At 43.4% G+C, this 138,433-nt stretch overlaps 1 protein-coding gene across 8 annotated transcripts; it reads right to left on the bottom strand.

Moving 5' to 3' along the window:
• Nucleotides 1-28,149: 28,149 nt before the first annotated feature.
• On the bottom strand, nucleotides 28,150-119,447 carry RAPH1 (Ras association (RalGDS/AF-6) and pleckstrin homology domains 1). Of its 8 annotated transcripts, XM_072121106.1 has the most exons (17): nucleotides 69,821-69,951; nucleotides 63,449-63,568; nucleotides 62,805-62,910; nucleotides 61,762-62,261; nucleotides 52,918-52,986; nucleotides 51,675-51,749; nucleotides 47,558-47,635; nucleotides 46,879-47,038; nucleotides 45,767-45,888; nucleotides 41,787-41,852; nucleotides 39,773-39,916; nucleotides 39,236-39,346; nucleotides 38,196-38,294; nucleotides 37,585-37,705; nucleotides 36,674-36,816; nucleotides 36,177-36,246; nucleotides 33,373-33,505 (listed from the first exon to the last, which is right to left on the bottom strand). In XM_072121106.1, exons 1-16 carry the CDS (start codon nucleotides 69,878-69,880, stop codon nucleotides 36,178-36,180), a joined length of 2,043 nt encoding a protein of 680 aa, XP_071977207.1. In that variant the 5' UTR covers nucleotides 69,881-69,951; the 3' UTR covers nucleotides 33,373-33,505; nucleotide 36,177. The 8 variants fall into 8 exon arrangements, with proteins under 8 accessions (XP_071977202.1, XP_071977206.1, XP_071977200.1 ...); XM_072121101.1 differs by lacking the exons at nucleotides 36,177-36,246; nucleotides 69,821-69,951 and adding an exon at nucleotides 119,074-119,447 and having other exon boundaries at nucleotides 28,150-33,505; nucleotides 36,644-36,816; XM_072121105.1 differs by lacking the exons at nucleotides 36,177-36,246; nucleotides 69,821-69,951 and adding an exon at nucleotides 116,990-117,051 and having other exon boundaries at nucleotides 28,150-33,505; nucleotides 36,644-36,816.
• Between the last annotated feature and the right edge of the window lie 18,986 nt (nucleotides 119,448-138,433).

Below are 138,433 nucleotides of genomic sequence, written 5' to 3'. Positions count from 1 at the left end.
GCTAGTCGCTATTGAGGCCTCATTTTCAGACACACATTCTTCAATTACAACAACTTCAGTCCAAAAGGAGGCCAGTTCATATCCTCCCGTGTGAGAATTGCAGCCACGTATGTATGCAGGTCACTAGTACCAGCCAAATATCAGGCCCTGATAGTGGGGCTGGTGCCAATGATGGTGTAGTAGAGAAAGGTAACGGAGGCAAGACTGAGCCACACATGCTGCCCTGATGTTTGTCGGCAGGGGCCTGCTGATTCTGGTCCAGGCTGTCACAGGGGTCCTTACTGCCTGTAAGAATTTACTCTGGTGTCCTCCGGCCTGCAGAGGAGATCCCAGGGTGGTTATTGGGAAGAAGGTTGTGTAGAGTGGAGCAGGAGGATTGTGAGGCCCTGTACCGGAGGCTGTGTCCCCAGGAGCAGGGGTGAGGCAGTAGCAATGCAGGCGTCCAGCCTCTCATCCAGAGGAGGGGGAGGTGGGTGGACAAGGGCTCAGCCCTGGTAATGGTGACATAGGAGGGTGTCATTGGTGGGGAGACTCTCCATTACATGTTCAGAATCTCAGCTGCGCAGCAGCTTCACACCTGCTTTTACCTTCAAAAACTGCATTTGAAAACCTGAGCGTAGGAACAAACCACAGAGTTTGCATTAGCATCGTGATTGGTAGGATACGTGACAGAGGACAACTGGTGCAGTTGCCACTAGCACCGAGATCTGTGCATTAAAGAAAATCAACCACTGAAAAAAACAAAAAAAAACAAACAAACCTATAAATGCTCACCTCTGCTCCTCTTCATCTTGATCCCAACGCTGTCTGTCACTAGTCTTGACACACCAGAACCACCTAGAAAAGATACTTCTAATTAGCAGCACGTAGCGTGGGGACAAGATGTCTCATCCAAATCTGAGAGTATGTTATACAAAGACGGCTCTATGGGGACTTGTACCTCACCAAAGACAGCAGAAGAAGCACTGATAAAGCATTGAATACTTACTACATCCCAACTCCATAAAGAAGTGGGGAAGAGGGCTGCTAGCCACTCCTTCTACTCCAAAAAAGAGAAGTTTTACAGCCCAAATGGAGGTTAAGTTAATATTACCTCATTGGCTTTAGTTAGGCGCCGCAAAGATGTGCTTGTTCTTTTGTAATTTGTTGTTACGTTTGCAATATACTACTCTGTACTGTTATTCTAATAGTGATTTCTACCCGCTGAACAACTCTACCAACTTTATGCATTCACCAATTGTGCAGTGCACTGGGGGGGACCCAAGGAATTCTGTTGCAGGAATTGAGAGTTTACCACCTGTCCTCCATAATACAAGCTACAACCCTGTCTTGGGATCTATGCCAAAAATCGTACAAGTGAATAATGGGAATGAAAATGTGTAATGTTAAGGGCATACGCTCTCCACAAAAACGCCCTGATCCCGCTTCGTAAAAATTTCTCGGGAAAGATACCATGACACAAATGTCCCCAATGATGCAAATGCAACTTTTTTTGACCAACTGACCGCCACCTTCCTAGGTGATGGATGTGACATTAAACTCCTGGGATGGGACATGAATGCAGCATTGTCCCCAGACGAAGAAATCAAAAGCAGTCACTCAGCCCAGTAGACTGTGAGAACACATGAACGTCTGGCAGATCAGACACTAGCGGACTGTGCACAAAACGGAATTGTATGAAGTATGGTGAATAACATGCCCCGATGCTAGATAATTCACCCACTACTCTCACCCACAAAACACTTGGTCACACATAGATTATATACTTATCTGAGACAAGGCATGTGGGCACCTTTTGTTGTCGGAAATAAGGGTCTTCGCTATCAATTTCCATACACCGGTAAAGATAGAGCATCCCAAAGGCACGGACATACTATGGAGATTTCCCTCATACCTGAAAAACATGACACCTTTGTACAATTGCTTTAGGGCTGGTGGACTGAACATGAGTATGAAAATGGGACACATATAGTGGACCCCGGGGTGCTCTGGACATCAGCCAACAGGGAAGCCACCTTTTTTTTTTTTTATCTAGCCTTGGGCACATTTACTTACCAGTCCGTAAGAGTTCACAGAAAGTGCATTGTCCGACGATCATGCACTCTGCCGCAATTCACTAAGATCGTGCCCCCAATATCCTGCATTTGTCGCTTCCCGACTCAGGTACGACTGGGTTCACCTTCTTCCTTGTGCATGGAAGTGCTTGATTTTGCGACACAATTTTAAAGTTAAATACCACGCTCAGTCCGAATCAGCCCGATTTCTGTTGCATGAAAGCGAGCGCAGCTGCACCAAAATCCGATCGTGTACAACACAATCCCTGTTAAATATCTGTCACAACCATGCAAAACTCGAAAACGCTTGGAATTCCGACGAAAGTGCGTCCGCGGAGCCTTAGCAAATAAGCCCCAATATGTTAATGCCAGTGCAGCATCATGTTCAGCCTACACAGCATATTTAAATGACTCCACACTAACTAACACAATGGCCTGGGATGATGCCAGATCGATCTATGAGTTATGGTTCGACCAGAAGGAGAATTTTTATCACCAACCCGTTGAGGCAGACCTCTTCCATTATTGGAACAAATCTAGGTGCTTGTTAGCAAGGCTGGATAAATGGCAACATAAACCGACACATATCCATGCATTCCATACATCATCGGGTTAGTTAGTTTCATCCCGAATGGAGGTAAAAACCACTTTTCAAAAAAGGTGAATGCTACCCTATGTTCTGACAATATCAGCGGGGAGGGTGACGCACAACAGTATTTAGCAGGAATCAACCTCCACAGCAGACCAAAACCTAGCTGGACACCCTCAATGCTGAGGTCACAACAGATGAGATAAGTAGTCATAAGCAACCTAAAAATTGGTAAAGCCTCGGCCCTGATGGGTACACAGCAGAGTATTTTTTTAAGGCACTAAAGGGCAAGATCCTTATTTTAACAATCTACTGTGAGGTGGACCCTTCCTCTTACACTCTAAAATGGCACATATCAAACTATTACCCAAAAGAGGGAAAGGACCTGCTGAATCCTACCACCCAATTCATGCCAAGACTAGTAGGCGGCAAGGCTCAGCTGGGCTTTATTTAAGGGTACACCAAACAATATGTGGGGGTGGTCGTAGGGCAGAACACACCACCTCCCTTCCTAAAACATACACCCCTATTGAATATGAGTAAATAATCAAAATACCATATATAGTTATCAAAAATTCAATAAACTTTATTAGTTAATCAAAAAAGCTTCCCGTAGGGATAAAATGGAAACACAAAGACAACACACAGACTAATATACAATGCACAAAACCCGGATAGTAATATGTTAAGAAGTGGTATTTTCACTCATGATGCATCGCTACTGTCAGCAAGGACCCTATCCGTCCTATCAAGTTACATACAGTGCACAATCTCCTAATAAAGATACATTCCTATATACCTCATTGGTCTGAGGAACCAGCAGGGAACAAAAAGATATGGGGATCATCGGATAAACCACTAATGTAAAATATATACAGACCGCAGTGATGTGCAGGGACCCCGACACGTGTTTCGCCTTCAAGGCTTCTTCTGGGGGAGTGCCACATACACAGTATTCCACTAATTTATTCACAGACCAGCCAATGTCTATCTGGACGTAATTAGTCATAAATAACCTTAACCTGAGAGCGCTATCATCTCCATGCATGTTCGCTGTCTTCCTACCGCGAGACTTAGCTAATAACAGCCTGTTTCCCAGGTAGTTACTCTCGCGAGATCCCGGAGGTGCGTGACGTCACATCTCGCGAGATCTCGCTCGTGCTCACACTCACGATATCTAACTACAGGTAATGTTTCCTGGTTATCATAGATACCTAGTAATAAAGTGCATGTGCTAGAATGTGCCCAAGAAAAAAAGAAGCAAGCACATCTTGGATGAGACACATTAATATAAATACATCATATGGATACATTCAGTAAAACGCTGTGACAATATATACAATAAATATAGTTAATAAAGTGCATCGTATCAGTAATCATGTTATATATAAAAAACATATGATTAATAAAGTGCATATGGACATTAATAATAAAACAAAACCATACAAAGTGTGGATAGAGAAAACAGTGAATCGTGACATGCAGTGCAAAACCCGTGCTCAGTGAGAAAACGTGAAAATACAGGTAAAAAGCAATGGTTGAAAAGAAATTTTATTTATGAGGCGGCTGAGGGTGGAGATGGATGAAAGGAGAATATCTAAGGTCTTCCTTTTTCTTGTCAGAAATGTCCATAGATCTCATCTAATTGATGGGCCGATCTGTGCATATAGAAACTACATCAAGACAAAACAAAGACAGGAAAAGGAATACAAAAAAAACACATTAAAAGTTAAAATTAGTACGATTAACCGTTCCTAAAACTTTAATGTACATAGCACCAAGACCCAAATATGATAAGACACAGGATTTACATAATTACAGAAAGGACACAAAGCTCAAATTTTCATTAAGGCCCTTGGGAGACAAGGTATCTAGCTCATGAATCCATTTTGCCTCTTTTTGTGCAAGGAGTTTTTTCCAGTTGCCACCCCGATTATCAAAGAGAACTCTATCGATACCCCTTACCTTGAGAAGGGAACCATCACAATTGTAGTACTGTTTAAAGTGTCGTGGAAGAGTTTTCAGATCCCTTTCGCAATTCGCATTCTTGGCTGCTTCTATGCCCAGTACATGTTCTCTTACTCTTCTTCGAAGTTCTCTGGAAGTCAAACCCACATAAGACAAACCGCATGGACATGTTGCCATGTAAATTACCCCCACCGTGGTACAGCAAATAGAATGTGTTATCTTGTACTCCTTACATTTGGAAGAGTTCCAGAATGATGTGGAGTTTTCGATGTTTGGACACGCCACACAAGAACCACATGTCTTGCAGCCCCACTTCGGTCCTTTAGATCCAAATAATTTGTTTGGTGTTGGACCCCTGTAATAACTTTTAACCAGATGGTCCTTCAAATTCTTTGACCGACGGTAAGTTATAGAGGGTTGTTTCTAAAGGTACCTGCCAAGTGTGTGATCAATACATAAAATTGGCCAGTGTCTGGTTAGGATAGACCTCACTTTATCACTATGCGTATCAAAAGTTGTGATGAACCTTACCAGGTCTTTATCCTCTTCTCTTTTTGGTTTTGGAACCAGCAAGTCCTCCCTCCTCGTGCTTTTTGCTCGTTTATATCCATTTTGTATTGCACGCATCGGGTATCCCCGTTCCTGAAATCTTAATTTCATGTCAGTGGCTTGTTTCTCAAAGTTGGTATCTGTATTACAGATCCGCCTTATCCTCAGGAATTGACCTACCGGTATATTATGTATCAGCTTCCGGGGATGAGAGGACGACGCGTGTAGTAGTGAGTTAGTTGAGGTTTCTTTTATGAATGCGTCACAGACGATCATCCCCCTGTCATCAACATTAAACAGAACATCGAGAAATTCAATGTTTTGCCTGCCCATCCTGTAGGTAAGTTTAATGTTTTTGTCATTAGTATTGAGTTCTTGCATAAACTTGTGTAATTCCTCCTCTGAACCCTGCCAAATCAACACAATGTCGTCTATAAATCTAGACCACATGTGTACCCTTTCCGTGAATGGTTTCGGATTAACAAGGAAAATATCCCTCTCCCACAGCCCCAGGAAAAGGTTAGCATATGAGGGCGCACATGCCGCCCCCATTGCCGTTCCCTGGAGCTGTAGGTAGAAGGTTTCCTTAAAGATGAAAAAATTATGGGATAAGGCAAAGTTTAATAGAGACACCAAGAACTCAACCATCTCTGGTTCAAGTCCAGACATCCTGAGGAAGTATTCGGAGGCTTGAATGCCATCACTGTGACGGATGGCGGTGTACAGTGATTCCACATCACAGACTACCAACCACATATCCGGTTCCAGATGTATACCGTCCATTTTCCTCAAGATGTCTGTGGTGTCTCTCAAATATGATGGGAGTACTTCCACCAGTGGTCTGAGATGGTAGTCCACATACCTGCATATGGGTTCACATAAGCTGCCAATTCCAGATACTATTGGACGTCCAGGAGGATTCGTCAGTCCCTTATGTACCTTGGGAAGTAAATAGAAGCTGGACACCTTTGGATATTGAGGTAGTAGGGCGTCAAATTGGTTTTTGGAAATTATATTGTTTTCCATTGCTTCAGTCAAAATGTCAGATAGTTCTTCTGTGAATTTGATAAGAGGGTTAAAAGTTAATCTTTTATAACAGGTGGAATCTCTCAGTTGACGTAGAGCTTCCCTCTCATACAATTTCACCGGCCATATCACCACATTGCCCCCTTTGTCTGAGGGTTTGATGATAACATCCCTCATTTTACTCAACTCATCTATCGCTTGATATTGTGCCTTTGTACAGTTTGTCTCCTTCACTCTTCTTGGTAATTTCTTCAGATCATTCGTTACCAGTTTAACAAATAGCTCTATGTTAGGGTGTCCCGAGAATGATGGAAATGATTTAGATTTTGGCAAAAGAGCCCTGGGAAACTTACTTTTTGTTGTGGCTGTCTCTTGTTCTTCCATGAGCTCCTCCAGGGACCGCAGAGCCTCCTGTTCTTGTGAAGACGGGAACAGATGGGGGTCAATTTCCTGATGGAAAAATTTTTTAAAAACCAGCTTTCGAGCGAATAAATGAAGGTCCTTCACTGCTGAAAAACAGTCAAACACAGGAGTTGGAGAGAAACTCATACCTAAACTCAATACTTCCATCTGGGCCTCTGTTAATGTTATATCAGATAAGTTTATTACCTTTAACGATGTTTTCTTTCTTTCATTTTCTTTTTCTTCTCTTGTCCACCTTCTTGGTTGTTGTCTCCTGTACGGATCATATCTCCTGTTGTTATACCTGCGGGGTTGACTTCCTTGGCTCTCTGTGGATATGTTGGACTCACCACCTGTTGAGGAAAGAGAAACTACAGAGGGAGCCCGATTCCGAAGCCCCTCCTTTTGGGTCTTCCATTTATAGATTCTACCCAATGTTTCATCTTGTGAGTCCCTCTGGAATTTTTTGGACTTCATATCCTTAATTTGCTTTTCCCAGATCTTAAAGGCCTCATCAATTTCCTTGGAGAACAGTTCCTGTTCCTCCGGTGACAATGTTTGATTAAGTTGTTGTTGTATAGTGATGATCTCGCCATCCAAACATTCTATTTGTTTTGTGTTATATTCAATGATTAATTGCATTAGGGCCATTGAGCTGTTATTACAAATGTCCTCCCATTTTGTACTAAATGTTGTGTCTTCCAAACCAAATGAAGGGAATATTTGTATTCTTAGACCCCTTGGTATTAAGTTTTTCTTAGCATATGTTTCCAACAAGAGTCTATTCCACCACATCTTGGTTCGACGATGTAAGAGATTCCTCAATCTCAATTTGATTTCCTTAGTCTTTCTGATATTTGGGTCATCTGTTGTTGTTCCCTGGTTTCCAAATAGCGCATCCACTTCCGATCGCCACGTGGTTTCTCGAGCCCGAAAGTCCATGTGGACAAAAAATGAAATCTTCTGTAAATAGATTTACAGGAAATTACTGATACACATTAGTGGAATACTGTGTATGTGGCACTCCCCCAGAAGAAGCCTTGAAGGCGAAACACGTGTCGGGGTCCCTGCACATCACTGCGGTCTGTATATATTTTACATTAGTGGTTTATCCGATGATCCCCATATCTTTTTGTTCCTTGCTGGTTCCTCAGACCAATGAGGTATATAGGAATGTATCTTTATTAGGAGATTGTGCACTGTATGTAACTTGATAGGACGGATAGGGTCCTTGCTGACAGTAGCGATGCATCATGAGTGAAAATACCACTTCTTAACATATTACTATCCGGGTTTTGTGCATTGTATATTAGTCTGTGTGTTGTCTTTGTGTTTCCATTTTATCCCTACGGGAAGCTTTTTTGATTAACTAATAAAGTTTATTGAATTTTTGATAACTATATATGTTTATTTAAGGGAGAGCAGCAGTGACAAACCTTAGAGAGATCCTGACCGTCTTAGGAGAACATCCAGTTCTGGTGGCATAAGATGCCGAAAAAGCTTTTGACAACATCAGATGGTCTTGGTTGTAGAGGGTACTGAAGAAATTCACGATTTCTGGGCAGTTTTGTACACTTATAAGAAGCTTATACAACATGCCAAAAGCTTGCATTCACATTATTATCATCACTGGTTTTCTATCTGACTTTTTCAAACTCTAAAAAGACACACGTAAGTGCTGCCCATTATCTCTAGCTAGTGACAAGTCAAAAAGTAGCAGAGTCTTAGAGCAATCAGAGCTTTCCAAGGGTATTATGGTTGGAGAAAGGGAGGTGAAACTACCAATGTTTGCAGATGACATTGTTTTTTTTTCTCCAACTCTAATCAGCAGCTTCAAATCACTGCTTGACCACATAGAGGAATTTAGAAGGTTTGCAGGCTTTCACATTAACGTTTCAAAAGTGAAGCCTTGGACTTCTAACTGTACCACTCTTACTAACCCTCACTGACTAAACTACCTGCAAGAGGGGAATTTTGAGGGTATGCACCCCTGCGGATACATGTGGATGAGGGGGAGTTCTCTGAATAGGAGATGGTCAAAGTGTTAAAGATGGACAAAAGCCCTGGACCGGATGGCTTCACAGGTTCTTAAAGATGTCCGGTAAGGAGCTGAAGGTCCAAATGTCTTCTCTGTTCAATGCTGTATGTAGGGCCGATAAGTTCCACCCACATAGTGGTTCTCCCCAAGCAGGGCAGGGATGCTACACAATGGGGGTCATTTACTAAAGGCCCGAATCGTTTTTTTTCGTCGGGTTTCCCAAATTTTTCCGATTTGTGGCGCATTGTGGCGCATCGGCGCCGACATGCACGCAATGGAAATCGGGGGCGTGGCCGTCGGAAAACACAACGGATTCGCAAAAAACGCAGATGTGTCACTTACCTGCACCAAGCAACGGTTGGTGAACTCCAGTGAACTCCGACGGACTTCAGCACAGCAGCGACACCTGGTGGACATCAGGCGCACTACCTTAGTTAATCGCCGGAAGACCCAAATCCTCGACAGAGAACGCGCCGCTTGATCGCAACAGGACCGGGTAAGTAAATCTGCCCCATTGTGCTAACTTTAGGCCCATCTCCTTCATCAATATTGATGTTAACCCCTTAAGGACGCAGCCATTTTGTAGCTTAAGGCTCAGCCCGATTTTTTGGATTCGGACTTGCGTCGCTTTATATGGTTATAACTTTTGAACACTGTTACTTATCAAAACGATTCTGAGATTGTTTTTTCCCCACATGTTGTACTTCATTTTAGTGGTAAATTTTGGCAGATAAGTTTTGCGTTTATTTACAAAAAAAAGAAAATATGATAAATTTTTTGAAAAATTTGCCATTTTCGAAATTCTAAATCATTGCGTTTTCAGGCAGATAGATTTACCACCTAAATAAGTTGCTGCATAACATTTCCCATTTGTCTACTTTACATTTTCATAATTTCTGAAATGTTTGGATAATTTATTTTGATGTCACGCGGCTTACAAATAGAATAGCGATTTTCCGTATTTTCAGAATTGACTATTTTGGGGATAAATACAGTTTTGAATGAAATTTTACATATTTAGCATCAAAACCCCCTATATAACCAACCCATTTTCAAATCTGCACCCCTCAAGCTATCAGAAACCGCTTTTACGAAGATTGTTAACCCCTTGAGATCTTCATAGTAATTGAATCAAAATGGAGGTGAAATTTAGAATGGTCATATTGTTCCCTTATACGTTCATTTAGCACTAAAATTTACACATTTCCAAAATATAAAAAGAGAAAACCCACCATACAATTTGTTCTGCAATTTCTCCTGAGTACAAAGACCCCCCACATGTGGCTGTGACTTGTTTTATGGGCGCACAGCGAGGTGCAGAAGGGAAGGAGGGCGCTGCAGCTGCCAGGATTTTAGTTTTCTCGTTGCCCCCTTTTGAAGGCTATAAAATTTTCGCTTTTTCGTTATTTGGGTCATGTGACGGCATTTTTTTTGCGGGATGAGATGCTTTTTCCATTGTTACCATTTTGGGGTTGGTATCACCTATTGTTGAAAATGTAGGAACTTTTTTTGAGGGCAGGAGTAGAAAAGCATCAATTTTTTTTTTTTGGTGTTCACTGTATAGCCTAATAATCCTGATATCTTTATTCTATGGGTCGATACGATAACGGGGATACCAGACATGAATATATTTTCTTACGTTTTACTAAATTTGTCAAACAAAACCCTAATGTGGGGAAAAATCTATCATTTATGTATTGCCGTCTTCCAAGTGGCATAACATTGTTACTTTTTTGGCTACGGAGCTGGTTGATGGCTTGTTTTTTGCGGGACATGTTGTACTTTGCACCAGTATCATGTCTGAGTACATACGGTTTTTTGATCGCATTTTATAGCATTTTTTGTGGGATTGAAAAGGTAAAAATCATAATTTTTGGAGGGTTTATACCAGTTTTTTTTTACGGCGTTTATCGTGGGGGTTCAATAATGATTTACTTTTATTCTACGGGTTGTTACGGACGCGATGATACTATATATGTGGGGTTTGTGTTATGATTTAGACTTTTTTTGAGTTATATGTCTCTTTATATGTTTTGGGAGTTTGGGGCATTTTTAGTGATTTAGGACTTTATTTTTTTATTGAATAACCTTTTTTTTTTTACTTTTTCACTTTTATACCATGGGACATGAAGAAGCAATCTTCTGATTGCTTCTTCATGATAATATTCTGCAATACTGATGTATTGCAGAGTATTATCAGTGTCAGCCTATGCACTTGCATAGGCTGGCACTGTGCCAGTAAGATGACGTCACAGACGCCATCTTACTGGCAATTCTTGCAAGTAACTCTGGGGTCCAGATCGGACCCCAGAGTTACTATAGCAACGATCGGCGCCCCCCGAAAACGGTTCGGGGGGGCCGATCGTGGAGGAAAGACCCCCCAGATGCAGGTTAGATGCCGCGGTCGCACTGACCGCGGCATTTAACGGGTTAAGCACCCGCGATCGGAGACAACTCCGATCGCGGGTGTTACACTGGGGTGCCGGCTATTAGTTACAGCCGGCACCCCGTGTTTCCCGATGCCGGTTCGGCTCTGATCCAGAGCCGAGCCGGCATAAGCGCCGTGGCGGATATATCCGCCACTGAGCGCTAAGTCACTGCGCTCCGTGGCGGATATATCCGCCACGGAGCGTGAAGGGGTTAAAATCTACTCAAAGATGCTGGCCATGCGATTAAAACCCCTTGTTCCAAATTTAATACACAGGAAACAGGTCGGTTTTGTCTTTGATACATAGAGTCGGGTCGAAACAAATTCCTTTGTGCCTTCTGGGTGTTGACCCTGAGAAGGCGTTTGACAGAGTGGGATGGGGCTTCCTGAAAGCCATGTTGCGTAGTATGGGGTTAGGTCCTGTCATGATGTCCCGCATCATGGCGCTATATCACAATTCCAGGGCCCAAGACTGGGTTAATGGTATCTTGTTGGAATTCTTCCCTGGAACTTGGCAGGGCTGCCCCCTATCCCCACTGATGTATATCTTAGTCATGGAATTGCTGGCAGATGCCATCAGAGCTAATAGTGGCATCACTGGGATTACTGTTGGTGACTCCGTGCGCAAGATGTCGGTCTGCTGAGCTAAGTGGGAAAGGACATGGAGAGGTGGGCCAAGTTGCCCTTTTTTTGGATGGGTAGGATGAATGTGCAACACCCTCGCCGATGCAATGGCGAGGTAGGGTTTGCGAATACGTCCCACCTGCATGTAATCCCATTACACAACATGGTTCTGATAGGACATAGGGATATTGCAGTGGTTAATCCTGCCTGGCAAGGCAGATGTTAATCTGTGATGTAATTATGTCAACCAATGTCTGTGTTACATCCTGTCTCTGTGCACTGAGAGGTAATTGGAGGAGCAGCCACCACCTGACCAAAGGGAGGTAATAAAACCTCTGGCCAGGAATGTTCTGGAGGATTCCAGTATGGGCTCTTAGAGAGAAGCCTCTCTCAGGAGAGAGAGGAGAGCAGTCTCTCCCAGAAGGGAGAAGAGACCGGTCCTAGTCAGGCCCTCTGGGTCTGCAGGACGCAAGCAGAGAGTAGTTAGCTGAGCAGTAGCTCAGAAACTCTAGCATACCAGACCAGTGCAGGAAGAGCCTAGCCCCTGCCTGAAGTGGAAGATAAGACTAGAGTTAGTGTAGTGAGGAAAGGGGTATCATCCTACCTTCAAGGGTGATACCTGAAGAGATCCAGGACCGAGCTGAAGCATCCTCTAGGGCACAGCTGCCTCCCAGCCTGCTCTTACATCCAGGCTGGTGATCTACATCCTGTGGCTCCCTCCAAATACCTCTCCAGTACTCCACCTGTTAAAGGCACGTTTTCTGCAGTTCCTGCCGGGTGCAATAAACGAACTGTAAGTTGTTTCCTTCAACTTCTGCCTCCGTCTGGTCCCTGCTACTATCTTGCTACCCTGCATCACCGGGCACCCTGTCCATCACCCAGAGACTCACACTCGGGACATTAAGGGGTTGCCCCAGGGAGATCCGCTATAGCAGCCTCTCCCTCATCTTTTCTTGCCAACACCACCCTGCTGGAGACCTGCCAGGCTGTAGGACAGCCCTCCGGTTCCCCCGTGCCAAGCACCGTGACAATAGCGTGCTTAGGCCGCAACCGCCAGCCACTCCGGTACCGCGGGCCCCGGCTGACTCCAGGCCTCACCTCAAGGGCTAGGCCCCGGTGGGGGATGTTGCAAATGCCTTGGGGATATTCTCCCAAAAATTTTGTATCTCTTTCAAACCGTCCTTTGGGCAGTGCCTGGCTCTTTTCTGCATTAGCTATGCTCCTTGGCAATGCAGTTTGTATGGGGGTCATCGAGGGCACGGTTGTCTTTCTCTACCCTTGCTAGCAGGGCTGGCTCCAGGTTTTAGTGGGCCGCCCTCCAGTGGCCACACTGCCCCTCCCCCTTACTCTCCCTGCGGATACACTGGCCCCTCCCCCTTACTCTCCCTGCGGACACACTGACCCCCCCCCTTACTCTCTCCCTGCGGACACACTGACCCCCCCCCCCCTTACTCTCTCCCTGCGGACACACTGACCCCCCCCCTTACTCTCTCCCTGCGGACACACTGACCCCCCCCTTACTCTCTCCCTGCGGACACACTGACCCCCCCCCCTTTACTCTCTCCCTGCGGACACACTGACCCCCCCCCTTACTCTCTCCCTGCGGACACACTGACCCCCCCTCCTTACTCTCCCTGCGGACACACTGACCCCCCCCTCCTTACTCTCCCTGCGGACACACTGACCCCCCCTCCTTACTCTCCCTGCGGACACACTGACCCCCCCTCCTTACTCTCCCTGCGGACACACTGACCCCCCCTCCTTACTCTCCCTGCGGACACACTGACCCCCCCTCCTTACTCTCCCTGCGGACACACTGACCCCCCCTCCTTACTCTCCCTGCGGACACACTGACCCCCCCCCTTACTCTCCCTGCGGACACACTGACCCCCCCCCCCTTACTCTCCCTGCGGACACACTGACCCCCCCCCCCTTACTCTCCCTGCGGACACACTCCCCCCTCCTTACTCTCCCTGCGGACACACTCCCCTCTCCTTACTCTCCCTGCGGACACACTCCCCTCTCCTTACTCTCCCTGCGGACACACTGACCCCCCCCCCTTACTCTCTCCCTGCGGACACACTGACCCCCCCTTCTTACTCTCCCTGCGGACACACTCCCCCCTCCTTACTCTCCCTGCGGACACACTGACCCCCTCCTTACTCTCCCTGCGGACACACTGACCCCCCCTCCTTACTCTCCCTGCGGACACACTGACCCCCCCCCCTCCTTACTCTCCCTGCGGACACACTGACCCCCCCCTCCTTACTCTCCCTGCGGACACACTGACCCCCCCTCCTTACTCTCCCTGCGGACACACTGACCCCCCCCTCCTTACTCTCCCTGCGGACACACTGACCCCCCCCTCCTTACTCTCCCTGCGGACACACTGACCCCCCCCTCCTTACTCTCCCTGCGGACACACTGACCCCCCCTCCTTACTCTCCCTGCGGACACACTGACCCCCCCTCCTTACTCTCCCTGCGGACACACTGACCCCCCCTCCTTACTCTCCCTGCGGACACACTGACCCCCCCCCCCCTTACTCTCCCTGCGGACACACTGACTCCCCCCTTACTCTCCCTGCGGACACACTCCCCCCTCCTTACTCTCCCTGCGGACACACTCCCCCCTCCTTACTCACCCTGCGGACACACTGACCCCCCCTCCTTACTCTCCCTGCGGACACACTGACCCCCCCCCCTTACTCTCCCTGCGGACACACTGACCCCCCCCCCCCTTACTCTCCCTGCGGACACACTGACTCCCCCCTTACTCTCCCTGCGGACACACTGCCACCCCCCCTTACTCTCCCTGCGGACACACTGACCCCCACCCCCCTTATTCTCCCTGCGGACACACTGACCCCCCCCCATTACTCTCCCTGCGGACACACTGACCCCCCCCCTCCTTACTCTCCCTGCGGACACACTGACCCCCCCCCCTTACTCTCCCTGCGGACACACTGACTCCCCCCTTACTCTCCCTGCGGACACACTCCCCCCTCCTTACTCTCCCTGCGGACACACTCCCCCCTCCTTACTCACCCTGCGGACACACTGACCCCCCCTCCTTACTCTCCCTGCGGACACACTGACCCCCCCCCCCTTACTCTCCCTGCGGACACACTGACTCCCCCCTTACTCTCCCTGCGGACACACTCCCCCCTCCTTACTCTCCCTGCGGACACACTCCCCCCTCCTTACTCTCCCTGCGGACACACTCCCCCCTCCTTACTCACCCTGTGGACACACTGACCCCCCCCCCCTTACTCTCCCTGCGGACACACTGACTCCCCCCTTACTCTCCCTGCGGACACACTGCCACCACCCCTTACTCTCCCTGCGGACACACTGACCCCCACCCCCCTTATTCTCCCTGCGGACACACTGACCCCCCCTCCTTACTCTCCCTGCGGACACACTGACCCCCCCCCCTTACTCTCCCTGCGGACACACTCCCCCCTCCTTACTCTCCCTGCGGACACACTCCCCCCTCCTTACTCTCCCTGCGGACACACTCCCCCCTCCTTACTCACCCTGTGGACACACTGACCCCCCCCCCCTTACTCTCCCTGCGGACACACTGACTCCCCCCTTACTCTCCCTGCGGACACACTCCCCCCTCCTTACTCTCCCTGCGGACACACTCCCCCCTCCTTACTCTCCCTGCGGACACACTCCCCCCTCCTTACTCACCCTGCGGACACACCCCCCCCCCCTTACTCTCCCTGCGGACACACTGACTCCCCCCTTACTCTCCCTGCGGACACACTGCCACCCCCCCTTACTCTCCCTGCGGACACACTGACCCCCACCCCCCTTATTCTCCCTGCGGACACACTGACCCCCCCCCCATTACTCTCCCTGCGGACACACTGACCCCCCCTCATTACTCTCCCTGTGGACACCGCCGCACCCACTCTCCCTGCGGACAGAATTAAAAAAGTTATGCCCCTGAAAAGTTGTTGATACTAAAACAAATGCGATTTTCTCCAATATTGGTTTTTGCACAGCAAGATTGAGGAAAACATTATAAATTAGGTATCACCCTAATCGTGGTGAACCAGAGAATAAAAATAAAATATTATTTTTAAGTCATGGTGACGGCTAAAAATCAAAAAATGCTGATTTTCTTTGTGTCCACCTTGAAATAAAATCTCATGAATAAGCTATAGCAGTGATGGCGAACCTTTTAGAGAACGAGTGCACAAACGACAACAAAAACCCCACTCATTTATTTCAAAGTGCCAACACGGCAATTTAAGCAATAACTTATTGCTTACTGCTTTGTCAAAGCTTTCACCATATTGGCGTCCTGGGCACATCAATACAGTAGAAATTCAGAGAAATACAGATTATTAATGTAGCCTCCCTCCAGGGTCCCCTCTACAAGAAGAATGCCCGTGGCAGGAGATCAAATCACAATCCAGCTCTGTCCACATCTTCTCACTCCTCCTGAAGTCCCGGGCAGACAAGGATGTGTTGCTTTAAAATAGCCCTCAATGTCCTGTGTGGCCTGGGACTGCAGGAGGAGGCCATGGGTCCTGTCTTATGAACTCTATGCTGAGGACCTGGGTGCCCACAGAGAGGGCTCTGAGTGCCACCTCTGGCACCCGTGCCATAGGTTTGCCACCACTGAGCTATAGACGCCCAAAATGAATTATCTATACATTGTATCTCACTCCGCAAATAAGCCCTCACATGTTCGCATTATCAAAAAAAAATAAATAAAAAAAACGTTATAGCCTGTAGAATGTGGCAACACAAATCTTCTGTAAATGTCGCTGCTTTCGTTCTATACCCGGCTGTGTGCCCATACTGCAGTTTACCACCACATATGGGGTATCCGTAGACTGAGGAGAAATTGGGTATTTGCAGAACATTTCATCATTTGATTCAGTATGAAAGTGTCATTTTTGGCCTAAATGATGTTACTTTTCCCCCAAAATTCTAAAAGACACGTCCATATTGTAACCCCTGTGAAACCACACTACCACATAGATTACAAGAGACAACAGATGTGGCACAGCTGAAATCCCCAACACACAGAAGACCTTAAAGTGCAAAGTAAAAATACTGTAATCCTAACTTACATTCAAAGATGGAGTGAGTTTCTAACTGTTCTGGTAAACACAGAGCCGCTGCAAAGATTTCATGGTATTTGAAAACAATTCCATCAAAAATCTTCCCTCCAGAAACCCAATGAAGCTTCCTTGAAGATGGTTTCCAGTTCCCTCAGATTGGATGGTGAACGTTGGTGGACAGCCATTTTTAAGGCTCTACAGAAATGCCCAGTTAGGTTTAGGTCCAGGATCAGGATGAGCCAGTCAAGAATGGTCACAGAGTGGTTCTGAAATCCCTACTTTGTTATTTTAGCTGTGTGCTTAGGGAGATTGTCTTGCCGGAAGGTAAACCATCGGCCCATGTCCAGAGCACTCTGGAAGAGGTTTTCATCCAGGATCTCACTGTACTTGGCCGCATTCATCTTTCCTTCAATTGCATCCAGTCCCGGCAGCTAAAAAACACCCCTATAACATGATGCTGGTACACATTTCACTGTTGGGATTGTATTTGGCAGGTGATGAACAGTGCCTGATTTTCTCCGCACATACCACTTGGATTTAACACCAAAAAGTTCAGTCTTCATTTCTTCAAACCGGAAAATATTTTTTCTCGTCATCTGGGAGTCCTTCATGTATTTTTTTTTTTGCAAACTGTATCCAGCTTTCATATGTCTTGCACTGAGGAGAGACTTCCGTCAGCGCACTCTGCCATAAAGCCTTCATCTCTGGAGCTCAGCCACAGTGATCTTGGGATTCTTCTCACCAATGCTCTTCTTCCAAGGCTCGTCTAGTTGGGCTGGACGTCCAGGTCGAGAAGAGTTGTGATCATATTAAACTTCTTCCATTCAAGCATTATGGAGGCCACTGTTATCTTAGGAACCTTGAGTGCTGCAGAAATTCTTTTGTAACCTTGGCCAGATCTGTGCCTTTCCACAGGTTATTAGGGTTTGATAGACCTTAAAATTAGGGCGTTCTAGGGAGAGCGACTGTCATCTTGAACCCTACCAACACCAACAGTTCTCTATCACCCTGTTCTTTCATCTGTTCCATGCACTCTGTACGGATATAGTATGTTAAGCTCACTGGACTGTCATACTTCTCTCCGTTGACAACAACCAATATCTATACACATCCGAGTAAAGGAACATGGACGATTTATATGGTGACACGTATTGTTAGCCTAAAAGATGAGCTCCTTACTAGGTTCTTGGACACTACGTGCAGAAGACTTTGCTTGAAAGTATTAGCACTTCATCTCTGTATTGTTTTATTTCGAATACTACAGTAAAAGTTATATTTTAAATCACTCCTTTCTATTTATTCTAATTTTCTTTTTTCGGGTCATTTCCATTGACCGTTTCTCTACTATTTTTGTATTGTCTCTTTTGCATTTTACACAAACATTTACAGGACACATGTACGGCACGCAGTCCCAGCTTTTACAACACACAATGCTCACATATTCCAGTTTCATGACTTGCAGGTCATATAGTTAGGAGATATATGTCTTATACACAATTAGAGAATTTTGTACACAAGTAGAAAAGTGATTATTGAAAATCTACTAGTCAGTTACAACGAATATTGTCCCCCAGGCCACCGAGTTCCATCTCTCTTCTCATTGTTTTCAGTGGACCTTTAGAGACTTTTGGGGGCTAGTTTTTGCACCTTATGAATGATACTGTCTTTTTACTTGTGATACATGTTCAGTTTTTCCTATCCTGGCAGGCGCAAATTTTGGCTTCTTTTTGAGACTTTTAGTTGCAAATGTCTCAAATCCACATGAACACAAGCCACGTGAGGGGATTATATTTGGGATTTAACATGTTGCATTTTTTTATGCATTTTGAAACCTATTACAACAGCTGAGGAGAGTTTATTTTCCTAATTACATTACTGTTAACATTTGAATGTACAAAACGCATAGTAAATGCAATGTTAACACATGCATTAATGTGGCGTTTATATTGCGTTTTGTAAATGCAAATGTTAACAGTAATGAAATAAGGCAAATCACCTATCTCCAGCTGTTGTAATTAGTTTCAAAATGCAATAAAACCGCAATTAAACCGCTATGTGTGAACTCACCCTTAGAAGTAACCAATGAAAAAAATAAATTGCAAAAATTTAAGAATTTTGACATAGGAGGTAACTGTGAAAAATGTTAAACAGTTAAAGCATGTGAAATAATTCCAATTTACATGTTAAAATCCGGTCCATGAAAAAAAAAAAAATACTTCCTTTGCACCTGCCCTGGACAAGGTGCGGATTTTCGCCAAAATAGGCGCAAAAAAAGAGAAATGTGGCACCGAACATCTGGAAAACAATGATACATAAGGCACACTGCACAAAGGTGCAGACAAGGCATACTTGAAAAAGAACAGAGTTAAAAGTCGCAAAAATGGTGCAAAAACGGCAAAAGTCCCTAAAATTTGACAATTTGCCTAGCTGAAACTATGATACATGTGCTCCATGGTGTGTCAGAAAACCTCTTAAACAGTTTCCCTTTTAGCTTGGACGTGGCACGTCTCTCTTCCAATCTCTCTAGATGGAAGAGTTGTGTCATCTGTTCCGATACTTTGGACACCGGAGAGATCCTTGGTTCTAACCAGTGCTGTAGTAGGCACCGCTTTGCCACCAGGTTGACTACGTGGAACAGCTTTGGAAGTACACCCGACGAGGGTTGAGATTCATCCTCCTGCCGAATATCGTAGTGGAACAGATACATAATGGGGTCCCTAGGGAATCTCTTTTCCCAACAATGAGGTGCCTAGACCTTGTACCTCTGTCCAAAATGCTCTGGAATGAGGGCAATCCCAGAGTCTGTGGCATAAATCAGTGCCTGGCTCCTGACATGCCACTTTCCTCTTCAGGAATACTGGGGATGGGGGATAGCTTGAAAGCAGAAATCGCTCTGGGCATAATACGAAACTGAGTGTCCCTCCATCTCTCATTGAGCGCATTGTTTCTGACAGCTTGCCAGCCTTTGAGGATTCTCTCCCCTATGTCATTGACACCTAGCTGTCTGCCCCAACTGCAGATGGAGAGTTCCTTGCCTCCAATCTCCAACGATAAAGGATGGGTATCCCGCCCGTTTGTGGGAAATTTAAGCAGTTGGTCAAAGTTGTCTGTCGTTTCCAGTGACACATCTCTAAATAAGACTTAGTCAGCTGTGCAACCTGTATCGTTTGGTCGCCCCTCAACTCACATTTCGGTATTAGTTCTGGCTTTGTCATCCATCTGTGTTTCTGAATGCGCAATAGATCCTTGACCATTTGAATCCCTTTTTACCTCCACTCCACAAACAATCTGCTCGGTCATCCCTGTGAGAACCCAGGGTGATTCCACAGAGGTAGATATTTTGAGATCATCCATGGGAAATGGTAGGCTTTTCTGACTGCCTTCCATTGTGTCCCTAAGAATGACTTGATCTCAGGTGGTAGGGAGCCTTTTTGGACATTTAACAGTGTGAGGAGGTCCCATGGGGAGCAGTAATCGGATTCAAGCTTTGTGCTCGAGTAACAGCCCTATACATGTTTTTTTCTGCCCCGCCACAGAAAATGTGACAGTTCCTTATTGAGACTCATGATGTCTTTGTGCTTTAATAAAAGCAGAATAGTTTGCATGGGGTACAGCAACTTGGAGATGCTCATCATCTTTACAAGATGGTTTCTTCCAAATAGTGACAGGGGCAACGTCTGCCATTGTCGCAATTCCTGCATTATCTGGTTAAAAGGGGAGGGTAATTGAGACTATATAACGAATCTGAGGTCTTAGCTATTTTTATCCCTAGGTAGGTGATCCAGGAGGGGGCAACTGGGATAACACTAACACTGGAGACATGTGGGCCCTGTTGGTTTGATCCCCCTAAACAGAGGATATCACACTTTGCCCTGTTTATACGGTTGCCCAAATCCCATCTAACTTGGTGTTATAAGTGTGGGCATTATCGTGGCTAACCTATTTGTGAATATTTTAGATATGAGCTTTAAATTGACGTTTACTAACAAAAATCGGTCAGTATGAGGCTGGGTCTTCTAAGTTCTTACCCTCTTTCGTGAATTAACTTAATATACTATGGTGCTCATTTACCAAGGGTCCGCTGTGATTTCCGATTAGTGCCGCATACCAGGCATCCCTCGTATTTAGTGACTTTACAAGGCAGCAATTTAAAAGTCAGATCCCACACAGCGATCTGTGTGTATTCCACACCTGCAGACAGCCACAGGACCCATTTTCTGCTCCAGTAACCTGCTGTTTGAGACAAAATCCTGCCTAGATCTTCACCAGCTCCAAGGATAAGTACGGACAAAGGTGGGAGAGACTCAGTGGCTACTGCCATAGTAATTGTTGCAGAGTAGTCAGGTTGCTTGCGAGTACGGCCCTAACTAAGCTTTTTAAACTGGTTCTGATGATCCATTATGTGCGATTATTTTTAGAGGGAATGAACAAAACAAAGAAAACGTGAATGTAAAGATATCTGTGGAGATAGGATATGAAGCAGGAAGACTATGCAATCTAGTACACAACGTATGAATTCTCAGGATCAGTCAACCCTTGTTGAGACCATGCGCTCCCTTATACAGCAGGAGGTATGCAATTCAGTTAAAGCTATAAGGAAATTGTGTAGATCCCTTGACTCCCCAGGGACTTTTAGATGGTCAGATAATTAATAATCAGAATCGGGGGATTGGGTCAGATTCTTATGAAGAGGATAAATCAGGAAGACCCTTCCCAGCAGAGGATGCAGACCATTTTGTAAAGTTAGTCAGGTCAAATATGGAGCTGGAAGACAAAAAGGAACAAGTCTGTAAGAGATTTCAAGTTCCAGGTGCTCCGAGAAAAAAAAAGAGGAAGGCACCCCTTGTCCATGAAAACCTAGCTGCATTAATGAATTCAGAATGGGGAAAAAAAAGTGAGAATTAGTGTCACAGGTAATTAGTTTTCGATTTAGTCCACCATGACGGCCCACCTGGAGGATTACCCCTTGACCTCTGCAAGGGGTAAGGAGGTTAAATGTCCCTCCCCCTGCATCCCTCTCCAGTGTCTACCAAATAACTACACCAAGAAAGGATGTAAGAGCTTTATTAGTATGTTACTTCACACACAAACAAAACCAAACAATAATGTCGTGAGGGTTGGGAAAGAAATTCCAGGCCGTGATGGTGGACTAAATGGAAAACTAATTACCGGTGAGTCTAATTCTCGCCCACCTGGAGATGTACCAGACGATATTAGGAATTTTTTTTTTTTTTTTTTAGAGGGACTACTGCTTGTAGGATTTTTCTACCAAACGATCAGTCTCTAGCAGAGTGTAAGTCCAATCGGTAGTGTTTGGCAAAAGTTCCAGTGCTGGACCAGGTCGCAACTTTACAGATTTGATCAAGCGGAAGCGGCTACTGCCCTGGTAGAGTGAGCTTTAAGGTTCATAGATGCTTCTTTGGCGGGTATAACAATTCTGAATAGCTTGCTTAATCCAGCGATTTCTTCCTCTATTCTTGCCCTGGAACTGAAGAAGCAAGTTTGAATCTTTTCGCCAAGCATTTGTCATTTCTAGATAGTGTAGTACTACCCTCCTCAAAATCTAGAGTATGCCAGTTGGCTTCTCCTGGAGATTTCGGATTTTGACAAAAGGAGGGGAGGATAATTTCCTGACTACAATGAAAGTCAGTTGCTACCTTGGGAAGAAAACTGGGATCTCTTAGAGAGCTCCTATCGTCAGAAATTTTGAGATGAGGCTTGTTTATAGAAAGTGCCTGGATCTCACCTAATCTTCTGGCTGTTGTTTTAACAACAAGGAAGGTAGTTTCTAGTGTAATGTTTACACTTGTATTCTGTAGGGGTTCCTGCATGAGCCCATTAAAGTCTATTGAAAGTCCCCGAGTGGGTTTTTTTAAGGGTAATGTTAGGTCTAGCGGAAGCTTTTATAAACCTTGTTACCCATCTATGCTCAGCCAGAGAGGGCTTAGATCTGGACTTTTAATGTGCCGGTCTTTAGGCCTTTGGATAGACCAGCTTGTAGAATTTCCAGGAACTGTTGCATATTTGGAGAAGATTAGATATTTCGGGATGGCAAAAAAAAATAAAAAATCTTTTCCAGATTTTTAAGTAGATAGCCGAGGTGACTGGATTCCTACTTGCCTGTAATGTTGCAATGACTTTTTCCAAGCTGAGAGCTAAAATGTTTCTGGGCTGGGATGATATACCACGCCTTGATACAGGAGATTCTTCCTCCGGGGAAGAAAAAAATGGTTCTTCCAATGCCAGGTTCTTCAATGCTGGGAACCAGCTCTTCTTTGACCATAGAGGCACAATCAGAATGATCTTAAAATGTTCTGGTCTGCTCTTCTGTACTGTTCTTGCGATCAACGGAAATGGAGGGAAGGCATAAGCTAGTTTTACCTGCTATCTGTGACTGAAGGCACCTAGAAGATATTCCGGGCTGTTCTTTTGTAACGAAAAGTAATGGTCCACTTTTCCGTTTTCTCTAGTGGCAAATAGATCTATTAGAGGGGTTCCCCATCTTTGGGTTAATTGAAAGAACACCTCTTTGTTCAAGCACCACTCGTGAGGGTGCAGCTTGTGTCTGCTTAGGAAGTCTGCTTCCCTGTTTTCTGACCTCTTGAGGTGTATTGCTGTCAGGGAGAGGACATTTTCTTCTGTCCATAAGATGATCTTATTGGAGAGATTGAGAAGAGTTGGAGAGTGTGTGCCCCCTTGGCGTCTGAGATAGGCCACTGTGGTTGTGTTGTCTGACTGAATTTTGAGGTTTTTGCCCTGAAGTTGAGGGGAGCACATCTTTAGGGTTTCCCGGACTCTTTGAAGTTTGACGTGTCCTTTTCTGCTTGGGACCATAGGCCCTTGACTAGTATTCCTGGAAGTTTTGCTCTCCAGCCTGTCTTGCTTGCGTCTGTCAAGATATGTTATGGGCCAATTGATCCATTTTAACCCTTTGGTCAGATTTTCTGTCGTGTTCCACCAGTTTAGTGAATTTTTCACGTAGAGGGGGATTTTTATTTTCTTCTCCAGTTGGTTGAGATCTCTGTTGCAAGACATAAGGATCCAGTTTTGTAGTGGTTGTGTGGTTTTGGGATCACGGAACACATGTTATACAAGCTGTGAGAAGTCCAAGCAATTTCATGGCCACTTTGAATGAACAATATTGCCTGTTTTGGAACCACGTTACCTGGGACACAAGGCTTAGGGCTTTCTCTTCTGGGAGAAGTGAGTCAAGAAGAATACCCAGGAATTTTATTCTGGTGCTGGGTTGAAGGTTCGAATTCACTATCCAACCCAGATGCACTAGGAATTTTAAAGTTGTGTCCCTCTGAGATATTAGATTTTCTTCTGAGCTGGATATTATAAGTAGATCGTCCATGTAAAAAATTAGTAGAATATCCTTCAGTTCAGTAGCTACCACTTCTGCCATTACCTTGGTGAATAGCCTGGGCGCTGAGGAAATCCTGAATGGTAGAGCTCTGAACTGAAAATACTGTATTTGGTTTTCTGGAGACAGGATTGCGAACCTCAGGTATTTTTGAGAGATGGGGTGGATTGGGACGTGGTAGTACACGTCTTTCAGATCTATGGTGCAAAGTGCTGCATTTTCCGGAATTAAAGGTGTTGTAGATGTTAGGGACTCAATCTTGAATTTCTTGTATTTGATGTGTCTGTTCAGGTTTTGTAGGTTTATAATCATCCTGTAGGATCCGTTTGGCTTTTGTATTAGGAAGCTGGGAGAATAGAACCCTCTTCTCACCTGATGAGATGGTACAGGGGATATTACATTCTTGTTTACCAGGGATTGCACTTCTTCCCACATGAGAATGTGGAGTTGCGGAGAAGAGACTTTGGTTGTCACAAATGTTTGCCGAGGTAGAGTTCAGTTCGATTTTGTAACCTCCCTGCACTACTCCTAGGATTCATGTATTATTTATATTTTGGTTCCATTGGGAGGGAAAAAGAGCAAGTCTCCCCCCCCCCCCCCCCGGCATCATTGTTTTCTGGCAGGAATGGGTTGGCTACTTTGGGAGTTGCTGTATCCCCTACCTCTACCCCCCTTTGGGGTAGCTCCACCTGCCTTGCTTGCCTTTACCCCAGCAAGATGGAAATTTTTCTCAGGAATCACGAAAGGAAGGTTTCTTCTGGGTTCTCAGTTCTGGGAATCCCTTATTTATGTCTGCTGCTTTTTCTAAGATAGCGTCCAGTTCTGGCCAAATAAGAATTAGCCCGTGAAAGGAATGCCACATAGATTTGACTTTGATCTGAAATCTCCCAACCATTGTTTCAGCCAAAGGGCTCTAGGGGCTACATTGGAAAGGGTTCCTTCCTTAGCCGAGAACCTAACACATTCCCCTGAAACATCAGAGATGAAAGTGATGTTCGACTTTAGAAGAGGAAGACTCTCCAGCAGTTTTCATTTTGGGGCTCCACTGATCATTTGGTTTTCCAACCCATTGAGCCAGCAGGTCATGGTTCTGGTGACTGAAGTGCTTGCAAGGGAGGTCGCTCTTTTTGACAACCTTGTGACTTGAACGTCAACTTTTGGAATCGAATTCCACAGTTTAGATTTTTCTTCATTAAAGACCAGTCTGTTTCTGAATTCTTTAGCCACTGAGAGAAGTTTTTCTGGTTCTTCCTTGCTCTTAGACATCTGAAGAGTTCATCCTGCATCGACTTTGCTTCCACAGGATCTTCGATATCCAGAGTCTCCCTGACTGCTTTTAGTAAGGAATCTAAGTTATCCAGAGAGAAAAGACAGATTTCGCTTTTCTGCTCTTGAATTTCCAGGATGTGCTCCTCTTCGCCCTCCTGGACAGAACAGGAAGCAACCTCATGATCCGAATCTATATCTAGAATGGGCCCAGGGGCTTTGAATTTTTTAGGAGGGGGAGGACCTTCTGAAAAGATGTATGCTACTGTGTTTTTTACTTCTGACTGAAACATGTATCTCAGCTCATCAACGAGAGATGTCTTTTCCACACAGTCCCTGCATACAGAATTATTATATGAGTCAGGAAGTTTGTTAAAACACATATTGCATCTACGGGATTGAGGAGTCTTAGACTTATCCTCCTATTCTATAGTTCTTCTCGCTCCTAGGAAAGAGAAGAAGGGGATGTATAGAATACAGGGTCCCCCCCCCACACACCTCCCCCAGACTTACAGAAGGGGAATCAGATCCATTTCCATATCTGCAATTTACCTGCAGAAAATGGAGGAGGGCAAGGTGAAAGCGGTAACTGTACAGGATTGGACGTGACAGAGTGGGTACTGAGCCGTGCGACACAAATATAACAAATATCCTGCAACAGTCTAGGTAGAAGAATACAGACCTCTAGAAAACACTACCCAGCTTTTTAAACTGACCGCTCCTCGTTCCTGACTCCCGAATGCCTAATGGCTGAAGGCCGACATAGCTTCCGGTGTGACGTGCCAAACCGGAAGTCGTCATTGCGGACTGTGGAACGCACGGTGCGTTCCACCTTCGGGAGGCGGAACTCATGGTGCCGCCGTAGATCGACAAGGGGCCACGGGATTAGCACCATGCACCTCTTAGTACCAGGTACCGTGCCTCTAAGAGTCTCCCTCCACTCCCACCCCCTGAAGTAGATTAGAAGGACAGAGACCCTATCTTCACCCTGACCTGTGTAGGAAGAACACTAGAGATGCAGTGGGAGGGACATTTAACTTCTCTTATTTCTGTCCCTGCAGGGGTGAAGGGGTAATTCTCCAGATGGGCCGTCATGGGGGATGAAAAGAAAGTACTCCTTCTCTGAGAAGGATACAATATGTTGGGATATGCTTCAGCATTCTTCGCGAATACATCAGTAGATGACCTCAGTTTGTCAGCAAGATCATGGGCATTTTCAAAGTCGGCTTGTAGGGCCATATGTCTGAAAAATTGAGACTACCTCAAAAAAAACACAATTCCCTGTGATGGAGTTTTTCTGTACAGATCTTCTTTAGATAAGATCTTGGAGAAGGCAGTTGATAAATAGAAAGCCTTCCCTAACACAGAGTAAGAATTTTCGCCCTTCTAGAATATTTGATTCAACACAGCGTCCAAGAAGGAAGGATGGAAAAATCTGAAGTAAAAATCCTCCTGCAGAAAATTCTATGCAACTCTTTTTTTGGTAGAGAAACCGGTCTACGGACCATTATAAATCTGAAACCGCTAAACTAATTCTTAATAATAGACAAGTTCAAGATGGCATCACTGAAATCCATCATAAATCTACTCTATCAGGACTGTTACATGGCATCCACAGATCTATCAGATGTCTGTTATCATGTGCCAATACATCAGGATTCCCAGAAATACCTGAGGGTGACAGTGTTTCTGGAGGGCATTCTGACATATCTACAATTCCAGGTTTTACACTCCGGGGTGGCTGTAGCACCAAGAGTATTCACAAAGCTAATTGAAGAAATGGTCTTATGTAAGAAGGCAGCAGGGAATTTTTGTACCATATCTGGATGACTTTTTACTAGTGGGAAGGTTAGTGGGAGCTGTAAGACACCAACTAGGTCAGGTGCGGGACACCTTAGGTGGACTGGGTTGGTTGATAAACCTAAAGAAATCCTCTCCTGATCCTTCCACAGAGAAGGTAATCTTAGGGATTCAACTAGACTCAAGATGTCAAATATCTTTTCTTCCAGCCGAGAAAGTATCAAAGATAAATAAGAAGTCTACAGATAGAAGAATCACCAACAATAAGAAGTATAATGTCAACTCTGGGATTAATGATGGCTTCTATCCTGGCAGTCCCTTGGGCGATGCTCCATGCCAGACCTCTACAACTTCATATGCTCCATGAACAATCCAGTCTGGATCAGAGAATTATTCTTCCTCGGGGCTCCCTTGTTTGGTGGAGAACCTTCAAAAGGGACTGTCTTGGAGACAGGAGCAAAGTCTGTCTAGTAATGGATGCAAGCTCCTGGGGCTGGGAAGTCCGGTTGCAGGAACATCTATTTCAGGAACCCTGGTACAAGGTCATGCATTTAAGGTTATCATCTACATTGAACAACAGCAGAAAGCTAGTGACATCTCAGATTCTCTTTTTGTACAATAACGGTGGTTGATGTGCATAGGATATTAAAACACTGAAGTAGAGCAGGGGCAGCATGTAATACTTCTTACTTTCTGAGTTGAGGTGAAATTTTATGCAACCCCAAATAATTTAGATTTCCAAAGTAACACTAGAAGAGAAGAGCACTCTTCTCACATTTTATGCCGCAGGGGCCTGTATCAATTCTATAAAACATGGTGGCCAGAAAAGCTTGTGATCTGTGCACATGTCGCTGTAAACTATTGTTAGTACATACCTTACTTTCCAGCAAAACTGCATATACGATATATGACAAAACACAATTCTACAGCTGAAACACCACAAAAGATACAGATTCCATTTCGGCATTTTGTATATTTATTGTCTTGCAGATACTTTCAGCAAAATTAAATGAAGATGCAGGCGAATAGAGAGCGGATTACACTGTGTTGCAACAGTGAACAGTTACCATTTCCCACAACATTACTAGAGTCAATGTTTTACTTAGATTTATACACAATAAAAAGGGCTTAACAAAGAGTTGTAGCTGCAGCTCACTTTAAATTCAGTATAACGAAAAGCATGCCGCACCTTATAGGATTAAGGGTCCGGTCACATGGACACTTCCAACGCCTACAGACATTCACAGAACAGAAATGACATATAATGTGGAGGTGTACCCAGCACATAAGCAACGTGATCCCAGGAGGATTCAACATCCACCTGAACTGCCCCCAAAGCACCACTGAGAATTACAGATACTACCCTGTACCCAAATGCTACAATATTCATCTATCATTTCTAGTGAGATAGACATCTTCTCTTACCTGCTAAGAAAGTCTTGTGAATGGATGACAGGATATCTCTTCGCCTCAAATGTGAAAAAATTACCATTTATAACTCCCTAATTATTGTGTGAACCAGGATCTTTACTTTGTAGTTATGTGGTCTTTGTAGTTATGTGTCCAGCATTCACAAAGTTTACTGTAAATTTAAACTACATTTTATTAAGATACATGAAAGGTAAATGATTATTTTCTTTATTTGGAGGGTTTACCCAAGACTGCACTGCTTTATGTGTGGATGAAAAAGTATCCCATCATGGAGATATTCATTCTTTATTTTGATGGTAGATTTCCTTAAGAACAGACCTAGAGAACCTATAATGTATGTAACCCGCCTTTACTGAAGGAAATGGGAAAAACTTCTAGTTCTCTTTCTGAAGGTTTGGAATATTTTACACACTTAAACATTCCATGATAAATTCAGGTTTGTCGGCAAGAAAAGGCAATGTGTAGTGATACCTTTATATGGGTTCAGTCATTCAGAAGTCATGATGTGATTATTAAAGGTACCAAGAAATGATCTCGTATGTTTTATGTATAAATACCTTCAGACGCTCAATCCACTGGCATCTCTCAAATCATTCATATGATTTCTTAAGTATACTCTACATAAAAAACAACTTCAGCATTCCCCTTTTTCAGAGGCTCATTGTAATAACCAGAAGTAAAGGAATGGATGGAGATCTAAAGACATTTATAGCAAGGGTATTAATTGAGATATTGCCAACATTTTGGGATTTCACTGTAATTTTTTGCTACTAGTGGTTAAAATTTGTTAAAATCTAATTGACTTAGTGGCTACTATAATATGCAACAGTTTCAACATGCAAGTGTAGGAAGATAAACGGCAGCATATAACTGCCTGGCAAACAATAAAGATGCAGCGTTTTCACCCGGGTAATGAAGGAAGCAGAGCGCCACAAGACTGAACATCTGTGCCCACTTTTACACAAAGACAGCAGGAGGCAACATTCTAACATTATTGGAATATATGAGGATACAATTGCTTAAGAATCCTTGAAAAATGCTTTACAGATGTTTATCCTTAAATTTAGCCCATGTTTGTAAACAGCATTCTTTCTGGGACAACTCCTTTAAGGGTAGGGCTTATGCATGATTTCTAACAGCAATATAATGGTTGCAAAATCTTACAATATTTTGCCCATGGAATCCTTGGCCCTTGTCAGTAATATTATGGATGGATATGGTGAAATTGACAAAAATTCCCCCACTGAACTGACATTCAATGACTCTCCTGAAGCAGCATAGTCTTCAAATCATCAGCATTTCCCACATCAAGGCATCTAGTTCTCAAACACTGACTCAATGTTACCCATATTCTACTCCATACGGCCTATGTGTCCATATTATCTAAAGATGGACAATGCTTTACAGATGTAACAGTTACACAGCCAGCAAAAGGACACAATGTAAAGATGTACAGGCCTCTATTAGTCTAAGGCTACATTCACATTAACGTGTGCCCTCCGTACCGTAGCACAGCGGGCACACTTCAGCTTTGGGGAGACGAGGGAGGGTGAGCGCTGCTCACTCCCGTCCCTCCCCATAGTAATCTATGGCGCACGGCGCCTATTCTGGGGAAAGATAGGACATGTCCTATTTTTCCCCCAGCTACGGAACGGTGCTGCACACCGCCGTGTATGGGGGACGTATATTCACCATAAGTACATCGGCCATATATACATCCCCCATACATTTGTGTGAATGTAGCCTAACAAAGACAGGCCATCTTCAGAAATAGATGTGATAACATGCAGATTACTTTCTTCTTCAGTCCATCTACTCCCCGTTACTTTATTCAGAATCTATACAGCCATATTACAGCCTGTATGGAGTAGATGCTTCATTACAATGACACAGATTTGTGCTCTACAAGTAGATTATTCCATTAGGCGGGTCATGTTATTACAGCAACATGGACTCTTAATACACTTAAAAATGGAAAAATCTGTTTTTTTATATGAACTAACATGATCTCCAAGTCTATCAAAGCAGTGAGAAGGAAAATATGCTATGAGTTTGGGGTACTGAGAAAATTGTGACATTGTTTGATTTTTTTTTTTTAATGCCGTACACACGGAAGATCACTGTGGAAGTAACTGGATTAGAACAAAGAAGAAGAAAACAGATTAAAAGCAGAAAAATGGAAAATACCGTTCGATTCTTTCTGCATAGGCCCATACATATAATAAATATAAATCAGCTACAAACGATAATGTGTGCCGCTTCCAAGTGTGCACTGACCAGTCGGGTTAGGAGACAAGTAGAGACGTCTTTTCAATGCTTTGTAGGCATAAATGAATTTACATTTTTTTATCTGACTATAGGAGCTACTGTAACCCAGGAAATGAGAGGAAACAATTGTGATAAAATCCTAATACACATAAGACAATAGCACCTGTTCACAGTTAAGGCAGACCTCAGCTCGGGACTTCCACTACTCACTGGCCACTTCGGATAAACCAGATTACAACCTCATCTAAATGATTGTTTTATATCTTCAAGTTCGATGATCATACACTATTCTTTGTATTTCACTGGAAACAGACATATTGAAATAAAACATTCTTGTTATCTTTTATTTTACAGCTGCTATATTATTACTTACAGAAGTATATGCCTATTGTAGGAATACATGCAGAGACACACTGCACACCAACATACACTACAAAAAGATCCCATTATATGTAGAATTTGAGTTTTGGTCCTGTCCATACTGGAGATAATTATTCATCACCAGATTCTGTTCAGCAAAGTGCACAATGACCCTTATCCTGAAGCGGCATTGCTTGGTTGAATATTATGATACAAGAAGTCTAAATTAATAGTACATTTGTTAGCCAGGGCCAAAAAAGTTTATAACATGGGTTACCAGTCTCTAGAAAGTTTGGTATTCTGGTCTCTTTTAGGTGGGGCTGGAGGTGGTCCCCTTCGTAATGTTGCATAGCCTGATAAATGGCTGCCTCCATAGCAATTTGCTTTTTGATGTTCACCTAAAAGTTCTGGTGGTGGAGGAGGCAGTACCATATCATCCATAGTAGCAGTTGGTTCAGGCCTTGATAAACGGGCTGAAGACAGGGAACTATGTCGAGTAATAGATTTTCTCTGCAGAGTCTTGTTTAGGTCAGCAAGGAATCCAGGCTGCACACTAAGGCCAGGCTTGGGCGAGGTTGGGACTTGAGGACTTGTGGGGGCAGGTTCTGTCATTTCGGCTTGCATTAACCTCATGCTATCATTCCGTTTTGGCCTAGTAGGAGGTGGAGCTTTCTTCACAGATGATTTAGACCATGTCTGGGGCTGTGGATTTACTACTGCTACTTTTGGAGAGGTATTGCCAGAAAACAACATTGGTGGGGCATCTACAGGTGGCGGAGGAGGGGGAAGAAGCTCAAGATCAGCTGGTGGAGGTGGAAATTCAGACTCTGAATCAGAAGGAGGAGATGGAAATTCTGTTGTATGTTCTTTTCCTGTAGGCATCATTTGGGCAGAAAGATTTCCTTGTTGAAAAACCATTGGCAAGTTAACCCCTGAAAGGTTAAGTTTAACTGGTTTTGGTGGAGCTGCTGGAGGGGGTAAAGATTCTTTAGATGGAGATCCAGGAGGCTCTGAAAATTTACTCACAAGGCTGTCCACAGATGTCTTCTTAGATTCATGATATTCAGCAGAACTATTGGACTTAATACTAGAATTTCTTTGTGGTGTGGGTGGAGGTTTTTTCCCTCCAGGACTTGACGTCTTGTTTGATTTCTTAGCAGGTGAACCAGTTTTGTCTGGAGTTGGGGAAGGTGGTGGAACAGGGGATGTTGAGGGAGGAGGTGGAGGTGGTGGGGGCGGCGGCGGAAGTAATGCTAAGCTACTTTCAGGGGGAGGTGGTGGAAAATCTGGTGATGGAACAGAAAATGGCTGCCATTTTGGTTTTGCTTTTACAGCTGGTGGAGACTGAGGCACGGTACTTGGCGTTGCTGGCTTATTAGTATCTGTAGGAGGAGGTGCTGGAAACTGACTTACAATTTGCTTCACCGAGGGCATGGTGGACTGTGGAGAAGTAGCAGGCTTGGCTGAAAAGCTTTGCTGCTTTGGTAATGTTGGAGGTGGTGTAGGACCCATTGGGGCAGCTGTAGATACTACTGGTTGTTGAGTTTGAGACAGAGTGAAATGTAACTGCTTTTTGGGTGCTGTAGGTGGTCCCATGGGTACAATTGTTGGTGAATTAACAGGGACTGTACTTTTAGTTACAGGCAAAAACTGTTTAACAGGAGCTTGAAATGGAGGTGGTGGAGGAGGAGGAGGTGGAGGAGGGGGTGGAGGTGGTGGTAGTACGGGAGATGGAGGAGGCTGAGGTTGTGTAGTGTTGTTCTGTGGGAGATGATTAATTTTAATAGGTGGAGGTGGTGGAGTGAACTGCGGTGTGGATGGTGCACAAGGGTTAGGTTTCAGCATTGCCATAGCAGAACCAGGAGGAGGTGGCGGTGGAGGAGGTGGTGGAGGAGGGGGTGGAGGAATAGCTCCATTAGGGGTGACCACCATTTGAGGTTTTGTACTTATTGTAGTATGTTGAATGGTTTGAGTAGCTGATGGTGCCTTGAAATGTGGTCCTGGATACTGAGCAGCATTTTGTAACCTTGTGATAGTACTGTACTTTGCAAACAATATTGGCGTGGATTTGGATTGTGTGGGAAGTGGCGGAGGAGGTGGAGGGGGAGGTGGGGGAGGTGGCGGTGGAGGTGGTGGGGGAGGTGCAAGCGGTGAGGGCTGAGATAACGCATGTGGAGACACAGCTCTTATATGTATCTGTGGCTGAGGAGTCAGCGAAGTTAAAGGACGCGTTAGAGTTTCAATGCGAGCCTAGAGTGACCAAGAAAAAAAAAAAAAACACACATAAACATATAAGGCAATTAAATTTACATGCAACAACTAACCAAAAGAGGTCAATGTTTAAGCTGGCTTCTTTAGAGGAAATATACCAGCAAAATCAAGCATGATAAACCAAGGACCCTTACTCATAGATCCAGGAACAGTGACTGTGGTAACCTTCTTATATTTCACATCATCCATGGCCTCCTTCCTTTTAAATTCAAAATGTAAAATTATGCTAATGAGTCAGAAGGGCTAGGTGGGTGGGACTTTATCAGAGCCCCCGTGCTGCAGCTTTAGTGGCTGTTACACTGTGCAGGAGGGAGAGAGAAGTACTGAGGGAGCAGAGGGGGAGACAGCGTAACTGCATGTGAAGCTACCACATGGAGGGGTTCTGGTAACACCACCAGAGCCCTTTTGGCTTATTAGCACAATTTTAAAAAGGTAGGAGGCCATGCATAACAAATATAAGAAGAATACCCCAGCCACAGTGCCTGGATCTACAATTAAGTGTCCCTGGTTTATCAATTTTGTTTCTGATGGTAGATTTCCTTTAACACTGTGCAAATTTAAAACAAACATTATTCACAGTACTTGAAAATATAAACGCCAGTGAACAATAGACTATAATGGTATAGGTACACAATAAGAATAAAAAGTACAAGTAAGAGAGCAAAGGAAGCAATAAGGCTATGTTCACATAAGAAATCAGAATTATTTGCAGCTTTTTATTTTCCTTTTAAGAAAATAAAGTTATAAAAATTCTAGCCAATTATGGATTTCCACACTATTATATACAGAATGTGAAAACAACAGACTTTGCACTTTTCAATCTACATAGAAAGACATTGTTAATGTGATATCACCAATAACATAAGTATGTATCCAACACCACAATAAAATGCCAACCAAAGCAGTTTATGAATGTAGTTTGGTGACAAAGACGGATGAAAACTATGAATATAAAAAACGATGAGTGTGAACACAGCCTAAAAGAGCAAAGGGAAATAGGAGGATGGTAAAAGGAGGCAAGTTAAGCAGATCATAACTGGCTTTTCTACACTGCAAAAGAGGGTCCTAAAAAGATGCAGCAGTCCCTCTGCAGCAAGTTGGAAAGAGAAGAGAAGTCCCCTGTGTCCCAGTATGAACTCTCTCTCTTGTATATGGATGTTCAGTTATTATACTTGATAATATGCCTGGATGCTGAAACACTGAAGTTTGTGTGTCATTCTGCAGATCTTGTACGTAACTTTTACAACAATTATAGGTCTAATGAAAAAAGCATTGTAACAGGGAAGGGGCCCTAGTATAAACTGACACTGCAGGCTAGGTCATGAGCAAGGCTTGTGGGACAATGTTAAATGAAGACGCTCATGTCAATAAGTGTGCTGCATAATAAACATCCCCGACATCCAATCAAACACCTGAAAACTGCTGGTATCTATTTAATGCACCTCTAAGGCTAAGTTCACAATGCCTCTCAAACCTCTGCTAAAAGAATAGAGGTTTAATGTATTAATAAAAAATGTCTTTGACATCAAAATTTTATGTCATTCGTTATGTTCCATTTAGGCAGGTATCGGTTATCCATGTTTTTTTGGACAGAAAAAAAGTCAATGGCTGAGTTACTTTTCCTCTGTTTGAAAAAACGCAGGGATAACAGATACCAACCTAATTGAACATAATGGGGCACATTTACTTACCCGGCCCATTCGCGATCCAGCGGCGCGTTCTCTGCACAGGATTCGGGTCCGGCTGGGATTTAAGATGGTAGTTCCTCCGCCGTCCACCAGGTGGCGCTGCAGCGCCGAAAATAATCTTAACGCCCCGGAATGCACCATCCCATAGAAGGTGAAGGTGAGCGCTCCCCAAGCGACACATTTTCGGTTTTTAAATGCGGCGGTTTTTCCGAATACGTCGGGTTTTCGTTCGGCCACGCCCCCCCGATTTCTGTCGCGCGCATGCCGGCCCCGATGCGCCACAATCCGATCGCGTGCGCCAAAAACCCGGGGCAATTCATGTACAAGCGGCGCAAATCGGAAATATTCGGGTAACACGTCGGGAAAACGCGAATCGGGCCCTTAGTAAATGACCCCCAATGTGTGACAAAAACTTTCATTGACGTCAATGGGATTTTTAACTGATAAGTTAAACCTCTGTTACTTACCTCCATTAAAAAAGGTGAAGAACGGAGGTTTGAACGGTGCTGTGAACAAAGCAATAGTTGTTGCTGGTAGCACACCTCCCTATATAGACTGGGGATGTGCTGCTATCAATATACAAACTGAGGTGAGGTTGGGAGCGAGGGTCTTGCAGTGGGCAGAGCCGATTGGCACCATTATAGCCAGAAAATTATCTGTAAGCAGAGCCATAAACGTGTTTGGGAAACTTGTGCTCAGTCTAAGGCCTTTTTAGGATTCCCCAGAAGTACAACAGCCCTGGCATAACTTTACAGTGAGGTAAAATGGTATTGGAGAATTAAAATACTAATAACAATTAAAAAAAAACTTGTTAACCAGAAGCCAGGGGGTGCGTTTGTTAAGGTTCACTTTTTCAAGAAAGGATTAAGTATTTTGGTTTTTGGTTTTTTTAGAACGTTAGTCTGGGAGATTCCAGTTAACAACATCCAGGTTAAATGTGCTTTTGTCATATGACCCCTGACCTTAATACTGCCCCGTACAAATCGCAGTGGGCTTGATGGCCTTAGCTGTGGTGGGCTTCACAATTGGAACCTGGGACAATGAGGCAACAGGAGAAACACGAGCAGTGAAACAAAATGCGTGGCGACAGAACAGCAACATGATGCAAATGTGTACACACTGACCCCATCCCAAAGGATTTCCCATATAACAATGAGATTTACAAATACTGTATATTGCATTCGCCAGATTAAGAAAATAATCTATTTACAGTAAAAATGGTTTCAGTAATGGTCTACAAACTTGCCCAGTGGAATGACCACATGACAACAGATGGCAATGATTTGATATAGACTATGTGGAAATGAGTGACCATGGAGTAGTAATCTACATTATGGAATGGGAAACCAGGTGAGGGGCGTAGGAATTATAGCTGAAGAAAACCAGCAGCCTGCTCGTCATGCAGCCCAGCCGCTCATGCTTCATTCACCATGTGGCCGCTATGTGCAGGCACTGCTACCTTGCTGGATTCCTCCAGCTGGGTTCCTCTCTTCCAGGCTTCAGAGAAGATCGAGCTCACAATACTCTGGGACCGAACATGGCTGCCGGCCAGGGAATCGGAGAGGCCGCTATCTGATTGATTTGAATGGTTAGACTGGGATTCTGTATAAGGGAAATGGACAACAGTGTAAACAACAATATTTTAGGATACAAAATACATGCATATATATTGATAAATAAATGAAAATCTGGCAAGGTGATAGCTTTGTAGGACTGCTCTACCGCCAACCAATATACATACTACTTTAACCACAGCAGATATAAGTCACGTATAAGGTAAGCCATATGGTCTATTGGTTACTTTGTTCTTAGGTTAAGTGCACTCCACAAAATATATGTTTACAGCTTAATATAAAGACATTATACAATTATATAATTGGTTATTGTGCTCATTTCTATGTGTTATTTTACATAAATGTGACAATGTGAATTGTATCAGACTTTGGGATAATGTATGTCCAGGCAGCTGCCATAGGACAACCAGGAGGGGCCACATCGCACTGTACATATCACTTCTATTTCCAGTTCCTGGATACAAAAGACGAGCAGCGTTTCAAGACAGGGCTTGTTCGTCATCTGTACTTATGAAAAAGTATAAAAAAAAAAAAAAAAGAACAATCCTGAGAGCATCTCTTATTAAAATAAGAGACAATCCTGAACTAGCATGTGACAAGCGGCTACTCCGATATTTGACGGTCACACATCTTAGGTGCATGGAGAAGGATTATGGTAGCAGATAACTTGTTACAAGTTATCAATTGCCCATTCATGTTCGTGTAACTAAAGTTAATAGTTCCTCATAGTGTAACAATTTCCCATAAGACATTATCAGATTTTCCTTTGATTCATCTTAAAACTTACTAATAATACCTGGTAAACTAGAAGAACTGGAGCCAGATTTCATGCTGGAGCTGGACAAAGATGTCCAGTCATAAGCAGCTTCTGTCCTCTTCAAGGCTTCCTGGTAATTGGTGTAAAGCTGCTTCCCATACTATAATGGTGAGAGGAATGGCAGTGTATTACATAGCAATACTCCACAATACAATACTATGTACTATAACTACAACAGTACACAATGCACACACTGTACACTCCAACATTACAACCAAAAACACACTTTGCCCAAGTAAAGTAGCAAAAACATTGGAAGGAAATGCATAAAGTTGCTGCCACACATTTGATAACGTTTGTCAGGCACCAATCTCCATGACATAACAGAACTGTCATGTCCTTTAGCTAGAGCCTTATGCCCTGGGCAGATCCATACCATGACCTCTGCCCCTTCTTTTCATGTAGGTTGTCTGGTGTTTCCACAGATCAGGTAGGTGATATGATACAGAAGGAGTAAGAAATCTGTAAACTGATCACAGCTTCTTTGATGGATAAAGCCATAGAATTCAGAAGACGACAATAGCAGCAAACAATTCTGCCCAAGGGCTCATGTAAGGGGATAGACAAATGGAAGGATTGACATTAATTACCTTGGCTATTCTGATTCCATTAACCCACTGGTGTAGTGTTCGGACGTCATCACAGCACAGATACTTGATATACTGAGACTTTTTCTGGATTTGTGGATGCTGTGAGACAAATATACACAAACATCACAGAGAGGTGTAGTAACTACTTGCTAAAACTATGAAACTTACTTGTCTGCTATAATTTACCATTTATTAACAGATGTATAACGTATGACTTTGTGAGAAATCCACTATTGAGCATGAACTTTGTCATATCCCAAAGGTTTTTTATTGCTTCTTTTTATTTTCAACAGACTTGAATGAGGGCTCCTTTTTTTCAGGATGAGTTGTAATTTTTAAACCGGATGCATTTTGGGATACATCAGCTTAGTGCCTTAGGTTTTTATCCAATTGCAAAACACAATTATTTAATTTTTCTTCCTATTACCAGGATCCTATAATAATTCAGGTTGTTCTATATTTGGAAATGCCGACCAATTGTGGCTGGTTTTAATTTACATTGCAACCCAAGATATTGGCTCTGAGGTATTATGCCTGAGGAAGGCATCTACTGGGCTCAAACGCATCGCGATTTTATTTATGTTAACATAAATTAATGTTTTAATTGGATGTCACCGAGCGCCTCAAGTCTCTTTATCCAACTTTGGGTACACTCACTAAGATATTGGCTCTGTGTGGGCTCACTCCCAAATTCCTTATGCACTTTCATGCTTGTAAAATATATATATATATTAATTTGAAGTATTATGAGACTTTTCCTCTAGAAATGGTTGTAACTATTACCACTAGGTGGCAGTGAATCTACAATATATTGCAGCTGACAGGCGCCTGCTGTAATATGATGTAAGAGAATTCTGCTACTGACATGAAACTAAAGCCTCAGTGGCCAATAAATTTCCAGAGGCTGCAGATAATACAATCCAGTTCCTTCCCAAACAAAGTTGTTTATGCCAAGTAGATTAGAAGAATGTGTTGCATAATCTCTTTTCACAACATTCCAGCCTATGAAGTAATTACACTGCGGCAGTGATAAACCTTACCTTTAATACCAGGCAGTAATCTGTGGGAGCTTTATACTTGCTCCGATACTCCTGACCATAGTAAACATTAACATGATCCAGCTGGAGGAAGCAGACAAGGTCTCGAGATGCCTGAGAAGAAGGACGTATGGGTAAACAGACACATACCAATGCCATAATATTCAAGGGACGAGTTATAAGAGAGGGTATAACTAATTGACATTCTCTTAAAGTCCTTTTCAATTAATATAATGAATTTCTGTATACTTTCTGTTTACATAATTATCAACAGCTCCAAACTTTATGATAGATCTGTAGAACTACACCCAAACCCTACTGCATATCATAAAATAGAGTCTTCAAGATCATACGCTTGTATTCCCCAAGCATTTTATAGAGTCTAGCACCCAGGAAATTCTACTTTATTCAATGCAGGATACTCATATTTATGAGACAACTGCAGGTAATAAAGCTGGGGGTTTGTGCATGGGCCATCACTGATCTTCTCATGAATGTCTAGGGTACATCTAGGCTTCCAGGCAGATTTATTCTCCTCACCTTTGCCTTCCCTTTTGGTACATAGTAAATGCCAGATGCTCTGAGAAGGAAGTATCTCTTCTTCCAGGACTTCTTGCCATCGTCCTTCAACCACAGAACTCCCTCTATTTCTGGGACGGTGACCGAGCTACCACAGAAGCATTCCTGCAGATAGAAGACAGAAGAGCTTAAACTGATCCAGAAGTTGTGTCTGAGCTGTTTAAATTGAGCTAAATTATTGTCCATTTAAAGAAGAGTGGAAGTGAAACCTCCTTGCACATCAAATAGACATGTGTCCACCATGTGCTGCAGGGAAGACTCACTACTATGGTTGGAACAATTAAGACCATATTTCCAGTCATTGCAGCATTTAAGAAAGATTGCAGCATTTATCCACAGAGAATGCAAAAAATTATTTTAATACACAATTTCAGTTTTTGTGAGTTACAGATAGTGACAAGTCGATAGCCAAAAGACACAAACTTATCCTCCCTGAAATGATGCCAGGGATGTAAACATCCACCACATCATTCTTTACTCCCTCTGTGTCCACCATCTGGGTGCCCCCAATGCTAGGACTTTCCTTCTCATGTGTTATAAAGATGATTATACACATCATCGTCTACTATTATAAAGTTCATTTTCTGAAGGAAATGAAAAAGAGTTATACAGGTCTCACAAAAGCCAAAATGTATGCCACAAAAATAGATGAAGCTATAATAAGTAAAATTTCTGACAGTCTGACATTTTATTGAGATGTAAATTGGAAATAGACATTTCGCTTGAGTTAAGCTTTGAAGAATGGCTTGACATCCAGTCCATGAGTAAAAGACTGTCTTCCCAAAAAGTTCTGACAACCTCTCGGCTCTGTATATTTCTGCATACACAACAACTGATAAGCCACAACATTCATTTGCTTCCACACATCAGTTTTCCATGGAGTATGTGAAGCCAAAATTAGGAATAAAGAAGTAGTAGCCTCTTTTCTATATCATCCAGTCATAGCTTTAGTACCAATACTCAGGCGGCAGCGTTACCTGCAGCACACGTCACATCATACTTATAAACCTTTTAGCTCTAGCTCCTTGCTGTGATATTATATTTTGTTGGCACAACTCATCTTTAACACATTGCAGCTGTTCCTTTTTTTTTTTACTTTTTGCATTTTTACTTATGAGAAGTTAATAAAAGTCTGTTTGCCAGACGAGAAACAATTGGAGGGAGAACCTCTAATGTAACTGTGAAAAAGCACAGACACCATCTTTCCCTTGCTATCCAGATGTGCCTTATGCTGTTCAACAATGGGAAGCAAAAAAATACCTATCATCATTGATTTACGGCATAGTTTAGGAGATATTCAACCATGTGTCTTATCAGCAGGTCTTTCTTACTAAAAAGTACAAGAATGGTAAATCTATACTTTTGTATTTTACCACTTTGGACTGTCGGGTACTGTAGAAAGGGAACCATAAGAAGAACTTTACTTTTCACATCAACACAAAGAAGTGTACCAGGATGTCACTATGAAAGTGGCAATACATATTAAACGTAGGATGATGGTTGAACCATCGGTCCTATAGTCATCTTGGCCCATATTGACTGTTCTAGTCAAAATAAACACACAAATACCCCTACAAATATAGTTTAACTCCATAAACATTATTATTAATTATTATTAATTATTATTATTATTATTATTATAAACATTAGTTTGGTAGTTCCTGTGGTACGGTTGAACCATACAAGTTAAAGACATTGGAAAATGTACAAAATCTTTCTTTCATTGAAAGATCATTTATGACCTAGGGATCATCATTTAGAGGTTCTCTTTCAACACAAGGACAGCCTTGAGTTTACTGAAACACGGTTATATAGGTTTTAGTGTGCAGAGGTCTACCATCACAAAGGAGGCGGATAGGAGAGATGTTCAGATGAGGGAATGTAGCTATGAAAGCATTTATGCAATGGTATGACAGTACTTGATCCACCTCATTTCATTCACTGGATGACAGTCCTGTTTATAAGAATCACTTACCTCTAATAGGACTTCCTTATTTCTGTCTGCCATCTCAGAAGTCTCTTTCCTTCCTAAAAGATAGTTCTGAAATAGAAAATAATTTATTAACCAAAGAGATGATGACTCACTCCTCCATCAGATTCCTTCTGCATTTTGGAAGGAGGATTACACAAAAATATAAATTATTTATACAGCTGCCCACACATGCAATATGTCCCATCAAGTGTTATGGATATACAAACTGGAATGTGCCTTTTCACAGGTTAGCAGAGCAGCCAGAGGGAAAGGGGACAATCCAGGCAGCTACCCAACAATGTCACACATAACTACACTGCACTAGTCAGTAACCCACTCTTTCATTCTCATCTTTCCAACCACTTTACCTACAATCAGATTCCTAATGATATGCAGAGAGGAGTTGGTTAGTGGGGCATGCCTCCTAAGTTCTGGCTAGTGTGAGAAGCTTCAGTGAAATGCCAGCAGCGGAAGCCAGAAAATCATGAACAGAATGACTAAATTACACAAGGTCTGTCCAGTTCCCTTGACTTAGATGGGTAACCAGATGTCCTTTTTTAACCATTACAATCTCTTATACTTGACTTCCATATGTTCCTTACGATCCATCAAATGAAAATCACATATATAGGTAGAAGTCCAATTCTTTTTGCGCCAAACTTTACACAACAGTCACAGAGAGCTCACAAGATTTGGCGAGCTGGTTATCCTGTCCTCATTCCACCCACTCTGTGCCTTTCTCAGACTCAATGCCCTCTTGTTCCTTCTATTCACTTCCAAGCCCTTAAAACATTTCCCTCTGGCTCATTTCATAACACTTTGCCTTAGCACTTCTGTTAATCTTCTGTGCGGCTTTGTATCTGGTCTTTCCCCTATGCTATTTGTTATTCAACCTTCATAATCTGTCGCTCTTCTGGGATGAAGATAAATAGAACATTTGGAAAGATTCACTTCAAGTGATGTTAATACTTTGCTATATAATTTTTATGCAGAGGGTTTTCCAGGGAATACTTAGCAGTATATTTAATGCTGAATGTTGTATTTAACTAACTTGTTTCCCACTTCCTGGTCTCAGGGACCAGGAAGCAGTATTTTCACACTGCCTTGCTATGATGATCTGCCTTATGGTCTCCCCCTTCTTAGAGTGAGAGCTTCATTGCATCATGAGACCAAGGCAGGATTCATGCTGACGTAATAAAGAAACCCATCCCACTCAGTCTCAGCAGGGAGTACCGAATTGCTAAACGCTTGGTGGTTACTATGATTGAGAGGCTGGATGTTTTCATTACAGCAGCATGATTTCAGCTTTGGTCAATGATGACTCTAAGAAGGGGAGACTGTGCAAGTCAGATTGTCATTGGAAGGCAATGTGTACGGACACTGCTTTCTGGTCCCTCAGACACGCTGCTCAAATATTTTAAACGGGAGAAACCAACAAGTAGGAAACAACTTGGTTTAATAATATCAATCACTATTGAATACACTGCAGAGTTTCTATATTGCTTGGATTATCCTTTTAAATGCTAAAAACTGGTATTCCTGGTACTGGGTTATTCTATGTTCCCCCTAGATCAGTGGTGGCGAACCTATGGCACGGGTGCCAGAGTTGGCACTCGGAGCTCTTTCTGTGGGCACCCAGGCCTTCACCCCAACACAGTTTGCCAGATACGACTCAAGGCTTTCTCCTGTGGTCCAGTAAAGCCCAGGACGTGCCATGCTCAGCGCTATTTTAAAGTGACATCCTTGGCTGCCAGGAATACAGGAGGAGCAGGATGGTGTGGACAGAGATGGATTGTCATTTGAGCTCCTGTTCTGGATCCCTTGATTCTTCCTCTTCAGGGGACCCTGGAATTTCTCCATCTTTCTATTGTATTGGTGAACTCGGGACACCAATACGATTAAAACCTGTCATACAGCAGGGATCAATAAGTTACTGCTTAAATTGTCATGATGGTACTTTGCGACATACTAGTGGGTTTTGGTTGTGGCGTGGGCACTCTATCTCCAAAAGGTTCGCCATCACTGCCCTAGATCTTCCTCCTGCTACACTGACAAGTAGCGATAAGACAAGTTTTGTCATGCTGCTTTTGGATTTATTTAGTATGCCTTACACATTGCACTATGAACAAGTTCATGGATCTCCTCCATGAAAGTTTATATGAGGGGTCTGGACTTTCTGTCAGTTATGAATAGGGACTCATTCTATGATGATGAACAGACCATTTTTTTTGATGAATTTATTTTAGTAAAAACGACCTACTAAACAATTTTATGTTCAAAAATTCCTAAGAATGCATTTATGATAAATTTTTACTTAACTATACCTAATAAAAAGCGTTATAACCTGCAATCTTTATCCTGAGGACAAGCCACCAGCTACAAGAACTAGCACAACTCCCATCCATTCCTCTTCCTTACTATAACTACACAGCACCATTAACTTGAAGAAACATTGTGCTGCTTTTGGCTAATATGCTTTAATTGGAAAAGGTAATTAAGAGAACCAATTCCAAATGAGAAGGTAAGTAAGTATTATTAGGCGATGGAGGAGTTTTAATCTCTGTACATAATACTCTGCTTCACGTAGACATTTCATTACAAGAAAGAGACATAAGATTACAGTGTTCTCTGTATGTTACAAAACGTAGAGATGAGTCATCTGTACAAAAAGAATGATGCTTAAATAGAAGAAGAAAAAATCCAATCTGTCTTTCTTCCTAATGAACTTATTGGAATAATGAAATGGAGCCGGCAGCTGTGTGAGAGTCAGAAAAGCTTGGCTTAAAACAAGGCTCTTCTATTATACAGCAGCAGCTTTATTACTGCGGCCTTGCAGAATTGTTTCATATAATGTGTCTTTCCGGCAAGCGGCCCCATTGTTCTTGTAAACCAGAATCACACAGCGCCTTGAAAACTGGTTGATCATGACACGTGCATTACCAGCCCTCTGAATGTATTGAGCTCCATTGCTCCAGACATTGTGGGTGACAAGGTGATTACAATATCCTAAGCCCCTGGGGTCCCTGATAGCAATTAGCAGTAAGAAATTTACAATGACTCTTACCAGAATATGCAAGCTCTTCCATGTCTTCTGAAAGTCATGGTATTGCAGCACTTCAATAGTAAAGTGCCTCTGTACTATATGGAGGATGACTAGCCAGCTATTACAAAGCCACAAGTATTGACTGCCCATTTTTCTGATTCAGCTGAGGCAGTGGAATTTCAATGTGCACAGGCACAAACAAATAAAGAAACCTTTCAAGGGCTTTAATAGCTATCTAGCGAGAAGCAGATATCTCGGGACAGCTCTTAGCAGGCAAATCGAATGGTGTTTTGTCAAAAAGAAAAAGGAAAAAGGGGATAAAAATGGAATTATATATAGAAGAGTTTTATTATACAAGGAAGCTGTGGGAGCCCTTTAGTCCAATGGTTCTGAACAGGAAGATGCCACTTCATTTATTTTTATTGAAATGAGATTGTAACGAGCAATAATAAAAGTAGTTTGATAGCATCATATTGTCAGGGTATCTATGATTTTGAAAAATTCTGTCAACATACTGTCAAGTATAAGGCCCCTTGCACTCGACCGGATATGGTGGTCATATGTTAGTTGTACCTACGGCCACCATAGGTGTGCATTGTACACGGAGCGTGCCGTGGGCCTATCACATGCTTTTCACAGGAAACACATATGCGATCAGGCCAAGGCCAAACCCCATGCGCTAGCACTGCGTTGATTAATGCAGTTAACCAGGTTTTTAATATAGGCAGTGAGGGATATATGTATGTAAAATTAATCAAACTTGATTAGTCTGTGTGTGATCAATATTCAGGAGTATTCAAAGACAGTGTAGAGTGATTTGTTTCGGGAGTCGGTCTGAATTCTGTTATAGACTGCTGACTGTCAGTCAGTCTGAAGCTGTACAACTGCTCAGGGGCCTCGCTCCCCACACCACTAAGAAAAAAAGTGAGATATATCATACCTGTGGATTTTTGAACAATGCATACTTCTCAATGCGCTCCACAAACATCAGCTTATTCTGGCTATCCCGAGTCCAGTTTAATAAATTCTCAACTAAGTTTTCATGGTCTTCAAAGATACGATCTGTGTGGAACAGACAAAGAAATATAGATTATGCTATAAAGAATAATAATAAACATACATATATATATATACATATACAAACACACATTATTATTATTAACAACAGCTGTAGATTGCATAACACAACCTGCCCAAAGTGTGAATGTGACAAAGTGAACTGCTGAAGATGTGCCGGCATTCTTGTTATTACTAATAGCAATAATTGAAAGTGTGTCATGAAGGAAAGAGGGGGCATGTAATAAACTTGGAAAACGACAATGTGCGTCTGTGTTGGTAATTACAACGCATGAAAACGTAAAGGTCCAGACGAAGATAAAACCCAACTAGCAATGTGCTTGCTATGCAGACTGTGGTACTGAGGGGAAAGGATTATGAAGAGCTGTGGCACTAGATTATAGAATAAAGAATGAGCGACTGCCTAATACTTTGCAGCTTTCTCCCTAATTAGTTCTTTTGTGGATTATGAGAAGAAAATCAAGCCATTTTATTTAGATTACAGAACTTGTTCCACTATTTCAATGAATAATAGAAACGAATTACAGAAACACAAGACCTCAAATACATGTATCCAAGATTTTCATTTCAGGCAGCTATTAATACTCATGCCTTATTGTCTTATTCAACAATGAACTTTCTTTCTCAACATATAGAAATCCAGGGTGGAACAAATAGTTATCTTGTCAAGGACAGTCATATACAACGAATAACAAAGTGTCAGTGCTGTAACCAGCAGTCAGATGGCAGTAGATTTCAGGACAGCCTTGATCTAACTGCTTTCTACAAATAAAAACGATACAAATGTGTTCTCACCTACAAAATAAAAAAAGCTTGGAATATACAATTTCCTAATTTTTTGTTTTACTTCTTACTATATTGGATTCTAAGGAAACCATGTGTGCCATCAGGCAGTGCATTGGAAGTGAACGAAAACTACAAGGCGCCCTTACTTGACCATATTTGTTTGCAGATGTGTAAAACGGATTTACTTACCCATTTGTAGCTCAGATATTGTCTCAACTAGTGACCAATCCAGGCTGTATCCACAGTGGGATTTATCCATCAGGTTGTCCAGCACCTGTCGTACCGTTTGTCTCTCGTCCACCATCATTGTCTTGGAGCTGTCATCTGACATGTGCACTCGGATCACCAGCTGTGAAGAGGACGACATGAATAAGACTGTGCAGAGGAAGGTTCCACGAATATACTTTTCAGGTAACTAAATGATCAATTACATGAAGAGCAGGAGATGAAACTTTCTAGAACATTAATGAATTCTAAATCGGAAAACATATGAAGGTGCCTGATTGTGAATCGCAGATTTCACAGACCATACTTTGTGCCAGGGACGATATTCCAAGAATCATACAATGCAGCAAAGTCTCCCGACAACAACAGCAAACTAATGAGGACTCTGTACTACAGGGAAGAAGGGACTCCTTACTACAGAAATCAATTAGTAAGAAGCAGACCCCACCAATCAGCTTGTTATCCCCTCTCCTGTGGATAGTGGTTAACAATTAATGTGCTATGAAAGAATTTGGTGGGTCTTGAACCTGACTGGATCTCATATCATTTATACATCCTTCAATACTAAATAGAGGAGGACCCTGAACGCTATTGGTTGCTTGCACGTTCCTGAATGCTGTCATAATGTCTGCCATTACAGTACCTTTTTAACTTGAGCTTCTTTTATCTTTTCTAAAGCTATACGAATCTTCTCTGCCTTTATTTTAGCAGCCTGTTCTTCCTGTGGAAAGAGCATAAAAAGTTTAAAGCAGAAATGTAACTTTTCCATCAATTCAACACACTGTAGCAAGAGAATGTAGACATTAGCCATAGCATATATATATATTAGGTCCCCCTCATGCCAACAAAATAACTAACCCACTGTGGAGGCAGCCTTTAAGTCGTGTTCATTTTCAGCAGTTATGTATTAAAGAAATGTTAAAGGAAATATAACCTCAAAATCAACTTATTCATAGATCCAGGCACCAGGACTGTGTTTGTTTATCTTCTTATATTAGTTATCTATGGCCCCCTCCTTTTAAAATTATGCTAATGAGCCATAAGGTCTCTGGGGTTGTTACAAAATATCATTATTCAGGAAAATAGCCAGAAAAGAAAAAAAAATGTGATTGGTACAGTTTTATGAATAATTGAAGAAATAGAATAGATCTTTTTACTATATAGAAAATATCAGCTGAAATGTCAGTGAGCATTGATAGTGAATACAGTCCAAGGTTCTGCTCAATATTAAATATAGAGTACCAAGTAAATTAATTGTCTATGAAAGTAACATGTGTAACACTCCTTGGTGATAAAACTAAAGCATACCAGTGATGGCAAATTACTCTCATGATATGGCTATCACAGCCCAGAATATTATACATGTCATCTCTATAACCTCTACCCAACTGACCGGTGAATACAATGCAAGAGTAGAGCAAGAGCTTTAGGAGACTCGTACACGCAAGGTTAATGAGCTGCAAATTGCTTTACTTTGCCTAATTCCCTTAGAATTTACCATCTTTCATTAAATATGATTCCAGAGATACAGTACAGGGGAACAGACCTCCCACTATCAGGATGATTTGCCATCATATTCCCGGAGGAATGACTGACTTAATTGAATTTAATACACCTGCACTTCTTCAGAATCATCACATTAGATGAGCTGGTAATTATTATACTAGGTTTTATGAGCTTAGCACTGAATTTTACAACAGAAAATTCCAAGCAAGTCTTATTCCTAGAAATGGGTCAGATTTTTCGATAATGATGCTTGGAAAAGGTTCTGTCACAAGGCACTTTAGAAAATGGGTTATAATGCGAGTTCTAGAAGGTATTTTTTTCTTTTCAATGCTGCACAGGTCTGTCTTACTGTAAAAAGGCCGTAGCCATCAGATCCAGTAGACATCATGGTTTCAAGTACCCCACAGCTTACCAAGATAAAAATCGCCTGGTGTCAGGACATGTTCCTTAGCAATGAATGGCAGTGTTCTTATGTGGTCTATTACCAATGACAATATATGTTCTGCTTAAAATATAGCAAAAGCTTAGATTTATATTCAATTCTACAAAATATAAAAACACTTTTTTCCCATAAATCTATGTAACATGCTGCCTGTATATCATACACCAGATTTGATCCAGGTTTTTCTGATGTAGTCTTAAAGATGATACCAGCGGTACTAATAGAAGTACCTGCTTAATTTGCTTTATCTGCATTTACAAAAGGGCACAAACCCTCAAGAAATTATAAGCAAAATCTTCTTTATACTTAATTTAAACCATAATCCATATAGGAAATATGTCTACTGTATCAAGCGGGGTAGCTACTCAATATTAGTGGGAGTGTCTTGGTAAATGGGAAATATTCCATCTGTATAGACCAGGATTCTCATTACATCATGTGATGTTTCGGAGTACTTTTTTATTTTTAATACAGAATTCTGCTTGTGGAGGTGTGGTTGTCTGCATGTGCTTGGAATTGTAGATGGAGGAGAGGCTTGCCATGTGGATAAGAAATAGTGAGCCCTGGCTAAATATCTCTACAGAAGAGCCTGAATATAAACCAATCAAATGGCATTGTGTGATTAACTTTATTTCCACATAGAATATGAAATCTAAGCACTAAAGCAGCTATTGTAATAGTCCACTGGTGTGCTGGGTCCCCAGAGCAGTTCTATATTTTAGCACATTGAGAAAGGTGCACGTGCTGATGACATATCATGTGGATAGGGATTCTTGTCATGAGACAATCCTTTTAATATAGAGGCCTAGGTTACAATAATCAAAGTAAGATTTCTATAAAAATGTATTAAATCCATAAACGGAACAAATAAAGCAAAAGTTGATGAATAAAACAACAATAAATCAGTAAAATAGCACATCTGAAGGAGTTTCAATGGATGACTTCACTTCAGTGCAAAATAAAATATTAAAGAGCACAAGCAGCCATCTGGTCACATCCATTCAAAGTGAAGCGTCCTCTACATCTCCCTGTACTGGGCATGAACGCGGATCATGTCCCGTCATCTGTTCAGCTTCAGCTAGCTCATGGATTCTCATTTTCAAGGCTCCTCCTGTCTGTCACTGCCACTTAATAGCTTAATATGTGTTCTTTATGTTATTCTGTCATTTTTATTTGTGTTCCGTGACCGGACAAACATCTGTGTCATATCTATATCTCATGAAAAGTGGAACACCCTAAGGATATTTTAGTGGCAGAAATATAATAATTGTAAATTGCTGGAAAAGCATTTTAACCAAAAAGTTTCAAGATGTCATAGCAACCTTGAAAATTTTAAAAATAATAAATAAAGTACTCGGCCAATTATATTATACCAAGAAACAGATTATAAGAACCTCCTGCCCTGTAAACATGTAAAACAAACATTCTTTTAGTGATATGAAAGCCACATATGGAGCAAACCAGGGAGCGTTACACAAGGGAGAGAAGCCACAGCACACGTTGCACTCAGTCGTGCAGATAATGGTCATTTCCATTCATAATTTAGAGGGCTGTGTAATTGATGTATACAACTGGGAAAACAAGAAAAGCAGCTGAAGGCTTATGAGTGACATGTGTCTTAATAGATCTATTTCCACAGGATATCCTTATTGTCAGACTGTGATATGGATCATGCACTAAGAAAGTAGCTTACATAAGGATTACATCCATGGGAATGATCACAGCACATTCACATTATCCAAATCAAGATACTTCTGTTTTCACAGATCTTTATACAGAAATAGAACATGGGGTATATTCCATATCACTACTTCTGATATGAGAGCTGTAGACATTTGAGGAGATATTTAGTATAATGATGAACAAAAAGTCTGCTGCCGATATTCCGTAAGATGAAAATCAGGTGGTTGCAGCAATACCTTTCAGGATTCCAGCACACCACACCACAATTGTTGTTTTGTTCATTGAACCAATTTTGGGGTTCATCTATTTTTCTTTACATATTTTATCATATGGTCTAAATATTGTGCTATTATCCAGGATGTAAAGGATGCGGCATTAGTTACTAGCCATCCAACTGATTGCATTACAGGCGAATGGAAATGTACCAGGCAAGGACTTTCATACAATATAAGTTGCAGACTACTTGGCTGTACCATGCCAATCATCTGAATGAAGGCATTCGGCTAGCTAGTAACTAGTGCCAGCTCTACCCGCTGTGGAAACACTTTGCAGCCAGAACTAGCAATACATGCAAATAACTCAAGTAATAGCATGCTGATATATCTGCACATTGCACCTACTGAACTCATCCTCACACGAGTCACAAATAAATACTGCATTATAATAAGGAGGGAACTTGTTTGTTCATGCTCCCCCTCCAGTGCACACTCATTGTTGTTTACATGAGGAGATGCACTAATTATTTTTATACTCATACAGGTAATGATAAAAGACAAATCCGTAATTGCTGGTCGGGCAATCACTGCCATGTTTATATATTGAATGGAATACATGGCATAAGCATTTGTACTAGGTTTATTGTTCTAAAACCTGGAAAGGGGCATCTACTTCATAGCACTGTACGCATACAATACATGAAAAAAAAACATAAGTCATATCTCCCCTCCAAACTGTAAGCATATCCCATTGAGCATGCAAAAGGTAGCATTCAGCAATGAAACAGTGAGTGAGCGCAGGCTTGCAGGTTGGACACTGCTCCCGATGCCCTCATGTTTCCATTTCACAGTCGGTACAGTTTAGCTGCGGGGAAGAGGTAAATCATGCAGATGGAAAGAGCAAGCTTCATCACCTTAGTCAGCAAGTGAGAGGGCTTTCCTGCAATGTTTCTGAGCAGAAGGGAGGTCTCCCTGTCCAGATAGGAGTGCTTGCACAGAAAAAGAAACAGACAGGAAGAGAAAAAAGTGGAAAATACAATTAAAAGAAAAATCTGAGCAATGCATATTCATTTGCGTGTTGTGATTAATGCAGTAGGCGTGCAAAGGAAAAGACACAATTCCCTAATAAATAACACATTAACACTTCAATAGGCAGGTATCAGAGAAATGGAACCAAATCAAAGTTACGGATCATGTATTATATACATTAGTACAGGCGTCTTTACCCCAGCAGATACACCTGATAGTGGAAGTCTGACAGCTGCTCCCACCTCTGACCATTATACCTAGAATACCATTTTCAGTTAAAAGTTGCAGAACCAAAATCATCAGAATTTTTCCTATTAAAAAATATGAAGTGTGAAAAGTCCCTAAGGAGGACAGAGACAATAATCACATGTGCTAATTTATTTAATCCCATTTTTTGGGGCTTTCTTGGCAAACATGGCTCATTATAAAAAGGTATGTTTGAATTCATGGGAGACTATGTATGCAATACCAGCAGATTATACGATGGGTGGTGGCAGACGCCCTTGTCAATGCGGTACAGGAAATAGAGGTACAATTTATCTGCCTTGATATTTCTCCATTTCTCATTTATATTCCCTCCACACAGGTTTTACAGGATGATTTTACATTTTGTAGACAAATGGATCATTGACACAGAAACTTACCATAGTGTACAAGTCACTGTGAACAGATGTAATGTTAGTAATCGTAAATAACATGTGAAATCTGAATTTTAATCTTAGTAAGAGCTGCAGAAATGCACTTGCCATTATTGTACCATGGAAAGAGATGAGCATATTATCTGCACACAATTTAGGCTCTCTTATCTTGTGCGCTACATGGGGGTTTAAAAGAACATTCCACCCTGAAATAAAATGATTGTCAGAATAAAAAAAAATAATAATAATCCCCCTATGGAAGTGTGTAATAGTGGTCATCATAACTCTAATCTAGATTATTTTCTAGAAACAAATTCAGATAGGCAGCGGCGAAACCAAATTTAATAATTGTACAGCCATTTTTGGTAATTTCAAGGGGAAATGCTCCTTAAAGAGCAGAATGTCATGCATATTGGTTATGTCCCGCTACTAGATACCTATCCACTAAGGTTAAGGAAAAGGCCACATGCAGATCTTTCCTTCAACTTACAGGACTCAATTCTGCCTCAGCAAAGTCAAGGTGCCGCCTGGCTTGGAAGGGTCTTCCCAATGTAACATGCTGGAAATTTTGGGCAAACAGGAGGAATAAAAAGTGTACGGTGACAGAGGTGTGAGGATAAAAAGATTTCATGCAAAAGTAACAAACGTAGTAAAGGAAATAAAATTAAAATAAAGACAATAAACAGAAGTACATTAGTCTTATGGTCATGTAACAAGTATCACACATGCAATGTACAAACAGGTATGAGATACAGACTGCTTCATTTTCTAGCGCTAGACACTAGAAGCAGATCAGAAGTCGCTGAAATAGCCACATTTTTGGAATCCTGGGATATAGGAATTTAGTAAAAAATTTTTTTACCAATGTCCACTCTGGCAAAAGTGACATCACAAAGTATATGAAGACTAGAATATCAACATCTCAGGACCACCCACATACAGTTGAAAGCAGAAGTTTATAAACTATACACAAAGACACATACATGCAGGTTTTTCACCTGAAGACAGAAGAGGAGCGGCGGGGAAAGACAGAAGAGGAGCGGCGGGGAAAGACAGAAGAGGAGCGGCGGGGAAAGACAGAAGAGGAGCGGCGGGGAAAGACAGAAGAGGAGCGGCGGGGAAAGACAGAAGAGGAGCGGCGGGGAAAGACAGAAGAGGAGCGGCGGGGGAAGACAGAAGAGGAGCGGCGGGGAAAGACAGAAGAGGAGCGGCCGGAGGGTGAGTATATAAGTTTATTTGTTTTACTGACTCGTGTATAAGCAGAGGTGAGATTTTTCAGCACGTTTTTTGTGCTGAAAAACTTGGATTATACACGAGTATATACGGTAGTTTGATCAGCCAAGTTCTGCTGCAAATGTAATCGCTGTCATATTATCTAATGCTAAAAGTTTTATAAAAACTGATCAGACTACGATGATCCAAAGAAATCAGCCTCCAGGATTTTCTACAAGAGACTAATTGCATTATCCCAGGAGCGCCTTATGATTGTTTTAATAAATGTTTCCATCTTAGAAATCATCAGTTCCTATGGCAACTCATCATTGCTTTGGGATCAAGGGACATGGCTAAAATTTGTCAATCTTGGTACGTCAAATAAAAGGAAGTCATCCTCCAATATTGTATCTTGGGCTACACTAAAGGAAAATAATAAAAGGCTTACACACACGTTGAGGGTGATGAAGAATGCAGAGCTCCCCACTATATGCAGTGGTAGGTTAGTGACACTGGAGATATTGTACATAAGATCATAGCAGAAGGCTGGAATATATAAAACTAGGAACAGACTATCACAAACTCTGCAATGTCACACAGGTGCACAGCTTTTTATGTCAGATATCTGTGTGATATAACCAGCCATGCACCTGTGTGACATCACATGATGAGGGACCGGTTTTTATACATAGGAAGTAAACAATGAAGTTTCCTATTAGAAAATTGTATGATGTAAAAATGCAACAAGTTTCTGTGTTCGCATTGCTGCATTGTCTCATAGTGCCCACACATTCAGTGCTGTCGGCCGTGGTAATGCCAGGACAATGTGCCCTGCATGTCTATAACACCGGGGAAGGATAGAGCTTCAGACAGAGACATATTCTGTATATGACTACAAAGGGGATGGAGGCCAAACCATTATGGTCTGGACTAAAAGTGAAATGCCTACAGAAAAGTCTGTGGTTTAAAAAAAAAAAAATACTTTGTAAAAATCCTTTTCATTTTAATTCCCGTTTGCAAAATCTCAACTATTCTATTTTGAGTTATTTTACTTTTAATGTTCAAAATAGAGGCAGCGCTAAGAGTACACAAGAAACACTTTAGAGAACACATTTTACATTGAATATTCAGATGTTTTCTATTAGACACAATAAAGGAAAGATTTTACTGTAGCTTCATTAAGAAAATAAAGAAAACTTCAATCCTCAAACAATTCCTTGCAGGCGTTCTAAGAAAACTCTTTTCCAAGAAATACCCCACAATGAGTAGACGTCAGAGGTCTATAGGGACCCGTGTACTTCTGCACAAAGCCTAAAGCTACGCAATCAGTTTTATAGAGCAAGTTAAAAAACACAATGTAAAAAATCTTATGTCCAAATGTCCAGGCACAGCTCAGGCTGAAATACAGCTACGCAACCCCTGGCCGCCTATACATGTAATAGGGTTCTGCTTATTAGTATTTATGATCCATCCACAGGGTAGGTCATCAATATCAAATTGGGGGAATTGGAAGGCAGTGCCAGGATCAATAAGAACATATCCAGAAGCACAGATCTGTTCTCTGTAGCAGCTGGTCCAGAGATTACATTCTAGTGAAGCTGTAGTGAAGTAATGGCTATGCCTTAGCCTTCGTTTTGGGTTCAGGCACCAAAAATCAACCCTGCCACATTATATATATGCTGCGTTATGGATTTAACTACATTTTTTAGTGAAGTTATTCAAAGAGTTAACTTTGGAATGACCCCAGAGAGACAATAGATCCCTAATGACCCTCAAGAGGCACTTCTTGTACTTTCTTTGTCTACCACAAGCAAGCGTAGTACCTAGGAGGGCTACTCCCCCATAACATAGATACTCTGTAGATCAATAATAAAGGTGGATGTCTGTGTTATTCTTTCCTCACAAGCAGGCCGATTTGGATCAGACGTGGGGGTGCAATACAAAACAGCTGCATACTACTTGTTGCCATATTTCAATGCAGTTTTTTGGATTATGGTGCAAATTGGGCAATCTGCAGAAAAATACAGCCAAATAGATGGGTAATCATTGTAATTGTATATGAAATGCAAGTGATTTTTCAAAGGTGTCTATTAAAATCCAATTCTTCTGCCCAGTGCCGGTATCACAGGCTGGGTCCAAAGTATATACCCCATGTTAGTCCTGAGGCTACCGATTTGTTGCTTTATTGCAGCACTGAATAAACTCTAGTGTTAGCCGATTTAGGAGGCAATAGAGTTTTGTTATGTTACTGTACATCTTTTTGACACAGGAGGTCCTGGGGCCAACAATCACCTAAATTTGGAGTGATCTGTATATTCTTACTACATATGAAATCACTATTCTGTATCCGGATTTCCTATTAATAATTACAGATACAGGGTAGCACACTCATTGTTGGAGAATTTTTTATTGTTTTAAATTGATGTAACATTAAACAAGCAAACAAAATAAACTAGGAAAAGTCTGTATGCACGAGCCCCTTCCTTGTCAATCAAGCGTGTCTGATATACATAGTGTACAGGACCTACTGAGACGCCCTGGACATAGACCTGTGACACAGAGGCTGCATTCACATGAGTATATATTTCTTTGAAATGCACATGAGGAGATTTGCCCTATTACATTGCTGTTAACATTGTGCTTACAAAACAGGATGTTAATGCATGAAATCATGTTAAGGTTTGCAGATTGTTAACACACTGTTAGAATGTTAACTTTGTGTTTTGTAAATGCAAATATTAACAGCAATGTAATATAGGCAAATTTACTCTCCTCAGCTGTTTTGCGTTTCAAAAGCAAATTAAACACGTTTTTGGCCCGTTTTTAAGCAGTCCATAAAAAAAAAAAAACGCATGGGTTTTTAAAAAACGCATCAGTTTTTGACAGGTTTGACCAATTATCTTAATTGAAACTGGTCAAAAAAGGATGCCAAAAACGTGTTCAAAACGGCACGTGTGCCATCACCCTAAGAGCTCTCTCTGATATTCCCCAGAATCCCCCAGTGGAGCATCAATAGCTGCAAGTCTCCACACGTCTGCAAGGCGGCATTCAACTAGCAAAGTCTCTATAAGGGGAGCTCTTCATTCTCAGCTCATCCAGTTAGTGAATACAGCCTTTACGCATTTCTCAAATATTCCTTAATGTTTTTTGACTTTACCTCCTCAAACTTTCCACCTAACAAGATCTGTTTCTACTCATGGAAAAATCTCTTCCAGTCACAAATTCCTTGCATAAAATAGTGACTTTCCAGAACGTAAGCAGGCTGGGCAGGAGGAAAACTTTACTCGCTATATAAGAGAACGACTGGAATTAAAAACAGGTCTGAAATTCACAGCAGTCAGAGCCACGTGCCGACTTCCCTCAGACGTGACAGCTTCAGGATATGGTTTTTATGTGGCACATAAATGAGAAAATAAAGACTTGTAAATACTATAAAATGCTCTATGGCTACCAATCTGCCATTACTGGCTGGAAGTTGACACTACACCCTTCCTGTATAGAGGCAGTCCCTGGGTTACATACAAGATAGGTTCTGTAGGTTTGTTCTTAAGTTGAGTTTGTATGTAAGTCAGAACCGTATACTTTATTATTGTAACACCAGTCAAAATTTTTTTCGTCTCTGTGATAATTGGATTTTAAAAATGTTGGATTGTCATAAGAACCAGGATTATCAATAAATCTTAATTACAGGCACCATTGTGCAGTACAGTACAGTAAATTACCAAAATCCAGAGGTCCGTTTGTAACTATGGGTCGTATGTAAGTCAGGTGTTCTTAAGTAGGGGACCGCCTGTATATACATATGGTATGTTGCATGTTTATCTCTCTGCACTAATGTTTGATATAAACATTCATTATTTCACCCTCCTCATCCCTTTGAGTCTTCTGCAGTGCCTTGTCTTTATCGATGTCTTCAAATTACTAGTTATTTCACCCCTGCATCTAGGGACTGTGGAATGGGATAACCTCCCAGACTTGTATATGGGGTTTATGCACATATTTATGAGGCTCTTAGATGAACGTTCCAGGTCTAGTGATGGACACTCTGACCCTGGTGGAGCATGTGCAGTGTATTTTCTCCAGATGGTAGATATAGTACATAGATACTGTACCTACTTGTATCCAATACTTGTGCCGTCGTTTTTAAGCTGTGCTGACACAGATCTTACTGTCTGCACCATTATGTACAGTATGAACATTATGGGAAAAATCTGCTTTTTCACATCTTTATTTTTGTTGTTTAGACTTTTCCCCATGTAATATTAATGGAAGTTTTTATCTTCTCAACCAAATAAAAATTGTTTCATGATGATCCACACCCGGTTTTGCTTTAAAGGCCACCTTACCTTTAAGCTCCTCCCTGATAGTTACATCTTTTTACGTCTATATAAACCTACAAAGCAATGTTTTCTCAGCCATGTATCACTTCCTTTCCATTTGTAATGACTGTGAAACAACTGGATGGAGCAGGAATAGTTTTCCTTATGACCACATTCTTGCAGGAAATTACAAGGATATTAAAAGGTGTCCTCCTAGAGATAGGGATAGAAGACTAATACACTGAAGCTGGGAAGCATGTTATAACAACTTCTGTGCCTTTATTAATGAGACTCCTTGTCCTCAGCTTTTATCCCCTCAACAGAAGCTTTGTTACCAGCTTCACAGGCTTTTACACTGTGCTAGGAGCACTTCCTCTGCTGCCATGAAACAACATCAGGCAGAGGGAGGGGGAGAGCAGAGAGGGAAGGAGAGACCCCAACAGCCTCTGATGGTGCAGCATGAAGGGACTTTGGTGAGACCCCCCTAAAGGCCCTTTCGGCTCATCAGCATTATTGTAAAAGTTGATTTTGGAAGGATGGAGACAATGGATAACACATATAAGAAAATTACCACAGTCACAGTGACTGGATCTATGAGTAAATGGTAGATTTCCGTTAACGATTCAGCTCTATAAAAAGATAAAAACTATAAATAAAAACTTTGTTAATTGATAAGGAACATTATCAAGTTCTTTGATCTCTCAGTCAGTTGTGTGTTGATGCTGCATATAAATAAGAAAGCAGAATTTCACAAGGGAACCTGTCACCAGGGACCTCATTTTCACTGAAGACAGGTTGCAAAAACCCATTACAGCAGCCTTGCAAATATATCTTTCTGCCTTATTTAATCATTTGCATTAAAATATAAATATATTACCTTGCACCCTGACAGAATCCTATGTGTAGTCCTAGAGGATGGGCTTTGGTTTGGATACATTTAAAAAAACAACAAGTGACTTATGTACAGACTGCTCAGCTCTCAGCCCCCCTTTTTGTGCTCCGGTAAGCTCCTACCTCCTCCAATGAGTTCAGCTCACCAGGCTGTGAGCTCTGTGAAGGAGCGGGAGGGCGAATCTGTGCAGGAGCACAAAGGTGGGGTCCTAGAGCTGTGGTGATATGAATTACGGCTCTTCTTTGTGAACTGGCTTATTAGGCAGTGCTCCCTAAGAAGTGCCGGCTCCTGAATGGTTCCCTGTTACATGTATAATAGGGAACAGCAGTCCAGCCAGTCACCCCATTCCACACCACTTTTAATCCGATTGTATCAGGTTAAAGGGGGTGTGGGGAGCCGGTTACAGGTGGGGTTAAGTGAGCCATTGGTTCACTGAGGGGAGCCGGATCCCGTTGTTCATGAAAAAGAACTGGCTCGTTCGCAAATGACACATCACTAAAGAGCTGAAAGGTAATATGTTTTTTGAAATGATGGGCTTCTGTAACCTGAAAAAAAAGGGCCCAAGTACATAATTTTGTAATAAAACATACTGCGCACGTGAATTACATCTTCCTCACCAAATCCAAATACCACACTAACTTTAAATGAGCCCACTTCAGTGGGACTGTGTAGGATATTCAGTGGAACTGTTGAGGATATACCTGCCGCCCAGGAGAACATGTACTCAATCTATTTGTCAGCTCAATGCTCTGGAGTGGAAACACAGTAAATCTTGGCTTTTTCCAGCAGTCTGATGCACAAGCAGCCACTCCATTCATTATTATTCATTTATAAAACACATGAGAGAACCAAATGACTGGAGTCCCCCTTTAATAGAGGACGGGATCCTATTCATGTACGGGCTCAATCAATAGGAAGCAAACAATGCGAGTACAGCTTTTCTCACAAGTTCACACAAATGGGCTTCCATTCTCAGATGCAGAAAACCAAAATTATATTGGCAAGGTAGAATGTTTTCAGGGCTGCCAAAGACTAGTATAACATACCCCTGGATAATACAATTCAGCATCAACACCACATCACTAAATAACTAAACGCTTTAGAAAAGTGTATTACCGAAAATAGAAATAGAGAAAACCTGCTCTAAAAAGAAAACTTCCAGCAGCCCACAATGCAAGTGCTCTCTCCATGAATACCCAGCGCTATCACATGGTAAGACAGGACTGGGCCGCTGCCAACTGCAATGCCATCAATACAGCCAGGGCTAACAGGAGCTGCAGCAGAGTCATGAGAGTCAGCTCCTATAAAAAGTTACAGAGGGGGAACAGAAAAAAACAGAAAGGCTTGGTAACCAAATCTGCATCTTGTAACGATAGTCATGTCTTATTCAGCCGTCTAGTCTATTACAGGGAGAAGGAGGGATTCTGTTTCCACTGTGTTATAATGACTGCACTTGTTTTCACCATTTTCTACAATTTGGAGGAGTAATGCCTTCTACTTTGTTCTGGTAGTATTTGATACCGTACTACAATAATTTTTGGGATAATAAAAAAAAAAAAAAGTGCATAATGGCAAGTCTAGTAACGCAGCTCAACCTAGTGCATAGTGAGAAACAAAATTTACGGCAGAACTCTCTTCTCAATGGGAGAAACCTTTTATAGAATCCATAGCAACATCTGCATTAAATCTGCATGTTTGACAAGAGGGTTGTCCGAGTATGTTAAAAAATGTACAGGATGCTCACCCGGCCCCTGTCCACGTGCCTGATACAGTATTAGTTTCAATGTGTATCAGGCGGGAGAAGGCAAGAACAATTTTTTTTGTCCTTATCCAGATGAGGTGTGTAATCTCTGAATTAGTATGCATTTGCCCTTACAGGAAGTTAGACTGAACAGGCAGAAAAAGCAAAAATGTACGCTACCCTCCAGCGAATAATGTAACTGTAAGACTTCATTTGTTGATGGATATTATGGGGGAAAATGATCATATGCCGACGCTCCGTGCGCCGGCGTATGATAAAACCCTGCCACTCACCGGAGGCTTAGACCTCATGATACAAGCAATGAAAATTTGCAGGTTTAGAAAGTGTGCAGGCATGGGGCAAGAACACCCCATGCCACCCTACTTCACTTGTGGCCACACCCCTTCTCGTCCCCTCCACTCCCACATGGCGGGGAGGTTGTATAGTTGCATTGCGCAAGAATGTGCAATTATTTCAGTACTTCTACACCAGAAAACTGCCAGAGACGCACTGATTAATGTCCCCCTATATGTATGGCTTCTTGCACAATGTAATCATGGCAGTTCTCCGACCACCGGCCTCTGCATCCACTACTTTGTGTTGCTCCAATGATTCTGGTAGTCCAATGATTCTGGTGGTTTTTATAGCCCCCACCATTCCAATAATTGCCAATAATTTGCATATTCAATATGTTTATTAAGCTCCTTATGGTCAGGTAGGTGGTATCAGGCAGTCTGATCCAGCCCAGGACCTCCCACCTGCCAGTAGAGGACCCAATTAACATAATGGTTGGGAAAACTAAAAATATGAATATTGGCTATGGTTGGGGCTAGAGGAAAGATTCCATCTCTTCCTGAATCAACCTTTTAAAAGATGAGTAGTTGCAGCTAATGATTGATACTATAACTATTTGTTGGTTTTTATCTATACAACTAGTATAATGGTGCAGGGTGTTAGCCATATTCAAGCTATGGACTACATCCCCCCACTATTTTTAACTGAGCTGTCACTCCCTCTTAATTGTATTGATCTACTAAATAAATATGGTGATTAAGGAAACTCAAAACCTATGTGAAGACAGGAATCCAATGGAGGTGCTTACATACAAGGTTGTCTAACACCATGTGGTGTCTACATCACAAAAATCAGATCTTTTATTAACTGCCTTACCTCGGAAATGGGCTGACCTTGGATCAGGTCTAGCTCCTGAGGTCTTGTCATTTTGTCAATATCCAGGGAGTCCATACTAGAGGCTGCTGAAGTAATGCTGGAACGCGAGGAGTTGCTAACGGAACGAAGATCACTATCGCTGACTGTGCCTGCTGATGCTGTCCGCCTATGATGGATGGTTACAGCTGGCTTAGCATCTTCTACAGCTGTCTGTCGAGCTGCCTCATCCATACTTAGAGAGGCCTGTTCCAACTGTGCAGTGATATCATCCAATGAAAAGTTGGCGTGAGTCGGTTTGGTTATCCTCCCTGATGAAGAAGGCAATCCTCTTAAACTGCTCTGTTTGGAGCTTACACGTCCAGCTGGTGGCTTCTGGGAAGACCTGCGTTCATGGGACTTAATGGAGGAATGAGAACCAATGCTGCTAAGTTCCTGCTCAATTGAGCAAAGATCCGCCATGAGAGCATCTAAATCCACCGTCTCCCCTTGATTTAAAGCTTCTACAAAAGATATAGAAGAAATCATTAAAAAAAATATGAAAGGAAATTCCCAAAGCAGACGACAAAGCGGTTATTATAAGACAAATGAAATCGCTTTCAAAAGGTTGCACATTACCTGTTCTTATAAGAGCGCTAAATGGGTATACCCATCAATATCATCTCTAGTATCAGTGGGAGACCTGAATATCAGAACCAATGCAATCATAGACAATAGTCTAGTGCTTTACAGTAAAACTTTGGTCCGTGCACATTTGCAAACAGCCACCCACTTTGCAAGAGAATGAAGCACAAGGAGAATGAGGCTGGTTGCAGTACGCCACGTGGCCCCTTTATTATAGGACTCAGAGGATCATCTACTGATTATAAAATCATGTTACATTCTATTATATCTGAAACATGGGAAGACACAATTAGAATTTCCCATAATTTTAGAGGAATTCTGACATCAGCTGTAAAAGATGAGCATTTCTTCATGACTGAGCATTCTGCAAATCTGAAACCTACACATTGACATTATATTTTCATGGTTTCATGGCCTCTTACCATTTATATTATACATGGAAAACCTATACGAGAAGTTTGCAAGGTTCGTCTCCTGGCGTAGAGGGGATCTCTTAACCGGTTCTTCTGGTGTTTCAGTATCCAGACTCTAAGTACATAAAAGAGAAAAATACTTATACCAGATCTATTTTAACGGTTTCAAGTAGTGTATATTTAAAGTACAGAGATTTCAGTAAAATTGTTAATAACCTTAAAACTTAAAATTTCAATCCACTTGTAAGTGTCTTGAGATTCATACCAGAGGAATTACGCTTGTTAATAAACCACTAAATAATATTTATGTTCCTTCCATTGTTGGAAGAATATGAAATTGTGGTTTATGAACGAGTACTATTCAGTTGTGCGATGTGTAGCACAGCTCTGAGCAATTTGACAACGGATGCAAAATCCGGGAAACTATGTAGAAAAGCCATGAAATAGTGGAAGCATAGGTCAGGTGTTTACAAAGTGCCCCGGCCTAAATGTCCGGTTCTGACACCAGGCTTTAACTTAGATGGGCTGTTAGACGGCTTTGTCTCTACGAATTTAATAAATGACACAAGTTGGTACTCACAACAGATTGTTTACACACTGGCACAGTTAAAGGGAACCAAGGAATTCAGAAGATCTTTAAATCTTGTTTTTACCTGGGTAAGCTTGTCCAGCTCCCCTAGCCAGGCTCCAAACATCTTATCGAGGTCCTGGTCTTCCTTATCGCTATCTTCCTCTGCTCCATGATCAATTTCTTCATCTGATAACTGCTCCATCTGCAATTTAATGAAGTCGCAAAGTCAATTAAATTTTATAACATACTAAAAATTCCTAAAGCTAGTATTATAGCCAATAACAAAACGTGAGCATTATTCTATCCTGGGACCCAGAAATCTTACTCAGAAGCCTAGAGAGCAGCCCTGCTTTAGCATCTTGTATCAAGGGTCCTTTTAATGCCATGCTATAACTATAGACACGGTTCCTGATCAGGACCAAGGCTGGGGTCCATTTCACCACCAGAGAAATGATTCTAAAGGGTTCATCTGAACTGGTTCAAAACAACTTAAAATGTTGTGTAATATCTGTAATTCCTATGGCAAATCTAATTTATGTGATGAGTTGGAACTTGGACGGACAAAAAATAGGATAATTACAAATCAACAGATACTAGTTGGGAACAAATTACATCACTCGACTATGAAACTGAGTTTTCTTTAGCTGGTCCTTTTGTGTCCCTTAAATACATAAATATAAATGTTTTGTTCTATCCTTTTTTTAAACGGATGGCACACTGACACATGCAATTCAATGGATCCATCCACATAAATACTCTTTTCACATATCCGTGAAAACTCTGAGCAGGTTGTATTACTATCTATTCCTGAGACACAGATGTCAACTGTGTGCTATTGTATTTGCAGATAAGATTGTGGTCAATACAATTGACCCTTTAAGAGGATAAACTAATGGCAGTCTTAATTTTTTTGTGGATGTAAAAGTGGATGACAAACAGTTTTTGCAGCCATAGGTTCGTGGCAATAGATTACAGATTTACATAATTTATACAGTTTATGGTAAGTGGACAGTAAAACAGAGCACACAGCTGACAATCCAATATATATAGGGTGTGGCAGACCTGCAGCTATGGACAATCTCTCCCAAGCCCCCCATTCTCATACATGCTTAGTCTGGTTGATTAGTAGGCAATGTCTTGACCAATCTTTGTTACAAGTACTAAATGGCATAGGAAAAAACAAAACAAAATGGCAACATATATTATAAAAATATGGAATAAGACAATTGATGCCACAATGTTCCATTCCTGTAGGGTTCATACAGTGTGAGCAGTTAAGATTCTCTACCGCACCATCACCATTTCCTGTTATTGTGGTTTCCGCTCCAGGCCTCTTCAACCCCATAGATAACAAAGAGACTTCATGACCTACAAATCTCTCAGTAAATTATACAACACACAAAAAACCAAAACTAAAGAAACCACAGCACAAACTGAAGGCAGTTTCACTGACTTATTACTTCTGTCTAGCAGACCCGTTAGTTTAGAGCGTTTTGTAGTATCGCAAAGAACAAGAGTATATTGGTTCACAGCGAGGTATACAGCTAAGATGTCACTATGTGAGATGTACTTGTACTTATATAGGCTTCTGAGGCTACAATCATCATTTACTTTATACATCTACCTTACTTCTGCAGAAAACAGAGATACGCCAATATTGAGGAGTAAACTGCACCCATCATATAAACAATTATCAAAAGATGCTGAAAGAGGAAGAGGGAACAAGCACAATCAGAGCCCGGCAAAACTTTCCCTCCTGCTGTGCCAGCAAGAATGATTACTGCACGTAAAAGCAAAGAGCTCCATTGATTTGGTATTTTTAACTTTAGCAGAATGCTGAGAAAGCAAAGTATTGTACAGTCACTTCCTACACCAAGGCGGCATTCCTCCATAGCGCACTTCACCGACAGAAGACTGTGCATACATGGCTGCGCTATCTAGTTATCCATCATTTGCAGAATAATATCCACATTAATGGGAATTATCATAGAACTGAATAAATTGTTAGTCTTGCCTCAAGTTTTATAACTAGTGGTCATAGGGAAGGAGCCAGCCAAAAATTCCTGGCAATAGATTGAAAATGTAACAAAATGTAACAATGCAAATCCAAAGAAAAAAAACAGCTGCTTCCTCTATTACCAAATAATCCACCATGACAAAGAGCAGGAACCTTTACTCTGTAATCCTTCCCATACCCCACAACAATGTGCAGCACAACACAGCTACTTGACACTGCACAGAATCCCATCCATCTGCTTTATGCATTTTCCATATTACTGGATATTCCCCATGTAAGGACATTCTGCATCGTAAATGTCACAGCATGAGCTCTGCGGGGCATTTCTGACAATAGATGTCTTCCTGTCACCATGATGACATGTTACACAACACAAGGTCAGAAACTATACAGAAAGAATGGGAATTCCAATCTTATAGGTCATTAAACAGACTTTACATATAGGCTTTACATAGTCATGCAGTTTGGAAAAATAAAAAAAAAGTTTAATTCATTCACAGTCTGTGACCACATAAAGTGATTGCCTCTGATGTTGCTTAACCTCTCCACAACTGCCATATGGATGTATGCTGTACATCTTATTTGTACATGCCCTGTGCAGAGGGTATGTATAAAAACGTGATGACAGTGTCAAACTGAACGGATCTCCAGAAGTGTGGACCAGAAAAAGAACCAGAGATATACACGGTTAAAGTTACAGTGGAAAAAAAATTTAAATACAGATCTCAATTCCCGACTCTTTCACCTAGAAACATAATCCTGATATTATATTGAATGGGAGATTTTCCACAAAATGTTGTCTTTAGGTACCACGGATCTGGAGATAAGGCCAATTGAAGTGAGTCATCCTCCAGCCTATCATCTGAAGACAGAATACAGAAGGTTCTGCACAAGACACTTTGCAAAAGTATAGGCACCCTCTGCCTCTGAAACTGGAGAATGGTGATGCATTGTCACTGTAAATATTTATAACATTTTGGTAAAGGTTTATACAATTTTACTGCTTATCAAAAAATTTTCATGGGAAAAATTACAAAGATAAGTTTTCTGAAAAAAAGGCTTCTCCTGCAAACCTTTAAGTAGGACTCTGCATCTCCTGCTGTCTAACAGCTCAGCATGCAGCACTACTGCAGCTAACATATAGTTTATCTATCTGCCTGTAGAGGGAGGAGTGGCGAAAAGCACGGCCCTCACACGGCCATGGGAATGAGGCCGATGGGTTGTGGGTCCATATATCACTTTATATCTGTGACACCACAAATGTGCTAGGTTTTTATGGCTTGTAAAACAATGTCATAAATACATGGGTATTTACTTATTTATTTACCACACTTTCCTTTTTTAGATTACACATTTTACACAGTTTACATATGTTTCATTCTATGTTATTGCTCATGAAAGTAAAGCAAATACAGCAAGCAAGCTTTACCATGAATCTCTCCGTGCTGTAGCTTCATAGGCTGTTACACTGTGCAAGCGCATTTCACCCTCCCACTGTGTAAGATTACTTCAGGCAGAGGGAAGTGCTGTGGGAGCAGGGAAGAGGGGGAGAGTGTAATAGCATGTGAAGCTGCAGCATGGAAGGATTCTGGTCACACACCCAAAAACTCTTCTAGCTCATTACCACAAACAATAGATGGTTACAATACATATTTGGTCAACCAGGGATATTAATTCTAATAGTTCATGGTAATAGCTTGTGTACAGTAACCCCAGTTCCCATATAATGTTGTCAGGCGTTTTAAGTTAAAGCGTTACAATTCCATTATTGTGCTGTACTCTGTGCCTGCTGCGGCAGTAAACTGCTGTGGTTTGATTTCAGAAAACAGTCACAATGTGTTTTGGCTGTTGCAAATTGTAGGGAAGTACAGATCCATCATGAGGAGACGTTCTCCGGAGACTCTGCCAGTGAATTAAAGCACCTAATTGTTTTAATAAGGAGCCTAATGCAGTCTTTGACTGTGTAATGCACGACAGTAAAAACACCCAGAATGCCTGCTCCCTACAGCTTCTAAGACTAAATAACATGGCTATAAATCCTGTCCACTAACTACAGAGAACTCCCATAACACATCACAGTACAATACACTAAAGGGTCCCTGCAGGACCCAACAGGTCACAGTAAGGCCCCCTCCAGTTGAAAACATCTCTATATGAGGTGGTGTCATGGGGATTGGGATAGGCCATTAAGGAAACTCGATTATTCCTAAAATGTTTGCCTTTTACGAGCCATTACCCAGATTTCAGGGTCATATTGATTACTTTTCTGGGATGCCACTTTGCAAGCTGTGGACCTATAGACATTTATGATATAATGGGGCTGAGGTACCTACAAGCCATTGGCCCAGCATCTCGCCTTGCAGTTATATGCAATATATTATCTGGTCTTTGTAGTAATTTTAGGTTAGGGGCAAGATGGAATCATTCATGAATAGATACATGACAGGAAGCCAAAAAAAAAAAAAAGTCTGGACTCCTGACCCCACCACTTAATCGTGCCCATCACCAGTCAGGAGAAACTTTACAAGTTACACGTAATTGAGAACATCGGCTCAACATCAGTCCTAATAGATGTAATGCTACAATAAAAAGGAAGAATCCCAAGTTATGAAAGGAAGTGGTTGTAATCCTCTTGTATTTGGAGAGGCCATCTAGTCAGAACGCTTCCTGTTTCCATTCTTGTGGGAAAAGTTGTCTCTGCATCCCATGGAACTGATGCGTGAGAAAAGGAAGGATACAGCGCTCTGTACAGTATAAATCTAGACTAAGCTCTTCCACTGACTTCTCCAGACAACAGTAACAACTCTATGGAAACACATATATGAACTCCTGAATATTCCTCCATTATGGAGTGGGAAGTATAATAAGTATATATAAGGATGGGAACTGCTTAACTCTTACCGCCAAGAGCGGATGTAAGACATCAGGACTAAACACTTACCAACCATATAGCATTTTAGGAGTATGCAGTGATAACAGAGAAGGGTCACATGTTAGGAATGGTCATATATCGGCAATAGTAAGTAACATCTGTACACAGCATTTCTCATAGTGAAGGAGCCATCATGAGTCTATGTATATCATAGATTGTCTCAGACTTCAATGAGATCTTTGACCGCGACCAGGGAAGGTAGGAGAAACGTAACCTTTGCATTATAATCCGTAATTCTCCTACTGGTGTGAACACCAACTATATTTGCTCTGTTAGTGAAGGGTATTGTGCCGAGCTCTCATGAAAAGAGTTGCCCTGCATCCAGATGCTGCCAGCTTGCTGCTAGTCAGAAGAAATGCCTTGTGTGTCACCTCTGACACGCTTGTCATAGGTTAGCCATCACAATCTACACAGACCAGTAGAGAATTATAGAAACAAAATGGCCAAAAGCTGCACCAGTTTACTACTATACATGCAACTAGACCCAACCTTGTATAATACTGGGCAGCCACAGACGGCGTATAATGGGTAGGACACTTGTCTGTTACTTAGTACTGAGGTGTGACTCATATTGAAGCAATATACCCTGTTATGCATTCATGTGGATATTTGTCTCATCGGACCTTTTTTGTTTTGGATTTCCTCTACACAATTACATTGTTTTAATTCATGACAATACAATTTTGTGTTGTCTTGTGTCTATAATAAAGATTATATGTATAGATTTTATAAGAACGTTGTAACTCAGTTTTTCTGTGGTAGTATACTTGTATAATACTGCCAGTGTCACACTACAAGTTATAGGGCAGTGATGGCAAACCTTTTATAGACCAAGTGCCCAAACTAACAAAACCCACTTATTTATCACAAAGTGCCAACATGGCAATTTAAGCAGTAAACCTATTACTCCCTTGTCTGTCATAGCTTTCAATCATATCAGTATCCCGAGAACACCAATACAGTAGAAACAAGGAGCGACAAAATCAAGTTCCCCTGAACAGGAAGAATTGTCAGGCCTGGAGCCGGAGCTACAATGATAATGCAGATTTGCCCAATGCTTCCCATTCCTCCAGTAACACTGTTGCTTTAAAGTCCTGAGGTGGAATAACTTGACTGATTTCTTCCACAAACAGCAGCAAACCTGACCATGGTTTATACTGCTATTGGGACTTAGCTCTGTTCATCTCTATCCAGCAGAGGTGCAATAGCGACACAAACCATGATCAGTGGCACTGCTTTTGGAAGAAACAGCCAAGTTTTTCAACCTCCTTCCAACCCCTTTAGGATAGCACTGAGCGTGGCAAGTCCGTGGCTGACTGGGAATTCATGGCGTCCTCTTTGTTGATGGCCTGGGTGCCCACAGATAGGGCTTTGATTGCCACCTGTGGCAACCGTGCCATAGATTTGCCACAAGCTAAATGTTACCACAAATACAGCACACGATCAGCAAATGAAGGGTTAACACTCCTAAACCCATATGGAGGAGGGCTGGATTTGTTGCAGACCTGTCGCTGTCCATAACTAGTAAAACAGATACACCCCAAGTAGGGAGAATTCCCGGTCATCTTCCATTCTCAGCAGCTCTGGATAAGATCCTCCCTTCTACAGAAATAAATAAGTAAAGCTTTCTGCCCTATTGTCTGTTTCCGTGGTAACCGCCAGGTCTCCTTCTCTATATGGATTAACCCTGAAAAGCCAAGTGACTGAGGAAAGAAAGAAAAATCACTTCCAATAAGGTCAGGACTATGCTGCCAGATGTAGCTGTAACTGCAGCATCTCTTGTCACGTTACCGTGGCAACATGGTAACCTTCTATTGTTTCAGCTTATCGGGATGTAACTGGAGGAAGATGTAGGAAGGTCCCTGTCCCACAGCTGCAGCCGTGTACATGTTGTATAGTATAGTATAAAATGGTTCATTGCTGCCATGCTGTTACGTCCCCTGGCATAACTGTTCTAGTAACTACATGCATTTCTTATTACATGTTCCCATAATCTCTGATTGCTATTGAGCCTTGATATCCTTAAATACATTTTTACTTAAAAGGAAACTACCATCATGATTCTACCTATAAAAGGTAGAACGGGTGGTAGTTGGATGTATGGGACCCGAGGATAGCCCTTTTTAGAGCTAATCCTCACGTCCTTGCTATCTTAATACCCCAATATGTAAATTTTCCTAAGCGGCTACTGGGGCGTGGAGTAGCCGGACATGAGGCTAACCGTCTCGGCTACTCCACGCCCCAGTAGCCTCTTTTCTCCTCCTACCCTGACATCTTTGGTAAGCAGCTCCTCGTAGCTGCACGTCCTCGCCCAGAAGTCGGCGGCGGTTGCCCTTTTTGCTGGTGTTGGAGTCAGAGTTATAAAATTGAGGAGTTGGAAGTTTGGTTTACCAATGGCATAGCCCGGGTGAAAAGAGCCACCTTCTAAAAGTAGCAGCACAGCTCCTGTGCTTTTACGACCATAAAATTCTCTTTTTCAGTAATAGGTCCGAGATAAAATTTTTAGAGCTGTGGAACATCCATTCAAGAGTTAATCAGTGCAGTATGAATCTCATGAGGTGCCATAAATCTGTCCCATTTGTAACACACTGATAAATTTGTCCTCCTGTTTTGTGATCACTTGAGGTTGTTCAGGTCATGGATGATCACAGACACTCTTGTTTTCCGAGACGACCCTTCAAGTTACAGGCAGTCCTTGGGTTACGTAGATAGGTTCCATAGGTTTGTTCTTAAGTTGAATTTGTATGCAAGTCGAAACTGTATATTTTATAATTGTAGTTCCAGACAAAAAATTTTTTTGCCTCAGTGACAATAGGGAGTTTCAAAATATTTTGCTGTAATGGGACCAAGGACTATCATCAATAAAGCTTCATTACAGACACCTTACAGCTGATCAATGCAGTCTGGGACTAAAGATAAGCATTGAGAGAGCTTCACCAAAGGCCATAGCGGGCAGAGGGGTCTGTCTTTAACTTTGGGCCGTCTGTAAGTCAGTTGTCCTTAAGTAGGGGACCGCCTGTACCAAGATAACAATCTCCTGCAACTTCCTGCAGACTCTATTCTGATCAATTTTTGACCTATAATACCGACATTTATGAGCGGACTTTACAGCTTGTCCAAGTACACGTACGTATCTGTTTATCCATGAAATTTTAATTGTACTGAAATGAATAAGCTGCGTACAACATCTACAACTATCCCTCCATACCGTCCTTTTCGACATGTACTTGCTAAATCTATTTTAACACCATGTCCCAATATAAAATGTATTCTTTTTTGTATTGTTTTAAAATAGAAAACTATTTGGAGAAATAATGGGAGTTTTAGGAGCAGTGAACACATGCTGTGACCTTGAATATTTAGAATAACTAGTTACTGCTGCTCAATAACATCATTCTCTGGAGCTTTGTTGCCAAACGCAAGGTTATGGACCTCGAAGAATTCCTTTTGGCACAAGGCACAAAAATGTAAAAAGGAAATGGTTTGCAGCTGTTTGAGTACACACAAGTGATCACTTCTACAAGTCCATTTGCTAGATACACCTTACATATGTGCAGGGGAGGAATATGCACATTCCCAAAATTGCAGCATCTAGGGCAAAGAACAGCAATGCTTGTATGATGGAGGTTAAGGCTGCATTTACACCTTGCAGTTACACCATGTTTAAGTAAACACAATGTTTATGACGATTGGTCCAAAGCTCAAAGTTTCTACCTCCAACAAATTCCAAGAAACCAACTACAAGATTGTGTCTAGGCGGTACTGGGTCTACCCAACATGCCTCGATGAGTATTGGAGGTCCAGACAAGCCTCTGGAACTATGCTACACATTGGGTGGGGCTATTAAAACCATTCTGGTCTTGGGTCATAGACACAATATATGATCTTCTATATGGTCTGACTGGACACCGCCTAGATAACAACCCTGCCCTTCTCTTGCTTTCCATGTTACCTATTGCAATCGCAAAGGCTGGCTTTATGCCTTGATACCAAGACTATGGAAAGCCAGTCAAGCTCCCTCAAGCACCGACTGTTTTCAGAAATGATCCCACTCCAGAGAACGGAGGAACTCACTTCAGATGTTAATTATACCGGTAAGGTGTATTATGTTGGGGAAATTCTCCATCAGAATGGAACAACCTGTACAGTTACAACATGCAGGGCTTCTGATAACATTCCCAAGGATAACAAATATAAGATCACCACAGTCGCAGTGCTGGGATCTATGAGCAAGTGTCCCTGGTTTATCATGCGCGATTTTGCTTGTGTAAAATTTGCTTTGTTTTGTACTACATTTTTTTTTTCCAATAAAGGAATGATAAAAAGTGTATCTGTATTTTTTCACAACCAAAGACTTTGCCCCTTCCTAAAATCAAAGTTCCCTGCAGCGCACGAGAGGAGGAACAGTGAGAAATTTATAACAGGATGTACTTCCTATCACTATCCCACGGATCAGTGCCCTGTGGAGTAATCCCCTGCAGAAGTAGCATTCTGGCCATCAGATACAGCAGCAGGAATCTATCTCTGTACATATGTGCTGGTATGTGTGTGCTATTTATATTGTATTGGGAGGAAGTAGCCTCAACTATAGTCATTATTGCAAGTGCTACTTGGAAGCAAGAAAACAGTCTGCTGCAGCTGCATCCGTCATCAAAGATGAAAAATAATGTACAGTTATCCAAATTCTGCTCGTGATGCTCTTTCCTCTGCAATTCTAAGCAGACCGCAAAGCCAAAAGGCATCTTCACGAGAGTAGAACACGCATGGAACTGGAAAACGGGCGACAAACATCTCCTGGCCGATACTTCTCTCTGCATTTTTTCTGTAAGTGTGGACTCTGACCTTAGCATCTGTTCTTCGTTATTAGAAGGGTCTTCCAGGAACTCATTAATCTGCTCCATCATAAACATGTAGTTGGCTGAAGAGTCCAGAAGATCAGTACAGTGTTGTATGGACTTCAAAACCATGGAATCATATCGCCGATTATATAAGCGTACATTTATATTTTATACATAGTGCTTTAACATGATGTTTCTAGGGCAAATGTAACACATGTAAAATAAAAAATAATGAAAGTTTGTTACTTTATGGACTGATTTGGCAAGCTCTGTCTAGCGCTGCAGAAAATTGTGGCGCTATATATAAAGGAATTAAAAAATTATGTGCATTTAGAACCAAGTTTATTCTTTTTCAAAATATATTAAAGCAAATCTACCATCAAAAATCAAGCATGATAAATCAGGGGCATGTACTCATATAGCCAGGCAATGAGACTGTGGTAAATCTTCTTATATTTGTTATCCATGGTCTCCATTCCAAAATCAACTTCTAAAATTGTGATAATGAGCCAGAAAGGGGGCTTCCCAAACCCCTCTGTCCTGCAGCTTCACAGGCTGTTACTCTGCACAAGGAGTACCCCCACTATGCTGTAACTCTGCTTCAGTGAAATTACATTAGGCACAGAGAGAGGTGAGGTGCTGAGTAAGCAAAGTGTAACAGCCTGTAAAGCTGCCAAACAGAGGGGCTCTGGTAATGCCCCCAGAGAACTTGTGGCTCAAAAGCATAATTTTAAAACATAATTTTATAAGAATAATAAATATAAGAATATTACCACAGTCATTGTGCCTGAGTAAGTGCCCCTGGTTTATCATGATGGATTGTGTTCGTAGATTTCCTTTAAAAGTTGCCCTAATGACAAAACAACACTTGGATAAAAAAAAAAAGTATATAAAAGGAAGATTCCTTCAGACATTTTTCACATTTTGTAAGTATCCATTCAAATTCATGTATATAGAAGTAAAATATGCCAAAACCTCAGACGGTACAGTAATCCTGGAAGAAAAGGAAAAGGGAATAGCAGAGACTCACATGAAATGAGAATCTTCTAAATTATTTACTGCAGCCATAAACCAATTAGAAGCCATGCTCACGGTGATATTATAATTCTATTCACTTCCATCTTTGATAAATCTCCTCCTCCCTGGTTTAAAATACCTCTGCTTCTCTCCCACTAAAAAGGGAGACCAGAAAGCCCCAGGTGCAGCCAGGAGAGAGGAGTACAAATTATTTGCTGTCCCTTCAGGACTTTTTCCATGTATTGACCATATATTATACTTCTGAGCAACATTTAAAAGTTATTGGAAACTGCAGACCAGCACATGGCATCTTACCAGAGCTTCTCTGTAACAGGAGGAGAGTAAAGACAAACCCACAGACTTAAAAACATAGCAGAAAGACCATGTACATATGAAAAAATATGTAGCTGTAAAGGTTAAATAGTTATAAATACAGCTTTGGAGTATACTACAGACTGTAATCCAGGATAAATACAAGAAACACACAGGACGTAAGCACAACTAATAACCTTTCCACAATAATTAGTAGCTGATTGAAAGGAGTGCATCAACCAGCAACACCTCAGTTCACCTCTGTGCCCTTTCTTAGGGCAATCTTCTCAACCATCCCAGATTCAGTGGGACCGTCCCAGATCTTGGGCTCTGTCCCTTTTCCCTCAGCTAGAGAAAGGTATGTCTCAGGACACACTGTATTTAACAGAGTAGCATACAGGGATAATGCAGAGAGACTTTGACCGTGCCTCTGCTGTGTGTTGCAGACCCTGCAGATGTGATGGGATGATGTCATCTTGCCTTCTGTCTGCAGTACTGCACACAGCATTAAATAAGGAGAGAAGAGCTGCTGCTGGGGAATAGGGAGAGATGAGCATCAAGTGTTTATTATATTTTTTATCAAGCAGAAACAAGGTAGGGCGAAATGAGGGCGAGTTGTCCTGGCAGCGAAATGAGGGGGAGCCGTACGGGGGCATAATATAAGGTCAAGCTACTGGGGAAGAAGAAGAATACGAGAGAAACCACAATAAGAGGGAGAGCTGAAATGTGAGAAGGATCTGGCAGAGGCATAATGTGAGAAGGAGCTCTTACGTGAGGAGGAGGAGCTCTTACGTGAGGAGGAGCTCTTACGTGAGGAGGAGGAGCTCGGGGTACTAAGGGGAAATTATACTGTGTGGGGTAAGAGGAGGGGTGAAAGGCAGGGCTTAGGGCAAATAGATTCCCCTGCACACTATGTACACCACATCTTTTGTCCCTTTTTCTTTGCTTCAGAAATTGGGAGGTATGCACTAGGGCAAGAGCAGGATGTGGTGCATCCATCAGGCGCTTCTATAATACACTTTTATGAGCAATGTGCCAGCTCCATCACTTGTGCAGGACCTTTTTACATTCCTTTATAACTGGTTGTTGGTGGTCCTAATCCTTATTATGCGTTTTTTAACTAGTCTGATTGTTGAATAGTTTAGCATTTTAGACAGTTATGTAAAGAGTTAAAGATAAAATATGCAACATCCAATTCACAGAAAAAAAATTCTTTAGCTTAACATAATAATATGAAGCATATTCTCAAAGTCTTGAACATATGATTAGAGGGAAAGGCTGACTCAGATGCTGCAGTGTCAGACTGGTATATAAACCTGTAATTACATCAACCTCAGACAGGATTTCTCAAGAGTTTGTCAGGGGAAACTAAGGCTGGAGAGGGGATTGATCCTTTACTGATCTGGTATCTAGCTGTAAAATAGCTGAAATTATTGCAAAGAGGAAAAAGTTTGTCAAGATCGCATCACTGAAAAGGAACAAATATCCCAGCACTTGCTTGCACCATTCTCCTTTATCTTGTTATACAAATAATACAGAGAAATGTATTGAGACATATTCCTTATATGTTCCAGGATATAGTCTTATAGGAGGTGAGGAGGTGCATGACCTAACAAGCTTCAGCAGGAGCCTCTCCCCTTGAGGTTTCCTGCAGAATTTCCTAGGAGGTCCAAGAAATTCTGAACAGGATATTCTGCATGTTACACGGTCTATCTATTCTCCTATTTACTGGAATCAATCATTTTTACGGGATGATCTGCGGGAAAATGGAACCTAACCTAACTTGTCATAAACTTTATTTTAGTAATATGTAAATTAACTGCAGAGGCTACTGGGGTGTGTACTAGCCTTAGCTCCCAGTGCCCGGCCAGGCTAGTACGCGCTCCAGTAGCCTGGAGTTTTTAACATTTTAGGTTAAGTTTCAGGATTATTAAATTATAGATTAGAGCAGAGGCAGACAGGAGGAATCTACCAGCATGCAGGCACAAGGCCAAGAATTGAGACTTTTCTTCTCTTCTCTTACGACATCACCATGCCAGATGGAGTTGGAAAATATTGGGTGACGCATTGACAGTTCCTATCCTAGATTATAGCACAATCCTAAAATTAATCCAGGAACCCCCTACAACATATACAATTACCACAGGCCCAAATTTTCAGCCAGTACAGAAATGTATCCATATTTTGCCCATAGAAAATTGTCCCCTTCATTTTTATCCTTTCTAGGATGTTCATGAGGTGACTACTATGAAGAAAAGCTGCCAGCCCCAGAGATTACAGAAACATGAACAAATTTAAAAAGTAGTCCAAGCATGCTACAAAAAGGTCATTTTTGGATTATAAAATTTCATTTAAAAAAAAAAAAAAAAAAAAAGAGTATATCAGTTTACAATTTCATAAAATAGTATAAAATAGTAATGAGCCTTTGTAACCTGGCTAATAGCAGGAACAAATGTAAAATTGTTAACATAAACTTGCCTAAATATTATCACTTACTCCTGTATTACCTGGAATGCTAAATCATCTGGCGGCATCTCCTTATAGGGCTGTACAATGTTGTACAACGTGTTCATAGGAAGGACGTAATATAAACACTGTGTCCAGAGAAGTGCTTGCTAACCATGCAGTGTATATACCTGCTAATAGGCAATAGCTAATATATACAATCATTCTAAGGAAAGTCAGTGTAAAATTTAAAGAAAAGAGGAATAAAAATTATGGTTACATAATTGGCAGGTATTGGAACGGTTCACCAATGGGTCAGAAATGATGAACTGTCTAATGGTGAGATCATGGCATGGACCAGATATTCAGCTCTGGAAAAGGAGACCTAATCTAAAATTATATATGCACAATATATGCTACATGCAAATTATCACAAGATCCAAGTGAAGCAGAAGTGGCATTTCATAATGATATATATGTACGGTAATAGAAAGAATTTGTATTGTTACTGTGATACAATGGTGAACTGAGAACTAAAAGCCACTCCTGGAGCCCATCTTTCATCCAATTAATTCTTCAGAGCAATGTTCACACTTACAACATGTAAGAAGTGCAGAAACACCTTCCAGATGATCAGTGTGAAAATCATAAAAGGTGGGGGGCACTTTCCGTCACTGCATCTTATTACAGCTTTCTTCTGGGATACCTTGAGTATAAGTAGTAACAGATAAGCAAGCAATGAAGTAAGGCGAGGGCAAGCAGAGTTGTAGGGAATGAACATCAAGGTACGTTATCAAGAATAGAATATTATAATATATATATATACACATACATATATATACACACACACACATACACAAAGAATCACAAGAATTACTGACTCCACTCAATAAAGTAGTGGCCTGTACATGTGACTATGAGCAGCGGTTACCAGTGGCACTTGTATGTAGTATGTTATCCACATGATCAGCTGCTCTTTTTTTATCCCTATAACCTTTGGCTATATTTCATGTATGCAGAATCAAGTGCTGATACTTGTAAATGAAGGTAGAGCAAAGGTAGAAAACAGCAGGTCATCACTCTATGCAGGTCTCAAATATAGCCACAGGCAACAACAATCTAAAACCAAAATGCCACAGCCTGGAGCTATAGTTAGACATAGACGAGAGTCATAGTGGAAGAACTGCATTCTTCACCTGTCCGCACATGTCTGCTTTGCCTGGACACCACCTGTCACCGCCCGGCAGAGTCATGAAATGTACATTCTTTTACATCATTTTAATTTTAAGACTGCAAGAAAATATGTAACCATTGAAAACGCTGGGACTAGGAGACAGTTAAAAAGAAGATTCCTCTGTCCGATACAATGCAAGTCAAACTACATGGAAACAATTTTTAGCACAATATACCATATTTAGTTGTTTGAGATATGCAGGGACCATTATTTAACCTTAAAAACAAGGGAAAGTTCCATTCTGCCAATTTCTTGTACAGGTACACCTAACCCACCTGATGTGCAGAGAATGGAAAAACAGATCTATGCATGTCAAGGGTGATGAGCTTTACATAGCAGCTGCAGCACTCACCTTGTGGTGCAGACCCTTTATTCTGAGGATTTTGGGGGCCAGTCAGAACCATACCATAGCCCTACAGCCATGAAATGATAGCTGCATTTAACAGAATGCAACTAAAGGTGAAGCCATACACAATAACCAATCCCTCCATTCTCAGGAAGATCAGATGCAGCCAGAAGGGTCTCGCAAGAAGATGTATCTATGGATGAGGTGGGCATCAGGTATGTACACTACCTTAGCTCACAGGAGATTGTTTAGACTGCAAACAGTGGCAAAGCTGCAGCTGTGAAAAGTCTCAGGTCTGTGGATGTTTGTAACCCCTAAATGTATACACGAAGGCTTCTATTCACTCACAAATGAAGTTGCATCAACTTTTCTTCTAAAAGGATGTTTTACATGCAAGCGGAAAGACCCTTTAAAAAACATGACAGAACTTTCAAGTTCCATCAGGAGTGCGAAGGATTCCGACACAGTATAGAAAACGCTGACAATCATATCCCCCACACAATGTTGTGCTGTGTTCACAGACTTCACTTCTAGAAGTCTTGTTTATTCTTTTGGCCAAAACTGGGACTGGATCCAAAACACAAGAAGAATAAAGCTTCCATTTATACTTCCCCCTCTGACGATGGAAACCTGGTTTTGGTTTTTGAAACGCTACCAATACTGTGAATACACTATTTAACGTGATGCTTCACCTGACGCTAATGTCTGATTCATATGTCAAGTGGTTGGTTATAAAAGTATCACATGACAAGCAAAGCGGTTAATACATAACAAGTAAAACTTAAGAATTTGTGCTAAGATCTTCAGCAACACCTGACATTCTAAACTGAATATTCTCCAGCCTAAAATCATTATTCCCACTTGGGATAATGCCATTGAAGATATTTTTGTGATAGGCCAAGCAGTTATTGTCAAGCTGAAAATGAAGCAATGGCTATGGTACAGCAATAAATAACACCCTAGAAACCAAATACTGCGTTCACAAAAGGCAACCAATAGCAGAAAATAATAATGGAGCCAAAAAATATATAATAATCTTCTTTCCTGGCTTGTCTTCTGCTTCCTGCACCACACTTCAGCTTTTTCTCTCCTCCATGTGCAGCTCTTTTCTAAGCCGCTTGCTGGTTGTATGCACCAGCCTCATGACCCAGAAAAGAGCTGCATCAGGAAAGTTAGAGGACCCGGGAACAGTACCACTCCCGAGCCCTCCCCTGCTCTTGGGCCACTCTGCTCTGTGTCCTTAACCAAACGCATCCAACTAGTGTAAGGACGACGTTAAGAGGCAGGAGAGGTCCCAGGAGCAGCGAGGACTTCTCAGCTGCACCCACTGCTACGCAGCCTTCAGAACCAATGAAAGCTTCCATCAGTTATGTTGCATCAATTATGCAAGTGCTTATTGGACTCTTACAGTCAGCAAAGCACGGACTTCAACTCATGGCTATGCAGGACGCATGTGGCCTTTTGGTGCAGGTTGTGCATCCTCTTCTTCTAGACTTTTAGTGGAGTGGAATGTGGCTGCACTTTACGCACATGTACACTATTGAAGCGAAGCCGCTACAGATCAGAGGAGTTATCTTGGCACTGAAAGACGGGGAAATCAGGGTCGTCAGTGTCGTTGTGTCGCAAATGATTTTGGTGGAATTGGAGTTAGAGAAATTGAGGAGTCTGAAGACTCCACAGCCCTGGCTATATCCCAGTGTTAAGGCTTCCTTGCTTATTAGCAAGCTGCTAAAATGTTTGGCATTTACAGGTGTTTACAATTGATGTAAAAAATGCTTAGTCTCTGCAAAATTGGTGAGGTACAAGTGCAAAGCATTTTAGGTGCGTATTCTGGCAGTGTTTCTCCCTTTTGAGACTCTTAAGTGTTCAGTATCCCGGCATTGCCACCATAGCATAAATGAAGCATGTCTATTTATATCAAACGGTAAGAGACGCTTATTGCACTCTGACTAAGGCCAATTTGGTCCAAAAAATTTGCTCTCAGTATGTCTGTTTAGTCCAGTGATGATAGGGTCAGTCTGGCGCCCCCCACAAGTGCATAGAGGGAGTTTCGCTCGTGGCTACTGGCTTCCTGAAAAGTCTATTGATTTTGAGCCAACCAGTGGATAGTGAACTAGGTCCATCCAATTGTATATGGAAAGGCAAGTAAAAGTAATACATTTATATTTGTCGTTTGTGAAGTCATGCTTCATCACCTCCCCATACATGAGATGCGGCCGTGTACTCCAGATTAGAGCTGCGAATTGAGTTATTAGGCAAGTCCCCTGAGTGTACGCCCACAAGGATTATTTGTTTGAGTAACGTTTTGCTCCGAGCAAGACAAAGTTATTATTAGTTCACTCTCTGGCATACCACATCATTCCTGGCTGCAGATATAATCCAAGTATAGAGTCAATGCAAGAATGGAAAATATCAAAATGAGCAAAGAGTGTTTAAAATAATATGACATTCCTCTGATAATCCTCAACAAAAGTATGAATCTACTCGGCATGCTGCATTCAACTATGCAAGTCATAAACGTCTGAAGGCAGACGGGGCCCCATACTGGACCCCAATGGCAACATGCGATCATTCCGCAACATTACAGACCAGGGCCGGATTAAGGTTGGTGGGGGCCCCTGGGCGCAAAATCTGGTGGAGGCCCCCACTGAGTGCAGCGTGCATACATGTCCTCCTGCTCACTATCCACTATCCCCGCAGTAACACAGCTACATACAGCCGCCTGGCCCCCAGTAACACAGCTACATACAGCCGCCTGGCCCCCAGTAACACAGCTACATACAGCCGCCTGGCCCCCAGTAACACAGCTACATACAGCCGCCTGGCCCCCAGTAACACAGCTACATACAGCCGCCTGGCCCCCAGTAACACAGCTACATACAGCCGCCTGGCCCCCAGTAACACAGCTACATACAGCCGCCTGGCCCCCAGTAACACAGCAACATACAGCCGCCTGGCCCCCAGTAACACAGCTACATACAGCCGCCTGGCCCCCAGTAACACAGCTACATACAGCCGCCTGGCCCCCAGTAACACAGCTACATACAGCCGCCTGGCCCCCAGTAACACAGCTACATACAGCCGCCTGGCCCCCAGTAACACAGCTACATACAGCCGCCTGGCCCCCAGTAACACAGCTACATACAGCCGCCTGGCCCCCAGTAACACAGCTACATACAGCCGCCTGGCCCCCAGTAACACAGCTACATACAGCCGCCTGGCCCCCAGTAACACAGCTACATACAGCCGCCTGGCCCCCAGTAACACAGCTACATACAGCCGCCTGGCCCCCAGTAACACAGCTACATACAGCCGCCTGGCCCCCAGTAACACAGCTACATACAGCCGCCTGGCCCCCAGTAACACCGCTACATACAGCCGCCTGGCCCCCAGTAACACCGCTACATACAGCCGCCTGGCCCCCAGTAACACCGCTACATACAGCCGCCTGGCCCCCAGTAACACCGCTACATACAGCCGCCTGGCCCCCAGTAACACCGCTACATACAGCCGCCTGGCCCCCAGTAACACCGCTACATACAGCCGCCTGGCCCCCAGTAACACAGCTACATACAGCTGCCTCACCCCCAGACTGATATATACACACCTTTATATACTTATATACACACAGATAAAGATCTACACGCATATACCTGCACCCATATATACACACACATTTATGCACTCATATACATTTATACACTAATACACAGAGTATATACAAACTCATAAAGTATATACACACATACAGCAAATACACACATAGTATATAGAGCATATACATACATACCATATACCCAGCATAATATATAAATATAATTTAAATGTACACACATATATGCATGTATAAATACAGTATATGCATCTTATGCAACTATACACAGTATATGCATCTTATGCAACTATACACAGTATATGCATCTTATGCAACTATACACAGTATATGCATCTTATGCAACTATACACAGTATATGCATCTTATGCAACTATACACAGTATATGCATCTTATGCAACTATACACAGTATATGCATCTTATGCAACTATACACAGTATATGCATCTTATGCAACTATACACAGTATATACATATATACACATAAACAGTATATACATATATACACAAACAGTATATACATATATACACATAAACAGTATATACATATATACACATAAACAGTATATACATATATACACATAAACAGTATATACATATATACACATAAACAGTATATACATATATACACATAAACAGTATATACATATATACACATAAACAGTATATACATATATACACATAAACAGTATATACATATATACACAAACAGTATATACATATATACACATAAACAGTATATACATATATACACATAAACAGTATATACATATATACACATAAACAGTATATACATATATACACATAAACAGTATATACATATATACACATAAACAGTATATACATATATACACATAAACAGTATATACATATATACACATAAACAGTATATACACATAAACAGTATATACACATAAACAGTATATACACATAAACAGTATATACACATAAACAGTATATACACATAAACAGTATATACACATAAACAGTATATACATATGCATATACTTACCTTTTAGGGTGATCGGCCCTGGCTTCAGGTGGGTGTTCAGGCGGGTTGGGGGTTCTTTCGGTTGTTGTTCAGCTGCGGGGGGGGCGTCGGTGTCGTTTGTTCGGACGGGGAGGGGGGGCGCCGGGTGCTTTTTCATGCGGGGGGGGGGGGGGCGACGATTGATCAGACAGGGAGCAGGGCGCCGGGTGCTTTTTCAAGCAGGGAGCGGAGTGTAGGAAGGGGGGGTCGCTTGTTCGGCCGGGGAGGGGCGGCGGGTCCTTGCTCGAGCAGGGGGGGTGGTGGATGTTACGGCCAGGCATGGCGGGGGTTGGGCGGGCCGGCAGGGGGTCACCTGTGCTGGGGCTCTCTTGTTCGGCCGGGGATGTGAAGGGGGGCGGTGGGTGCCTGTTCGAGCGGGGGGCGGGGCAATCGTTCAGGCGGGCCGGCCGGGGTTGTTGCTCGGCCACGCATGCATGTGGATTGGCGGGCGGGAGGGCTGTAACCTGTGCAGAGGGGGGCGGCCGTGGAGGTGGAGGCGGTGTCACCTTTGACGGGGGCGTCTCTGTAGTGCAGGGAGATGAGCGGGGAGGCGGTCACCTGAGTCTGGGAGCGGACATCTCAGACGGGTGGCCCGGGAGGTGCGATCTGGTGGGGGCCCCTAGGGGGGGCAAGATGGTGGGGGCCCCGGGGCTCCAGCCCCGTGAGCCCCGCCTATAATCCGGCCCTGTTACAGACAATCCAGCTAAGAGGAAATCTGTCTTGAAAAGCTATATGTTGGATTTATTCATACTGCCATATTAAAAATGAGGAAGAAATTATGTACTTTGGATTCAGGAACTGGCTTTTCTTTGGTTTAGCGCAAATAATCTGTCCATGATCTTGAAATGTACACGCAGATGCACGAGACATTGTTACAAGGTCGTGGAAATATTTCTATCCACTGGAAGTAAACAAAGAAGCTTTCTACAGAAGTGCAACAAGCAGAGATCTTGAAAACCATGAGAAATTGATACAGAAAGTAAATTGGAGTATTGTATAGGTTTTCATTAGACAAACAACATTAATTACCGTATATAATGGAGTATAAGCCGACCCGAGGATAAGCCGAGACCCCTAATTTTACCACCAAAAATTGGGAAAACCTATTGACTTGAGTATAAGCCGAGGGTGTAGTATACAGCCAGCCAGCTCCCTGTAGTATACAGCCAGCCAGCTCCCTGTAGTATACAGCCAGCCAGCTCCCTGCATGCCAAGCACATAAAAAAAATAAACTTAATACTCACCCTCCAGCGGCTCCTCTTCTTTCTTCTCTTTGCTGTAATAGCCGGCAGAGCCGTGTCCATGCGATCTGCCCGCTGGCGCACACTATGATGCACCATAGTGTGCGCCGGCAGGCAGATCGCATGGACGCGGTTCTGCCGACTAGAGAAAAAAATAGAGAAGAAAGAAGAGAGAAGAGGAGCCGCGCCAAGAATCAAGGCGCCGGAGGGCGAGTATTAAGTTTATTTTTTTTATTGACTAGTATATAAGCTGAGGTGAGGTTTTTCAGCACATTTTTTGTGCTTATACACAAGTATATATGGTATTTGCCTAAAGTGGACAACCCCTTTAAAGGTGACGGACCAATATATTTGTCCCTCTTTCTAGCTATACTGCAGTGATAAATATAATCTGCTTAAAGGAACCTGTCAGCAGGGACAAATATGCCTTCCCATCTACTCGTCCCCATGCCTTATGCCTCCTTACTGGTCACTGTTCATATCATGTGACCAGAGTGACATCTCAGGTCGTTTAACCTCTTAATAAACCAAGCTGTACCACATGCATGTATCTGACCACATGAAGTCATAGCAGCCTCCATGGACTTCTACTCCTCTTCATCCTTCATGGAGGCTGCTCTGATTTCATTTTATAACATACATGGTGTACAGTTCGCTATTTTTAGAAGGCCGTGAGACCTGCGATGATATCACTAGTCATATGTCATAAGGGTAACACAAGCCACACAATATTTTCAATCTGTACATAGAGCTTTATGTGTCCTTAGGGACTGTCTGCTAATATTCAACTAAGTGCAAGGAGGCAGAGCAGTGATGAGAAGAGACACAGAGCCGTCAGTCACAATAATGGGGCGTGGTTCACTGCCAGTCAGAGAGTTATTTAAAGGGAACCCGTCACCACTATTTTCACAAATACAGGTAGTGACAGGTTCATATAGAGCTCTAGTAACTATGTGACACCCTGCTTGTAGCTAAAAATTATTCCCCTGAGATTCCCATATATTGAACTTTATAGTTTTATCTGGTAACAACTAAGCATGGCTACATGGAGTCCAGGTGGGCGTGGCCTCCTCGGGCTGAATGCAGCAGCTCCTCCCCATCCTATTTCTGTATGCTGCTATAATGTCATGCGACCATGGTGACATCATTGCAGGTCCTATAGCTTTTGTAGTATTAGGAACTGTACACTAAGCATATATGTCATGAAATCACAGCATATTTTAGCACATGAAATCACAGCAGGCTGCATGGAGAGGAGTAGAAGTCCATGGAGGCTGCTGTGGTTGTTTTATGTGGTCAGATATGTACATGGGGTATAGTTTTCATATTAAGTAGCTTAAGTTCCTATGGAGAAATAGGAGAAGTAGAGTTTCCATTAAATACCTGCAAAAATCACAAGGCATAGGAGGCGTGTCATTTCCAGATATAAGAACATATAACATAGCTTGTATAATGAGATTTGCGGCACAATGGCTAAATAAACAGAACAAGTTTGTAGACTTGGAGGTGGAAGAGAGCTTGACTCAACCCTTGACGTTGGGAAGGTTCTTGCATGAGAATACTGCTAACTTGAAGACCTTAGGCAAAACTTCTATTCTTCTAAGAGACACAAGAGCAGTCTGGAAAACGGTGAGGAGGAAGTACCAGTTACCAACTGATATTTCCAGATATCTGTCCCTGGGAGATTTTTTAAACATGGTCAAATGGAAAGGAGAACAGGGATGGCTTGCTGCTTGGGAAAGGAAGGGTATACTTAGATTACATGACCTAGTAGACAATCAGGCAAGAGAACTAAAAACCTTTGAACAAGTCAAAAAAGATTATGGATTAGCAGACTCAGAATTCTTGTATTATATGCAGATTAAGGGGTTGATCAGGGAAGCGGGTCTCCTGGGTAAAATTTGGAAAGGTAATTGGTTACAATTTAGCAAAATTCTCAATGCAAATGATGGCAACCCTTCAATAGCTAGCATTAGAAAGTGTATTTTATCTGAGGAAGAAAGCCCATTTAAGGGGAGAATAGCTAGCAAGTGGGCTAGAGACATAAGGGATAACACTCCAGAAGACGAAGTAGAGTTTAGGATCTTGAAAGGCTGGAGGAATATACAGAATATAACTAGCTCTGAAATATTAAGGGAAATGCAATGGAAAATATCAATAAGGGCATATCGGGCGTTTAATGTTCCTTACGGGAAAAATATTTTGGGCTATAAGAATGAATGCCCTAAATGTGGGGAAATTAATGCAAATGTGATACATTGTTTGTGGCACTGCCCAGCAGCCAGGAATTTATGGAATATGGCGGAGCAGTATGTAGGGTACATATTCAGAGAACCAACTAAATTTGACATATGGCGATGTTTATTCCACTACTACAGATCCAAATACACCAAACACAAAGAAGAATTGATTCATCTGATGATACTAGCAGTAAAGAGAGTCTTAATGATGGAATGGTTGTCAATGCATATACCAACAATGATACAAGTCAAGAGGAAGTGGATGGAATATTTGTATTTCCAATGGTTGAGTAAAAATAGGAAACAAAAAAAAGAAAATGAAACAAAGTGGAAGCGTAACTGGTTGCCAATTATTAATCGCATATTTTCCCAGGAAGAAAAGGTTGTTTTCTATGATATAACTTGTTAGGAAAGAGAGGAATGAAAGACTTTAGTGGGTTCCGGACACCAGAGCAGAATATGGAAAAGAGGGAGGGGGAGGGTATAGGAGAGGGAAAAAACTATAGAATAATTATAAGAATCTAATGGACTGTTGTTTTTCTTCATGTAACAACATTGTCAATTTTGCACATTCTTTTTATATAAGTAGACACCCAAGAGGGGTCGAAGTTAATGTATTTGTGAAGAACTTAAAATCTTAATAAAAAAATTAAAAAAAAAAAAAAAAAAAAAAAAAGTAGCTTAAGGACCTTTGATGATGTCACCCTGGTCACATGACAGAAGGCCACGCCCCCCAAAGCTGCATAGATACCAGGCAAGATTATAACTATGATTTTATGGGGATCTGAGGAAAACTACTTTTAGCTACAAGCAGGGTGTCAGATAGTTACTAGAGCTCTATAGGAACCTGCCACTACCTGTATTTGTGAAAATAGTGGTGACGGGTTCCCTTTAAGGTACAGGGACCCACTGGAAGCTAATTTTAGGTGATATGGGGGGACATGTAACCCTTTATCAGCAGGCATTGTTAGTCAGGGGGGGTCAAAATCTGGTGACAGTTGCTCTAAGTAATACTTTGTTCCACGGGTCCCTGGAGAAGTCCACAGATGTGCTGGTGTTTAGAGATGAGCGAACACTAAAATGCTCGGGTACTCGTTATTCGAGACGAACTTTTCCCGATGCTCGAGTGCTCGTCTCGAATAACGAACCCCATTGAAGTCAATGGGAGACTCGAGCATTTTTCAAGGGGACCAAGGCTCTGCACAGGGAAGCTTGGCCAAACACCTGGGAACCTCAGAAAAGGATGGAAACACCACGGAAATGGACAGGAAACAGCAGGGGCAGCATGCATGGATGCCTCTGAGGCTGCATAATCGCACCATTATGCCAAAATTATGGGCAACAGCATGGCCATGACAGAGTGACAGAATGAAGCTAGATAGCATCTAAAACATCCAATAATTGACCCTGACACTATAGGGGACGGCATGCAGAGGCAGCGGCAGCAGGCTAGAGAGTGTCATGGCGACATACCCTAAATGGACTCAGGCTTCAAACCAATGGGTGGCAGAGAGGAACCAAAGGAGGTGAGCAAGAAGCGCTCAAATAATATCGGTACATGATAAAAGTTTGCCAGTATATTTTGTGGATTACACAGCAGGGTGGCGACAAAGTTAACATGGAAGCCATGAAAACAACCCAAAATTCTGCCTGACACAGCTCGTTTGATAAGGGGACCATGTATGGAGGCAGTGAACTAGTAGTAGATTAAAGGTGCTGCAGTTAAAACTATGTTAGTTGGATCTTGGCATGGAGCTGGCGCTCCGCTGCCAGGCGAGCTTTCGCCAATCCAAGCCCCTGTCTATAGGCTACTCCCCAAACAGCACTTCTAAGAACCTTTTGTATAAGATCAAGTGTAGTAGCGTTCTTATAAGTTTAGGATATGGCGGGTGAGGGGAATGTAAACAGATGCGCAAGAAGCGCTGAAATAATATCCCTAAATGGTAAAAGTTTGCAAGTATATTTTGGGGATTACACAGCAGGGTGGCGACAAAGTTAACAACTTTGATGTGGAATGCCCTGTAATAGCTCTTGGGCGGTGTGCCTTTTATCGCCTAGGCTCAGCAGTTTCAGCACCGCCTGCTGTCGCTTAGCGACGGCACTGCTGCTGTGCCTAGAGCTACCGACTGATGGCGCCATGCCCACGGATGGTAATTCGGAGGAGGAGGAGGTGGAGGAGGGGTGGGAGGAGGTATAGTAGGCCTTTGAGACCTGGACCGAGGTAGGCCCCGCAATTCTCTGCGTCGGCAGTATATGACCAGCCCCAGGGTCAGACTCGGTCCCAGCCTGCACCAAGTTAAGTGTAGTAGCGTTCTTATAAGTTTGGGATATGGCGGGTGAGGGGAATGTAAACAGATGCGCAAGAAGCGCATGATGCGCATGGAGCTGGCGTTCCGCTGCCAGGCGAGCTTTCGCCAATCCAAGCCCCTGTCTCTAGGCTACTCCCCAAACAGCACTTCTAAGAACCTTTTGTATAAGATCAAGTGTAGTAGCGTTCTTATAAGTTTAGGATATGCCGGGTGAGGGGAATGTAAACAGATGCGCAAGAAGCGCTGAAATAATATCCCTAAATGGTAAAAGTTTGCCAGTATATTTTGTGGATAACACAGCAGGGTGGCGACAAAGTTAACAACTTTGATGTGGAATCCATGAAAACAACCCAAATTTCTGCCTGACACACCTCGTTTGATAAAGGGACGATGTATGGAGGCAGCTATATGGACGACTTTTGGAGGTAGCAATGGAGACAACGTGTGGAGGCTGCTATGGAGACAATTTAATTTGGATAGTGCCTGTATGTGGCAGTCCCAAACATTTTTCAAACCAGAGGAGCAGGTAGGTGGCCCTCCAGTAAAATGGGATAGATTGAGTGCCTGTATGTGGCAGTCCCAAAAATTGTTCAAACCAGAGGAGCAGGTAGGTGGCCCTGCAGTAAAATGGAATAGATTGAGTGCCTGTATGTGGCAGTCCCAAAAATTGTTCAAACCAGAGGAGCAGGTAGGTGGCCCTGCAGTAAAATGGAATAGATTGAGTGCCTGTATGTGGCAGTCCCAAAAATGTTTCAAACCAGAGGAGCAGGTAGGTGGCCCTCCAGTAAAATGGAATAGATTGAGTGCCTGTATGTGGCAGTCCCAAAAATTTTTTAAAACAGAGGACCGGGTAGGTGGCCCTCCAGAAAAATGGAATAGATTGAGTGCCTGTATGTGGCACTCACAAAAATTGTTTCAAACAGAGGACCGGGTAGGTGGCCCTCCAGAAAAATTAAATGCATGAAGTACTATAGCAAGAGCCAGTGGGCCCTGTCAAAAAATAGCCATTTTCCTCTGCTTTACTGTACAAAGAGGAGGAGAAGGAGGAAAATGAGGAGGAGGAGGAGGAGTGGATCAATTATTCAGGTTGAGCTTCCTTCACCTGGTGGAGATTGGAAATTCTGAGAAATCCAGCCTTTATTCATTTTAATAAGCGTCAGCCTGTCAGCGCTGTCAGTCGACAGGCGTGTACGCTTATCGGTGATGATGCCACCAGCTGCACTGAAAACCCGCTCGGACAAGACGCTAGCGGCAGGGCAGGCAAGAACCTCCAAGGCGTACAGCGCCAGTTCGTGCCACATGTCCAGCTTTGAAACCCAGTAGTTGTAGGGAGCTGTGTGATCATTTAGGACGATGGTATGGTCAGCTACGTACTCCCTCACCATCTTTCTGTAAAGATCAGCCCTACTCTGCCGAGACTGGGGACAGGTGACAGTGTCTTGCTGGGGTGACATAAAGCTGGCAAAAGCCTTGTAAAGCGTACCCTTGCCAGTGCTGGACAAGCTGCCTGCTCGCCTACTCTCCCTCGCTACTTGTCCCGCAGAACTACGCACTCTGCCGCTAGCGCTGTCAGAAGGGAAATACTGTTTCAGCTTGTGCACCAGGGCCTGCTGGTATTCATGCATTCTCACACTCCTTTCCTCTCCAGGGATGAGAGTGGGAAGATTTTGCTTGTACCGTGGGTCCAGGAGAGTGAACACCCAGTAATCGGTGCTGGAATAAATTCTTTGAACGCGAGGGTCACGGGATAGGCAGCCTAGCATGAAATCTGCCATATGCGCCAGAGTACCAACGCGTAAGAATTCACTCCCCTCACTGGCCTGACTGTCCATTTCCTCCTCCTCCAACTCCTCCAACTCCTCTTCTTCTGCCCATACACGCTGAACAGTGAAGGACTCAACAATGGTCCCCTCTTGTGTCTCGCCAACATTCTCCTCCTCTTCCTCCTCATCCTCCTCCACCTCCACCTCCTCCGATATGCGCTGAGAAACAGACCTCAGGGTGCTTTGGCTATCAACAAGGGAATATTCTTCCCCCGCCTCTTGTGACGAGCGCAAAGCTTCCGACTTCATGCTGACCAGAGTTTTTCAACAGGCCAAGCAGCGGGATGGTGAGGCTGATGATGGCGGCATCGCCACTGACCATCTGTGTTGACTCCTCAAAGTTACTCAGCACCTGACAGATATCAGACATCCACGTCCACTCCTCATTGTAGACTTGAGGAAGCTGACTGACCTGACTACCAGTTCTGGTGGAAGTTGACATCTGGCAGTCTACAATCGCTCTGCGCTGCTGGTAAACTCTGGATAACATGGTCAGTGTTGAATTCCACCTCGTGGGCACGTCGCACAACAGTCGGTGAGCGGGCAGTTGGAGGCGGCGCTGCGCTGCCCTGAGAGTGGCAGCATCTGGGCTGGACTTCCTGAAATGCACACAGATGCGGCGCACCTTCGTGAGCAAATCAGACAGATTGGGGTATGTCTTGAGGAAACGCTGCACTATCAGATTTAACACATGGGCCAGGCATGGCACATGTGTCAGTCTGCCGAGTTGCAGAGCCGCCACCAGGTTACGGCCGTTGTCACACACAACCATTCCCGGCTTGAGGTTCAGCGGTGCCAGCCACAGATCAGTCTGCGCCGTGATGCCCTGTAATAGCTCTTGGGCGGTGTGCCTTTTGTCGCCTAGGCTCAGCAGTTTGAGCACCGCCTGCTGTCGCTTAGCGACGGCACTGCTGCTGTGCCTAGAGCTACCGACTGATGGCGCCGTGCCCACGGATGGTAGTTCGGAGGAGGAGGTGGAGGAGGGGTGGGAGGAGGAGGAGGCATAGTAGGCCTGAAACACCTGGACCGAGGTAGGCCCCGCAATCCTCGGCGTCGGCAGTATATGAGCAGCCCCAGGGTCAGACTCGGTCCCAGCCTCCACCAAGTTAACCCAATGTGCCGTCAGCGATATATAGTGGCCCTGCCCGGCAGCACTCGTCCACGTGTCCGTGGTCAGGTGGACCTTGTCAGAAACGGCGTTGGTCAGGGCACGGATGATGTTGTCTGACACGTGCTGGTGCAGGGCTGGGACGGCACATCGGGAAAAGTAGTGGCGGCTGGGGACCGAATACCGAGGGGCGGCCGCCGCCATGAGGTTGCGAAAGGCCTCGGTCTCTACTAGCCTATAGGGCAGCATCTCCAGGCTAAGCAATCTGGAGATGTGCACATTAAGGGCTTGGGCGTGCGGGTGGGTTGCACTATATTTGCGTTTCCGCTCCAGCGTCTGGGGTATGGAGAGCTGAACGCTGGTGGATGCTGTGGAGGATCGTGGAGGCGACGATGGGGTTTTTGTGCCAGGGTCCTGGGCAGGGGGCTGACTAGCAGCTGACACAGGGGAAGGAGCAGTGGTGTGCACGGCCGGAGGTGAACGGGCTTGTTGCCACTGAGTGGGGTGCTTAGCATTCATATGCCTGCGCATACTGGTGGTAGTTAAGCTAGTAGTGGTGGAACCCCTGCTGAGCCTGGTTTGGCAAATGTTGCACACCACAGTCCGTCGGTCATCCGGTGTTTCCTTAAAGAACCTCCACACTTCTGAAGATCTAGCCCTCGCCGCAAGAGCCCTCACCACGGGAGCTTCACTAGTTGACAGTGGCGCTGATGCACCAGCTCTGGCCCTGCCTCTCCGTCTGGCCCCACCACTGCCTCTTCCAACCTGTTCAGGTCGAGGACTCTCCTCCGTCTCAGAAGCACTGTGTTCACCCGGCCTCTCAACCCAGCTTGGGTCTGTCACCTCATCATCCTCCGATCCCTCAGTCTGCTCCCGCCTCGGACTTCCTGCCCTGACAACAACTTCCCCACTGTCTGACAACCGTGTCTCCTCATCGTCGGACACCTCTTTACACACTTCCACTACGTCAAGAAGGTCATCATCACCCACAGACTGTGACTGGTGGAAAACCTGGGCATCGGAAAATTGCTCATCAGCAACCGGACAAGTGGTTTGTTACTGTGGGAAGGGTCCAGAAAACAGTTCCTCAGAGTATGCCGGTTCAAATGGCAAATTTTGCTGGGAGGGGGCAGACTGGGGGGGAGGAGGCTGAGGTGCAGGAGCTGGAGGAGTGCCGATTTCGGTGACATGGGTGGACTGCGTGGAAGACTGACTGGTGGACAAATTGCTCGAAGCATTGTCGGCAATCCACGACATCACCTGTTCGCACTGTTCTGGCCTCAACAGTGCTCTACCACGAGTCCCAGTAACTTCAGACATGAACCTAGGGAGTGTAGCTCTGCGGCGTTCCCCTGCTCCCTCATCAGCAGGTGGTGTCTCACCCCGCCCAGGACCACGGCCTCTGACCCCTGCAGTAGTTGGACGCCCACGTCCCCGCCCTCGTCCTCTACCCCTAGCCCTCGGGTTAAACATTTTTAAAATGAGAGTTATAACTTTTTTTTTTTACTTCTTTTTGTTTTTTTTGGTGTTTTTTTGTGGTTTTTTTTTTTTTTTGTGTTTTTTGTTTTTTTTTGAGTTTTTAAAACCAAACAATCCTATCCTATTGCTCTGGCTATTTTCTAGCCAAGTATCAAAGGAAGCACACTACTATGCCAGATGAGATGACACTGAGTTATTGCCTAATAGAAATCCAACCCCTACTGAATTTTCCCACTTAGGTCTTTGCTATGGATATGTGCGCCACTAAGCGCAGAACACAGCGGTCGCAAGTCTCACTACAAATTGCTCAGAATTGGCAAGTACATGCACTGCAGAAACTACAGCCACCAGCAGATCAACCAGAAATCAAATATATAGAACGCTACTGTAGGCTTCAAGAAGCTGTTTGTATTCTCCTATGGCTATTTTCTAGCCAAGTATCAAAGGAAGCACACTACTATGCCAGATGAGATGACACTGAGTTATTGCCTAATAGAAATCCAACCCCTACTGAATTTTCCCACTTCGGTCTTTGCTATGGATATGTGTGCCACTAAGAGCTAAACACAACGGTAGCAAGTCCCCCTGCTAATTCCTCACAAAATGGTAAAAGATGCAAATTAAAATAAAAAAAGTAGAACGTTATTGTAGCCCTAAGAAGGGCTGTTGGGTTCTTTGAGAATCACTCCTGCCTAACAGTAAGCTAATAGAACACCCTAACGCTTTCCCTGACCAGCAGCAGCTCTCTCCCTAGCGGCATCCAGAGACAGAATGATCCGAGCAGCGCGGCCAGCGGCTAGTCTATCCCAGGGTCACCTGATCTGGCCAGCCAACCACTGCTATCGACGTGTAAGGGTACCACGTCATGCTGGGTGGAGTGCAGAGTCTCCTGGCTTGTGATTGGCTCTGTTTCTGGCCGCCAAAAAGCAAAACGGCGGGAGCTGCCATTTTCTCGAGCGGGCGAAGTATTCGTCCGAGTAACGAGCAGTTTCGAGTACCCTAATGCTCGACCGAGCATCAAGCTCGGACGAGCATGTTCGCTCATCTCTACTGGTGTTCTAACCATGAAGTGAATAACGATGAATACAATTTTGATGAGCAGATGAAATATGAAAATGACTGCTACAATTACTTTATTTTAAGCAAGAGAGGCCAGTGCCAAAAAGATTTAAGACAACTCAACTTTTATAATTTTCAAACCGTACAATGTCAAGATGGTTATGTACATAATTAGATTAAATACATGACTACATACTTTAATAATTTCTACCATCTAGCCTGTCCACACAGTAATATATATTATAGCCTTAATATCCCTATAATATATTAAGGGAATGTACATTTCCCCATCCATTCCCAGATGACATACAGTATATGGGCCAATACATACTTCAGGACTATTAGAGATGGACAAATAGGCCATATTTACATCACCTATTGGTTCTCTTTGCACCAAAAAGACATACACAGTCACATTGTAAGCCCGGCTCCTTTCCCTTTTCAGTTCACTGCATCAGACCCCACATCCACACTTATCTGTTCCGCAATACAATCAATGATCACTAGTGCAATGCGATCACCGTTCTGTAAAGGGAATGAAATCCTCCTGCAGCGGTCGCCTTTCAACTGTGATTTTTTTTATGGGGAGCAGCAGTAAGACTTCATACTGTAAGTGGGAATAATAATCATAAAGGATGTATCCTATGACTAATGTGGGGGATGGGGACACAGGAAGAGAATAATTACTCCTTGGTTAAACACAGTCATTATGTCATATGGTAACAGCTGTACAAAATACTGGCCCAGATCCTACTTATCTTACACGTTGTACAATAAGGGTAGAGGAAACTATCCTTCCCAAACAATTCCTCTGCGCTCCCTGAAAACCTCTGCACTGGCACACGGTTATCCCCAAGGATATATTACGTGTTTCCTACATACATCACATGCATTCACATGCTGCATACATAGACCCAACCTACTAAGTGGCTCTAGTACTGAGGAAGCTAAAAACACAGCCTTCACCTATAGTCTATGTTATATGGTAGGAAGGTTTGGAGCCACTACTGACCCCATGACTGTGGCAAATTCTACCAACTGTACAGATCCCCTAACCCTCGACACCCTTGCCCTTGTAGTCCATACCATCCTCAGCTTTCACATTCAAGAGGTCTCCAGATGAATAAAAACTGCATATAGTGACTTGTTGCTATGGGAACATGGCCATTTTTTCTTGCAAGACAGTCTTGATGAATGAAGCCTATTACGTTAAGTCAATCACCAGACATTCTTCACGGTTACGTGAGGTCTCAGTAATGGTCAAAACTACAAGCAACAGCTGCTCTCGTGTTCAGCCTTGTCACAGGGCAGGTGGACGGACGCAGCCACACGGAGCTTTGCTTCCCATTATACTGAGCCTTCAGATTACAGGTTTATGTTCTGTACTGACGCTGGAGAGGTCTATGGTATTTCCAATGCATTAAACCAATAATGAAATACACATTCATTTCGGTTTCTGGAACATGTAGATAATGCTAAGGGCGATATAAGGACAATCATACACAGGGGTTAATCTGCTGCTGATCAGTCAGGTAAGGTCAGGGCCCTCTAATCGGTGACCTAAGGTGAGGCACACACAGAAGAGACAATCTGATCATAATGGGCACGAGATGAAACAGTTTGACACCATCAAATAACATCCCCCCCCCCCCGCTACTGTAGCCAGTTGTCTTTCTTGTATGTAAAGATGAAGAATAGGAAGATGGAGGGACTGATGAGTTATTTAGATCCCTCTCACTATTCATTGCAATTTGAGACTAAGGTAAATACTGCAATCATTTATAATACTTTACCCCCTTAATGACCAAGCCCTTTTTAGTTTTTGCATTTACATTTTTAACTCCCCACCTGCAAAATCTATAACTTTTTTATTAAGTAAAGAGCTGTGTGAAGGCTTGATCTGTTCTGCGTAACAAATAGAACTTCACAGTGACGGGATTTAAAATTCCATGCCCTGTACTGAGAAACGGGGGAAAAAATTACAAATAAAGTGAAATTAGTGAAAAAAATCTATTTGCGCCATTTTCTTGTTGGCTTAATTTTAAAGGATTTCACTATGCACCCCAAATTACATGTCTCCTTTATCCTTAGGGTCAACACGATCACGGGCATACAAAATATATTTAGGTTTTATAATGTTTTTCCACACATAAAAATATTAAAACCTCCTGTAAAAACAATGCATTCTTTATTTTGCCATCTTCCGGCGCTCATAGCTTTTTCATACTTTACTGTACGGAGCGGTGGGTGGTGTCATGTTTTCAATGCTACTATTTTGAGGACTGTATACCTTACTACTTACTTTAGGCTGTAAGTTAAAGGGGTTGTCCCAACTCATCAGTGAGGGCCCTACCACTGGGACACCCACCGATCTGAAGAACAGATTAGGAAATTAGGAAATGGGAGCCAAAATGTATGTTATATTGGCTCCCATTTCCTAATTATATGTTATATTTCCTAAACTATGTTTCCAAATTATAGTAACATAAACTACCCAGTATAGAAGCAGAAATATATTAACCACTTGTGCATGATGTAGATAAAGGAAACATAACATGTATTGGTATCTACAATACATACACTTTGGAGGATCATCACTTCGAACTTGTTCATTGCAGAGAGCAAAACTTTCTCTGAATATTGCTCAAATTTACATTAGACACTGAACAGCCTTATATGAACAGCTCAATTTTATATAGAGGTCGTTACAGGACTATAGAAACCCTCAACGACCAACCACCAGTCAAGTAATATTGTTGCAGTCCATGCCAAATACATGCAGTCTCCAGGTTACGTACAAGGTAGGGTCCGGAGGTTTGTTCTTAAGTTGAATTTGTATGCAAAGTCGAAACTGTATATTTTATAATTGTAGATCCAGACAAAAAAAAATTTGGCCCCAGTGAGAATTGGAGTTTAAAGGGCACCTACCACCACAAATCTACCTATAAAGGTAGATTGGGTGGTAGGTGGATCAATGGGACGTGAGGATAGCCCTTTTAAAGGCTAATCCTCACGTCCCCACACTTTTTTGATAACTTTTATTACACATATATTCAAATTTACTTATGCGGCTACTGGGGCGTGGAAAAATATCCAAAGAGTGTTTCAACTAGATGTACTAGAAGAAAAGAATGAACTCACTATGGTTTAAGCAAAAAAGAATACAAAATAGTGGTTAAATAATAGCTTTTACTGGAGTCGTTTGAAGGTAAACATACAGTAAACTGGCTTCAAAAATGGTAATGTGGACGCACGATGCCCATCTGTAAAGATGAAACAAAGGGAGAAAGAGTATAACAAGTGTGAGCCAAGTGGCCTTCTATAATGGTTCACAGTTATTGGTGCAATTTGTCATGCAAGAAGGAAGGAAGCTCACCTCTGTAGGTCGTATGTCTTGGTAAACGAAACAAAGGATCTACACTCAGGTATTCGGTTATCCATTCATGGAGGTGCCATACGGAAAAAGTCAGTAATTGTGAGCAACATAAGTCCGTATAGAGTGTAGAAAGAAAGAACGGAGGAAGGAACAAGGTGCTGTGATTATAGACCTGAAAGGCAAGGGTCAGAGGTAACTGTAACTCTCCCTGTTAATGCCCTAGATGAAGGTCTAGAACACCCTGTTGGCCTAACCTCGGGGTTGTGGCCCTAATCAACCACGAGCCCCGACCGGAACCTTACCCTAGATAAATAGCCCTGTCAATGGACCTAATCTAAAGGTAACGTCCCAGTCAGTTGTACGTCTATAAAGACGAAAAAGGCAAAAAGTGTGTCATAAGGGTAATTGCGCAGCCAAATCCCGATTGCGCAGCCAAATCCCGACAGGGCCTGTTTCAACCTTTTGGGCTCATCAGGGGATAATGTGGTCCGCGTGGGAAAGGAAACCCTTGCACTACACTGTTAGGTAATAGGTGCTGGGGTGATGAAGATCTCCCTTGTTCACTAGGAGTAGTGTATAGGAATAACAATAATTATCCTGAAGGAGATAGCCGGTTAAGAGATGTGATGCTGCGGGGGTGCAATTGCGCACAGCCCCGTTCACAACGGGTGACCAGTGGGTTTCCTTTCCCACGCGGACCACATTATCCCCTGATGAGCCCAAAAGGTTGAAACAGGCCCTGTCGGGATTTGGCTGCGCAATTACCCTTATGACACACTTTTTGCCTTTTTCGTCTTTATAGACGTACAACTGACTGGGACGTTACCTTTAGATTAGGTCCATTGACAGGGCTATTTATCTAGGGTAAGGTTCCGGTCGGGGCTCGTGGTTGATTAGGGCCACAACCCCGAGGTTAGGCCAACAGGGTGTTCTAGACCTTCACCTAGGGCATTAACAGGGAGAGTTACAGTTACCTCTGACCCTTGCCTTTCAGGTCTATAATCACAGCACCTTGTTCCTTCCTCCGTTCTTTCTTTCTACACTCTATACGGACTTATGTTGCTCACAATTACTGACTTTTTCCGTATGGCACCTCCATGAATGGATAACCGAATACCTGAGTGCAGATCCTTTGTTTCGTTTACCAAGACATACGACCTACAGAGGTGAGCTTCCTTCCTTCTTGCATGACAAATTGCACCAATAACTGTGAACCATTATAGAAGGCCACTTGGCTCACACTTGTTATACTCTTTCTCCCTTTGTTTCATCTTTACAGATGGGCATCGTGCGTCCACATTACTGGGGCGTGGAGTAGCCGCATCTGAGGTTACACAAGGCGGCTACTCCACGCCCCGGTAGCCACTTTACCCCTCCTACTCACCCATCTTCGGCGCGCAGCTCCGCGTAGCTGCGCGGCCTCGTCCGGCGATCCTGCCGTCTGCGCATGCGCCTGCACGGTCACTGCTCCGAAACAGGCGCGGGCCTGCTCTTCTGCGCAGACGGCAGGATCGCCGGACGAGGGCGCGCAGCTACGCGGAGCTGCGCGCCGAAGATGGGTGAGTAGGAGGGGAAAAAAGGCTACCGGGGCGTGGAGTAGCCGCCTTGTGTAACCTCAGATGCGGCTACTCCACGCCCCAGTAGCCGCATAAGTAAATTTGAATATATGTGTAATAAAAGTTATCAAAAAAGTGTGGGGACGTGAGGATTAGCCCTTAAAAGGGCTAATCCTCACGTCCCATTGATCCACCTACCACCCAATCTACCTTTATAGGTAGATTTGTGGTGGTAGGTTTCCTTTAAACATTTTTTGCTGTAATGGGACCAAAGATTATCCATAAAGCTTCATTACAGACACCTTACAGCTGATTATTGCAGCCTAGGACTATAGTAAAGCATTCAGAGAGCTTCACCAGAGGTCAGAGGAGTCTGTCTGTAACTATGGGTTGTCTGTAAGTCGGGTGTCCTTAAGTAGGGGACCGCCAGTACAGTCAAAATGTAACTTTATTGAAATGAATAATGAATGCATTTGTATCCTAGTGCCAGGGTCAACATCTGCAAAGAGTTTCTATGTTCTCTCCATGCGGGTTTCCTCCGGGTACTCCGGTCTCCTCCCACACTCCAAAACATACTGGCAGGTTGATTAGATTGTTAGCCCCATGGGGACAGGGAATTATTATTATATTAACATTTTCACAGACGCTTAAACTTCCACAAAGAAATACTGATTCAAATGAGCCAAATGCACGCTTTTTCAGTGGCTTTAAAAAGGCTCCAAGAATGGACCAAAAAAACAGACCAAGCAAGCACTGTGTGACAGAACCCTTAGAGAGCATTCACACGTGGCAGTAAGGCATGCATTTTTCAACGCATCAGAACAGCTGAGAAGAGCAGATTTTCTTGATTACATAGCTGTTTACAATGTGTTTACAAAACACATGCGTTAACAGCTATGTAATCAGGCATATCTCCACTTCTCAGCCGTTCTGATGTGTTTGAAAACGCATGCGTTACTGCCACATGTGAACACACCCTTATACTTCTAAGCATGCATGGCTTTCTCCCACAATTTGCTACATTTTTATTAGTCCACTATTTACTATATTTTAATGTTCAATGTAGCAGTAAAAATCCTGCACTTCTGCTTACAGAAGGCATAAAGGATGTGTGTGGCATATGTTAAAGGGAACCTGTCACCAGGGACCTCATTTTCACTAAAGACAGGTTACAGAAGCTTATTACAGCTGCAGTGCAAATCTGCCTTTCTGCCTTTTCTAAGCATTTGCATTACAATATAATTGTGTGTTATAACTTACTCTTGCTCCATGACAAAATCCTGGGGTAGTCACAGGGGCTGGACTTTGGTTTAGATCAGTGGTTCTCAACCTTTCTAATGCTGTGACCCCACAATACAGTTCCTCATGCTGTGGTGACCCCAAACCATGCAAGTCACAGTAAAATTGCGGCTCCGATGGCTTTAGGCGACCCCCGGTTTTGGTCGTTCGACCCCCGCTGGGGTCCCGACCCACAGGTTGAGAACCACTGGTTTAGATGCATTTCAAAAAACAACATGTGCCTTGTCTGTGTTACTCACTCCTCAGAGTTTGGCCCCCACCTTTGTGCTCCTGTCTAGCTCCTCCTCCTCCTGCTTCTTCTCAGAGGTCACAGCCTGATCAGCCTGACATCAGTGGGGGAGGGACAAGCTGTACAGGAGCACAAACATGGAGACAGCCTGCAGCGCAGACAGGTCACATGTTGTTTTTTGAAATGCATGCAAACCAAAGCCCAGCCTCTGTGACTACCCCAGGATTTTGTCAGGATGCAAGAACAAGTTATAACACACAATTATATTGTAATACAAATGCTTAGAAAAGGCAGAGAGGCAGATTTGCACTGCAGGTGTCATGGGCTTTTACAATCTGTCTTTAGTGAAAAATGAGGTCCCTGGTGACAGGTTCCCTTTAAATCATAAAACAGGCATTGAGCTGGTGTATGATCTCAGTATTGTTCCTTTTATTTAAATTTTCATAAAAGCCTACAGAGAGAATGTGTGCACATGAAATGAGTGATATCCACAATGCGATCCTCCAGCCATATTATCACATTGGCAGAGATATGTATAAAAGGAAGACTGTCCGCCAAATATCTAACTGTCCATATGTCACATGCAGAGAGCAAATGTATTACAGGACCTGATCCAATATCCAACACTACTACATGATTAAGCATAACTCCCTTTCAGAAAGAAATAAAACATCTAAATCATACAATAATCATATGCTACACCGGTTAAAGAATCAATCACTGACCACGGCAGCAATATGAAACCTCCAACACATTTTTGTAGTAGTAAAAAGAGGTACGTCTGTGTAATCCCCACTGGCAGATCATCCTAAAAGAGTGTCTGTCACCAAGTATAAACGACATACCTTATTAGACTGCAGCAGTGCGCCAGATCACTCACTTTAGAATTCATACATCCGCTGTGTAAAAGTCTGTGTTATCTAAGCTTTAGGCTTTATGTTAGTGGAAAACCTAAGCAAAAATTCTGTAGTGTATTGACGGATACAAGAGAATACACAGATTACAGAAGCAGGTACCTGGCATATGGGTAGAAAACCAGGCAAAATTAAGGGGATGCAATAGGGAGATGTCCACCTCACATTTCAGCCGTATGATTAACATTATACTTTTAGCTTTATATAGTGTATGTCAATGTATACAAAGAGCACTATTTAGCCAACTCCCAACTTCCGCAGCCGGACATAAACACATACGCAAGTATTTACACTACACTATGGAATTCAGATAGGAACACGCTGCTGTCTCCTTGGTCTAAGGCCTACTCTGTTCTTCGATTGACAGTGACAGCGCCATTGCCATTAAACACTGTTCTAGTCATTGCAAATAATAGTAAATGAAAGCTTCCAACTTTAGCACAACTCAGCTATTCGGCAATGTTTGATGCTCAGACATGAGAGATTAGCGCTAACAATAGACAGTCTAAAAGAGAGAACAGGCACCTCCAGATGGTGCCGAATCTCTCCACACAAGACATACCAGAAAGAGTTTGGTGTGGGAATCCCAACTGAGGGCTCAAAATGTATTTCACTACTTGGTTTACTTTCTTTCCTTGAGAGACTGTCTCTAACATCAAAGCCATAGACTGTTTACAAAGGAAACAGCCAAGACACCAACTAGAAGCCACTAGAGAGGTGACAAGATAAATACAAGAGCACGCTCCCTCCTCATGCTGTAACTTCTCACACCTGAAGAGTAACCAGGGCCATCCCCAGTGTCTGCATTGCTGTCCATTATTCAGGACATTTCTGGTGAACCCTTCATAGACGCTCACAGCCAAGATAAAAGGGAAGTGTATGATCTCTTGAGAAGCGTCAAATGACAGCACAAGCCTAGTGATCTTCACAGATTTGGCCGGCTCCCATCTCCTGCTGGCAGTGCTTACTTTTTATTAGCATAGTTTTATCTGACAGCATGCTCCTTCATGTGTTAATTAACTCAATAGCCCCTGCTTTTCTCTGCCAGATAGGCAGAGTCACAGATCCTAGCAGCCAGGAATATCTTCTTATACATTAGGTCTATGCTACCAGAATTACTGTCTATCTCTGAAGTATACAATAAGCCTGCTGTGTGCTGGATCATAAGTGTGACAACTTGACTCGCCTTCTATAGCTCATTTATCTCGTTTAAGAGGCTCGACCTACCTTGCACGGATTTAGAGGGCCTGAGCTCCCCACCTCACTCATCCTGAGGCCTTGTTGATCATACGCCTAGACATTGTGCATATTGTATGTTATACATTATGTGCTTGTTTGTATAAACTGCAATTGATGTGTTGTATTTTGTAATAAAATTGATTCTACATAAACGCGACAACTTTATTTTGTTGCACATACCTCTCAATACATTTGGCTGTCTTTAAAGGATATCCCAACATTCTGTTTTTATTGCTTACCTGACCTCAGGATAGGCCAATGCTATCAGTATGGCATGTTTTTATAAATAATAATAATAATTCTTTTATTTGTATAGCACCTACAGATCACGCTGCGCTGCACAGAGCTTGCCAGATCAGTTCCTGTCCCCGTGGGGGTCACAATCTAATCAACCTACCAGTATGTTTTAGAGTATGGGAGGAAACCGGAGGACCCTGAAGAAACCCACGCAAACACAGAGAGAACATACAAACTCTGTGTAAATGTTGACCTGGATGGGCCTTGAACCCAGGACCCCAGCGCTGCAAGGCTGTAGTGCTTAGCCACCGGGCTGTCCACCTACTTAACATATGTCTGACCACAAACTTCAGAACTAGAACAGTGCTCTTCGTTGTCCACTAAAGACAGTGCTGTACTTTCTATAGTGGCTGTGCTTGGCATTGCATGGAGGTGTGGCCAATAGATGGGACATCACAGGAATGAGAAGTAGACGTGCCGCTCACTGGTTTGCAATGACCATATAAAAACACATGATCGCAGCAGTACCAGACACTGGACCCCCACAGTTCTGATACTGATCACAGATTCTAAAGGTACCATGTAGCCATTTGCCATGTTCTTGCCTAAATAGTCTACACATGAGGTTCCTAGGAGAAAGAATTGTACCACTCATCATGTACACATTACTAATTCTAAACATCTGCAAAAATGTATGTTAATAATTTCCATAAAAATGAAACCAGAAAGTTTTTTACGAACAAATAAACAGGACAGAGATCTAGCTGAAAAGACGTGCAATTGAAGAGTGTTTCTTTGTAAGTAGCTGCTAGGTTAGAATAATATTCCAGGCTATAGTTATTACTGGCTCCGAAACAGGAATGCTGGCGAGAACTTGTAAAATATTTTCAGCTGTTATTTGGAGAACACTCAGATAAACTACTATACTATGGACAGGGAAAATATTAACAAGACATATTCTACTTCTGGCAGATGTTACAATCTTGGCTGGAGGCGTTCATTTTATTACCACATAAGTAAAAATAGCCTTAGCCGACAATTGTCATAGTGGCATTATACAATCAGATTATTGGGTTACTGCCTCTCCATAGATTAAGGCATGCGAGAGACCCCCCTAATGGGGGTTTCCAGTGCTCTGACCCAAATCAAACAATGGTGACTCAACCTGCAGGTAATGTGTAACTTTCTCATCAGAACTGTGCATCCGCATGGCAAGGTTATAGGGATTCGCCATCATTGACTGGGTAAGAATGTAGTCCCTACAGATAACAGTGTGCTAATGAAATAAACAATTAAAGACCCAAGTAATACAGGGTAAAGATTTACCATCCCATTGAAGCTTGGGTGAGATGACTAAAGGACTCAAATGTTTCAAGACCTCCATCACAGCACTATGTATCAGAACCTAATGTAGCCCATTAGGACCCATTTTTGTTTTGGCATTTTTGTCTTTTACTCCCCTTATTCCAAAAGCCGTCACTTTTTTATTTTTCTGTTTACAGAGATGGAGGGCTTCTTATCTCCGGGGCAAATTGTATTTTTAGTGGCACCATTTAATATGCCATGCAACATACTGGAAAGCTGTTTTCTTGTGGGCTCTGTTTTTACGGCTTTCACTGGGTGCTCCAAATGACACCTTGCTTTTAATCTTTGGGTCGGTATTATCACAGCAATGGCACATTTATATAGATTTTGTTGTATTAGTAGATTAAAAACTAATCTTTTCCAAAAATGCTGTTTTGCTAAATTTTGAGACCCATAGCTTTTTCATATTTTGATATACAGGCGGTCCCCTACTTAAGAACACCTGACTTACAGATGACCCCTAGTTACAAACGGCCCTCTTGATGTTGGTAATTTACTGTACTTTAGCCTTAGGCTACAATAAGCCGTTATCACAGGTGTCTGCAATGAAGCTTTCTTGTTAATTCTGGTTCTGTTGACAATCCAACATTTTTAAAATCCAATAGTCACAGAGACCAAAAACATTTTGGTCTGGGGTTACAATTATAAAATATACAGTTCCGACTTACATACAAATTCAACTTAAAAACAAACCTGCAAAACCTATCCTGTATGTAACCCGGGGACTGCCTGTACAGACCTGAGTACAGTGTCATGTATTGTGGGGCACACTGATGTATTCATCTATATCACGTTTGACGTTTGGGACCTAATTGACCGTTTGATAATTTTTTTATTCAAAATATTTATGGGTGGAAAAAAACAAAAAAAATGGCAATTCTGACATTTGGGTGCCAATTTCCAGGACGGGGATAATCTATTTTAATATTTGGATAAAATGGGCATGTTGGGATCTAGCAATAACCAACATGTTTATGATTTTTGCTGTTAATTTATATATGTGTTCTCGGGAAAGGGGGCGATTTAAAAACTTCTCTCTAATATTAATAATAACAATAATAATAATAATAATATTTTTGATTTATATAGCACACACACATTATGCAGTTAAAGCACAGATCTCATCTCAAATCAGTCATCTCTAGACTGTAAGCCATCATAGCAACCGATCAGCACCCTCTGACGACGTCACCGGGCACTCTTCGGCCATGATAATGGCATCCACTGGCAGCACCGTTGGGTGCTCAGGTTAGGTTCAGTCATGGCATTTAACTGGTTAGCTTCTGCCATCGGTGCCAGCACTGACCACCGCAGTTAAAAGCAAGTGCCAACTGTGTTATACAACAGACACCTGCTGTGAGCTCCGCCGTGTGCTCTTTTCATACATCCCCCACAGCACCACAGCTTTATAGCATGTTGTGGTCTGTGAAAGGGTTAAACAACGGTGGTAACAACCTTATACTGGATTGAGCCAAATGTTGTGGAACATAGACTAAGGCTATATGCACAAAACTTGTATTAGCCATTATTTCAACAGGTAGGTCATGTCCCCTGTACTTCTATGAGCCAACACAGACCGCTTCCATGGCCCTGTGTATGAGCCGACTGCCCAAGCCGCAACTTACAGAGAGGGTCCTTTTCCTGCAGGAGTCTGCAGCCAGTCTTTCTATGGCCATTGGCACATGAATGGACCTTTCACGCCAACAACATACAGGCCACAGGCCAACTGTCCATTGTTTCCAGACCAGAACTGCACCCACCTAATACTGGCCTCTATCTCCGGTTATGCTACCATACATGGTTCCATCATATAACAGCAGGACAGTCAAGGAGTCAATAAGAACCATTAATCTCTTAAAAACAATATATAATGTAAAGCTCTCTCCTCAGTTAGTGTTGGACATTTTCTGATGGATGAGAGCAAATTATTAGTTTATTCTTAAACTTAAGGATTGAAGAAGTTGGTGTGTTCATCGTAAATCCATGCAGCTGTCGAGCAGTGACATCCCAGGATATGGTCTGGGGTAGTCTCCTGCCACTTTCAGCTTCAAAATAGCAGCTGCTACTGGAATAAGAGGCAACTCCCTCCTGCAAGTCTCCAGCATATCAGCACAGTATAGAAGCCAAAAGACGAAATGGCGATGCAACGCAGCCCCTCACTGTACCACTACGGTGCAGCTGTAACTAATGTACCACAATATGATTGAGAAAACATAGTCACACTCTGTTCTTTATATGAAGGTTTAAGCAGATTAAGGAAGAATAGACCCGATAGAGGGGACACACACTAACATGTAAGTGTGCTTGGTAAAGGGGTTCTCCCCCAAAAGCAAGTGAGGCCCTATCCACAGGATAGGGCCTAACTTGCTGATCGGTGGGGTCTTAGTGATGGGACCCCACGGATGACGAGAACAAAGTTCCAATGTATCACCATTAAACCCCTCATAGCACCACCGAGATAGCTGGGGCAGCCAGTTGCGCATATGCGGGTTGCCCAGTATATCTCGGTCAGCTTCATAGGGACGAACGGGGCAGCCCTCATATGCGCAACCGGCTGCTCCAGCCATCTTTATGGTGCGATGGGGATACATCGGACCCCCATTCTAGTGATCTGTGGGGGTCCCATCACTGAGACCCCCACCAATCAGCAAGTTAGGCCAGATCCTGTGTATAGGGCCTCACTTGCTTTGTGGGAGAACCCCTTTAAGGTTCAAAACCAAGCACACTTAAATGTTGGTGTGTGTCCCCTCTATCGGGATCCGTTGTTTCTTTTTAAAACCTTAAATAAAAATTAAACAAATGAGCCTGAGGGGCTGCAGACTAAATAAAAGCCAATGGAACCTGGAGTCCCTCAGGCTCATTTGCAGAATTATTTTTATTTACTGTTGCAATACATCTTGTATTTACGGCCAAAATACAGCCATATACACAGAACAGAAAAGACCATACGGTTGTGTGCACAAGGCCCGTCTGTTAAGTTTACAAACATCCTGGAGGTAGATGTCCTGTTAACCAGTTCACCATAGTGGTAGATATGTAGAGTATTTTATTTGTGTAGATAAAGAACAGCTGCATCACAGCAGAGCTAAAAATCTATCAAATGAAAAAACTTGCCCCTCAGCTACTGCCTTGCATTTTATTTGGTAGTGAATCTACATAGAGCCTGTCCTTTAGGCAATAAAGACGTGACACACGTCTGGGCTGATCCTGTCATATGTCCCACAGTTGCCAACAAACACATTTATACATGAATGAACCATCCCTTCTAGAGGTGACGAGGAGATTACAAATCACTCAGTCATGTAACACACCCTGAACGCGTCTATAGAGAAGGATTCTGTGTAATAAGAACTTTCCTGTGGCCATAAATGGATCCCACAAGCAGCTTATTATTGTCCCTTGTCATTCACCCCGTTAGTGTTACAGATGGCCATAGACAGTTTTTTAGGCAGCAAAGTCTTCCATAAATAAAAAAAAAACTTATTTTTGCTGTCAATGTAAGGCAGTGTTCCCAAACCACCGGTCCATGGCCCAAGACCGGGCCATGGAACACCTGGTTCCAGGCCGCGCTGGACCTCTGTAAAAACAAACAAAAGAATATATACTCACTTTCCCCGTTCCCCTGCAGCAGTCTTCTCTCCCATTACTTAATTTCCATGTAAATGCACTGTTCTATAGTCGGTGTGCGAAGAGAAGACTGTTGCAGGGGAACAGGGAAGGTGAGTATTTTTTTTTGTTTTTAGTTCAGCTGGGATAGTAGAAGGTGGGGGGGCTTCTTCAGGAAATTGGACAATATAAGCTAGGCACACAGGGAGTTATGTGGGGCATGCAAACTTACATTTTTGGCTATGAAACAGAAACCCCACCTACTGGTCCCTGGAGAAAATATATGTTTACAGCCGGTCCCTGGGCAAAAAAAGGTGGGGACCACTGATGTAAGGGATATTTTGGTGAAGTCTGGCCCTGTAGGTAGTGCTTGTGTTACACATTAAACAGCAGAGTGAAGGACAATTTTAAAGTGTCAGTACTCCGAGGCAATTGTCATTGACAACTGCTCCACAATTTATGAAGAATGGCACAGCAAATGAAAAAAAAGACAAAGACGCTCCTGTCTGCAAGAAAACAGGACACAATAGGACAGACAGAAGCAATATACATCACAGGTGAGCAAACACAAGCCTCCCAATGTGCTCCTCACACCTCAACAAGAAAACAAACATTCCAGGATTCTAAGACCCAATCCGGCTGGAAATATAAGGAAGAGCAAGACAAAGGGGATTGCCACAGTCTGCCAATAGTTGGCTTTATTATGTACAGGGTTTCCCAGGAGGACAATGATATTTGTCACCTTTATAAAAAAAATTAGTTATGGAATGAGTGAATGAGAAGAGGAATGGCTGCATTCTCAGGTATAATTTATGATTATATTTTAGTCTTTGAGTGTTACTTACAAGTGCCTTATAAAAAGGAAAAACCCCTCAACAATATGTCTTTGCTTATTTTATTATAAGAAGAGCTGCCCAATATCACAGCTCGTATTCCTAAACTTTTCCATTTACACACATAGAGAGCAGCCAGCAGGATGACATGCCAGGGGCACAGAGGGCAACCCGGCATGGAGCACTCACATATGTTACTATAAATATGTGCATATGTTACAAGGAGCTGATCATTCACTTTCCAGACACCTTAAAGTTCATATACTGCCAATAAATTCCTGCATTGGTTTATTGCGAACACTCTAATGATAGATATACAGCTACTAAACAGCTAGTATCCTACTAGATGTCAAGAACATGCTAAAGCAAATAATAAACTAAAATAGAACAAAATTGCTAAGATAACAGACTTGTGGAAACGTGTAGCTCAATTTGGCAGGTTGATAGAAAGGGATGGCTTATGAATCACGCTGCTTAACAGAAGATTGTGAAAAGAAAGGCAAATGGATGGAAAAAGTGTTTTGAATACAAAGTACATAATAATAATAATAATAATAATAATAAATAATCTTTATATAGCACTATCATATTATGTAGCACTTTACAAATCATAGGAGACATATACACACACAATACTATATTACAGAGTACAAACAGTCATATGGAACAATAGCAGTGAGGGCCCTGCTGGCAAGAGCTTACAGAACATACAAATATAGAGGTACATTCCAACACATCGCTTCTACAGACATTTATCATACCACAGCACAGAGACTCCAAATAGGAAGAGGCCTCTGCTGGTTTCAGAACTAGAACTAGTAATAGGTTACCTATAGTGATATCTAGGGAGGTGTACATAGCACCACTGTGCATTCTGTACCCACAAAACTAAAATACATGACCTGTGGCATCCAAGGAAATAGTCAAAATGTTACCATGTTGTGAACATAGCTCTCACACATTGCTGAGAACTGACAAGTTGTACCATGCAGGCTCCAAAAGCAATAAAAAAAAATGTAAGGAGGGCGATGACTTACATGTAACTACAGAACCTGCATAACTTTGGCTCCTTGCAGAAGCAAATTTTCAACAGCAAGTAAACACTTTCCCATAAAGTGAAAACATAAGTATTAAAATATCCACACAATATAAAAAAAAAAGATTACTATCCCACAAACACAACAAAGTAACACACTGTACATGTGGGAGAATTTATATTACATAAATCACTTCACTGTCTAATGGATCCATTGAACCAGAATACTGATAATTTATTAGTAAATGGGTCCTCAGCAGCAAGTTAAGTTACAACGCTCTACCAAAGAACTACATGTTTTTTTCTATTACCAAAAACCTGTACAGCAATGTTTAGTAGGTATAGTAGAAATCCTTTTCCACAACCCATACCGTAACTCAGAATTGCTGCAACTAAGTAAATCCTAGATTACATTCAGACAGGACCACTAGAAGAGACAATGACAGCACATGTATGTGAGCAGTAACCAGGACTTAATGTCCCCAACAGATTAATCATTTCCACATCAAAGTTGCCAGTTGTTTTCCTAATGTATAAAGAAATCTTAATTGCCTTGCAGAAAATTCCACGTTATGTTGAAATTCACAAATTTTCCATGGTAAGCAAAAAATAAATCACAGAAACAGCAAAATGTCCAAAGATATCCATGTACATGGCCTTAGGACTATCGCTAAGTTACTGTTTGTTTTTTTGGGTGTAGACATTTCCTGTTTGCTTATGAGGGCGATGTTTGTATTGATTTGCCTCAGATTATGTAACTTTTGCTGTATTTCTTCATCCAGTTGGGTTGAAATCATGTTATAGAAGTGATTTAAACCCATTATATCCTACCATTGCCCCCCCCCCCAAAAAAAATAGTCCTTGTGGCGTCTAGTAGATGCAAGAAACAACCCCATTCGGAGACCTTTTACAAATGTGAAAAGCTTGTTCTAAGGCTTTAGTGGGGGGGGGGGGGGGGAAGTCTGATTTTTGCAGTATGTCCTGCTCCAGGGTTGCGATGCCTCATCAGGATGCGTTGCTGCATCTACCGCTTGTCCTTGCCCTTTTCCATGTCACTGTTTTTTCCCTTCATCCCACACTCTGCAGCTGATGAAAGAAGAATTTTAGTTTGCGCTGCTTTTACCAGTAGAAGGATGCTGGCAGGAGTGTCAAACTTCACAGATCTGCTGGAGTGTTGAAAATCTCATAACGTCATGTTTTATTTAGCATACAATGTGGCTTCCCACCATCTCCTTCCCTAACGCGTAGCCCCGGTTTGGGGGTTCTGTGACTGTATTTGGATTTTGCATATAATGTTTCACTAAAATATTAGCAAAATCTTATTAACAAAGTATTATGGTTGCAGTGGGGTTTCACCATAACAGACATTTCTGACCTGTAGATGCAACCAACATGCGACCAAATCTTTAAACAAATAGGAAAGATTTTCCATAAAAATTCCAAATCTGCATTGCCCAAGTCAGAGTCTCCCTAAATGTAATAACCCTCAAAAGAACAGGTACTAGTAATACAGATGCAACACCTTGAAAATGGGTTTTCCAAATGGACGATATACTCTATAGACTATTATATATTAATAAAATCAAATGATAACATCACAGAATATTTACAGAGAATATATACTAGCTCTAGGACTAGGAGAGTTGACAGCTCCGTTTGCCCATTTCACTTTTGTATTAGTTCTTTCTGAAACAGGTATCTAAACCCTTTGCAGTGCACAGTGTGACAACCCAGCAGAGCACATATAAGGGAAATGAATGGACATTCCTGACACACCTTATCGCAGTCTGTTGCAGTTGAAAAACAATCTTGCACTATGCCCTGGAAGTGGGATCACAGGGAACAGCAGCTGTACGAGTGGGTGAGGGACATAGCGGTGTTACTAGCTAATGATCGGGCCAGATGCCAGCTTTTAACTGTTGGCTTTTGACTTCACAGTCTTTTTGATAACAGATACCCAAATACGGCAGACGGCAGTAACATCGAACACAATAGTTTGATTCATAACTTATTTAATGGTGCACTGACATGACTTGCTGCATCACAACACTATACTGTACCGCACTGTACCCAATTAGTTAAAGTAAAGTTTTCTCTCACTGGAGAAGGAGCCGTCTTCATCCACTATGAAACTCCAGTGCTAGAGGTGGCCAATAACAACTTATCAGTAGGGTTTCTAGGTGTTGGACCCCCAACAATCTGATAACCTATCCTAAAGGTAAGTCACACATACAATATAACCGTCTCAAATATCAGACTGCATAAGGAATGGGTCAATAACATCAAACTACCTGTTTGGCGATACATTTTTCTTACGGCATCATAAGATTTGTGTTACTTTGCAAAGGTTATCACCGATGTGTAAATTATTCTTTGGATGCATTGCCACAAGTTTTTGTTATGATTAGTGTATCCTAAAGTACAGAGCATTTCTATACATTGCCATTTGTAACTAAACCTTATGATTAACACACTTACCATCATGCCAATGGTGGGTGCGGGTTGGTACAGTCATAATGTAGTTGGATTCTGAGTGTACCCTTTTTAGTGTTATTATTCTCTACTATTTTTTGTAGTCTTGATAGTGTTTGACAATTAATAATTAAACTTTTATTAAGTAATCTCTGTATGGTGTGGTTTAGTGTTTTTTTTATTGTAACATGTCACCTGTCATCCTCATAGCTCAGCTGCTCGGGGCTCCCTCCAAAGCTGGAGCTATAGAGTGGATGGAGCTATTGACACATTGCTTCCTCATCTGTGTAGTAGTCACTGCAACTTCAAAATCCTGTTGGGGAAAGAGCCGACTTCATTCAATACGTAGGCCTAATGATAGAAGGGGTGTTGGTGCTGAAATCCCACCAGTCCTAAGGAACGGTGATCAATGCTAACCAACCCCAACAACCCTTCTAAAATTATGGAGATGTCATCCACAATATCTTAATAAACCTCATGTAGTCTTTGTAGAAAACAGCTATCTAAAGTTTGTAGCACATGGTCACCTTAACAGTGGAAGTTTAGTAAACATGTATAACCTAATATTTTTGGAAATTATTTGGTCGATTTCACTACATTTAGGTGCTCCCTATGTGAGTGTTCACATCAAATGTGTGAAATGCATGAATTCAGATGAATTTCAAAAATCTACTCATCCGGAGAATAAATGAAAACAGACTCATCCAGGAGAGAATGATTTCACAATTTGGCTGCCATGCAAATTGGTCACAGATAGACCCGCTGACTCTCCCACTGAGAATTTAATTTCACTGGTGCTGCCTGGCCAAAAGGTAATGTAATGACTTGTTAATTTTCAATAAACATATCATTTCCTTTTCCCCCCACTGTCTGCACCCCCTCTCTGGCTGCCCTTAAGAAATTCCCACTCAGACGTGTTCATCTGGAAAGAAGTGCAAATTAGTGGCAGTCATATGCAGACATGACAATATCGGAGCTGTACGTGAGCTGCCAATGATCACTGGGAAACTGAGCAAACACAAAGCTGCTTCTACACAAACATTTAAAGAGACTGTAGAGAGAATAATGTTGAAATAAAATATAAAAAGACCAACACAAATCTTACCATTAATATGAGTTTCATCAAACGTCATCAAAAAACAACATCTATATATGTTGTAAATCAAAATGACCTTAATACAAAGTAATTTGACTGTACATATACACAAGCATCAGAGTTCAATGGATTTAGATGGTCATGTAATGCCCTGTGTTGGGGGCCAAAAAAACTAGAAAAAAAAAGTGTGTGAAGGAAATTAAACACAGAAGGTCTTCCATTCATCGTCCATTCCCCATAGACTTCATGCACTTTCCGTTATTTATAGCGGAAAGATGCAGTCATACACTGTCCAAACACAGGTGTGTATGGGATCCTAACTCTCCGCTGATGACGGATGTCAGAGGAGGTGAGGATTGGCCAGTAGAACTGCTGAAAACTTCCTTATCCTTTACTTCTCTGGGAGATTAGCTGCTGTCCGAAAAGTTTTGTGCTCTTTAGCCCATTCACTATAAGTGTGGATAAGGCCAGCTAGATAGTCAGCTCCTATAGCCAGGGACCTGTCTCCGATATCTCATGGTTTATTTACTATTTTTATTTCTGAAAGGCTGTTGGATACATTGGTGCAACACTAAAGGATTAAAATTGGGTATTCCAGGATCACTATATCGATAACCTATTTCTGCATTAGACTATCAGTACTAGATCAGTGGGTCCGGACTCTCAGCACCCCTATTAAAGGGGTTGTCAGAGAGTTGTGAAAAAAAACCAAAGGTGGCCGGATGGGGCTGCTTAAAAAAAAGAAAGATCTACTTACCTTACGGCGCCCTCCGGTGTCCCACGCTGCTGTCGCTCCGGTCGCCATGTAAACAAACATGGCAGCCGGAGCAGTGCTGGATTCAGCTTCTGGCCGGCTGTGCCTATCCGTCCCTATTCACAGCATTGTGCATGGGGGGCGGAAGGTTGTCAGGTCCGGACGAAAGCTGAATCTAGCACTGCTCCGGCGCCCATGTTTGTTTACATGGCGCCCGGACCGGAGAAACAGCAGCGCGGGGCGCCGGAAGGTAAGTAGATCCGGCCACCTTTAGTTTTTTTTCTTAACTCTCGGACAACCCCTTTAAACAGCTGTTGACAGCCATGTCTTTGCCAATTTATACAATGTACTGCTACCGAGTAGACAAACCAATCTAAACAGAGGTCATAGTGCATGGGCGAGCACTGTGCCCCTAAAACAGCTATTCAATTGCGGTGCTTTGAGTCAAGACCCTGAGTGATCCAAAACTGATGGACATCACTTTTTGATCCAAGAAAAGCCATTCAAAAGTTCCCACCAAGTCGAGTGAAATCTACAGACTATATAGGCTTCAGCAATGTTGGAATCCTGACACATCCCACCAAAATTGTCTGAAACTGCCAGCAAACTTTCTATGGGAAAAAGTCATGAAATTCAGAGCATGTAAAATACTAGCTATTTTGTATATCAGATGCATTTAAAGTTCAAAGAAACATAGTTTTCTATCAGTTCTGCAGCCCACGCAATGGTAAATCTGAGGTTAACAGATGGAAGTGTTCATTTATATCAGTTGTGAATTTTAGATGCTATATAGAGAACAAAGCCCTTATACATACACATCAAAGACGATGCAGCCAGGAAGTACTAGAAAGTGGCCATACAAAAGATGGACTTATTAGCATTCTCCGCAGAAAACAGAACGAACAAACTAGAGGCCCAAACAAGGGCCCATTACTTCTTCTGGAGGCACCCTCCTCTGTACGGAGACTAAGCTGAAAATACTATAATCGTGTTAAGTCAAAGTCATAAAAACCTACTACAATAGGAAGCTTTCATAGAGACATAATCTAATTCTACACACTGCATTAAGGGTTCACCCATTCAATGCAAAAAGCAGGAGCCATGGACAGCCTATTCTATTGTGTCTGCTTATCACCAGTCCATAATACACACTTATCACACTGCTATAGGAAGCCCACGTGAAGATGTGCATTGCTTATAGAACCTACCAACACTGCACTTTCCTAAACCATGCTATGCAAATGTATTATATATAGCAACGGATGTACAATGCGCCTTCTGTCTGATTATAGCATAGTCATGAGGAAATAGCAGTCACAAAATTCCAGGCTATAAAATTATTTTCATTCACTGGCAATAAAAAAAAAAAAAAAAAATATTAATGTGTGTGGAGTATATTAATGTGAAACCTCTGGCTATACTGAAGACTCAGGACAACTTTTAGAAGTTTTATGGCAGCTTGTAGTTCTCATATCTGCTGATGGATTTGGAAGCCACCAGGAATATATGTTCTTTGGAGTTTCCATAAGTGCTTCATGGTCCGATGCAGATTTACTTGCTTTACAGCCCTTCTGGAAGGGAAATCTGCAAGTGATGTAGATACTTTTCTCACTACTTTACAAACCAAAACACAAAGAAATGAGGGAATACACCAATTTCTTTGTGTTTGGGTTCAGTTAGTCTAAGGACTCTTGCACATCAACGTGCGTAGCCTGTGTAAATGGGCCTTACAAAAATATAATGCAAGGACGTCCAAAAACCATGCAAGGACAGCTGAACAACCAAGCCAGAACGTCTTTACATCATATAACTATATAATGCAGGGGTTCCCCCGTCCACTGCACCACATGGGATCGGGCCACCCTTAGTCTGATGGTACATAGAAGCACTGAAAAAATTGCAATTTTTTGCGCACTGCAAGAATTTGTACTTATTTTCTAGACTACGCCATGCTCTTCAGGCGTGAAAGGGTGCGGGCGCCTGCTAAGTGGCCCAGCACAGGGCGTTCCTGCGTACGGGTTTACAGGCTTTTATGCAAAACTACACCAGGTAGGACCAGGCATAGTTTTTTTCCCGCCAGCATACACATCATAAAGTGCACGGAGCATCAGCATATGATAAATCTCCCCCTTTGTGTGTTTGATGCTCAGCAATTCCATACACTACAATCCTGCTGTATTACACAATGTATGAAGTTACCCTCCGTCTTCCAATATAAGTAGGGAGGGACATTGAATACTGCATATTTACCCAAACTAACCAAAGAGGGGCCAAAAAAAAAAAATTATGTTGTAACCCGTGCACCAGCTGTTACAGTACTGGTTATCAATTCGTTTTCAAAGAATGGATAATGAAGTCATGAAGTGATTTTTAGGGGTAAATACTTTTAGGAAATGCGGAAAGGTGTAGACTTTTGGCTAGTAAGCTAGCACTTTAATCAACACAGCCACTACACAGCCCATCAACAATAACCACTCTATTCTTACAAATCCAAATAGATAAATGTCCTATTAAACGAAAAGAGTTTGGAAATATGAAAGAAATTAGCAGGCGACCGCTGTACCTACCGACTGACTCAGCAATTCAATATTACACAGGCAAATAGTGCACTGGAGACCATGAATAATAGAGGACCCGGAAGATTGATTGAATCCAGAAGATAAGACTCTTTGAGACCAGTTGCTTCTGATCTATCTCACATCAAGATCCGACCCCCAGCGGTCTGAAGAGGGAAGAGATTGCAACATCCCCATGGCCAGCCCATCTATGCATCATTATACAGATCCAGTTTACATTTCTAATACTTCATATACGAGCCATAATACTTTCCAGACTGGTGAAGTAGAAGCTTGAAACAGATGAAGATTTATTCAGGGCTTGCGAGTTACAACACGTGGAATAGTAACATAAAGCGCTAGTAGCATGATCACAGCACTCAGGTCTATGTGTATTTCTAATTGCTTTGTTCCCTGAGGGGATACGGAGTAATTTATATAGGCCCACAAATGCTTCTCCAATACATGCCCTGGAGGGCCGGAGGTAATACTCAAATTGAATTGTGAGCCTCTAGAAGAAGCTATAGCCATTAGTGTGATCAGTCCAGACTCCAACTACTGTCCCAGGGGAAAGACATCATGGAGTGCCAGCATTTACATAGACAAATAAATCATATTACACAATCCAGGGAAAAGCGTCACTCCCACACATAGGTACTATAACAAACGCCACCAGACAGAAGACTGATCAAACCCTGCAGGTGTGAACACATCCTAATAGTGGTCAAGAGGTTCCTGTAATGACACACAGCGCTATGGAATATGGCAACCACCTTGTATACATTAGTAGCAACATCAAAGTGAATAACTGAATAATAACTGAATTTACGGGTACGACACTCTTTCAAGGTGGCCTGCACACTTGGTTTATGGGATCTGTCCAGCCTTGGATACGGGAACCTATACGACATGAGGCACAGCAGCCCTAGATGTGACCACCGGAGTGCTCCGTCACAACAGAACAAATTATTATCATCTTCCAATAATTCATCTCTTACCACACACACCAGGCATTGGATGCACACTGGATGGCCCTAGTCTGTAGGTAATACAACTAGTGGTGGCACCACACACACACAAGGCATAGGGTAGATAGTGGATGGCCCTGGTCTGGGGGTAATACAGCTGGTGGTGGCACCATACACACAGGGCATTGGATATATAGTGGATGGTCCTGGTCTGTAGATTATACAGCTGGTGGTGGCACCATACACACAGGGCATTGGATATATAGTGGATGGTCCTGGTATGTGGGTAATACAGCTGGTGGTGGCCCCATACACACAGGAGGCATTGGGTATATAGTGGATGGCCCTGGTGGTGGCACCATACACACAGGGCATTGGATATATAGTGGATGGTCCTGGTATGTGGGTAATACAGCTGGTGGTGGCACCATACACATAGGAGGCATTGGGTATATAGTGGATGGCCCTGGTGGTGGCACCATACACACAGGAGGCATTGGGTATATAGTGTATGGCCCTGGTGGTGGCACCATACACACAGGAGGGATTGGGTATATAGTGGATGGCCCTGGTGGTGGCACCATACACACAGGACATTGGGTATATAGTGGATGGCCCTGGTGGTGGCACCATACACTGGGCATTGGATATACAGTGGATGGCCCTGGTGGTGGCACCATACACACATGAGGGATTGGGTATATAGTGGATGGCCCTGGTGGTGGCACCATACACTGGGCATTGGATATACAGTGAATGGCCCTGGTGGTGGCACCATACACATAGGAGGCATTGGGTATATAGTGGATGGCCCTGGTGGTGGCACCATACACTGGGCATTGGATATACAGTGAATGGCCCTGGTGGTGGCACCATACACTGGGCACCTATGCTGAGCGCTCCCCCAGCAGCAGGTAACATACACCCGTGCTGTAGCCCTGGCACATGGCCCCCACACCCTGCACAATGCCCCCCATCAGGCGATGCATCCTGTCTATGAATGACATCATATCATGGTCTCCAGCCGTGTACGTCCATGTGCCCCCTCCCCACACCCTGCACATCCTCATCTTTCCTCCCAGGCCCCTGCCATGGTGCTCATCCCCCGGGCCCACACCCGGCTCTCACCTCGGCTGCGGTGTATTCAGAGCCCGGCTCTCCTCCGGCGTATTATCCCCAGTGCGGCTCCCGGCGGCCTCGTATCTTCCCTCAGCTCCCGGCTGGAGAGTGACGGAGGAGGGGAGAGGAGGGGAGGAGGATGGGAGGAGGAGAAGGTGGAGATGGAAGGCCCTTCCTCCTCCCGGCTCTATCCACGCTTCTCTGCGGGCGGGCGGGTGCGGGGTGCTGCTGCCCGTGTCCTCAGTGCTCCCGGAGGCGCGGCCTATGCCCGCTGTGTGGCCGCTGTCCTCAGCAGGTACCGGGCTGTGCTCCCCGGCTGGGTGTGACCGCCTCCATTATCCCCAATGTGGCTTCCTCTCCCAGCGCTTCCCTCCTCCCAGTGCTCATCCTCCTCACTATTATCTCCACACCTTCTCCTGGAGTCCTCTCCTGGCTGCACAGTCTCTCCAAAATTCTGCATAAACCTTAAACACCATCAACCATTGCAGAGATTTTTATTCGTCTACGGAAATGTAATTGCTGGAATAAAACTCATTATATTTTTTCCAATTTTCTATGATTTTAGCATTTTCTTCCTTGTAGATTGGAGCTGGTCACCCGAAGTTTAGTTGTGTAAGAATTGTGTGAGGAGAAGAACATGAGGAGAGCTCACCACATGGCAGAGGACTCCTAGTCTAGCAATGACCAACATTTTAGAGACCTATTATGATTTATCAGGGATCTTATGTTAGTTTTTTAGCACAATTATTTCCCCCTTTACGCCACCTACACAGCAGCAAGGGTACAGTACCTTCACCAAACCTATGAACTTTCACAGGGTACGACCTGGGTAGTAGCAGTCATGAGGCGAGCTGAGCCTCTGCACTCAGGCAGCATCATGATAGGGGCAGCATCAGGGGAGCAGCCAACTGCTACAAAGCAGAACATGACACTTACATATTGGGGCAGATTTATCAAGTGTCTGAAAGTCAGAATATTTCTAGTTGCCCATGGCAACCAATCACAGCTCAGCTTTCGTTCTACCCGGGCTCATGAATATTTTAAAGGGAAACTGTGATTGGTTGCCATGGGCATCTAGAAATATTCTGACTTTCAGACACTTGATAAATCTGCCCCATTGTGTTTCTTCATACCAGATGTCAGCATGGTTGTGAGATACTGCATGGAGAACACACATACTAATACTAAAAATAACCTGATATACAACTACTGGATAGAGTGTAGGGGGCGCCATTCTATAGCTCGCTTCAGGCAGCAGAAATTTCAGGTTCACCCCTAGGTATGGCGCCATTCTACACCAGGCCCTATATCCAGAGGTGTGGGGACTTCATCATGCACTGACACATGAGCGCTGTAGTATGAGAAATGTGCCCCCTAGTGCCCAAACTACAACCAAAACCCACTTTTTTTTTTATCATGCAGTAGCTCAGTTATGTTAAAACTGATGTACTGTGCATTATTTTTCTCTGCACTTACTATGTGCAAGTTGCGCTAAATTATTAATAGTGTCACACGCTCTTAATGAGGAGCTGAATGTTCCTCCCATCTCTGCAACTCTAGTCTTATTCTAGGGGAGTCTGCTACTTACGTTCCATCCTAGCCCTCTCCTTGGATGGGAACGTTACCACATTTGTGATTCTCTGTACTGGGTTGGAGCTAGCTTGGCCCCAGGTTGCATAGCTATTAATCCTCTGATTAAGCTCGCCCACTCCCTGAGTATGATGTCCGGCTCTTGGCAACCTGCCCTGCCAACCTCTGGACCTCTGCACATTTTCCTCCAGGCACACTCAAATGAAATAAGTGTGTGTTTTTGTGGAACCCTAAGAATATTAGGGAGCGGGTAGGATCTAACACCAATTTCTTACTGTTTAGGTGGAAACCCTTCCTCCTCAACAGGTCCCATGTTGTGTTTCGGTGACCCGTTAACTAGACCAGATCTAAATTAGTAAATATCATGCAAATTACAATGGATATACAAAGGATGTCCTGGGACCTCAATGTGTGATGATGGGTTTTACACTCATACAAACGTATATGGAGCGTTCGAGAGGCTGAACTCCAGTGATGTGGTCTTTCAAATAGCACTGAAGTAACCTTCTGTGATTTGGGACAATTAAAATGGGTTGGAAAACGTCTGTTTTAGGTCTATTTGGCACCTCCCTTTCTGCCTTGCCGGATCTTTGTGCCTCACAGCCTTAGAAAAAGCTCCCCAGGGATACTCCTGCGTTCCTGTGTCTCCTGCGTTCCTGTGTCTCCAATGTTCCTGTGTCTCCAATGTTCCTATGTGTCCCCGTTTATCCTGCGTTCCTGCTCCCGTGTGTTCCTGCTCCTGAGTTTCCGTGTCCTGCATTCCTGTGTGCCTGTGTTCCCATTCCCATCTGCCTGGACCTCCCGTTGCTGACCCCGGATTGGACTTGACGTTGCATCTCTGCCACCTGCCCTGACCCTGTGTCTGGACATGACCACAAGACTGTCTTCCTTAAGCAGCGCCATTCTAGCAGATAGCAGCCTCTGAGTGTTGCTCTAAGCTGCCCTACTCTTCTGCCTTAGACAGCATTAAAGGGGTATTCCCATTAGTTCATTTACATTTAATTAAATTCATTTGCCATATGTAAATTTTTCTTTAATTGGATGTTATTAAAAAAAATGTTCCAGTGTGAAGATAATTTCTCATAAATGTAGCCATGTTGACCCTTAGAAACGAGACGGCTTCCTCGGATACGACCACCTCACACTCTGGCTGCGGTGGCCAAACTTGCGCTATAGAGTCCTGCTGGACCACCAGGATTCAGCGATCATTACCACAGGACGGCTGTGGGACATGCAGTAACTACCGGACATTTCATATACAAAAACAATTTGTTTCTTTGTGCAATCAATCCAGCAGAGGTGGCCGTATCCGAGGAAGCTGATCTCGTTTCTAATGGACCATATCACTACATTTATGAGAAATTATCTTCACACAGGAACATTTTTTTTATAACATTTAATTGAAGAAATGTTTATATATGGCAGAGTAATGAAACTGAATGTGAGTGCCCAGACGAGAATACCCCTTTTACAACAGGGGACTGACCACGTCCATCATCTTAAACTGTATGTTACGTAAGATGGCGTCCAGACAATGGACAACAGAGCTAGATCAATATCTGGCGCAATCATAACTTGTATGTCAAGAACGCAAATATGATTGTGTGACACTAGATCATTCTTCTTCACTAGTGTGGTCCTGAAAGCTGGACTTGCAAAATCCCAGACGTCTGAGGATTGTGCTGTGGTCCAGCGTTTCTGTCTCTAACTCCCGTTTGACCTCTTCTGGGAGCTCTCTGACTGGGGACATGTATGGTGAAGTGAACAGTTCATGTAACTTTTGGTTTGTTATTTTGCTTGAACGAGCCAAACTACCAGGAGCTGCAGCTTAAAGTTGTAAAAATGGAGTGTGTTCCAGCCCCTCTGTCATTATGACCAGAAGTGCTATAGCTACAAGTGCCCTTTTCCGCAGGGTCTGACTGGAAGGTGTCTGACACCACTTCCTTTTTTCCTTTTATATTTAAATACTTCATTCCCCTGACATAGAGGAAGAAGTGTATATCTCCCTCAGCCTCTTATCACCGACAAAAATGCAGAAACAGAGACTTCAGGGAGCAAGCGTCCTCCTCCCTAGCCGCCGGAAAAAAATCAGAGTTGGAGCATGCACGCTCAGTATGCATCACGTAACCACGCCGGCTACGGAGCGCCGTGGCTGTCACTTTTATTGCTCCAACAGAATTTACATTTCCCGAAGAACAAAGGATCTCATTGTTGGTCAGATTGTGTGATGGCTGCTGATCAGTGGTTTTACATTATTGTTAGAGATGAAAGCCACACTGCAGGTGCAGCTTTAATTGAAGTGAATGTCAACTGTAATGCAAGGCCAATATTTTACAGATGGAGTGTATGGGCTAGGGTGCAGGGTGTTGCAAAATGATCACTTTTACATTTTATAAATATTTGACTATTAAATTGTATTTGTTTTATTTTAAATTGTATCAGAGAACTCCAAAGTATGCAGCAAAGAAAGAACATAATGTTCTGCGTTGGTTTGGTATGTCCTCGAAAAACAGAAACTGTGCAGCGTTTTTGTAAACTGCAAATAGAGAGACAAAATGCTGTCCAAGTTACAAAATGAAGAAGCAAGGTCATTAGATTATATTTTATAAAGATAAGCTTTAACCATGCAAAACTGCTCATGTGGTTTGGTAGCCGCAGTGGAAAGAACATACCTATGGCCATCATTCTGGGCAAAATCACCGGGCATTGAGCTGTGAGCTGACCTTGTGTGCTGAGTGACAGCTGTATTCTTCTCTTGGTAAGGGGTTCAACCATATCTTTAAGTAGAGAAGAGCTTAATTCAGAGTGCCTTCAACATGAGAGGCTCTCACCAGTACCCAAGTTAAAGCATCACCATGAACTAAGCTTTGTATCAAAAGTATGCCGGAAAATGTGTGTAACCTACAGCCCACTGCCACAGTTTTAAATGGTCAGAGTTGATGAAATGCTCCTTTTAGCTACAGGAAGGTTAAGAGTGACATGCCAACATGTTAGACACAGCCAAATGTCGTCAAGAAATGCTAGATTATATTATCTGTTGTTTGAGGTTAAGCACGGCCTCCAGTGCAACTTGCGTGGTGTATTTTCCCAATTCCCATTTAAACAAAGGAGTTACAACTTCACGGCAGAGAAATGAACTGCATGCAACAGCTGTCTATTGAACTGTCATATAGCCTTCATGAAGACCTGTCAGTTCTTTTGAAATTTCCATTTAAAAAACATTTGTAAAATAAACCTTCACTCGAAACTTCATTTAATATTGTATTTAGTAATTCCTCTATTGTTACAATGCATGGGTAAGGTGGCTTCTGGGTGTTGACGTTAAGTTGTTGATAGGCCATTTCTATTCACACGACTGAAGTGAGGACTATGATCTGGCCACATAAATTTAGGATGGATTACGTCCCCCATAGATGTCCACTACAACTCGTCACAGCGCAGTGAGCACTATGGGTAATCGCACCAGGACTGAGCTGGGTCTTTTTTTGGCCTCATTTGTGTTACAGCCTCTCAACTTCCTATGGAAAGAGGAGAGATGCCCATGATGGTGTGAATGAGGCCTTACATTGTCCTATCAATGCTGCAGTGCCTGACCGAGTAGAGATACATTGACAAAGTAAATGTTGTGCCCAGAAACAAAAGATAACAAGAGTAACACAATGCAATTTATATAGAAATCACTCTACAATTGTTATTTCATAGCACACATGTAAATGTGCTCTATAATTCACATATACAGAGAGGCTTTATGAATGCTCATTCACATGGTCATATTTGGCCAGAAAAGTTTTTGTGCAAGAGATGCTTTTATTTGACAAAAACAAGTCTCTTCTGACCTGAACTTACAACATCATAGTGGTTTATGATGCTGTGTGGATGAGAACTACTGCAGGAGTACTGTTCCCTTCTCACATTACAGCACTGATCATATCATTCCTGGACAGTAGAGTAGTAGTAGCAGTGGTAGTTCTAGAAATCACAGAGTCATAAATCAATATGATGCCAGACATTTATGTCATACAAACTGCAGTTGGGAAATGTAGTTGACTGTGTTTTCCATCCCGAACAGGCTTCTAAAAGTTCCTGGTCTAATCAATGGCTCCCGAGAATGAATTTCAGCTTTTACAGTGACCTCCCCCCATTTATTAAAACATGTACAGTGTCTTTCAAATTAAAATACAGGGTCTGTCATTATTGTAATAGAGCAGTACAAAAAAATATATCTCCAGAACCACCATACAGAAATGCAGCACCAGGTCAGAGCTCAATATAGCTCAATACAGCGCCAAACAATATACTGTGATACTGTGATATACTGTCATATTTGTGATGAATAGATTGTGTATATATATAAATACATATATATACACATACTGTGCCCTATTTCAGAGAGATATAAATATATACTGTGCCCTATTTGAGAGAGTAGTTGATATATACTGTGCCCTATTCATGGGGATACAGATACATACAGTACTGTTTCCCATTACTGTATAGGGATCTATCTTTCAATCCTTACTGTGCCTTATTTCAGAGATATAGATTAGAGATGAGCGAACATACTCGTCCGAGCTTGATGCTCGTTCGAGCATTAGCGTGCTGGAAACTGCTCGTTGCTCGGACGAGTATTTCGCCAGCTCGAGAAAATGGCATCTCCCGCCGTTTTGCTTTTTGGCGGCCAGAAACAGAGCCAATCACAAGCCAGGAGACTCTGCACTCCACCCAGCATGACGTGGTACCCTTACACGTCGATAGCAGTGGTTGGCTGGCCAGATCAGGTGACCCTGGAATAGACTAGCCCCTGCCCGCGCTGCTCGGATCATTCTCTGTCTGGATGCCGCTAGGGAGAGAGCTGCTGCTGGTCAGGGAAAGCGTTAGGCTGTTCTATTAGATTAGTGTTAGGCAGGAGTGATTCTACAAGAACCCAACAGTCCTTCTTAGGGCTACAAAAACGTTTTATTTTACTTTTTTTGGTTTGCTTGTGGCTGGGCTTGCTGGCATTAGTAGTGCAGCTAGTACTATATTGTGAGTAATTTGCAGGGAGACTTGTGTTTAGCTCTTAGTGACACACATATCCACCTCAAACAGCGAAGTGGGACAATTTATTAGGGGTTTGATTTGAATTACGCCGAGTCTGCTGATTTATTTTTTTTTACGTTTATTTCTTTTTAGAACTCACAGTAATCTGCCAAAGCAGTGTGCTTTGAGTGTGGGCTAGAAAATAGCCATAGGAGAACCCCAACGGCTTATTTAGGCCTACAATAGCGTTATATTTTCCTTTATTTTGTTTGCTTGTGGCTGGGCTTGCTGGCATTAGTAGTGCAGCTAGTACGATATTGTGAGGAATTTGCAGGGGGACTTGCGACCGTTGTATTTAGCTCTTAGTGACACACATATCCACCTCAAACACCAAAGTGGGACAATTTATTAGGGGTTTGATTTGAATTAGGCACAGTCTGCTGATTTATTTATTTTTTACGTTTATTTATCTTATAACTCAAAGTCATCTGGCACAGCACAAAATCCAGTTGTGTGCTGTCAGTGTAGATTAGAAACTAGCCATAGCAATAGGATAGCATCGTTTTGTTTAAAAAAAAAACACAAAAAAAAAAATTTGAAGTTTACACTTTAATTTTTAAAATGTTTAACCCGAGGGCTAGAGGTAGAGGACGAGGGCGTGGACGTGGGCGTCCAACTACTGCAGGGGTCAGAGGCCGTGGTCCTGGGCGGGGTGAGACACCACCTGCTGATGAGGGAGCAGGGGAACGCCGCAGAGCTACACTCCCTAGGTTCATCATGTCTCAAGTTACTGGGACTCGTGGTAGAGCACTGTTGAGGCCAGAACAGTGCGAAGAGGTGATGTCGTGGATTGCGGACAATGCTTCTAGCCATTTGTCCACCAGTCAGTCTTCCACTCAGTCCACCCATGTCACCGAAATCAGCACTCCTCCAGCTCCTCCACCTCAGCCTCCTTCCCCCCAGTCTGCCCCCTCCCAGCAAAATTTGGCATTTGAACCAGCATACTCTGAGGAACTGTTTTCTGGACCCTTCCCACAGTCACAAACCACTTGTCCAGTTGCTGCTGAGCAATTTTCCGATGCCCAGGTTTTCCACCGGTCGCAGTCTGTGGGTGATGATGACATTCAGGGCCGGATTATAGGCGGGGCTCCCGGGGCTCGAGCCCCGGGGCCCCCACCATCTTGCCCCCCCAGGGGGCCTCCACCAGATCGCGTCCCCCGGTCCGACTCCTCAGCCGCCGCCTCCCTTAGTCGTCCGCCCTCAGCACACGTCACCACCTCCACACATATCCCCTTGCATGGCCTGCCCGCCCACCTGTCCGCCCCCCGGCACAAGTTACCGCCTCCCCACCCTTCAGCTGCATGGCCGAGCCATCCGCCCCCTGCCCGCCCATCCCGCAGCCTTAACCTGCATCCCCCGCCGCCACCCCCCCTCCTGCCCGAACAGGCAGCCATCCTCCGCAACCCCCACTCCTCCCCGCCGGAACATTCAGCCGTCCTCCGCTCCCCGCGCCCCCCCCCCCTGCCGGAACATTCAGCCGTCCTCCGCACCCCCCCCCCCGCCGGAACATTCAGCCTCCCATCCCCGCGCGCCGCCCCCCGGGACCAAGCAGTCATCCTCCGCATCCCCCACTCCTCCCCGCCGGAACATTCAGCCGTCCTCCGCCCCCCGCCGGAACATTCAGCCTCCCATCCCCGCGCGCCGCCCCCCGGGACCAAGCAGTCATCCTCCGCATCCCCCACTCCTCCCCGCCGGAACATTCAGCCGTCCACCGCCCCCCCCCCCCCCCCCCGCCGGAACATTCAGCCTCCCATCCCCGCGCGCCGCCCCCCGGGACCAAGCAGTCATCCTCCGCATCCCCCACTCCTCCCCGCCGGAACATTCAGCTGTCCTCCGCTCCCCGCGCCCCCCCCCCCGCCGGAACATTCAGCTGTCCTCCGCTCCCCGCGCCCCCCCCCCCCCGCCGGAACATTCAGCTGTCCTCCGCCCCGCGCGCCCCCCCCCCCCTGCCGGAACATTCAGCCGTCCTCCGTTCAACGCCCCCCCCCCCCCCCCGCCGGAGCATTCAGCCGTCCTCCGTCCCCCCCCTCCGCCGGAACATTCAGCCGTCCTCCGCTCAATACCTCCCATCCCCGCGCGCCGCCCCCCCCCCCCCCCCCCGGGACCAAGCAGTCATCCTCCGCATCCCGCCGCCGATACCACCCCCCGTGGAACATGCAGTTGACAACTGTCCGCCCCGGAGCAAGAAGCCGTCCTCCGTTCCCCCCGAACACCCTCCTGACGGGACAGCCGAACACCCTAAAAGGGTAAGTATACATTACATATTTATTTAAATGTGTGTATATATGATGTATATTGTGTGTATATATGTATATACTGTTTATATGTGTATATATGTATGTACTGTGTATATGTGTATATATGTATATACTGTGTATATATGTATATACTGTGTATATGTGTATATATGTATATACTGTGTATATGTGTATATATGTATATACTGTGTATATAATGTGTATATATGTATATACTGTGTATATAACGTGTAAATATGCATCTACTGTGTATATAAAGTGTATATATGTATATACTGTGTATATATGCATCTACTGTCTATATATTTATATACTGTGTATATATGATTCTACTGTGTATATAAAGTGTATATTTGTATATACTGTGTATATATGCATCTACTGTCTATATGTGTATATACTGTGTATATATGTATATACTGTGTATATGTGTAAATACTGTGTATAGATGAATATACTGTATTTATACACGCATATATTTGTATAAGCATATATATGTGCACATTTAAATATATGCTTATATATATGTAAATATGATGTATGTTTATATGCTGTGTACATGGTATGTATGTATATGTTCTATATACTGAATGTGTGTGTGTATTTCCCGTATGTGTGTGAAAATGCTGTATATACTGAATGTGTCTGTATTTGCTGTATGTGTGTGTGTGTATATATATATATATATATATATATATATATATATATATAATGTGTATGCCGTATGTGTGATGTATATATACCGTATGTGTGTATATACTTTATGAGTTTGTGTATACTCTGTGTATTAGTGTATAAATGTATATGGGTACATAAATGTGTGTGTATACTTGTATATATATGGGTGCAAGCATACGAGTGTAGAACTTTATGTGTGTATATAAAGGTGTGAATATATCAGTGTATAAATGTGTGTAATTGTATAAACTGCGGGACTGCATGTCTGGTGCGGGCTGAGGTGTATGTTACATGGGACTGCATATCTGGTAGGGGTGAAGGTATATATAAAGATGTGTTACTGGGGGTGAGGCGGCTATATGTAGCTGTGTTAGGGGGCGATGCGGCTGTATGTAGCTGTGTTACTGGGGGCGAGGTGGCTGTATGTAGCTGTGTTACTAGGGATGAGACTCCTGTATGTAGCTGTGTTACTGGGGGCGAGGCGGCTGTATGTAGCTGTGTTACTGGAGGTGAGGCGGCTGTATGTAGCGGTGTTACTGGGGGCGAGGCGGCTGTATGTAGCTGTGTTACTGGGGGCGAGACAGCTGTATGTAGCTGTGTTACTGGGGGCGAGGCGGCTGTATGTAGCTGTGTTACTAGGGATGAGACTGCTGTGTGTAGCTGTGTTACTGGGGGCGAGGCGGCTGTGTGTAGCTCTGTTACTGGGGACGAGGCGGCTGTGTGTAGCTGTGTTACTGGGGATGAGGCTGCTGTATGTAGCGGTGTTACTGGGGCGAGGCGGCTGTATGTAGCTGTGTTACTGGGGATGATGCGGCTGTATGTAGCTGTGTTACTGGGGATGATGCGGCTGTATGTAGCTGTGTTACTGGGGATGAGGCGGCTGTATGTAGCTGTGTTACTGGGGGCGAGGCGGCTGTATGTAGCTGTGTTACTGGGAGCGAGGTGGCTGTATATAGCTGTGTTACTGGGGATGAGGCGGCTGTATGTAGTTGTGTTACTGGGGATGAGGCGGCTGTATGTAGTTGTATTACTGGGGGCGAGGCGGCTGTATGTAGCTGTGTTACTGGGAGCGAGGCGGCTGTATGTAGCTGTGTTACTGGGGATGAGGCGGCTGTATGTAGCTGTGTTACTGGGGATGAGGCGGCTGTATGTAGTTGTGTTACTGGGGATGATGCGGCTGTATGTAGCTGTGTTACTGGGGGCGAGGCGGCTGTATGTAGCTGTGTTACTGGGAGCGAGGCGGTTGTATGTAGCTGTGTTACTGGGGATGAGGCGGCTGTATGTAGCTGTGTTACTGGGAGCGAGGCGGCTATATGTAGCTGTGTTACTGGGGGCGAGGCGGCTGTATGTAGCTGTGTTACTGGGGATGAGGTGGCTGTGTGTAGCTGTGTTACTGGGGATGAGGCGGCTGTATGTAGCGGTGTTACTGGGGCGAGGCGGCTGTATGTAGCTGTGTTACGGGGGACGAGGCGGCTGTATGTAGCTGTGTTACTGGGGATGAGGCGGCTGTATGTAGCTGTGTTACTGGGGATGAGGCGGCTGTATGTAGCTGTGTTACTGGGGATGAGGCGGCTGTATGTAGTTGTGTTACTGGGGATGATGCGGCTGTATGTAGCTGTGTTACTGGGGGCGAGGCGGCTGTATGTAGCTGTGTTACTGGGAGCGAGGCGGTTGTATGTAGCTGTGTTACTGGGGATGAGGCGGCTGTATGTAGCTGTGTTACTGGGAGCGAGGCGGCTATATGTAGCTGTGTTACTGGGGGCGAGGCGGCTGTATGTAGCTGTGTTACTGGGGATGAGGTGGCTGTGTGTAGCTGTGTTACTGGGGCGAGGCGGCTGTATGTAGCTGTGTTACGGGGGACGAGGCGGCTGTATGTAGCTGTGTTACTGGGGATGAGGCGGCTGTATGTAGCTGTGTTACTGGGGATGAGGTGGCTGTGTGTAGCTGTGTTACTGGAGGTGAGGCGGCTGTATGTAGCTGTGTAACTGGGGATGAGGCGGCTGTATGTAGCTGTGTTACTGGGGATGAGGCGGCTGTATGTAGCTGTGTTACTGGGAGCAAGGCGGCTGTATGTAGCTGTGTTACTGGGGGCGAGGCGGCTGTATGTAGCTGTGTTACTGGGGATGAGGCGGCTGTATGTAGCGGTGTTACTGGGGCGAGGCGGCTGTATGTAGCGGTGTTACTGGGGATGAGGCGGCTGTATGTAGCTGTGTTACTGGGGATGAGGCGGCTGTATGTAGTTGTGTTACTGGGGATGAGGCGGCTGTATGTAGCTGTGTTACTGGGGATGAGGTGGCTGTGTGTAGTTGTGTTACTGGGGATGAGGCGGCTGTATGTAGCTGTGTTACTGGGAGCGAGGCGGCTGTATGTAGCTGTGTTACTGGGAGCGAGGCGGCTGTATGTAGCTGTGTTACTGGGAGCGAGGCGGCTGTATGTAGCGGAGTTACTGGGGACGAGGCGGCTGTATGTAGCGGAGTTACTAGGGGTGAAGCGGCTGTATGTAGCTGTGTTACTGGGGATGAGGCGGCTGTATGTAGCTGTGTTACTGGGGATGAGGCGGCTGTATGTAGCTGTGTTACTGGGGGTGAGGCGGCTGTATGTAGCGGAGTTACTGGGGACGAGGCGGCTGTATGTAGCTGTGTTACTAGGGGTGAGGCGGCTGTATGTAGCTGTGTTACTGGGGAAGAGGCGGCTGTATGTAGCTGTGTTACTAGGGGTGAGGCGGCTGTATGTAGCTGTGTTACTGCGGGGATAGTGGATAGTGAGCAGGAGGACGTGTATGTACGCTGCACTCAGTGGGGGCCTCCACCAGATTTTGCGCCCAGGGGCCCCCACCAACCTTAATCCGGCCCTGATGACATTATTGACGTAGTGGAAGAAGTGTTTAAAGAGGTGTCGGACGATGAGGAGACACGGTTGTCAGACAGTGGTGAAGTTGTTGTCAGGGCAGGAAGTCCGAGGGGGGTGCAGACTGAGGGATCGGAGGATGATGAGGTGACAGACCCAAGCTGGGTTGATAGGCCGGGTGAACACAGTTCTTCTGAGACTGAGGCAAGTCCTATACCAGAACAGGTTAGAAGAGGCAGTGGTGGGGCCAGACGGAGAGGCAGGGCCAGAGCTGGTGCATCAGCACCAAATGTTGCCCGTAGTCAAGCTCCCGTGGCGAGGGCTAGATTTTCAGAAGTCTGGAGGTTCTTTAAAGAAAAACCGGATGACCGACGGACTGTGGTGTGCAACCTTTGCCAAACCAGGATCAGCAGGGGTTCCACCACTACTAGCTTAACTACCACCAGTATGCGCAGGCATATGAATGCTAAACACCCCACTCAATGGCACCAAGCCCGTTCACCTCCGGCCGGGCACACCACTGCTCCTTCCCCTGTGTCATCTGCTAGTCAGCCCCCTGCCCAGGACCACGGCCCAAACATCTCCCGTGCGAAAACCCCATCTTCGCCTCCACGATCCTCCACAGCATCCACCAGCGTTCAGCTCTCCATTCCCCAGACGCTGGAGTGCAAAAGGAAGTATAACGCAACCCACCCACAGGCCCAAGCCCTCAAGGTCCACATCTCCAAGTTGCTTAGCCTGGAGATGCTGCCCTATAGGCTGGTAGAGACCGAGGCCTTTCGAAACCTCATGGCAGCAGCCGCCCCTCGGTATTCGGTCCCCAGCCGCCACTACTTTTCCCGATGTGCCGTCCCAGCCCTGCACAAGCACGTGTCAGAGAACATCATCCATGCCCTGACCAACGCCGTTTCTGACAAGTTCCACCTGACCACGGACACGTGGACGAGTGTTGCCGGGCAGGGCCACTATATATCGCTGACGGCACATTGGGTTAAGTTGGTGGAGGCTGGGACCGAGTCTGACCCTGGGGCTGGTCATATACTGCCGACGCCGAGGATTGCGGGGCCTACCTCGGTCCAGGTCTCAAAGGCCTACTATGCCTCCTCCTACTCCCACCCCTCCTCCACCTCCTCCTCCGAATTACCATCCGTGGGCATGGCGCCGTCAGTCGGTAGCTCTAGGCACAGCAGCAGTGCCGTCGCTAAGCGACAGCAGGCGTTGCTCAAACTGCTGAGCCTAGGCGATAAAAGGCACACCGCCCAAGAGCTATTACAGGGCATCACGGCGCAGACTGATCTGTGGCTGGCACCGCTGAACCTGAAGCCAGGCATGGTTGTGTGTGACAACGGCCGTAACCTGGTGGCGGCTCTGCAACTCGGCAGACTGACACATGTGCCATGCCTGGCCCATGTGTTAAATCTGATAGTTCAGCGTTTCCTCAAGACATACCCCAATCTGTCTGATTTGCTCACGAAGGTGCGCCGCATCTGTGCGCATTTCAGGAAGTCCAGCACAGATGCTACCACTCTCAGGGCAGCGCAGCGCCGCCTCCAACTGCCCGCTCACCGACTGTTGTGCGACGTGCCCACGAGGTGGAATTCAACATTAACCATGTTATCCAGAGTTTACCAGCAGCGCAGAGCGATTGTAGACTGCCAGATGTCAACTTCCACCAGAACTGGTAGTCAGGTCAGTCAGCTTCCTCAAGTCTACAATGAGGAGTGGACGTGGATGTCTGATATCTGTCAGGTGCTGAGTAACTTTGAGGAGTCAACACAAATGGTCAGTGGCGATGCCGCCATCATCAGCCTCACCATCCCGCTGCTTGGCCTGTTGAAAAACTCTCTGGTCAGCATGAAGTCGGAAGCTTTGCGCTCGTCACAAGAGACGGGGGAAGAAGATTCCCTTGTTGATAGCCAAAGCACCCTTAGGTCTGTTTCTCAGCGCATATCGGAGGAGGTGGAGGAGGATGAGGAGGAAGAGGAGGAGAATGTTGGCGATACAGAAGAGGGGACCATTGTTCAGTCCTTCACTGTTCAGCGTGTATGGACAGAAGAAGAGGAGTTGGAGGAGGAGGAAATGAAGAGTCAGGCCAGTGAGGGGAGTGAATTCTTGCGCGTTGGGACATGCTAGGCTGCCTATCCCGTGACCCTCGCGTTCAAAGAATTTATTCCAGCACCGATTACTGGGTATTCACTCTCCCGGACCCACTGGACCCAAGCAAAATCTTTCCACTCTCATCCCTGGAGAGGAAAGGAGTGTGAGAATGCATGAATACCAGCAGGCCCTGGTGCACAAGCTGAAACAGTATTTCCCTTCTGACAGTGCTAGCGGCAGAGGGCGTACTTCTGCGGGACAAGTAGCGAGGGAGAGTAGGCGAGCAGGCAGTTTTCCAGCACTGGCAGGGGTATGCTTTACAAGGCCTTTGCCAGTTTTATGTCACCCCAGCAAGACACTGTCACCTGTCCCCAGTCTCGGCAGAGTAGGGCTGATCTTTACAGAAAGATGGTGAGGGAGTACGTAGCTGACCATACCATCGTCCTAAATGATCACACAGCTCCCTACAACTACTGGGTTTCAAAGCTGGACATGTGGCACGAACTGGCGCTGTACGCCTTGGAGGTTCTTGCCTGCCCTGCCGCTAGCGTGTTGTCCGAGCAGGTTTTCAGTGCAGCTGGTGGCATCATCACCGATAAGCGTACACGCCTGTCGACTGACAGGCTGACGCTTATCAAGATGAATAAAGCCTGGATTTCTCCGGATTTTCATTCTCCACCAGGTGAAAGAAGCTCAACCTGAATAATGTATGCACTCCTCATTGTCCTCCTTCTCCTCCTCTTTGTACACTAAAGCAGAGGAAACTGGCTATTTTTTGCCAGGGCCAACTGGCTCTAGCTATAGTACTCTATGTATTAAATTTTTCTGGAGGGCCACCTACCCGGTCCTCTGTTTTAAGCAATTTTTGGGAGTGCCAGATACAGGCACTCAATCTATTTAATTTTTCTGGAGGACCACCTACCGGCTCCTCTGGTTTGAAAACTTTTTTGGACTGCCACATACAGGCACTCAATTTATTTAATTTTTCTGGAGGACCACCTACCTGCTCCTCTGGTTTGAAAACTTTTTTGGACTGCCACATACAGGCACTATCCAAATTAAATTGTCTCCATAGCAGCCTCCACATGTCGTCTTTTTAGCTGGCTCCACACGTTGTCTCCATTGCTACCTCCACACGTCATCGCCATAGCTGCCTCCAAAAGTCGTCCATATAGCTGCCTCCATACATGGTCTCCTTATCAAACGAACTGTGTCAGGCAGAATTTTGGGTTGTTTTCATGGATTCCACATCAAACTTGTTAACTTTGTCGCCACCCTGCTGTGTAATCCACAAAATATACTGGTAAACTTTTATCATTTACCGATATTATTTCAGCGCTTCTTGCGCATCTGTTTACATTCCCCTCACCCGCCATATCCTAAACTTATAAGAACGCTACTACACTTGATCTTATACAAAAGGTTCTTAGAAGTGCTGTTTGGGGAGTAGCCTAAAGACAGGGGCTTGGATTGGCGAAAGCTCGCCTGGCAGAGGAGCGCCAGCTCCATCTCAAGATCCAACTAACATAGTTTTAACTGCAGCACCTTTAATCTACTACTAGTTCACTGCCTCCATACATGGTCCCCTTATCAAACGAGCTGTGTCAGGCAGAATTTTGGGTTGTTTTCATGGATTCCACATCAAACTTGTTAACTTTGTCGCCACCCTGCTGTGTAATCCACAAAATATACTGGAAAACTTTTATCATTTACCGATATTATTTCAGCGCTTCTTGCGCATCTGTTTACAATCCCCTCACCCGCCATAACCCAAACTTATAAGAACGCTACTACACTTGATCTTATACAAAAGGTTCTTAGAAGTGCTGTTTGGGGAGTAGCCTAAAGACAGGGGTTGGATTGGCGAAAGCTCGCCTGGCAGCGGAGCGCAAGCTCCATCCCAAGATCCAACTAACATAGTTTTAACTGCAGCACCTTTAATCTACTACTAGTTCACTGCCTCCATACATCGTCCCCTTATCAAACGAGCTGTGTCAGTCAGAATTTTCAGGTGTTTCACCAGATACATAGTGGAACTCGGCCCATCTGTCGCCGCCATGCTAGAGACCTTAAGTTGCAATCATAGCAGCGCAATATGGATGCCCCATACTGTCGCTCTTAATCATGGAACCATTTCCGTAAAAACAATTAAAAATAGAACTGCTATGCTATTCCATTATTACTAAGTGAAATATTCAAATGACCCGGCCTGCCTTGAAAATTATAATTTTTTCAAAGTAAACACTTCTGGCCCCCAGGCCCATTTTGGGTGGGGAGGAGCCGAGAGACAGGGGCTTGGACAGGCGAAAGCTCGCCTGGCAGTGGACCGCCAGCTCCATCCCAAGATTAGGCAGCCTCAGAGGCATCCATGCATGCTGCCCCTGCTGTTTCCTGTCCATTTTGCCTCCTCGATACTCCACAGCGTCCACCAATGTCTCATTTAAACTCTCTATACCCCAGACGCTGGAGCATGAGAGGATATGCAGCACATCATCCCCTTATCAAACGAGCTGTGTCAGGCAGAATTTTCAGGTGTTTCACCAGATACATGGTGGAACTCGGCCCATCTGTCACCGCCATGCTGGAGACCTGAAGTTGCAATCATAGCAGCGCAATATGAATGCCCCATACTGTCGCTCTTAATCATGGAAGTCGTCTCCATGGCTGCCTCCACATGTCGTCCCCTTATCAAAAGAGCTGTGTCAGGTTCATTTTTCGGGTGTTTCACCAGATACGTTATGGAACTTGGTCACTATGTCGCCACCATGCTGTGTTATCGACTAAATATACCGTCAACCTTTTGTTCACATAGGAAATCATTTCAGCGCTTCTTGCTCACCTCCTTTGGTGAAGCCTGAGTCCATTTAGGGTATGTCGCCATGACACTCTCTAGCCTGCCGCTGCCTCTGCATGCCGTCCCCTATAGTGTCAGGGTCAATTATTGCATGTTTTAGATGCTATCTAGCCTCATTCGGTCACTCTGTCATGGCCATGCTGTTGCCCATAATTTTGGCATGATGATGCGATTAAGCAGCCTCAGAGGCATCCATGCATGCTGCCCCTGATGTTTCCTGTCCATTTCCGTGGTGTTTCCATCCTTTTCTGAGGTTCCCAGGTGCATGGCCAAGCTTCCCTGTGCAGAGCCTTGGTCCCCTTGAAAAATGCTCGAGTCTCCCATTGACTTCAATGGGGTTCGTTATTCGAGACAAGCACTCGAGCATCGGGAAAAGTTTGTCTCAAATAACGAGTACCCGAGCATTTTAGTGCTCGCTCATCTCTAATATAGATATATACTGTGCCCAATTATAGAGATCTATATCTACTGTGCCTATATACACTCACCGGCCACTTTATTAGGTACACCATGCTAGTAACGGGTTGCACCCCCTTTTGCCTTCAGAACTGCCTCAATTCTTCATGGCATAGATTCAACAAGGTGCTGGAAGCATTTCTCAGAGATTTTGATCCATATTGACATGATGGCATCACACAGTTGCCGCAGATTTGTCGGCTGCACATCCATGATGCGAATCTCCCGTTCCACCACATCCCAAGGATGCTCTATTGGATTGAGATCTGGTGACTGTGGAGGCCATTTGAGTACAGTGAACTCATTGTCATGTTCAAGAAACCAGTCTGAGATGATTCCAGCTTTATGACATGGCGCATTATCGTGCTGAAAGTAGCCATCAGATGTTGGGTACATTGTGGTCATAAAGGGATGGACATGGTCAGCAACACTACTCGGGTAGGCTGTGGCGTTGCAACGATGCTCAATTGGTACCAAGGGGCCCAAAGAGTGCCAAGAAAATATTCCCCACGCCATGACACCACCACCACCAGCCTGAACCGTTGATACAAGGCAGGATGGATCCATGCTTTCATGTTGTTAACGCCAAATTCTGACCCTACCATCTGAATGTTGCAGCAGAAATCGAGACTCATCAGACCAGGCAACGTTTTTCCAATCTTCTACTGTCCAATTTCGATGAGCTTGTGCAAATTGTAGCCTCAGTTTCCTGTTCTTGGCTGATAGGAGTGGCACCCGGTGTGGTCTTCTGCTGCTGTAGTCCATCTGCCTCAAAGTTTGACGTACTGTGCGTTCAGAGATGCTCTTCTGCCTACCTTGGTTGTAACGGGTGGCGATTTGAGTCACTGTTGCCTTTCTATCAGCTCGAATCAGTCTGCCCCTTTTCCTCTGATCTCTGGCATCAACAAGGCATTTCTGCCCACAGATCTGCCGCTCACTGGATGTTTTTTCTTTTTCGGACCATTCTCTGTAAACCCTAGAGATGGTTGTGTGTGAAAATCCCAGTAGATCAGCAGTTTCTGAAATACTCAGACCAGCCCTTCTGGCACCAACAACCATGCCACGTTCAAAGGCACTCAAATCACCTTTCTTCCCCATACTGATGCTCGGTTTGAACTGCAGGAGATTGTCTTGACCATGTCTACATGCCTAAATGCACTGAGTTGCCACCATGTGATTGACTGATTAGAAATTAAGTGTTAACGAGCAGTTGGACAGGTGTACCTAATAAAGTGGCCGGTGAGTGTATGTATATATATATATATATATATATATATATATATATATATATTTACGTGGGTACGGAAAGTATTCAGCCCCTTTTAACTTTTTCACTGTTTGTTTCCTTGCAGTCAATTGGTTATTTTTTGCTCATTAACCCATTCCTGGACTTGGACGTAATAGTACATCCCAGCGGAAAGATACTTCCCACACCTGGACATTCTATTTTGTCCAGCTTCTCCGTCAGGAACGGAGTCGGCACCAGAAGCAGTGGGTGTCAGCTGTATAT

The sequence above is a fragment of the Engystomops pustulosus genome, chromosome 8 (genome assembly GCF_040894005.1).
Source record: "Engystomops pustulosus chromosome 8, aEngPut4.maternal, whole genome shotgun sequence".
Classification (NCBI taxonomy): Eukaryota; Metazoa; Chordata; class Amphibia; order Anura; family Leptodactylidae; genus Engystomops; species Engystomops pustulosus.
Note: the sequence above shows the minus strand (reverse complement) of the source record. Positions and strands in the feature narration are given on the sequence as shown.

Bases quoted from the DNA above. Each gene is read 5' to 3' on its own strand.
- RAPH1 (XM_072121099.1), bottom strand. From the start codon at position 69,880: ATGACCGGGAATTCTCCCTACTTGGGGTGTATCTGTTTTACTAGTTAT. The intron at 45,889-46,878 runs GTAAGTAAATCC...TGTTCCACACAG, and splicing joins AATATCTGAGCTACAAATGG to ATCGTATCTTTGAAGACCAT. The intron at 38,295-39,235 runs GTAAGGTTTATC...TTTGTCTCACAG, and splicing joins ATTACTGCCTGGTATTAAAG to CATCCACAAATCCAGAAAAA.